The sequence below is a fragment of the Cupressus sempervirens genome, chromosome 10, assembly GCF_028749045.1.
Source record: "Cupressus sempervirens isolate cs-2001-9-10 chromosome 10, ASM2874904v1, whole genome shotgun sequence".
Taxonomy (NCBI): Eukaryota; Viridiplantae; Streptophyta; class Pinopsida; order Cupressales; family Cupressaceae; genus Cupressus; species Cupressus sempervirens.
Genome location: NC_143127.1, coordinates 395,677,962 through 395,822,140, shown reverse-complemented (window position 1 = coordinate 395,822,140; position 144,179 = coordinate 395,677,962). Strand labels below are relative to the sequence as shown.

General features: G+C 34.4%; 1 protein-coding gene across 1 annotated transcript; it reads left to right on the top strand.

Moving 5' to 3' along the window:
- Positions 1–47,955: 47,955 nt before the first annotated feature.
- LOC149534341 (uncharacterized) lies at positions 47,956–106,313 on the top strand. Its single transcript, XM_089803236.1, has 5 exons — positions 47,956–48,497; positions 68,015–68,065; positions 104,608–104,741; positions 105,468–105,568; positions 105,657–106,313. Exons 1-5 carry the CDS (start codon positions 48,147–48,149, stop codon positions 105,821–105,823), a joined length of 804 nt encoding a protein of 267 aa, XP_089659362.1. The 5' UTR covers positions 47,956–48,146; the 3' UTR covers positions 105,824–106,313.
- The last annotated feature ends 37,866 nt before the right edge of the window (positions 106,314–144,179 follow it).

The window sequence follows — 144,179 nt, the reverse complement described above, 5'->3', positions numbered from 1 at the left end:
TATATATATATATATATATATATATATATATATATATATATATATATATATATATATATATATATATATATATATATATATACATATATATTTATCATATATATATGTATACATATATATATGTATACATATATATATGTATATCTATACATATATAAATATATATGCGCACACACACACACACACACACACACACACACACACACATATATATATATATGTATGTACATACATATATATATATATATATATATATATATATGTACATACATATATATATGTGTGTGCGTGTGTGTGTGTGTGTGTGTGTGTGTGTGTGTGTTTTCTTTCTTTTTTTAATATTTTAAATATTAATGATATATCTCTAATAAACACTAATATATGCATATAAAATATGAAACTAAGGATTTTAAATATTAATGATATATCTCTAATAAACAATAATAGATGAATATAAAATATGAAACTATATATTTTAATAATGTTTAAAATTCATTATATTATTACAATTATTTCTATCATTTAATTCTAATTAACTATTTATTCTATTGATATTAAATATAATATAAATTATATTATCTCTATCATAATTATAGATGATAAAAAATAAATAAATATTTTAATTAATGTAAAATATTATTTCAATATATAATTCTTTAACAATACATTAGTAAAATTACATTTTCTTCTATTTATTTAAATGTCAAATTAAAAATAGTAATCTAATATTTTGATATCTAACATAAATATTTTTTTCCCTAAATCTATGTAGAATTTTTTAAATTATTTTATAGAATGTATAAAAATATTATTAAAAAATCATAGTTAACAAAAATGTCCATATCATTGTTAACATTTACATGTTACTATATATTATTTTTTAAATTTAAAAAAAAAATCTAAATCTAACATCATTTAGAATATCAAATATATATTTAAATGTAAATTAATCTAAATTTTTAATAAAAAATTTATCTTATAAATTTAAAATTAAAATAATAATTTTAAAATAGAATGAATTCTTTTATTATTATAGGTAATTGGTCAAAGCCTAGATTATTTATTATTCATTTTATTTTTATTTTTATTGTTAGATTAATTATTATTATGTGTTAATTTTGAGTAGATTTGAACCCAAGACCTCTCCGATGAGAGGCTCGCAATTTACCAATGTGTTGCAAGCTCTTGCCTAAAATAGAATGAACTTTTACTCCTCATTAAAGAATAAATATTTTCCAAAAAAATTGAAGAGAAATAATATTTGACACACCTAGAGGTGCAAAGCTGACATAATATCTTTACAAATAAATCAAATCATTATTGAGGTTAGCAAAAATACATACTAAAATAATGAAACCAACATGGTAATGGAAGGTGCCTAAGGTGGGGTGGGAAGAAAGAATATGTACCTTCTGCGGCAAGGGAGTGGTGGAAACAAAATGACACTTTATAATGGAGTGTAAATCTTACGAAGATATTTTCTATAAGTACAAGGATAACTTAAAGGTGAACAACATCAAGGAACTTTTCGAGGAGGAAAGGTTACACAAGATGGGTAATCTACTAATACTACTCCACAACAAAAGGAACAAATTGGAGAAAATTTGGCAGAATCTTAGTTTTTCGTTTGGTCCCTTAGACTAGTGGTCTCATGGACGTCATTAAAATCATTTCATTCATTCATTCAAACAAAGAACAATGACCAATATGCATTCATTAACGAGCCTTAAAGAAGCACAATGAATGATTTAAAACTATTAATGAGTGGAATTCAAGAAGAGCATTGAAATCAGCGTAAAGCATTGTCCAAAATAATCGTAAGAATTAATTTAAAGAGTCAAAGTATTCAACAACAAAAAATTATAATAATTGTACGCTCTTACACGGTGTGAACTATTCAAAAATATTGACAATTAATATTTACCTTGTTTGAAACAAATGCAATTAAATAAGTGTACCTTTTGTTGAAGAGTGGAGAAGATCAACAATGTAGCATGAAGTATGATTTATTTACACAGACATAAAATTCCACTAAAATTTCACACCTCATTATTATTGTTGAAGGAAAAAAGATTAGAAATTCCATTATAGTAAACGTTACTAACCAAATAGAATTGGAGAACAAATATCTTTATTTGAAAAAAAGAAAAAAGAAAAATAGAACATCAAAAAAGTAAAGATTTCCCAACGATAATTTTTTTTTTGTTGATGGAGGTTCTCCATGAAATATTTGTAGCTACCCGACACTGGAGCACAGGCCTTACGGCCAAACCTCTTTAGCTAAGAGCCAAGGACTAAGGGGTATCTGCTCCACAAATTTGCTCAAGGCACGATCCTGGCCTCATCTCTTTTCAACGTCGGAGCCACACACTCAACGAGACTTGATCCCTAGTGGGTTCTTCAAGAACCTTTCAACTTGACCATTAGACCAAGGGCCCATTGACTTCTTAGTGAAAATTAATAGGGACATAAAATAAAAAATGGATGCTATAGTTTCCTGCCATTTTGGAGGAAGTAATAATTACACTGAAGGTGTTTCCCTATATGAGAAGGAGAAGCTCAAATGAAAGATCAATGATTGGAACTTGTCCATCGACATGGATGACCATGTGATTCATCCAAGTTGTACAAGTATTTTTAGTTGTATTTCCTTTTCTCTTCCTAACCAATAGTTCATTTTTTTATGACACTATTGACACAGCATGTCCTTACTCATTGGTAGAAACCAACTAGCAGTTGCTAAATAAAGTGTCCTCTTGCCATCAATGATAAATTAGATGGACATGAGTGCACCATGTCAGTGTCTATTTTGAACCCTTTGGATGCCAAAAGACCAACCTTGACAATTGAGGCAAATAACTAACTCAGCAACATGTCTTACAGCAAGATCTACTTCACTAGTCTAAATGGAGTAATGCTCCCAAGGGATTGTAAAAGAAAGCCATCAAGCTATTACAAAGTACCATAATATTCCACCCATGCATCACATTTTTTTCATTGTTGAGAACGTCATCGAAAAGATCACTTTTGAATGTTGTTGATATCAATTCCCACATGGTTATCTTTTCGATCGAAGTCATCCTCATTTGTGTTGAACTACACAACGTGAATCCGATTCATTGAGTTCTTATCTATTTCAAATTGGAAAATCCAAGCCACTCATCTTGATCAACATCATACAATTGAAAATTAGAGAAAGAGAAGCCCTCTCCACTTCCATTGACTGGTGCCATGCTGATTTGAAAATTTCTAGAACTTGCAATTTTTTTTTTGATGGAATGAAGTTGAACATGGAGGCTTGATTGGGTAAGGGTAAGTTGCATTTCTTTGTTATAAATGAGGGCTCAGGACGATGATTGTAGTCAAATTTAGGGTTTTAATTTTCCCTTCTTTGAATGTAGGATTTCTCCTTATAGTATCCTATGCACTCGTCTCTATTTCCTTGGCATTGATCTTGGTTACCTTGGCATGTAATATGAACAACTTTAAACAAGACACATGGAAATATGTCACTTACAAATCATTTGGCTAAGTTCGTCTAAATTTGAATAAATGGATTTTAATAAATTAGCATCATTTAATTGACAATGAGCTCTAAATTGGTCATTGTGAAAGTCATGCCTAAGATGACATGGTATATAAGGAGAGACATGGATCAATGGGGAGGAGGGATAGCATATTATGGGAAGCTATTAAGACAAATTTCATCTTAGCTATCACTCTTGTATTTTGAACTTTAAAAAAATATCATGGAGCTCTAACGCCTAAGAAAACAAAAAGTGCATATGCTAATGCAAGAGATGATTAAATGTTTTTGAGTCCCTGCCTTATATATAAGGCACATAACTAATGTTTTTGTTTGACCCCCCTCTATTTATTGATTTTGAGTAAAAAGTATCATATTTCTAAAGTTTAAAACTTTTTTTTTTTTTAATTCATTTATCAGGATGGAAATTTAAAAAAATTATTGGTCAAAGACCATTTTCTAGGTATAAAGTCTATTTTTTAGAATTGAAAATTATCAAAAAAAATTAAAAGATAACAATGTAACTAATGCTCCTAATTGATGTTCCTATCAAAAAAAGTGTGATAGATACAAACAAATTGATGTGGCATATATCTCATCACCACCTAAAATGAACAACAATGAATAAATTGGTGGAATGAACAGCCATTTAATTAGTTGAATGATATCTACTATTGGCATTAAGTTATGTTTGTCATTACTGACAACACTTATTCATAATTATATATGGTTACCGAGATCATCATTCAGTCTCCAATATTTTTTGAGAAATTTAGTGGTTACCAAGTTTGATAGTTCATACCAAGCATTCTAATGGTTACCAAGTGAGTTCAGCAGTGCAACAGTTCAGACCGAGCAGATAGTGGTTATCGAGCTTCACAATATTTACCGATTCATCTGTTGTTGTGATGTGAAGCTAGTATCAACCGAGTGATGGGATGAGTAGTGTTTACTGAGTGAAAGCAAGGTAAACATAGTGTTCAGTTCTTACCGAGTTACACTATATCTACCGAGTCTCCAATGTTCACCGAATTTGAAGCTACATTGAGTGATTAGTATGGACCGAGCCTCTACTTCTACCAAATACATGATGATGCCGAGTAATGCAGTGGATGCCGAGTATTAGAAGGTTACCAAGTCAACTATTCAGAACCTGAGTTTGTACATTTGGGCTAACTCAGTAATATTTGTGTTAACTTGTGTTTTGGTTGACCTTGTAAATATGAGAATTGGGATGGTATATATGTAATGTATTGTATCATTCTTTGAAATGAAATAAGTAATGTTTTGAGAAGAGTGAATGTGAATCAGCAGTAGAGTAGAGTATTTAGCAAGGTCTATAAGGAGCAATCAAGTTACATCTATCACGAGAGGTGATCAACATTTCAAGGATCTAATCAGTAATCAAGTTGTAAGTCAGATCTATTGTTTCATCCTACCAGGTGAATCAAATTCAAATCCTTTAACAAGGTAGACTTAATAGTCTTTTCTTTAAATCTCCTAATAGAGTGCATACTTCATTGTATGTTTGTAAAACCTCTAACAAGGTGGACCTAGCAGTCCTAATTGCTCCTAACAGGGTAGATCATCTGAAGTGATCATTGTAAGCCTTAACAGGCCAACTTTATATTGCAATATTGAAGTTTTGTGGGTATCATCCCCACCCCAATTTTACTTTCTGTTTGGAAGGTTTCTGGGTCACCAAATATTGTGTTCATGTGTTATGAATGTTTATCTTTCAATTTCTCATGCATGCAGTAGATTAGATCAATTAATGGTGAATGTTGAAATTGATAAAAGTTTTGAGGTTACTAATTCACCCCTCCCCTCTCAGTAACCTAGCTAGTCTTGATTATTTCCAACAATTGGTATCAAAGCTTTGTAGTTCTTGGGATAAAGCTTGACAACTTGAGCAAAGATCAAGGACAATGGAGATATTCAGAGTTGACAAAGCTATTGACAATGAGAAGCTAGATCTAGAGATGGCCATAGCTCAACTCAAGGAAGCAAAAGAGCATCTTTCCCAATCCCTAAAAAGAAGGAAGGAACTTGCAAAACAGATGAATGACTACTAGTATGTTGAAGAAAATATTGAAGTTTTTTTTCCCTTCAAGCAATTCAAATGAAGTAAATGAGGCAATCAAAGAACTCCTAGAAAAGAATGGCTCTCTACAAGAAGAGGTAAGAAAATTGAAAAGAGAACAAGAAATTCAGTCAATAAGGTTGTGTGAAATCGTGGAACAAAGGAATAAGGCAAGTGAAGACTTGGAGGCAAGGAACAATAAAACTCAAAAAAAATCCTTTCGGCAAGAAAATCTTATCAATCAGCTCTCCAGTGCAAATGAGGAAATCATGAGTCTAAGATCTGAAAATGAAAGGTTAAGAAATGACTTAAGCACTAAAGGACAAATCAATGAAAGATTGAAAGTTGACCTAAATTTTGAGAAGCAACTCAATGAGAGAATAATGAAATCCCAAGTAGACATGGATCAACTGAATTAGCAAAGTGAGTAGAATCTTTATAGGCAAAAGGGTAAAGCAAGACTTGGATACAAAGAAGAAGATGAATCCTCCAAACAAGGTGCTCAAAGAAATCAAAGACCTACTTGCAATCACAATGGTAACATAGGTCATACATCAAACAAATGTTGGAGCAATGGAAAGGCAAAATTCAATGGAAAATGCTACAATTGTAGTCAGCATGGTCATAAAGCTAATGAATGCAAGGAGAAACCAAAGTTTGAAGGTAAATGTCACAAATGCAAGAAACAAGGTCACAAGGAATCTGAATGTAGATCTAAACCATTCAATCCAACAAAACAATTTATAAAGGCAATATTTGGTTGGGACTACAATACTTGATGTAGATGTCATTACTGTGGAGAATATGGACACATTGGCATAAACTGTGCAAGGCATCACTTGAGAAAGAAGGGTACAACAATAAGATGTTATACATGCACTAAACTTGGTCATATAGCTAAAAATTGCATGACTATAGGTAGATTTGAACATGAAAAGAAAGCTAAAGCTGATAACATTAGGAAGCAAATGAGACAGCAGTGGATTCCCGAATCTACCAAGCAAGCCAGTTCAAATGATGGTCATGTCACTCAAGAAGTGGGTGACTCCACTATTTCCAATTAAGTTCTCAACGAAGAACTAGAACTGTGTTCTCAGGGTCATATCTCAAGCAGTTTCAATGAATGAAAGCAAAATATCCAAATCAGTATTGTAGATACATAGGGATCACGGAAATTTTAGAATCAATATTCACCAAGCGAGGCTAGATCATACTGAGCAAGGTCGGGAGTAACAAGATTTTGTTTGGTCACTGAGTTACAAGGTTCTACCAAGTTATCTGGATGGATAGTGGATGACAACCTATCAAGCACAATGTCATTATGGCTCTCATTGTATTGAGCATTAATGGGAAATTTTCCATCAAAAGGGAAAAATTTTGACTTCATTTTCACTACAAATTCAGTATATCCAAAGCAAAGCAATTTACAGAGCATCCAGGTGATCTTGAGCGTAGTTTGTAGCAGAATTTTTGAATTTTTTCTCAGTCTATTGAGTGATCATGGCATCCACCAGCAATAGCAACAAGGCAAAGAAAGGTTTTGAGATGTTGGTGTGTGGTGTCGAATGGAAGGCTCCAAACTTCAAGCTAGTGCTAGCAATTGCGGAATCACTCGACCTTAATGGAGCTCAGTCTCAAATTCCACCAAAGGTACTTCTTATAAAATATTTATACTCATTTCAAATGTGTTGTGCAAGAAATTGGAACCCTAGAAATGGACTATGCCCTAGGAGAATTATGTGTGGATGGAACCCTCAAACCTAAGCATAAATACTTAGAGGAGAAAGGCTTGACCCATATTCTGCACCTGTCAAGGAACTTCCAAATCAAATGGATTAGGTATATTTTGAGTCATGTGCACAATGGTTAGTTGTGGTTAGAGAAACTCATCTTGATAACGAATAAGATGATTCACAGAATCACAGGCCTCCCTATGCTCAACAAGTTTAAGGTTACCAAAACCCTAGGTCGGGATGAGCTACAAAAGAAAACCCTAGCCAAGTGGGATGATAGAGGACTAAAAATAAGCAATGTATTTGACGTGGAACTTAGGTTTGGTATTCATATCATTGCGCACAAGATATATAGCTCCAACAGATTGAATAGTGTGTCGTGTGAGGCTGTGGACTTAGCCTACAAAGTTGTAAAGAAGAGTTTGGAATATGATTTGGCAGATTTGATGTTGAAACAACTTAACAAGAATGTGGAAAGTATAAGTACATCAAAGAATAATCTATGTATTTGTTAACCTGTTTGTTCTTTTATGTACAAAAGTTTTTCTCATCCAGAGAATCAGTGGTATGGAGAAAGGATACTCCAGTTTTGTACCAAATTAATGAGTTTATTGTAGAAATGGGTGAGAATTTTGATAGTATAATGGATAACTATTTTGAAGCCTTTAAGGAAAAGATGAATAACAAGTTTTGGGTTCCACCAAAACTAGTTGAAGACTACAAGGATGATGTTTGTTTCATGGTTGACTATGACAAAGTATACATTTAGGTGGTAAGGCCTAGAATAGTATGGGTGAAACCTCTTCGCTATGAGGTTAATATTGATGAAACAAAAGAAATGATTGAAGCCCTAGTGAATGAGCCTGTAGATCCAAAGTTACCCATCTTTGGAACCTATGAAGAAGCAAAAGCTAGAATAGAGCTTGAGATCAAGCTACCTTAGGTAGTGAGCAAAGGTAAGAGGAAGATAGCAAAGCTAAAAACTGAAAATGCCCCTCTTATGCTTACCAAGGGAAAAGGAGAAGATAATGAAGAAGAAGAATTAGAAAAAGAAGAAGAACCTGTGAAAAAGAAAGCTAGGGTGATTATCACCAAGCCACCCAAGGCCTCCACAGCTATGTTCACAAGGAGATTCAAGAAGAAAGGAGAGAGTGAAATTGTGATTAATAAGCCTCCTCCCACTTTTCAAGAAAGACTCAACCAACTAAGAGTAGGTGTTGGAATCAATAACTTCAAAGCACTCAAATATGAAACCAAGACTCCAATAGAACATAAAGAGGTTGAAGATTTGATCATGGAAAAGTTAGGAAGATGAAAATTCTCTCCTGATTAGTTTGCTTCACAAATCCATGCAGTTTTGTTAGAAAAGGTCAAGGTTAGATGGGAATCAACTATGCAAACTACAAAGGATATATTTGGGCAATCTCTGAGACAATTGCTACTGAGTCTTACTAATGCAAAAGTTAAGAAAGCAATGAAGAAAAATGAAGAAAAGATGATGATGAGATTTCATACTTGTTTGATTTTGGTCAAAGATATTGAGCATGTAGTTAAAGATGCTACAAATATGTGGAAAAATGTTTATCATTTTCACAAACCAAGTGAGGATCTAGTGGAAATAAATGATGATGATAGTGACAATCATGAAGAAGATAATACACCTTGTGTCACTATTGATGCTGAGGATTATCAAGCAGTGATGAAGGATTGTGAAGAAGAGAAAGAGGAAGAAGTTGAAGAGGAAGATAAGGGAGGAGAAGAAGAAGAGAATGATCCAATAAGGATAGTTGCACAAGTTATAGCCTCCCTTCCTCACTCTCCACCAAAGATTGCTACATCATCTGGCATGGAGACAGCTTCAGCAAGTGTGATTGCAACCACAATAGATACATCATCTGCTCAATCACTCTTTGCTCCCTCTTAGCTCCAGGTATCTCTAATGGAAGTGTCTACCACTTCATCCACCAATCTACATCCCTCCTCTTCATCAGCTCCTAAATCAAGAACATCAACAGTGTGTTCAGCATCAAGTTCTACAATTTTGTCCACTTCAATTTTGCATGCTCCTATAAGTACTTCATTTGTAAATAATTATATCAGTGCTCTTATTGTATGCACTTCAGTCAATGTTCTACCTATTATTACTTTAATTTTGGGTGGCACTTCAGTTTTGGATTTTGTTAGCACTCTAGTCAGTATTTCATCAGTAGGCTCTATTCAAGTTTTCACAGCAAGCCCTACTATCTCTACCATTGTTTCTATTTCTAAGTCCAAAGCAATAATATCAAAAGTAGAACCAAGGACACCCCTTAAACTTCTAATTACTAGAAAAGAAATTGATGAAGATACAGACTTGGATAAAGAGATGTAAATTCCTAAGTGGGATTTTAATAATGCTATTGTGGAAAAAATGAGATTGGTTAGCCAACTTTTGGAATAGAAGGCTAGACAGAAACAACTCAAAGAGGAAAGGGATAGAGAGTTTAGAATCATTGAAAGTGCAAAGAACATTTTGACATAGGCTATAGGCATAAATGTTGATTCATCTCAACACATTTTGTTACAGTTAGAGGAAGAAGTGAATAAATTCAATGAGGACTCTACTAGTCAAGAAAAGTTGATTGAAAAAGCTATGAAAAAGTTTGACAATAAGGTGTTTGAGCACATTGCTATTAATTAGGTAGAGCTTTCCTCAATTTTTGACTAATTTTGAAAATTCTTTTACAAATGTAACATCTCTTTTTGCCAAACTTTGTGATGTTACTGAGTACACTAAGAAAATAAAAGAAAAATTGAATAAGATAGATGAGGATATGAAGGCCAATGCCCAAAAGTTGCAGCTTGACCCCAGCTCAAGCTCAGCACATCACATAAAGGTCAAATTTTTATCAGACATGCAGGCTGAATTGTTGAGAGAGGAAGCAAGGATCGGGTCTACATTAATAGACATCCAAAACATGATCCTTCCAATCATGGATTCAATGCAAAACATATTGCCTATTCAAAAACATTGATCCGTGATAACAATTTTTCTATTGCAGACCATATGATTGAACTTTCAGTAGAAATTCAAGTAGCACTTCACACCTGCAAAATTTTGCAAGATAATTGGGATAAGACATTAGCTCTTTTTTTTTTTTTTTTTTTAGACTGCAGGAATCGGTGCAACACGGCCCCCCTATAAACTGCAGTGCGCCTGGTAAACTTTTTAACATGACCGGTAGCACTAGCGCGACACACCCATCGGTACCACGAGGATGGGGGAGACTAGAACCCGTGACCAACCCCCTACAACAGGGAAGATTTAGCCAACCAAGCTAGGGCCCCCGCCCTTAAGACATTAGCTCTTATTCTTAAGGTACATTCCAAGTTTCTCTCACATTTTAGTGCCTCTGTATAAAGTATGTTGTGCATAATTGTTTGGCATTACTATCAAAAAGTGGGAGAAAGAGATATTTATGGAGAAACATATGTACAATACAAAATTAAGAGGAAGAAATACTTGTATATACAGTATGGTACTATGCCTTATATAATATGTACACTATATGGGGGAGATATGTGCAAATGTATATACAACAAAATTACAAAGAAATTTTTTGAAAAAAATAAAAAAATAGCATGACATTGTACATAAGTTTTGACCAATAAGTGTTTTTGTCACTAATGCCAAAGGGGGAGATTGTTGGCATTAAGTTATGTTTGTCATTAGTGACAACACTTATTCATAATTCTGTATGGTTACCGAGTTCATCACTCAGTCTCCAGTATTTTTTGAGCAATTCAGTGGTTACCGGGTTTCATTGTTCATACCGAGCATTCCAATGGTTACCAAGTGAGTTCAACAGTACAATAGTTTAGACTGAGCAGATAGTGGTTACCAAGCTTCGTAGTATTTACCAAGTCATCAATTGTTGTGATGTGAAGCCAGTATCAACCACATGATGGGATGAGCAGTGTTTACTGAGTGAAATCAAGGTAAACATAGTGTTCAATTCTTATCGAGTTACACTATATCTATCGAGTCTCCAATGTTCATTGAGTTTGAAGCTACATTGAGTGATTAGTATGGACTGAGCCTCTACTTCTACTGAATGCATGATGATGCTAAGTAATGTAGTGGACACTGAGTATCAGAAGGTCTCCAAGTTAGCTATTCTGAGTTTGTATATTTGGGCTAACTCAGTAATATTTGTGTTAACTTGTGTTTTGGCCAACCTTGTAAATATGAGAATTGGGATGGTATATATGTAATGTATTGTATCATTCTTTGAAATGAAATAAGTAATGTTTTGAGAAGACTGAATGTGAATTAGTAGCAGAGAAGAGTATTCAGCAAGGTCTATAAGGAGCAGTCAAGTTACATCTATCTCAATAGGTGATCAACATTTCAAGGATCTAATCAACAATCAAGTTGTAAGTCAGATCTATTGTTTCATCCTAATAGGTGAATCAGATTCAAATCCTTTAACAGGGTAGACTTAACAGTATTTTCTTTAAATCTCCTAACAAAGTGCATACTTCATTGTATATTTGTAAAACCTCTAACAAGGTGGATCTAGTAGTCCTAATTGCTCCTAATAGGGAAGATCATCTGAAGTGATCATTGTAAGCCTTAACAGGCCAACTTTATACTACAGTGTTGAAGTTTTGTGGGTTTCATCCCAACCCCAATTTTACTTTCTATTTGGAAGGTTTCTGGGTCACCAAATATTGTGTTCATGTGTTATGAATGTTTATCTTTCAGTTTCTCATGCATGCAGTAGATTAGATCAATTAATGGTGAATGGATTATGTTGATTAAGTGTTGAAATTGATAAAAATTTTGAGGTTACTAATTCACCCCTCCCCTCTCAGTAACCTAGCTAGTCTTGATTATTTCCAACAATCTACCATTGGGCTTGCTTTTCGGTGCATAATTGTTTGAATCAATAATTTTATTTTATCTTTATTTATTGTTAACAATTAGTCTTCAATTCAGTCTAATTCAATTGTGGCTTCAAATTCGTTGTCATGGGCAATACTGAGGAAGAAGAATGCGAACTGTTACAGTGACAAGAATTCTTGGAAGTTTAAAGATGTTAATTAGCCCTTCAATTTTGCTAATAAATAAATAAATAAAAGACTATTTGATATCCTATATTCTATAAAACATGAATCATAAGTTAACAATGGGGAGGTAGATATTATAGATATATACTTGTTTAAAATTATTACCACCTTCCATCCATATAATAAAAAAAAAAATTAAAAATTTTGAATTTATGTATAAAAGTTGGTTTCTTAATGGAGATCTTTTTATTTTTTAATGTTGAAATTTGTAAACATGTGTATAATATAATTAATATATTGAAGATTTATAGGTCACATATTCAACACTATTATAACTTAAATGTATCTAATTTTTTTACAATTAGATATAAATTAGAAATACAAATAGTTTTAGATGTTTTTCTAAAACTCCTTTTTTTAATTAAAACATAATGTATATCATGTGAGAGTTAATAGACCTTTCAAGAATATAAGAAACTAGAATATAGACACAAGATCGACATAAATGATTTTTAAAATATATTTAGCTTAATCATATAGAATAATTAAATTATTTTATTTTAAGAGTAAAAATTTGAATTAAAAAACTTTCCAAGTTTTTATAAGTCCTTTAATTCTAAAGTAAAATCTAAGAGTTTCAAAAAGCTAATAGTTCTCATAATTTGTTAGATTATTTATAAATATTAAAATTACATATTTAGTTCACATAGCTATATTTAATAGTATATTTTATTATTTTTTTTTTTATACTTACAAATTATTCAATATAAATATTATATATTATTATTTAAACTAGTGTAAGATAAATGAACTCTTTTATTTGAAAAAATATAATATAAAGTTATTTTTAATAGAATAATCATCATTCATTTGGCACAATTCATGTTGATAGGATCATAATAAACCTGTTCTCTGCCTCAAAATAGAAAACACTACATACGTGTATCCAAAACTAGTCCATTCACAGTTTTATCTCACACATAGACATTGTAAGATGATTTCCTTTCTAAACACATAGCAATAACTATAAGCCCCACTATGATCCAAAAATGCAGGGACTCCAACTCCTAAAGAGCTCTTGTTTTAATATATTATATGAACTCTTTTTATTGTAAAAAACAATCGCAAAATTTCAACGCAGTATTGGAAGAAATGTCTACCACTTTCTATTGTTGCTATTGTTGAGACTTCATCTACATATTTGCCATGATATTGATCTTAATCCACTACTAATGATTGTGGAATCAAACTGCTAGGTGTGCTACTTTTGTTTATGTAGGCTTAGATGCTTGTTCGTAGCTCAAGTTCTCATATGGATTGCTTACTATCAATTTTGATCATAGCCAAGTTGTGAATTCAATTAAAATAGAATGCTAGATTTTAAGAGATGAATCATAACACATTTGATAACACAACTCCAATTTTGAAAGAATCTCCTCTATTTTTAGTCTTCCCCCTCCATCAATTTCATATGTTCTCTAAGAAAAGTGGTCGACAATGAATAGTGCGTTGTTAAAAATCAATGAAAACTACTGGGGACTAGGGCATATAAGTCATAATAGAAAGTAGAAAAGGTGATAAATGAAAAAAAAAAAAAAAATGGACATCATCTTAGCCATTGGGATCTGTCTAAAGAATGGTTGTATAAATTAGTACTTTTAGCAAATGATAGAGCTATAGGGTAACATAATAAATTAAGCTTCATAATAAAAGTCAACTTTGACAATTCAGTACTTTTAGCCTAGGAATCAAGCCTTAGTCTATGATGTTTAAGCCATCTCATATGAATGAGTACTTTGGCAAACAATAAGACTATTAAATGGGTAAAAGTTATTGCTATTATTTTTTCATGTAAATGTGCTTAATATTTTCATTCATTAATTAAAATTACATCCAAGAAAAATGTTAAACTATGCTTCCCACTATAATTATAACTATTATAAAAAAATTCATCTCATCCATAAAAAAATATACTTATAGAGCATTTCAGTGAACAATACTTGAACAAAGACAAATGGGTAGTTGAGATTAAGAAGACTATCATTCAAAATTTCTGGAATAGCTAGCTTCCTCATCCATTTTAGTTGTAGAGAGAAAAATAGAAATCAAATTATGATTAGTGTAAATAAAAAATATTAGTTTATACATTATAATAGTAATTTAAATCAATATATCTTTTTGCACATATTAAATTGTACTTTCTAATATATTAAATTATAATTTTTTCTATATTTATAATCCATAACTAACTAACCTAACTCAATAATTTTGGGTATTTCAAAAAGTCACTCTAATTTGAGAATAATATTTCTCTAACAAATTTGTACTAATTTTTGTGCAATAGAAAAGCATTTTGCATCATAGATATTTAAATTTTGTGTTGTTTTAGAGGTGGAAAAATGGTCAACATTTCAAATCATTCTCTACAAGTTGATAGTTTATTTAAAAAGAGTTATTTCCCTAATTGAAAATGAGATGTAATGCTTGATTCATAGTCTTACTAATATAATCTAAATTCATAGTTTGAACAAAAATGTTACATATGAAGAATTTTACAAAATTGGTGATAATATATGTTATAATGCCTTAGTTAACAAGTAAGTATCAACTAAATTATAGGTTAGATATCAATTGCTAAATTTCTTCAGTGAGATTTCCTTCTTTTCTAGCAAATTTAATTCTAGGTGTGAGAGAAAGTTTGCAGTATTTCTCCCTTTCCTTGATAACTACACATGGATAGTTCTGAAACCCCTTTTGTGCCTCTGCTACATTGTATTCATTATTGTGAAGTTGCATTCTAGAATATTGATCGTATAAAGTGAGTAACATTTATTGTTAGGAGATTGAAACTTTGCAATGAAAATTTTATTACATAAATAATAACATCTGCTAAATGTTTACTATTTCATCATACTACAAACATGAAATGGAAAAAAAAAAATACCCTCTTACTCCTATTGCACACCAAGGTGCAATTGCTAGTTAGCTGATATGCTTTCCTTTTGGAGATGTCTCCAATCAGAAATTGACTCACATTGGAAAACCCCTACCCTTAAATGGTTTCAGACTATTTTAGATGCACTAGGAAATTGAGAAGAATGTGCCAATAAAGTGACAAAGACCAATGGATCCAAAGAACTACAGAAGAGATATTTTGTGTGTTGTGGAGCCTGACACTGGTCATAGTCAATTTATTGAGGCCACCTTTTGCATTTAGATGGGAATTAATGGCAACGTGTTGATTATTGGGCATGGATCACTCTATTTGTAATTTGGGGAAATTTATTAATTAAGAGAAGCCATGTTTTTAAGCAAATGTAATCGTAGCAGGTTTGTTGAATGCTTCCATGGTCATGCCAGAATAGTGCTTATGGAGCACACCACCGCTAATGGACATAGCTCACACTAAATATTTATCCTCTTGTACCATAAGTCTATACCATAGGCATTTCTATTGCTACGTTGATGGATTCCAAATCATCCAAAAAAATTCATTTCCTATTTGCAGAGGAGATTAATTGGTAGGGAATTCATCTCTCTTGTAGAAATTTTCTCTCAAAATAGAAACTACAGGTTTGCAGGTATACTATGGATTCTCCTTTCAAAGTTTATTTTTATTTTTCCGTACAATACCAAATCCACATTCAAGTAAACTTTGAAGCATCGGTGAAGTTTTCTCAATTAGTGGGAATTCCTTGGTATGTTGGATCTGTGCCCACCATGAAGATTACACATTTCGAAAGATTTTGAATTTAACTTTCTAAACTTATTTATCATAGTGGGCGATTTGTGTCATGTGTGTGCACAAAATCATTGACAAACTAGTTCATCTGTGAAGGTTTTTTGTGTGCTTATTTTATTTCTTGAAATATTTCTTCAGTGTTGGAAATTTAGTCACCCTATGCATGGGTAAGTTAATGGTAATTCTATTTATCTTTGTACATTTCTGAAAATTCTTCAATACTTCCTAAACTCTTCACAAGTCCTCAATTATATTGATTTGATCTATCAAGAAAAGAAAATTCCCTATTTTGTGAATGGACTTTGGTTTCTGGAAGAACGTTGCAACTTTCATGCTTTGGTATTGGTAAGCATATTTGGATCTTTGAAAATCATGGTTCTATGTGCATAAATAGAGGATATATGATGTTAAATCAATTGCATTTAAATGTCATGTATGTGCCTTGGGGACTTGGAGGTGAGTCATGTTGGAAATAACAATGGGAAAGTAAGTTCTTAGAGGGAGGGTGAATCAACACTTAAAACTTTTACCTCTAAAACTTTTCACCATTTATTCATCTCATAACTTAACATGTAAACTGAAATAAGCAACCATGCATCACATCCAAAGCATATAATAAATCAACACATAACATATAAGATTTTGGTTACCCAGAAACCCTCCAATGAGAAGGTAAAACTGGGGTGGGATGACACCCACAAATCTTCACTATGACAATTGTAAAGTGTGGCCTATTATGGCTACAAAGTTTTGATCATAATTTATGATCTACCCTGTGAAAGGTATGCCCCGTTAAAGGCTTACAAGACTATTAGGTCTCACCTTGATTAAAGGATTCAAACTCATAACTAAGTAAGCACTCTATTAGGAGACTTACAAAAGTCTAATAGGACTACTTTGTTAAGATATTTACTCTGTATCACCTGTTAAAATGATTCAACGCCTGATTCTTCAGTTAGCACCTTGTTGCTTGATGTTAGATCTCCTCTTTACTAGTTATCTCTTGATCCTCCTAATTAGATTTATCATCTCTATCCTTTTACTATTTATCTTTACTCTTCTTAAACTAATTCTACATTGTAGTTATATAACTTAGCCATCATTTCCACCATGAAATGCTCTCTGTGCTCTTAACATTCCTCTCCTTGCGCATGTAATGATTATCTTTTCATCCTCATTTGCATGCATTCTCTCTTAGGGTTTACCTCTTTAAGTAGGCATTATGGAGATGGGTTAGGTCATAATCAACGGTTGTGGTTGAGCCTTAGTACCACCTAATTCTTCCCTTAATCTGATTGGTTATATGTATTGCATAGAGATTCATAATATGATTGGATCCTAATTTCTTAATATCAAAAATTCATGTTCATGTCAACCAAAAATAATTTACATAGAAGTTTGTACCATAACAAACATCTATTTCAAAGATTGGTAACTCAACATCAATAGATTTTGATGCTCGACCTTCACTGCACTCTTTATACTAATACTCAACTTCTGAATGGCTCAACACTTACTCTTGCTTGGCACCTAAATCACTCGACACACACTATTTACTTAGCTCCTTTTGTTTACTGGACACTTGAGTTACTCGGCACACACTAACTACTCAACATATGCTAGTGCTCAGCTCTGTCATATTACTTGACATGTATTGTTTGCAAGCTTATGCTCGACATAAACTATGCACTCAGCTTGCATTGTTCATTGCTAGATAATGACTAAGTGTTTTGTCACTACTTTGTCAAGCCCACAATGAGATTAACAAGTTGTGTATAATTTTGCACCTAGACATTAAGGCCAAGATTTACAATCATGGAGGTGACCACAAAGTGAGCATCTCCCTTACCCAAATGTGATCATGAAAGAGACTCTATGATGCCACCCACCAGGTCACTTTGTCTTGTCTCACACCGCCACTCATGACTATCAGCTCCGTGATTATGACATGCCTACTAAGGCCAATGTAGAGTTCTACATTGATTTTGTTTCATGTTACATGCATATCTGATGCAATCCTATGGAGTTCATGCAGGGATCACTGAAAATAATTTGGATGATTTATTATTATTTTTGTTATGTTCTTTAGGAGGGACATATGTGCTAAGGCCCCGTTTGGTTGGGGAAGATGAATTTGGCTCAAAACCTTATTATCCCATAATAAGGGTTTCAAAAACCTAGTTTTGCATTTTGGGAAGATAGTTGGACCATTTGGTTGACACGGAAGATGAATATACAAATTTGTATTTTGCATTTGGTTACCAATTTAGAAATTGGAATTGGAACAAATATGACTAGGAATCTCGATTTCTTACGTTTGGTTGTTCATTTTCGAATTGGAATTGGAATTTGATGTAGGTTTTTCTTTAATCTTATTTTATTATGAAACACAACTATCATAAATAGATACCAACATTCAAATAACAACATGACTTATTTCTAGCAAAGTACAAAAAACAAGTGTTCCAAATATATTCAAATTATGAATGTAATCAACAATTCAACATAACATATGTAACATGAGATAGAAGATGGAAAAATAATATCCATGAACTGATGGGGAAGACCAATATCCATGATCTAAATGGTGGTGTGAAAATACACCGTTATATATGAAAATGTAGGGAAATCCATGTTGTATGCCCTTATGCCCCACATTTAATGAGTAATTCTCTCATATGCTACTCAATCTTCCCATTACTATCTATATTGTTAGATGGTCAATCCTGCATATAGAAACTAAACATGCTTGAAAAAGTAAAACTTGCTTATTTTTTAATGGAATACACCAAGGAGTAGCATCAGAAATATTGACCATTTACAAACATTAATAGTAAACAATCACCAGATTGTTCTTTTTTTTATCAACATGTGTAGTCTCACAATATCAACCAATTAGGATCAATCAGAAAAAACATAAAAGAAATACACTTTGTCAATATTGTTGATAATCTTGTCGGGAAGCACATACATAGGAAATAAAATAGCGACAAAAAGACAAGAAATAAATTTAAAAAAATCCAAGCTAATTATAAATATGCATATAACATGGGACATAATTATGAACTATACAATCATCTACCAGGCAAAAATACTTTCTTGATACTTTTGATAATCCTGTCATCAAGAACATACATAGGAGATGAAATAGGGACAAAAAGACAAGAAATAAAAATATTTCCAAGCATATTAGGACTATAGATATAAAATGGGACAAAATCATTAACCATACAATCATCTACCAAAATACATTTATATTAGCATATGTTCTCAAGTTGTACAATTGAGCATTCATCATTTGCTACTCTTTGGTGTATCCCACGTAAGTTTAGTTCAACTATAGCTCTAATTAACAATGAAATGAACAACTATACCAAACATTTATGAGGTCATAAATTATGTTTAGATCAAGTATGTATAGATCCATGCCAATCTTGGCTCTGATCTATACATAGTTCATCTACACATAATAGTTTCTGATGTCATAAACTATGTATAGATCAATGCTTTCATGTCATTATATATCATAATTAAAGCTTTGATTATTTGTGCCAATAGCAATGAAATGTACAACTATATCAATAGTTTACAAGGTCATAAATTATGTATAGATCCATGCAATACCATTAAACAGAGGCAACTCATAAACTTCAATTACTTTAGATGTCAATCATGCCAATGCCAATGAAATGAACAACTAAACTATGTAACATTTGTTGCCAGCCTGCTTAGTAAAAAAATCAATATGTGCTCAGTAATGAGTTTTTGTTTAGTACTATAAAAGATCAATGCAATACCATTAAACAAAGCCAACTCATAAACTCTAATTACTTCAAATGCCAATGCTAATGAAATGAGCAACTAAACTATGTAACAATTTGTTGCCATGTTGCTTAGCAAAATAGTCAATATGTGCTTAGTAATGAGTTCCAATTTAGTGTTGTGAAAGATCAATGCAATGCCATTAAACATAGCCAACTCATAAACTAGAATTACTTCATATGCCAATCATGCCAATGCCAAAGAAATGAACAACTAAACTATGTATTGATCAATGCTAATCATGCTAATGAAATGAACAACTAAATAGATCAAGTATGTATAGATCCATGTCAATCTTGGCTCTAATCTATACATAGTTCATCTACACATTATAGTTTATGATGTCATAAACCATGTATAGATCAATGCTTTCATGTCATTACCTGTGATTACCTGTATTTATCATAGTTAAAGCTTTGATTATTTGTACCAATAGCAATGAAATGCACAACTATATCAATATTTTATGAGGTCATAAACTATTGATAGATCAAGTATGTATAGATCCATGCAATACCATTAAATAGAGGCAACTCATAAACTGGAATTACTTCAAATGCCAATCATGCCAATGCCAATGAAATGAACAGCTAAACTATGTAATAGTTTGCTACTAGTCTGCTTAGCAAAATAGTCAATATGTGCTCAGAAATGAGTTTCAATTTAGTGTTGCGAGAGATCAATGCAATACCATTAAACAAAGCCAACTCATAAACTAGAATTACTTCAGATGCCAATCATGCCAATGCCAATGAAATGAAAAACTAAACTATGGAACAATTTATTGCTATGCTGCTTAGCAAAATAGTCAATATGTGCTTAGTAATGAGTTCAAGTTTAGTGCTATGAGAGATCAATGCAATAGCATTAAATAGAGCCAACTCATAAACTAGAATCACTTCAAATGTGAATCATGCCAATGCCAATAAAATGAACAGCTAAACTATGTATTGATCAATGCCAATCATGTCAATGAAATGAACAACTAAAGTATGGATAGATCAAGTATGTATAGATCCTTGCAATACCATTAAATAGAGCCAAATCGTAAACTAGAATTTCTTTAGATTCTAATCATGCCAATGTCAATGAAATGAAAAACTAAACGATGTATTGAATAATGCCAATCATGCCAATCAAATGAACAACTAAACTATGGGTAGATCAAGTATGTATAGATCCATACAATACCATTAAACAAAGGAAACTCATAAACTGGAATTACTTCATATGCCAATCATGCCAATGCCAACGAATATGTATTGATCAATGCCAATCATGCCAATGAAATGAACAAATAAACTATGGATAGATCAAGTATGTATAGACCCAAGCAATACCATTAAATAGATCCAACTCATAAATTGGAATTACTCCAAATGCCAATCATACTAATGCCAGTGAAATGGACAACTAAACTATGTAACAATTTGTTGCCAATGTGTTTAGCAAAATAGTTAATATGTGCTCAATAATGAGTTCTATTTTAGTCTTGTGAGAGATCAATGCAATACCATTAAATAGAGCCAACTCATAAACTAGAATTACTTCAAATTCCAATCATGCCAATGTCAATGAAATGAACAACTAAACTATGTATTAATCAATGCCAATCATGCCAATGAAATTAACAACTAAACTATGTCACTAACTGAAAGTAGCAGTTACTAGTTGAAATAGCTAAATTACACCAAATGTCATTGCAATCTAGTCCACTCTCTCTTAGCCTCATCCATCATCAAGAACCCTTTGGCTCTTTCATATTGAAGCATGAAGGGGGATGTGCATTCAAGATAACACCTTGACTCAGTTCAAGGATGGCTTTGAGAGCGGTATAAGTGGCACTCAAAACATTATCCCCTTTAGATTTATCCAATTTTACAATTTGAGGCTTACCAAGGCCATCTTTGAGTTCCTACATAGTTTCACATATCACATCCAATGATGCAACCAGAGTTGTCTTCTTCCTCTTTCCCATCCTTGATGATGATGGTGGAGGAATCCATCTACCACTTGCACTCAACTTATTGGAATGATATAACTCTTCGTCCAAATCTAGTTGGTTGTCAAGAGGTGTACTGCAACTAGTATCATCTTCATCAAGTGGGTGGAATGCATCATTCATAGGGTGCCCTTCTTCAACATCAAGGGGTGTTGTAGTTGTGTACCCTTCATCAATGTCATTGCCAACAATTATAGCCAACTCATTGAAATATTGGAAGGGTGACCTCTTATACATTTTTTGCATTTTTGAATTCTCTCCTCTACATGTAAGCATAAATAAATGGATTAGGTTGTTAGTATTTCATTATTAAATAAGAAAGCAATATTTCTTTAATCAAAAGAGTACAAAGATCATCCTACCTTCAAAAGATCATCCCACATAGAATCCTCAGCATCCACAATTTGAGTTGCTTCATTCCAAGCAAACCCACTTGTATTTCTCAAGTCCTTCATTACTCTATATCCTAATTTTCATGTTTTCAGATTATTCTTAAAATTATCTCGTGATAGATTCAAGTTCATCTCTTCATTGAATGTTCTTTTGATGGTGGTCCATGCTTCTTTTTTAAAACCACCCTCACCTTTTCGTCTGAGATGAACTTGTTCGAGGAGCAAGTCTATAAACTTGTGTTCCATATGTTTTGTCCAATTATCTTCTTCCAAGAAGAACAAGATATGTGGCTCGCACTAAGAGGTCCATCCATCTTGCTCAAACTAATGGGAGAATCCATCTAGCTCACACTAATAGGCCTGTCCATGCTCATCATGAGCTCAGTATATGCCATACTCTACAATTTTTGTTCACAAAGTATTTATTATTGTCATTTCTTTAAACATATTACAATTTAAAATAATCATATGATTGAAATGGAAATTTAATGCTCTTTAAATTTAAATGGAATGCAACAAGGACTAACATTAAAAAAATCATTGAATTCGTTGTTCTCTTGTTAATAGTGGGCTTATAATCTTCATCATTTGGTACTCCTTGCTGTATTTCATTTAAAATTGAAGATTATAAACTTTAAATTTCAAATTTTAATAAGTCCTAATGGTATGAGGCTAACATATGCAATAGGTATAAACATATTACAATTTAAAGTAATCATATTATTGAAATTGAAAGTTAATGCTCTTTAAATTTAAATGGAATGTAGCAAGGACTAACATCAAAAAAATAGGATTTTTAGTGAATCTGTTGTTCTCTTGTTAATAGTGGGCTTATAATCTTCATCATTTGGTACTCCATGGTATGAGGCTAACATATTCAATAGGTATAAACATATTACAATATAAACTAATCATATTATTGAAATTGAAAGTTAATGCTCTTTAAAATTAAATGGAATGTAGCAAGGACTAACATCAAAAAAATAGGATTTTTAGTGAATTCAATGTTCTCTTGTTGATAATGGACTTATAATCTTCGTCATTTGGTACGCCTTGTTGTATTTCATTTAAAATTGAAGATGATAAACTTTAAATTTCAATTTTTAATACATCCTAATGGTACAAGGATAACATATTCAATAGGTATAAACGTGTTACAATTTATACTAATCATATTACTAAAATTGAAAGTTAATGTTCTTTAAATTTAAATGGAATGTAGCAAGGACTAACATCAGAAAATTAGGATTTTCAATGAATTCATTGTTCTCTTGTTGATAATGGGCTTATAATCTTCATCATTTCGTACTCCTTATTGTATTCATTTAAAATTGAAGATGATAAACTTTAAATTTCAATTTTTAATACATCTTAATGCAACAAGGCTACCATATTCCATAGGTATAAACGTATTAGAATTTAAACTATTAATATTATTGAAATTGAAAGTTAATGCTCTTTAAATTTAATTGGGATGCAACAAGGACTAACATTAGAAAAAGGGAATTATCCATCACTATATATGCATACATCACTTTAATCAAATAAAATACATTGTCCCATAAAAGTTCAATTATTCTCGAGATCTGTAATCTTCCCACATCCTACTTGCTATATCTTCTCAAAATTGTGCCTGCTCATTTCTATCCTCTTGAGACAACCCATTTGTCTCAAGCATTGGTACCTCTATCCCATCACGATCATCTTCCTCTTCAATAACTACTTTTGATGGAAGGTCATATTATATCATAATGAAATTGGGAAGTATGCAACATGCTAAAACAATATAGGATTGTGTCATGATACCATAAGACATTGCATGTCTTAGGATTGGAAAACGTTGCTTCAAAACACCAAACGTATGTTCTACTATATTTCTAAGAGAAGAGTGTCAGTATTTGAACAACTCATGTGCAAATTTTATGGGGTTTTCTTTTGACCACTATTTCAAATGGTAGTGTGTAAACTGATAAGGAGCAAGAAATCCATGTGCATTTAGATACCCAACATCCACTAGAAAATGTTTTCCTACATAAAGAAAGTATATTGTCAATATTTGAAACATTTAGCATACCCTTGGGTATATTAAAATGTGATTTGGCTTACTAGGGGGAACTACAAGTGGATCTACTCTAGATAGAGCTAAGGATAGAACACAACTATCTGCAATAGAGCCTTCCCAATTGGTAAGGTAGTATTGAAACTTACAATCAAAGGAACAGACACCCATAACATTTTACGACAAGTTCCCTTTTCTATCATGATATTTACCTTGTATGTCAACATTGACTCACACTGGAATATGAGTTCCATCAATAGTTCCAATGTAATCATATAGGATATTATACAGTGATCATATGTATGCTTAAGAAATAATAAGATAAGGATAATAAACTTGTAATAATGCACAATTTACCTTGAAGAATGATTCAAAATGGTCATTCCCACTAATTTTGGGAGGAGTGTCTGGACTAGGTGGTATGAAATAATCCATGTAAAGGGCTAAGATAGTTGTCAACACCTTGTGGAAGTATCAACTGATTGTCTCTCTTGAGTGCCCAAAGTTATGGGCAATCTTGCAGTTCCTCAGATTGTACCCAAGGGTGTGGAGGAACATCACTAGTTGTTCCTCTAATTTCAAGTGGATTGTATCTCTCAAGCTTCCTTTTAGCCTGAGAATATGAGCTAGACAAAAGAAAGTTGCCCTACTTATCCAAATATGATCATGAAAATCCACCTCATTGGAATGAATAATGTCTCTACAATAAAAAATAAAAAATCTTTTTCTTATTTATTTACCAATTTGACTGCCTTCTCGGGCTACCAATACTTTGGCTAAGACAATGAAAGCAAAAACAATTGTAAGAATACAGGTGTATGTGGTCTTCCTAACTATGCATCCTTGAACCTCTATAATGTCCATACGGTCCATCAGTGGCTTGAAACATGGACAAATTATACACTATCAATTATGAGATATCAACTATCACCTATTGAGATACAACATGATTATTTGCTAGCCTCATTGCATTAAGAAGTCAATTATTTATTCAAATGCAGCAAGGAGTACCAATTGGTGATGATCATAAGCCCATAATGAACAATGCAACAATAGCATGTCATTCTACTCCATGTAATCTATCTGTAGCAATGAATGCATAATACTGATTCCATTTATCTATATGTACACACATATATGTATATATAAACATAAACACACATGTATATGCATACAAAGACACATGTATATATGTATATACACACATGTATAAATGTACACACACACATGTACAAATTATAAGGTAAATTTGGGGTTTTATGAATGTGTTTTAATAAACCATCGGGTCCCTCAAAATTGAGGTTCATCTTTTAGAAGATGAAAAGGAGCATTGTTGGCATTTGGGAATAGGGTTTCTCTCTACATTGATCTATACATAGTTTATGACCTCATAAATTATGTATAGATGAACTATGCATAGATTAGAGCCAAGATTGGCATTTATATATACATACTTGATCTATACATAGTTTATGACCTCATAAACTATGTATAGTTGATGTATACCTAGTTTAGTTGCTCATTTCATTGGCATGATTGGCATTGATCTCATTACTAAGTACATATTGATTATTTTGCTAAGAAGATTAGCAACAAATTATTACAACACATATTAATTTTTTTTCTAAGTAGATAGAAATAAAGCCATGATAAACCATGTATGGGTCAACTATGTATAGATAAAAGCTATGATTGTCAATAGTTGATCCATACATAGTTTATGAGTTTGCTATATTTGATGGAATTGCAGTGATCTATACATAGTTTATGACCTCATAAACTATTTGTAGATGAACTATGTATAGATTAGAGCTAAGATTAGCATTGATCTATACATAGTTTACGACCTCATAAACTATGTAAAGATAAAAGCCATGATTTTCGTTGATCTATACATAGTTTATGAGTTGGATCTGTTTAATGGTATTGCATTTATCTCTCACAACACTAAACTAGAACTAATTACTGGCAACAAATTGTTACATACTTTAGTTGTTTATTTCATTGGCATTGGCATGATTGGCATCTGAAGTAAGTCTAGTTTATGAGTTGCCTCTATTTAATGGTATTGCATGGATCTATACATAGTATATGACCTTGTAAACTATTGATATAGTTGTACATTTCATTGGTACTGGTACAGATAATCAAAGCTTTAACTATGATATATGCAGGTAATGATATGTAATGACATGAACACATACTAGAACTAATTACTAAGCACATATTGACTATTTTGCTAAGTAGACTGGAAACAAACTATTACAAACTGTTATCATTTGGAACTGATCTATGTCTTAAATGTAAAGAAAATTTTAGTTGAACCTATGTTTATGTGGAATTAGATGCATTGTTAGCCATAGATTGAATAAAAGAGGCTTTTGAACAAAAAGCCCAAAATGCAAAGATTGGTGGGAGAAGAGAAGCCTATGCGCAGAGATGAGTCCAAAGTTGTCATTGTCATCCAAAGTCATCGTCAGCCAAAGTAGAGAAACCCCACAACCATCGTCAGAGAAACCCTACAGTTGTCACCAGAGAACAATGCAGAGAAACCTCATAGTCGTTGCCCAAGAACAACAATGTCACTTGAGAAACCCTATTCCCAAATGCCTTTTTCATCTTCTAAAGCCCTAACCATGGTTTTGAAGAATCCAAAGATTTTATTAAAATGCATTCATAAAAACCCAAATTCAAGTTATAATTTCAAATTTCAACTATTTTTTTCGGAAGATGCATCTTCCAATTTTGGTCAAAAATGGAAGATGAAAGTGAAAATTGGGTTATTATTTTAATGAACCAAACACCTGTTTTTAGCTCCAAAACCTAATGTTGACCCTCGTCTCCTTATTCCAGCCCTCATCTTCCAACAACCAAATGGGGCATAATAGTTTATCATTGTTTAGTTTTCTTGGTTGTTGATTGGTCCATTTGTGCAAAAAGTACTTCTTTTTTCGGTGAATGGCTATTGGGAGGTCTTAGAGGCAAGTTTTAGGCAAACATTTTAAAATGACACTTTTAGACCAACTATGAGTTCTATAGAGAGCTTTGTAAATGCACAAAAGATGAAGGATTATCATTAAGCTCTTCATTCACCTAGGAAGGTTCATTGGAAAAAATAGAAAATTTTGACATACGGATTAGCCTGAGCAGCTAATGGGTTGTTTCACCTATCTATTTTTGTTTAGTTTGTAGGATGTAGCTCAATTATCACATTATACATGTGGATAAGATTTGTAAATTTATAAATTATTCATGTCTCTTTTAGAACTCATATTTTTCACTTCTTTTAACAATGTTTCTTAATTATTTTCTCTTATAGCTCGATATTTTAACCGAAAATCTTCTCTTTTTAGTATCACATTTTTTGTGTGGCACCATACTCCACTTTCAAAGTTTTTGTTTACCTTTAGTCTTCCACTCTAATTGTAAACATACATGCATGGAGGCTGAAAATTTCATGAAGTCTGTGTGATCTTGTAATATAATGTAGCATTATTTTAGTAATTTCTTATCTTAGCAATTGAACTAGAACTTGCATTCATTTTTTAATTTCTTATCTTAACAACTGAACTAGAAAATAAATTTCTAGACTTCATGGGATATGTAGTGTCATATCGTGGATGAGAGGGATTTTCTCCTGTCGGGATTTTGCATAGTATTCCAATGAATTTTGATTATATAAAATTTGAGTACTTTATTTTTTTAAATATGAAAAATTAGACTTTTGTGATTAAATTATAGATATATTATTTTATATAGTTATCTATTAAAAGGTCCCAATTATGCTTAGCTAAGCATATGAAGAACTTGATGAAAACTATTTCTACTTTCAAACATTTCATGGGTACATCATTTGTCATGGAGTGGGCATATGGGTTTAATGTGCACCATGGTTTTGTCATGCCCTTTTTTACAATTGGTTGTAGGATGTGATTTAGTTCTCTACACTATTTATTAGGTTGAGAATCAACTTTTCTTGGTTATCCTTTTCTGAATATTTACTAGTATTAAAATTTTCTTAGGTGTTTCTTGGAAGCTTGGAATTTTTTACATCATAAGTTTAAAAATTATTTTTTAGCTTTGTATTTTTTGGGGTGCACCTATTTTCAATTAGAGAATTTAAGGTTGTTTTCTACTCGAAACAAAAATTCATCTCTTTTTTAAAGGGAAAATGTTGAGTAGAGCTTAGAGTAGAATAAGTGTACTAACTATATAGATATTTATGCTTTCTTAAAACTTGTTAAATACCTTTGAATTGATTATCATGCAAGATTCATTCTTTTAATACTTCTTGCTACTATTACAAATATGTAACAATGTTAGTTTGCTTTTATGGACTGAGTAATAAGTTATTTTAAAGATTTTGGTTTTTATTGGGTTAGCCAATAGTCATATTTAAATTGAAAGATTATTCAACATCCCATGGTATCAATGAATTATCAAAATTAAACATTGGAGCTATGAGTATATTTTGTTAGTTAATTATCTTGATATCATCATTTATATAAAAAAAAGAGTCATTGTGTTGTATCTTTAGTCTGGGTTTGACCTATGAAACTCAAATCTTAAACATTATATTTACATGTGCAACATTTTTTTAAATCTTTCTTATATTTCAAACCAACAATTCACATAATATGTCATACATTTAACATACATTTAAATACAATATTTCAGTAATAGATTTCTAGTTCTTTCAATATTACTATTGTGTACATGATTCACTTCTATAATTCAACTTATTCATGTAACATGTATTTAATTAGCCGATAGACTTTCCTTTTAGAATTGCCTCCAACCAACAATTGTCTCACACCAATAAACTATATTGTTTTCCAATCAACTAGCTTGTTTTCTAATCATTTATGAAAAGACATACGAGACGATTGCAAACCATTGATCATCTTCTTTTTTCTAATGGCTTTTACTTCGATAGAAATCTAAAACTTTGTGATGAATGATGCTTTACTAAAATTTCATAGGGGAGAGGACCCAATATTTGAGCACTGTTATCATTTTTTACGCCCCGCCAAGATTCAAATTTCAAGTGTTTTACCCGCCAACGGCTAGTGTGCAGAGTTATTATTATTTTAAATACCTGATCAAACCTTATAATATGTTTTGTAGCCCGCAAGTCTTCCATCGTCAGATCTAAAGAATATCTACGGTTGGCGCTATCTCGCCGTGGGAAGTTGCACAGTGGATACGTTAGCGACATAGCGCCCTTCTGCCGTGTGTCTGGTGGGTCCCAAGCGTGCCCTGTCAGATATCGGCAAGGATTCATCAAACAGTTGGCACGTGGCCAGTTCCTTTTGGCTATGCACTGAGAAGTTAGATCTATCTTGCTCGCCATTAGATCAGTTCAAATCAACGATGGGCGCTATCTCACTATGGAGAACTGCGAGAATTTTAACCATAGCGACATAGCGCCTTGGTGACGCGTGGCATGTGGGTCTGTTTTCGTCTTGTGGGCTGCAGGATGAACAGGTGTCTTGTCTTCCGTGGCAGCTGTCAGACAGGTCAGAGTACGTAGGCAGATCTTATTGGCCCATCCAATTAACTAGGTATGCAGTCCTGCAGAGAGTTTGAGCGCCGTATATATGAATTTGATCCATAGTTGGTGTCATGTCGCTATTGAGAGTTGCAGAATAGATACCCATAGTGACATAACGCCTCAACAATGCGTGGCATAGATGACGTAATGGGCCCACCCTTCTTCAAAGTGATAATACATCTCATCCTTAGTGGCAGTTGTCAGACGGGTTAGAATACGGTGGCATTTTTTCATTGGTCCATTCAGCCAGCTCGAGATGCAGTTGTACAATTTTGTGGAACACCGGAGATCTAAGGCAAATCTACGGTAGGTGCTATCTCACTATGGAGAACTGTGAGAATTTTAACCATAGCGACATAGCACCCTTTCGCCACGTGGACCAAGGGGCCAGGTCTCGCCAAGGTATGTGTGCCAAGGATTGCTAGGTGTCATTCAAGTGTGGTGCAGTTGCCGAGATGACACCAGGTATGATGGGCTCGGGTAAGAACAAGCATAGTATTACGACAAGTCTTCACGATCGTCAGATTTTAGGAAGATTGATGGATGGCGTTATCAAGCTATTGAAAGTTGCACACTATATACCATAGCAACATAGTGCCTCAATGACACATGTCAGATGGGCCTGTGTTATCTCGCGAACCTCAAGGATGATGCCAGGTTATGCCAGGTAGATACCAGGTGTGCTGACAACATTTCGCGGGCCCAAAAGTTGAAAAGAAAAGTGCAGAACACGACGAGTCTCCACGATCGTCAGATTAAGAAAGATCAACGATGGGCACTATCTCGCTATGGAGAACTGTGAAAATTTTAACCATAGCGACATAGCGTCTTGGTGACACGTGTCTCGTGGGCTTGGCCAAGGTTGACAGTCAACGGCTGGCAGTTAGTGTAACTGTCGCAGCTGGAGTTGAGGAGTTGGTGCGGTTAGTGATGAAGAAATGGTCAACTATGTAGAACTTTCGCGAGGTGGCAAAATAAAAAGAGGCTGTTGGTCCACGTGGTCCATCCTACTTACAGAAATAGGTTGACTCACTAACTCTGCTGATTCACAACCCAAAAAATGAAGGTAATTGGTTTTGTTGCGTGATATGATCTTCATGATCGATTCCAACTACCATGAAATGAATGCAAAATGAGAAGAACACTCCACCACCCATCTTTTGATCCATCTACCAGGTCAGAGCATAATTATGGCATCGTTTCTATCTTCTCAGGGCCCTGTTCTAAATCATTGTGTATGGATCCACATCTAGATCAAATTTCCCCTTGATTGTCCTCTACAAGACTTAATGGCAGGTAGCTGAAAGTCACTTCAGCTAGAAGAGATCTAAGTTATGCTTGAACTATAAAGGCAACTTTTGTAGATTTTGTTAAGGTCGGACCTTTCTCTGGCTTTTCTCTACTATTGCTCTACAGTTCTAGTGTAAATTCCCTTGTGCCTCTGAACTGTATGATTCTCTATTTTATCTCCTTCAGCCATTGGTATGAAAGTGGGAGAACTCCTTGCCTTTGCCATTGTTTTGTGAAAGTTTGTAATTTGCATGACTGTATCTCTGTTGGCTTGTGAATGGTATATAAGTGAATCTCTCTTTCTTTGTGACATTCATCTTGATCATCTTGATCTACATGTGGTTATTTTATTAAAGCAAGTCTGAATGTGTATATCCTTAGTTTCATTTTGGTTCAATAGTGCATATATGGGTAGAGATTGGTCTGAACACTCTATTTTGGTGCATCGCCTCTTTAGATTAGGCTAGGTAGATTTGTTTCATGCTTTCCTTCTCCCTTTTCCCCTCCAAGAGTAGTTAGGTGCACCTTGATAGTAAGAGGAAGCCGGCCTTCTTCAGAGACTCAACCTCATAGCTTAAGTCCCACAACTTGGAGGTTGTTTCCATGTTTCACTAGGTTGTCCTCATGCATAGGCTCTGGACAAGGGTGCAAACCTAAGTGACAACAAGCACCCTAAATTCACGCTTATCAAAATCTTATGTAGAAATTTCAAATCTCTCTCATTTTTTGATAGTAGCTTACTTGGCAAGTCTCCTGCTTATAACTAAGGTTTCAAAGCCACATCATCGAAAATGGTGCCACATCAACATGTTTTTTTTCCAAGGTGTCCAAACCAACCCAAAAAAAAAAGTGAGACCAATCATAGTGCATTAGAGACCCCCATACTTGTGTAGCCGATGTGGCATCACACTATTGGTTGTTTTTTGAAAAAAGCAGACACATTTCATTCAATTATGGGTAGTCATCATTGGCAAGAAAAACTTTAAAGTTGCAATTATTGGTACAATCTTGTAAAAAATGTTAGATATTAAATAAGCGTGTGTGTTAAATTAACAACTCCTATCAGAACCATTGGAACACGCTCAGGTACTGGGTCCTCTCACCTACATCTGAGATTTTATTTCACGTCAGTTGCACACTCTAATATTTTATTTAGAAAATATCTTGACAACAGGTTTTCAAAAAAATGTTAAATGAATAACGACAATATGTTTTCATTATTTTAAATTGTTCACCATATTTTACACAATGTAAATAATGGTTATATTTGTTAATGGATGCATTCTCACACTCTAAATAATGATCATTTGTGATTATTTGGATTGATTTTATAAAAAATTCTTTCATAATATTTAATAGAATAAAATTTGGATAAGCTAATGCTATATTTTAACTTAAAATGTTTATTATTATTAAATCATTATAATTGGTTGATTTGCCAATGAATTTATAAATTAATATTAGAATTGATGATGAAGATTTTTTTATTGATTTTAATGAATTAGTATTACTTTAGGTTATATTTAGATTGATGTTAACTTTTTTTTAGCTTATTCAATATTAATATAATGTGAAATTACAATTATTAAAATTGTAAAATTTTGAATAAAATAATTTAACATAACATTTGTAGAATATGAATTTTACAAATATAAAAAAATAATAATTTATTAATTTAAATTTTAACTTTGTTTTAGGTAATTGAATACAAAATGTGAGTCTATTGATTTGAAAAATTAATTAAACATACTTAGTTTATTTTACATTTACTTAGTTCAAAAATAAATAAAATCAATATGACTAAACTAATAACAATAGCACCTAAAAATCTCATGGTAATAACATAGGTTTTATAGTAACTTAAATAATATTAAGTATATCCATTACCCTTATAATACTTTTACAATTTATTAATTATTTTTATAATTTTCCTTGAATATGGACTGATATTATTAATTCCACTTTCTATGATATAAAAAGGTCATAAAAAAATTACATAATCAAAATTAGAATAATTATTTTAAATGTTTCATTTCATTTTTAAACTTTATAAGTTCACCTCTAAATTTTTGTATAAAAATATAAAAATTAGTTTTAAGAAAATTAAATTATTTTATACATTTTAAAATAACATTTTAATTTTTAAAATTTAATTTATTAATGTAACTCTTCATTATCATTATTATTTTTTCATCTATATTGACTTTGAAGCTACAAATTTCTTTAAAAAGATATAGTCTAGATAATAGTTCAACTAGATTCAATCTAATATTTGCACTGGTTATAAATGACTTCAATTTATAGCCTAATTTTTCAATGTCAAATCTCGAAGAGTAAAATAGAATTCATAGTTGGTCTTCTATTGCTCTATATCTTTCATTTATAACCTTCTCTAGACTTGCAAGAGTTCACTCAAAAGGTGCCAAACAAAGACATTACTCATCAAAATGATGATATAGTTGAAATCAAAGGTTGGTATGATGACATTTTCTTGTCTTCAAGACCAAGTTGATTCCATCAAGATATGAGAGAACCACAATACTCATCTATGAATCCCTTGTCTCTTTAATTCTTTTGCATGAGTTGGTTCCTCTCAACTTCATTATTCATATCCAACAATTTGTAATCTAACCATAATAATAAAAAGCTAAATGCAAGAGTTTAATTTGGGTCTACATACCCATTTCAAATAAGATTGTTATGATTTCAATGTGTTCACTTTTGGGCCATAAGTATATTTTTCAAGATTGTTTCATTCTTTACTAAATTTGATAATAACCTAACCCAAAAGTAAAAACTATAAATGTGATAATGAAAAAAATAACATAGTTAGTTATCACAAATCATTGTTATCTCTAGTGTTTAGCTTCAGACTAAGATCAAGGGATTTTGTTTGAAGTTGATTTGGTTCTAGATGTTGTTGACTTAACTTTTCTTGACTATTATATAGTTGAGATTTATGAGAATGTTTGGGGTTATTAAAAGGCCATGAAACTTATGAGTCTGGTCATCCTTAGAACCTTGTTTCATTTTTTCTTTCCTTGGTATAATTAATTATTTCTTTTATAAATTCTTCAATTTTATTTGAATCATATGAATCACAACTTCTTAATGATTGCATTAGATATTTTAAAATATTACAATAATTTCAAACTAGTTATATATATATATATATATATATATATATATATATATATATGAATAGTCACTTTTTTATTAATTAAAATATGACTTAGTTGAATTTGATAATAATTATACAACAATTGTATCTTTCTTTACAAGTCCTATAATCGACTTTTAATTTAAAATTTGAATAAATATAGTTTTGTAACTCATTCTATTTTCTCTCTCATTTCACTTAAGTTGCATGTTTCTTAGTTATGCATTTGGAGATAAAATTATCTTATTTTCTTCACCTAAGTTTTGAAGATGACAATAAACTTATGTGACTATTTTTAGTACTACATTATTAGACAACTTTTTGGTCACTTTGTAAGCTATGATGTTTTCAGATCTAATAACTTGTTGATGTAATTTGCAAATTATTCTCTTCATTATCAATTTCAAAATTCTCATTTATATAGAGTTGAATTCTTCCTTGGAGATTTTTTCATGAACCTAAATTATTTGAACTTTTGGTTGGTCTTCTTAATCTAGTAAAAAGAAACATTTCAGAGCACTAGTGAATCATTCCATTAAATGACCATGGAGATCAGGTAGCCCACTAATTACATTTCATTGAAAGACAATAACAACTATAACCACACAATTAGTTGTGACTTGTTTTGTTGGGATTGGAAGTTTGATTCAACCCCTTCAATTTGCACTAGGTTTTGTTACGGAGAAAGGACAAGATCAAGAAAGATGCCCATTTTTACAAGATTTTAATTCATTTTCAGAATATCATCCTCTTCATTAATTGGAACATACCCACTTGATCTCAACTATAATTCATGATTTTTTTGTTGTTCATTGATTATATTGTTTTATCCTTTATAGGCACTTGTTGAATAAGATATATAGTTAAAACATTTTTTGAATGTTTCCATGCATTTAAATGATATCTTTTTTTAGTGGACCTATGAAATTCATGACAAGATCTACAAAACTCATCCTAAGTAGATGCTACTATGCACAAGACTTCTTTCTAGAATGACACATATTTATATTATGACACAATTAAATACTTTCTTTTATTAGTCCCTACCTTATCTATAAGGCAAGGAACTATTGTTCCTAGTTGTGGTCCACCTATTAATTTTTATATCTAAAATCATCTTATCTTTTAAGTTTAAAACTAATTTATTTTTAAATTAATTTGTATTTATTAATTTCTTAATTTTGATTGGCTGACCCCTATTTTCCCAGGGGTAGAATTGATTTCTTGATACCAAATTTCCAAAAATTAAATTCTAGAACTTTCTTCAAAATCTCTGGAATATTAGTTGTGCAAAAAAGCTAAGTTCTTGTACACATTCTTAATCTTTGCCTTGTTCAAAAGCTTCATGTCTGGTATTACAAGTGTGTTTTTTGTCTATTGCCTCAAGTCTCAAACAACCTTCCACAAAAAAAATAGACCGGTAATTGTTGACCTATAAGGATTTAGTTTTGGCTTTCTACACAAATGATGGATTGATTAATTATCCTTGGTCTCATGATTTTTTTTTCTTTGGGGACTAAATAAATGTTACCGTGAGTTCCAACTATACTAAGTCATACTATAAATCGAGTGATTAGCTTTTCTGATAGCTACAACTGCATCATGTTATTCCTGTGATCTTTTTGAGCTTGTCAAGACTAAATGCTCATGTTGAACTTGGTTCAGATTAATTATCCTTTGAATCACAACTTGTTAAAGGGATTATGCATTAAACAATCTATGCATGTAAGTACTTGACTAATCCTTACCGGTTCACTAATTTTTCATTAATTTTTTTTACTTACACAAATTCACTTTCAAAACAATCACGTATAAAAGTAAAATAAAATTTTAAAAAAAATTAATTTCCAAAAATATACTTCCATGGTGTGCACTATTGAAAACATTAACTTTCTTAAACCATAAATGTAGGGTACGAATGCAATTAGATGGACACCGTACATAACAATGGCCATGAGTATGTATATGCGGGCAATGACATCCCATCTGACTAGTGCAAATATGTTGCACCATAGTTGGTGCCTCGAAAAGGCATAAGCCCTTCCTTGTAAGTGGTCAACTCAACCATGTTAAAGTCCCATAAAAAACCCAGGTTGCAGGTGGCAAATGATCCGTCGATATCTTCTTTTGGAAATCTAGGACTGTGTAGTAATTATTGGGGATTGAAGGTCTATTCATTCATCAAAGAAAATTAGAAATAAAATACTAATCGATGTATTAGTAACCATAGCTCAAGAAAGCTTGTGATCTAGAATTGCATTATGAAAATAAAGCTTTTGCCCCTCATCTCAATGTACTATTCCAAAAACAGCATGAAATTTGAGATCTCCACGGAAGAACTACAGAGAGTAACCAAGAACTACAACCAAATAATTTAATTGGCGCTGATAGCTGAAAATCTATGTAAAGAAGCATTCTGTCAAGTAGCAAGAGCGTCACTGCAAAGATTTTCAGCCCTCCATATTCAAAAGTTTCGAGAGAAAGCTTCATGGAAGAACGCAAAATCTTTGGGAATTTGAGCTCTTGGTTGGGTAAACCATTATGACTACCAAAAGCCACCAACACTTGACTGAACTAGACAATTACCTAATTATTATTTTTTAACTCAAAAATCTTAAAAGCAAAAGTCATACTAATTCTAGAAACCTCCCGCAAATTCAAGCTTGGTGCTCTAAAAGTACTAAATAATAAATTATATAATGTTTCTAGAAAGGAGTATCTGGATATATTTTTTTGTTCAAAATTTATTATTATACTATTTACTATTTTGGATAATTCTCTTTTGATGTATTTTTAAATATTCACATATGTCAAAAAATCAAATTTCAATGTTTTATTATTATGGTGTGAATAATTAAATTTTGTGAAGATTTTGGAATGTCAATTATAATAGAATTTCCAATATTATTATATTCTATTCATTTAATAATTACTTGAACTTCTATTTTTTTTCAGGTTAACTAAATCAATTTGAAATTATTTTTTCCTAAAAAATTAATTTTGTTTCATGAATAAAGATTAATGATCTTCTAAATGAAATAATTTATATTGAATTTCACATTTTTAAGACAAATAAATCATTTTTATAACTTCCTCAAAATTATATATACACATTTTTTTAACTATGTACTCTTTGAGTTCTCCATCTATTCATTATCCTTATAAGTATTTTTTGTTATATTCTAATTTTGATTACTTTTAACAAATTTTCAATAGAAAATAATAAACCAAACATGTCCTAAATAAGCATTCCAAAACTCTTTTATAATATTTATTGTAGTACTCTTGCATTCACTTGCACAAATGTAGAATTAATTTGCACCAGCTATAACTATTTTTTCACAATATAAATATTTCTACAACTTAGCTAGTTACTTATTAATTTTTCATATTATAGTAATTATTTTTCTCCACTCCAATTGGTTGGTTTGATTTGGTTAGGACGTCTCGCCCCCCCCCCCCCCCCCCCCACTTTTTTGATGAATAATCTTTTTCTTTTAATAAATACTAGCAATTGCACCTTTGGGTGTAATGGGTGTGCCGAATTGTACCAGTGTTTTGGAGAGTAAAAATGGTAAACTTGTGAAAATTAAAATATACAAACTTGAATTTCGTTAAGCTCTAATAATAGATACATGAATAGCCCTATAAGAGACCAAAACAATACATGGCACATGACCAAAACATACCTATATAATTCCATGAACTCAAACTGATCAAGGTTATGAGTTTATAAGTTGTGAGATTTCAAGAAGTAGAGGGTCAAAAAGGGAAAGTGATCCTAAAATTATAAACCTTCAGGATTTCCCAATGAAATTTTTTGAAAAAAATAAATATGGAGTTCGAGAATACAAGTACTAAACAAACGAAATACATCTAAAGAGCCAAACACCTACGAAAGAGTTTCAAAGCTACAAGAAGCACAATACTACAAGTTTCTCTGCCAAACCCAAACAACGTTCCCATATAGGTTTTTAAGTGCTCAATATGCCACAAAATGCCTGACAAACAAATAGAAATCTAAAAGTTGAAAGTGCAGAAATTTGTGACCTAATCTATAGTCAATATTACGGGTAAATTAGAAAATTTTCCCCTAGTGACAATGCATGATGACAATGGAGAGCCACAAAAGGTTGGTGGTGAGCATTCCACAGGGAGCACACTAGCCACTACTATTTAGTATGTTACTTGTTGATTAATCATATCACAAGCTTTTCATTTGTATGAGTTGAAGGCATTAGTTTTTTTTGGGTGTGGTGCACATTCAAGACAACATTTATTCCAAGGTCCGTGAAGATTGGAAGAAGACTTTGAGAACCCAATTTCTAGGTCCATACATTGATAAGACACTGTGTTTTAATGTATCTAGCCCAACCAACCTTGTTTGCCGAATTTTTTTTCACGTGATAACTCACCAAGCAAAAAAAAATAGTGTATTTCTAACTAAAATGAGTCATGAGTAGCCTCTTGTGAAGCCTAGACAAGGAGCTTAAGTGGCTTGGAGATCATCGACATTGGTAGAATAATCTACACAAGATCACAAAATATTAAATTATGGCTATCTCAATTCTTTCATATCCATGAGTATCCTACTATAAGGGAATGCATATTCATGAGTATCCTACAGTAAGGGAATCTTCTAGGAAGTAGATAAATTGTTCATAGATCTATTTAAAATTTTCAATATCACTCTCATCAATGAGATAAACTACAACAGGCATAATCGAGGAAAGGATGCAATTTAAGTGTTCTACAAATTCAACACAAACAACACATGATGGACTACAACATTTATTCAGAATATACAATAGGAAATGCTCGACCATCAGGAAAAATCCAATGAAAGAGATGAGTGGACTAAAGCATGACATGACATTTGATGTAAGGGGAGGTGCCATAGTGAAAAGGAATATGGTCACCCCTCATTTCAACCAGAACCAATCTGGAAGAGAGATCTCTTCGAATCAAGTGAACATAACCCAAGTTAGGTCTTTTGTAAATTCCAAAGAGGTTGCTCGTCTAAACACAAACCAAAACCATATCTTTCCTACGGACCGACAGATCTTTCTATGATTTGTGGCTTACCATAAATGTCTAAGCACAAACAAACTGAAGGGGTCTATAGCATATAACTCGAAAATCTTTTAGCAAAAAATTCAACTCATAACAATATTACATTAGAAATGGAAAAATGTTCATTTAAATCACTAAATGATGTTTCGTTTGAATTTCTCTCAATGATACCTAAAAAAGAGATGAACCACCCATACCTATGTCCACATTTCCCCTAAATAATATTTAAGCATAGTATAATAATAGCTAGCCATTTACTTATATAATTAACCTATGCTTCAAAACCAACATCACCCTATGCCTTGTCTAATAGAGATTGATTGAAATAGAAACAAAATACTTAAACCTTAACTTTCAAAGAGAGGCTAAGACTAAATAGCCATTGCCTCGATTTATGGTTTATGGTATTGCTCGAGAGGATGAAAAAGAAGGAACAACTAAACTATAAACCATTAATACAAGATGACTAAAAATAATTGGTTGCAAGTTATTTCCATAATAACACAACACAACTAGGATAGTTTCTTTTATTGTTCAAGTAACAAGCACTGAATCATGTTATGCATTGTATAATCAAATAATAAATACAATAATGGTACCAAGACTAATTGGCCAAACAATTAAATGCCGCTAGGAATGACCAAGACCTTAAATTTTAGTCTTCAATAATCGATGCCAACCATAATGCTTTGTATTTTGCAACTGCATATCATACCAACAAATAATAGATGTTAAATCTTTCTAGGCATTGAGAAAGAGTCAAGTAACCAAGAGATATTTTCTATAAAATCAAGCATCCATCATTCATACCATGCATTGAGTAAAAAAGGAAAGATAATAAAAAGATAATATGATCCAAAATTAGAGGCCCACATATATGCATCCACACCTTTAAGTTTAAAACTGACCCGCCTAAACAGTGGAGCATTGTTTAATCAAAGCTAACAAATTCTTGCTTCATTGCACGTTGTTTGTTTCATTGTTGAGTTCTTGTTTTGCTAGCAACAGAATTTGGTGACATATATAGCCTTTGTAGTCACCAATAGCAAATCAATTTGTGACCAAACATTTATTAAAAATGAGAAGTCAAAACTAAGTAAAGATAAGTTCAAATTTTTTTGCAAAATATAAATCAAGATAAGTAAAGAGGGTTACCACCTCCTTAGAGAAGTAAGAATTGGCATTCTCAAAACTAATAAAACTAACTCGATTAATTTTCTTACAGAAATAAAAAAGTTATATTAAAAAAATTTAGTTGAAAATTATCTTAAATCTAAAAGGAGTTGATTAAAAACAATCCCAATAGGTCACAATTTTCCCACTATCAATGGACAATATTTGGTATTACAACAAATATGTAGAATAAAGAATAGGTCTTTAGAGATTTACAAACTCGTTCATTACAAAAATACACACTACATCATTTTCTTGTGCTTTTCATCCATGTTCATTTGCTTTTGCATCTCAAGTTGAACCAAACATTTATAGATTCTATTACATTGAAGAAAATAACTCTGCTAGAACAATAATAAATCTCCATGCAATAAAATACTACTAAAAGTAAAGAAAACATGTTATCCCTACCAATCTCCTTAATTATCCAATCCAAGTGACTAACCTATACACCAACATAAACTATGGTTTCCCTAACCTCTTACATCAACATAATAACATCCTACATCATTCTTGTGACTCAGGGCAGTGGCCTGGAGCTACAATGAAAAATATCAATGTATAGTGTGAGAGGATAGAAATCTAACACCATCCACCTCTCTTTGTATGCAACAAAGATAAAACCTATTCCTATTGTCCATTTCACTAAAGCCTCTACATTTGCTTATTTATAGCCTAATACAAAATTGCTAAATCCGATAAAAAAAAAAATATCTAGCACTCACATTTTCCCAAATAACTATTCTCTTGTAATATTGTTTGTCTATGTTTTGCCATAATAACAAAGTCATATGCCATTTTATTTCAAATCATTTTTGTAATTTATATTTCAACTAGGGTGAATATTCAAATTTCAAACATTTGGATGTAGATACGACTCCATGATTGATTGAAAATAGAAAATATATTGTATTATCATTTTTTAAATTAGTACTATCAGAAGTACATTCTGATGTTTGAATGATTGACACTCGTGCTTTATGAGATATGAGTACTAAATATGAAAATCAAATGGTACTATGAACAATCTTTTAATGAGCCAATAGTGGTTAGTGGTAAACACTTAAAATCTTAATATATTAACGAACTATGATAATAATAATGATTGATATAAGAAGTATGTTGCAAAAGAGTCCATTAATTTGCAACCTTGAAAGAAGTACAAGAGATCAAAAATAGTACAGGGGGGGTCCTCCAAAAATAGAGAAATATGTTGGCAACTAAAATAAAAAGACTCATTCAATTTTGACAATGTTAGAAAAAAGAAGAAATTACCTTGCCATCGTTTAAGATGAGTGTAATCAAATGCTAAAAGACTCACACAAATACTGATAATTGTAAATGGGTACATCTAAGCATATTTTGTGTTTGATTATAGTGTTATTGTAGAAAAGATAGAGAACCCAACAACAAGAACAACTAACCTAATAAATTCAACAATTACATAGACTGGTTACCCATGGAATGGCTACAATAGGAAGATGCATGCAATATCTTGAGTGAATTATCATAAGACCTAAAGGGGCAGACATATATGATTGCGAGATCACAACTAAAAGGATTTAGTAAAATAAATTAATTTATGAAGAGATGTTAGAATATATCAATTTTGGCTCACTATCAACATTCATAATTACTCTTAACTGACATGAATAATCTGCAATGTGAGAATTGTGAAGTGTAAAATATTTTTGGTGTATTTCATTTATAATAGTAATAAAATTAGCTCAACAAACATATTGTCTCTCCTTATTTCTTGTCTTCATTCTTCATGAGTATTCCCTTTGAGTTATAGAGTGCCATGTGTATATCACATAGATCTATTGTACATGACAATTAAATTACTAACATCATACATAAATGGAATATGATCCCAAGATTTTATTACCAATTCTTGAATTAAAAATGTTTAGATACCTGAAATCTGTTGGCTTTGTTGGCCATAAATTTATTTTTCTATTATGAAGAGGTCGAGTTGTCAAGAACAAGGTATTTGTCCAATCCCGTACTTGACCATTTGAGTTAATTGTCTAGCCATAGCCTTCAAGTTCATTCTCTTTTCTATCATACTTGATCTTTTCTTCTAATGGTAGTTGAATAATTTCCTTCCGATTCCTTCCATTCTTTGCATCAAATACACATGAATTTGATGATTAACAACCCGCCATAATGATACACACACGTTCTTAGCAAGGAGAGCAATTAAGAGTTTAAAAAAGTTGGAATATAATAGCTTTTAAACTACTAGTGTGGTATGCCACATAAAAAACAACTATATCCTATGAAGGGTCGTCAAGTGACTCCCATAATCTAAGAAAGTAGACATTTTCTTTGATCCTTCTATAATAATTTAAAATGATGAAGCCCTCAGTTGGTCTCTCTAATTAGAAAAAGGGGGCTCTTGAAATGATAAATGATGGATCATTTATAAGAAACACATACAAAATTTGACTTTGAAACTACCTCTTATGTTATTACAAAACATGAGTAGGGTTCTAAAACATTCACCCCAAAAATCACTTTATAGAAAGGACATAGAAAATAGGGCACTTTCAATAATCATAATGTTAGTGCATACAACATAATCCCCATTGGGGGCCTGCAATATCAAGCTTTTCTATTTCCTTTTTCCTACAGGACTATGAATCACTTGAAAACATGCCCATATCAATTATGGGGAAGCCCATTTGATGAATAGAAGTCATTTGGGTGCTCCTCTTCTGATCTGATATACTTTTTAGGAAGACTATAAAAGTTTTGAGATCTTGATTCTTGAACAAATGTAATTGGAAACCCTTTAGAAGAACCCTCAAAAGGATCAAATATAGCGGTTGAATTAAACATATAAGCTATGTGTCCTATAAATTCTATATTTTTTTCCTATCATATTATTACTTCAATGAGTACCCACAATTTGTAACTATGCAAACATTTTCCATATAGAAAACCAATTTTATGATAAGGATGTTTGACATATAAGCTGCAAACATGTTGTCTATGTTGTAATTTGTCTATTGGACATCATATTAATGCAGCCTATAAAGAATCTAATCATATTTACTATGATGTACATGGTGTACTTTCTACTCTAAGGACATCTTTATATAGAAAATGATTTTTTGTTTAACTTTTTTTTTTTTTTTTTTTGTGTAACCTAGATATATTTGAAAATATCCAAGAAGTTATGTTTGTGCACTTCAAAATTTCTCTATAGTCTAATATTTCTCTTGCAAACTTTTGACTATCAATTGGTAATTACTTATTGTCATGACGCTACCGACTACTCCATTGTATGCTTGATGATTTTGACAATTGAAATGACAAATACTATCAAATATAACTAAATTCATATTTAGTTTTTCTGAGCTTAGTTTAGTATTATAATCTGAACCAAACTCTAGCACACAACTCAACACTAAATTCTAGTGAGCTTTAGATACCATATGTGTCAAAAACATTGTTTATGATTTTAAAATGATAACTAAATAGTGGAGTGGATGAATTAAACCTTAGCTTTTAAGTTCTACAACAAGTATATCATCCATCAATTATGATTGGATAGATTATTTGTCAAAATGGAGAGCACTCAAAACCTGCAACAAATTGAGGATTAAATCATTTGTCCTAGGACATTATTCATTTCAACCATGTTAGCTAGCCATAACTTTTCTCTTATTTTATATGTTGTTGGTTCCTTGCAAACTTGTTGCAAAATTTTTTGAACCACACATTTTAGATTCAATTTCTAATCTTATATCCGCACAAGCAAATCTAGTAGCATTTGGACATTAATATTGTTTAATGTGATATCTATCAAAAAAAATTTAAAAAGATTGTTTAATGTGACAATAATTTTTGCCTAAATTATCTTTATTTCATTTTATTCTCTAGATTGTATTATTATGAAGAGAGTGCAATACAATTTGTAATGAATGCCAAAAATAAAATTACAAAATTATGAGCTAGATGCCATTACTTGCTGAAGAATATTTCTAAAGGCTTTCTTTATATTTTCATGCCAATTATTCTTGCAAAGTAGTGCTTTAAAAGAATTTGTATTGTGAAGTGGATTGTATCTAGAATTGGACAATATGTTATGACATGCCATGATATAGTATATTCCAAGCAAGACCTTTTTCAGTGCCTTTTCTTTGCCATGATTTGGTAAAATAGCCCTAATGAACAAGTTGTGGGTGCACAGTTTTTGGACTAATTACCCCCAAAATTGTCCATCCACTAGCTTGTTGCTCTAATATAGTGGACATTGTCCAAGAATAGTGAGTGCTGTCTATTGACTAAGGTGTTGATTCTAGAATGGTATTAAAGTCATTTGAATTTTGATTCAATCACAGAAGCACATGCATCTGAGGCTATGAAAAATAAACTATATATTGGAGACAAACACTATCTTTTGAAAGATGAATGTAAATCTTCAACATTTTTTCATGACAGTTGAAGTATTTTTGTCACACATTGGTTTGAGACCCAATGATTTTAATCAAAATTGGGTGGAAGACATAACTCACTGTGAAACTGCACCTAATGATCATAATGGAGAGAATTATTTTATTTGCAGTGGAAATAATATGAACTATCTTAGTTTGGTCTTTGATTGGAATAGTTTAACTCACTCATAACACAAAAAATTCTGTCATTTGCATAAGTAATTGAGACCTTTTATTCAAAGTTTAGTAGTTTGTCTTAGTTGAAAAAAGATAAAGATGAATGTGAATTAGAAATAAAAAACACAAGAATCCCAAATTCATAGAGGAAGCAGATGCTAATATGGAGCAAACAAAGCATTCTGTGGAATTTTAGAATGATTGTACCAAATTAAATTATGCATGGTGCCATACTTGATGGATGTGTACAAATATGCCCTGTACTTTTTAATTTGTGATATTTGTAGTCTCTTGAACTTTGGCATAGAAGACTCTACAGATATAAGTTTTATTTTGATTAACACATCTAGCCTATGAATTCCATAACATTCCCAATAGTTGCCAAAGGAAAACCAGTTGTAGATTAAAGAGTTTCAAAGTACTCTTTTATTATGTGTGAATGCCATGTGCCTAAATCAATGAGTGAAGCTTAAGAACTCAACACTTGGCTCGCACTTGGCTCATCTGCATGGAGGAAAAATATGCAAATAGCCAAATGTTAACCTTATATACATTAAGGATAACCTAAACAAACCTAAATGACTTTTGCAAAACTGACAAAACCAATGCTTCTATATGCATTCGTTTGCCTATTACCATCACACTAGCTATTGTGGTCATTTGCGAAAATGCTACCCCCAATGTCGTTAGCTTGATATGCATGCCTTCTTGTGCATGGGAACATGCACAATAGTCCAAGATAGCCAAAATTAATTTGACATGATTTATATTATACAAAGAACTGGTAAAGATCGAGCATCTCTTCCTAAGATAAATTGAATATAAACATAACATAAAGAAAATGAAAAACTATTATTAGCAGTACATTGTTCTACATAAATAAAGGCACAATTCTGACAAAAAACCAAAGATCAAACCAATTCTTTGAAACCAATCATAGATATGTTGTTGAATTCAAATCAGAGTCACATAATTTCTTATCCTCCTTCCAAAATTCCAAATCCATGTCCACTATAGAGTGCTCTCTCAATATGAATACACACAAACAACATATAAATGGAAGTGTGAACATAAAATTTACGGTGAGAGTGCTTTTGCAGTTCACATTTTCATAGCTAAAAGAAAAACAAAACTCGCAACTTTCTTATAAGCATAGACAAATAAATTTTCGATAAGGGAAAAATAGTTGTTTTGATGGGGCTTGAAAGGGATTTCTATTACCTATCAGATTATAGCCACTGCATCATTAAGACACTTGGAGGAGAGCCAGGTTTAGCGGCAATTTTCCACGACAACATATGTCCACCAAATCTCACCCTAAATCTCCCACGTCTTTCTGCAATGAGTTGCTCGTGCAAGCTAAATCCTTGCAAGAACATAGAACAATACATGGAGGGCAAAGAAAGAGTATGGAGCAGAGAAGAGTAAGAAGCATGATATTTTGTAGGGGATTGAGGAGAATGTCTTTTTGAACTGTTGTGGCAACCACAAGGCCCATCCTTTAACTAGGGCATTGAGGGAGGCTAAACCTCTCATACAAATAGCTCCGTGCCCTGCAAGCGGTTAGATAAGAAGCAGCTCCGTGTCGTGGTCTGAGAAACAAATTTTTGTCAAGTAGCTGGGTGGTGATGGCAAAGCAACATTGTGGTAGAGCTTGTGGTAGTGACCTTGGAAGCAAGGCAGTGGTGAAGGAGGAGCCAATTCTGAAAGCTGCTAGAAAAACAAATTGAATGCCATGAATGCTCCTATCATCTTGCAAGCTCAATCTCGATTTACAACTGTCAAGCAACCTAGGAGGTGGGAAGGAACAAACAAACACGATTGACCCCATCATCTTGCACCCCTAAGACGCACCTGCAACTGTAGATGGAAAAACCAAGCGGAGATAGTTGAGAAAAGATACACCTTTAACATAAATATACTAGTTACAATTCACAAAAAAGGGCCAAAAGATACAAGATCACCCTAAACTCACTCCATAATCTTCTTCAAGATTTTCCTAAATGTAAAATAAATAATTTTATTTTACTAATTTTAACATATTCTTTAATATTGAAAAAATCTTTATAACTATTAATATTTATTTTTAGTTAATTATTTTTTCTAAGGATAGCTTTTAACTAATCAACTAACTAATCAATTATTGTTACCACAAGTACTAGCCACTAGGTACTAGGTGACACTAGTTTTACAATGAAAACATATAATTTACATATATGTTTTATATTTAAAACTAATTTTATTTTTTATTTTTAAAATTAATTTAATATTTTAATAATAATAAAAAAAAATCCTTTGATTTTCTAGCAATATCAAAGCTATTCTAATTAATTTTTTAATACTTCCAATATATACACCAAATTAAAACTACCACCTATTTCATTTACTTCCTAATACTTCCCCGCTTAGAGCTCCTCTTATATAACCACCTATTTCATTTACTTCCCCTCTTAGAGCTCCTCTTATATAAAATTTAATTTAATCTTTATCCTTGCACCTCCTTTGGGTGCAAGTGCTAGTAATAGAAAAATATAATGGGGAGTGATGTTTATTTTTGAGCTTTCCACATCAGTCGTTATGATAAGCGGCAACAGCGTGGTCAACCCAGCCCGACAAATTTCTTGCGGGGGATGGGAGATATAGTTTTATCTTTTTAACTGGTTCAAAGTATTATGCGAAAACGAGAATACTTCTACAGAAGCCTACAAAACTTTGCCGTGTCGAATTTTACATTAGGCTGGGCAAATTCCATAGTTAAGGCCAAACATGGCATAATTTGTTCAGGAAAACCCTTGTCAGGTTTCACACAAATTCAATCTGGCATTCCTTAACAACACACGTTTGTTATTGAAAAACAAGGACAATGTTGTACCTTACTGCACTTTCGTGCCCTGTTCTCGCAGACAATTCTCCAGCATTTTCTTCAGAATGGACACTCCCAATTAGAACAATAAAAAGATTCGGCGCAGGTTCCTGTTCCAAAGTCCAGAAAAAGCGAGGAGGTATATGTTGTCTTCGGAAGCCATTGCCCAAGGAAGAAACTTTGGTCGGTCTGACCCAGAATGCTGCTACGGTACAAGTGCCTTTTAGTTCTAAAGGCAGTGGCGAGAGCTATAGTGTTGTTGGGCAGACAATTATCCCATCATTCCTTCGCTTCCCAAGTTTGGGTGCTGCAGACCAAGCCTTTATTGTCCTCAGTTTCATCGCCTGCACGGTGCACACCATTCCTTCTCATGGTTATTTTTAATTTACCTATTACATGGCATTATCGCTTAGCATTTTTAGGTGTTTAGTGTTTATTTTTCTTAGATCCCGCCCCTGTTATTAGATGGTTTGTTTTGCTTCTGGCACTTGCGACAGCAGTAACATCAGTTTTTCCTATAAAATGTTGGATTTTGTTGACTTTAATTTTTGTGTTTGACATTTGAGAATTCTATAAGCATTATTATATAATATCAATTTTGGTAGTCAATGTCCTTTATCTCACCGGACATCAATTGCTTCTAGGCTGTGGTCATAGGAATGAAGTTATCGGACTTCCTGGGTGATGTCCTTCAGGTACTAGTCTGGTTTAAGTGCAGTTAGCTATGGAGTTTTCCCCACATTTGCCCGTTGGTTACACTAGCCTTGTAGCCACAGGTCGAGCGAGTTGAGGAAAAGGAATATGGCGATAGGAGCAATTAAATAGTGTGTCTTATGAACCATGTACAGAGGAGCTCCTTAGCTTAATAAGCCATTCATCCCTCATTTTTGTGAACCTTTTTAGCATATTTTTACTTTGTAATATCTTCTTAGAGCTTCTTCCTCTGCTTCTCTGAGTGATTGCTACAATTTGTAGCTTTGGTCTTCATTTACATTAACATGATCATTATCTTTCTTGTTCTTTTTATTTTATTTGCCTCCCTTGACCTTGTACGTGGGAACAGGTATATTATTCACCCGTGAAAGATACATGAATCAAATTGACAAACATTATCACCAACTCCATTTCTCTCTTCAGTGTCTGCAATATGGAACATTACCATACTTCTAGCTTTGTCTTTTTTCTAACCTCTTCTTGGAACTTGTCTTTGCTCCATATTATTTTTATTATCTGTACATTTGATTTCCATTGACTTTTTTTGTTTGTGTGAACATTGCATAACTAATATCTTTTTCATCTGTCTGTTTTACCCCTCCCGCAACCCATTTTGGTATAGAAATTTCTTGATTCATCTGGAAAACTACATGCATCAATCATCAACTTCCTTCTTTCTTGGATATCAGCCATATACTCTGAGCATTCCATCTCCATCTGTGATGTCTTGGATAGTTTTCCAGTTTCTCCGTCAATTCAAGGTTTTGATTGTCTCATTGCATGGCTTCTTTGTGTTTTGGCGGCATTATTATTATTTTACTTTGGAGGAGGTGAACGTTGCACTCCAATTGCATACTTTCAGCAATTTGGGTTTGAATTTTGGATTTTGAGCATAGTTACCGGATTCACAAATCAGACCCTGGATCCAGATTCAGGTCCGATCCGGAGCCAGATTCGCACGTGGATCTGTGAGGATCCAGGCAGGGTCCGTGATCCTGCCTGTGGATCCGTGGGCAAGGATCCTGATGGATCCACAGGCAGAATCAAAGATCCTACCCGGATCCTCAAGGATCCAAGCATGAATCCTGCGGATCCAGCACGAATCCATGGCAATACAAGGCACAAAAACCGAAAATCATGAATGTGAATGTTCTGATTTTCTTTATAATCATGAAAATAGATCAATTATTAAGTATACTAGATTCATAGATGCATACTAGAATCATAGATTCATACTATGAAATAATTTCTCTTAGTTTTTAGTATATATACACACACACACATGAATCCTCTACGAATCATTATTGGAAAAAAAAAATCCTCAATCCATGGATCTGATTCGCGTGCCCGAATTGGACTCGTTTCACGAATCAGCAACTAAGATTTTGAGATATCAAGCTCAGGGCTTAATTTATAAATTATGCTTATGAGAACATCCAAGATCAAAACTTGGCTATGGAATGTGAATTTTATGATGTCAAAAATAAAATCCAAGACCCACAATCAAAACTAGAGATGTTCTCCAGCTTGAAGTCTCTCCCTTTAGGTGATGGGCTTGGTTGCCTTTGACATATATAAGGTTTACCAGGCCTGTGTTCAGTGGCCCATTTTTAGGTTAGAGTTTAGACCTTTTTACCATTGTGTTTTTAACTAGTATGGCGTGAACCTTTGTAATATAATGTTAGCAGGCTCTTAAAATGTTTTCATGTAACCGAGCTCTTTATACTACATTGTCCACTAGAAAATGTTTTTTTAATTATATATTTTGTCAGTCAGTGGGTCCTAGTCTTGTGGTGCCATTTGATTTTTAGTCTGAAATTTATGTTATGTAAAATGTTTGTTATATTTCATGTATAAGAGAAAAAAACTGAGTAGGGGTAAATTAGGAAGAGGTCTCCTTTTCATGGATAGGGCTTCAGGATATTTTTATGGAGCAAGAGGTCTTATGAGACAAGAGAAAAACACTGCTAAATATATTAGAAATTTATCTTTGAAAATAGGAGCCCCTACCTTTTAGATATTTAGTGGATTCCTGCGGGGCAGGGTGGGACATTCCACAGAACACCATAGTCTGTCAATATCTGAGCTGCTTTTTGTTTTGCATTTTTTTAAAGGAGAGGCATTTCTAACTCCAATTCTCATGGAAGGTATCCTTTGATTGACCTACACAAGATTTGGTGCCTAATTGTTGCTCATAGAGCCACCAGTCCATACGTAGTATTTACAAGGTCAATCATCATACACCTCAAATGTCTCCACGAGTTTTCAACTTGTGACTAGCCCCAACAAGTCTCTGAAGCTTATTGTTCATTATTTAATATTATATGAGCAATAGTTTGAAAGCAAAAACTGTAACTTTTGTGACCCACACGAAGTAGAATTTGGCAAAATCTTGTTCTGTTAAGCAATTAACAATGTTGAATGCCTCTTGATTTTGGAGTGAGAAACTTAAGGGACAAGTGTCCCAGAGATCTATCTCATTATGACATTATGCATAATATGGGTGTGCTTAGTAAAATTTTGGTGCATCTTTACTAGTGCCACAGCACATTTATGGCAATATGACATCTTCTATCATCACTTACCATAGTGACAATATTGTTCCGGAGCATTGTGGTATCTAACTGAGGTAAATGAACTGCCTGGCGCAGATTGACATGCACTAAACACATTTGGCTAATCAAACAATGATAAAAATGGATATTGGCGTGTCTTCAATATTCCTCGACAATGGTGACAACAGTGTCTTCTAACAATTGGTTCCCAAAAGATAGAGAAGTGATAGATGTCCAGCATTTGAGATTCTGCTGGCCGGCATTTGAGAGTCTACCATAGGTGGTTTGATCCAAAGTAGCAAAAAGTCTTTCTCAGGAATAGCTAGGCAAACCAAAAGATAGACATGCATACATACATACGTACACACACACACACATATATATCAAAAAGTTGGGATTTAATTGGGAAACAAAAAAACATGAAAGAATAGGAAAAAGAAAATGTTTTTCTATTGATAGGCAAATTAATTGCATAGAGATACAAAGAGTGAATGGAAATGAGAGTTTACACCATGAATATTTGAATGTGTTTTTTTTCATTAATTTTCAAATCATTGATTACATTTGCACAATGCATAGTATGCTACAATATAGTAACATAGTTTGACTTTGAAGTTTGAACCTAAAAATGTTTTGCAATCTAACCTACTAAGTACAAAGCATTCAGTAACAAAAAAAAATGGAGTGAGTCAATGATACTTATGGCTGTAAAGTATGCTACACTATAGTGCTGCATATCTTGATGAAGCTCTTGTGGCAGACCTATCCTAATTTGATCAATAGCCATAAAATCAAAAGGGGTTTCTCCCCATATATTAAGATCTTCCTCATCAGGAAATGGATCATCATCATCATCATTTGTGACCCATTCAGAATTTGGATTAGTAGAAACATTTGGTTTTTAGTTTGGAGTTCAGGTGATGATTTCAGGAATAAAATGGAATATTCAAGTAATGATTTTAATATTCTAAATAAATTAATAAAATAATTAATTTAATAAAGTTGCTTTATATTATTTTAATAAAGTAACCATTAAGTGGACCACCATGGGTCATGATGCCTAGGAAGGTTTAAGGTTTTAAAAAACAACCTATAATTAATAAAGGGAGTCATAAGGGGTTCAAACTAACGAGGAGAATTAAGTTTTTCAAAACATTAAAATTAGGAGAGAAACCCTAGAAAGGGATTGACCCATCTTCTAGGAAAATGAAAAGATTGCTGTGATTTCATTTGTCATTCTATGCATTAAGAAATTTGGAGTTTTAGCTTCTTGAAAGACGGGTTTCAGCAGCAACAGATCAGTCTTTTGGGAATGACAATTCTCAAGAGATCAGGTACCTACAGGTGTGAAACTATCACCAAAGGTTGTCCTCATAGGCTTTCATCAACGAGGGCTACAGAAATGATCTATTTTTAGTCATTGGTGAAGAGAAATCAGGGAGAAATCAGACAATATTAGAGTTAAATTGCAGATCCAGTCTATTTGGGCATCATTATCAGCTTGGGAAATCCATTTGCAGCCAGCCATATCATCCAGGAAGAATTTGCAGAAAACCTTAACTTGGATGTAGTGTTTAAACTCTAGAGTCATTACCATGCAGAAATCTGGAGTTATTTCATGACTGTTGTTGCAGATCAGATTGGAGCAGCTTCTCTGTGCAAATATCGGGCTATTTTATCCTCTTTAGATTATCTGAGAAAATCTCAGACCTGAACCAGACTTGTTTGGGTATGTTCTTCAAATTTTGAAGCCAATAAAATCAGTAAATTGTTGCTCTAGCTGTATCTTTTCAATCTGTAGTTTCATTTCCAGTTTGTACTTTGTCCGTACTTCATTTCATATTGCAAATATCAACAAAAACCCCCAAAAATACAAAAACCACAAACATAAAAAAAGTCATAAAATTACCATGAAATCCCTAAAAATCAGAAAACACAAAAATACCAAAAACCAAAAAATCAGACTTTGACAATCTGGATCAGGGTTGGTTATTACAGTGGTATTAGAGCTCATAACTTCCTGCCATCCTCTGAACAAATTAAAAACCTTTGGTGAGTGAACAAAAATACCTACACCAGGAAAGGGCATCATGCACAGTGGCAGCCATCATCAATTCCTAAGGTTGAGATAGTTTCTGGTATTCTCGATTGTCGTAGGTCAGATTCTAGTGACAGGGAAAGGAGTACAGTTGCCATGGCTGAGAATGAAAAAGAGAGAACCAGGTCAATTAGTCCTAGCACTAGGATTGAGAGGAAATTTGACACTATGATGGATATGATGTCTCAGTTGTTGGGACAAATGGTTAAGCAAAATCAGTCACAGGAGGAACAACCTCAATGCACTGCATGTGCAGGCGAGACTAGCCAACCACAGGGTGAGTGAACTACAACATCCAGTTCAATTCCAAGGCCCTTACAACCTGTCTTCAGCCAGTGTGAGGAGTCACCTACACAATAGGGCAGGGGCCTGAACAACAGATCTCAACAACAGAGGAGGTCAAACATCGTTATACTAAATATATGACCTTACCACCAGAGGTGAGGGAGTTGTTGACTCTTGATTAATTTACTGGACAAAAGATACTCAGTATATGCTCAGTGGGAAGAGCACATCATACGGCTTCACCTGGTAATAGAGATTTCCAATAGGTTGTGCACAAATTGACCTTCCACATTTTGATGGAGGAGATGGTGTATAGATTGTGCATGGGTGCGGAAGCTTGACAATTACCTTTCTTTGAGATCCATGGATTAAGTTTGCTACTGTACATTTGGATGGTGGAGCATGGGTGGCATTACCACAGTTTGATTACTTTGGGACGCCAGTATATTACTTTCTGTGATGAGCCCACTAACAAACTCATCATGTGCTTTGATTAAAACGGTCTGCAGATGTATCAGGGAGCTTGCCCAACTCAAGCAGTATGGATCTATAGAGGCTTACATTTCTGAGTTTCAGTGGTTGTCAGTGACGGTGACAAATATTTCAGAGAGGAGATTGTCAGTTCTATTTGTTGAGGGGGTCACAGATCCTTTATGCAGCTTGGTTAGGATGTTTGACTCATTGACATTACAGTATGCCCTGAAGAAAGCCAAAGATATGGAGCATGCTGATTCAAAAGGCATCTCTTCTTCCAAGCCTTTCCCTAGCAATAAGGACAAGAAACCTTTTCATAGAGGTTCGGACCACCAAAGGAAGCTCTTCCGTAACCTAATGATGCAACTCTAAATTACTTGAGATGCAAGCATTTATGTATCAAATGCAAGGAACCATGGGATCCTAAATATAAGTGTTCTTTAAAAGGGAAAGCAAATGAAATGGAGAACTTTTCAGTGGATGACACTATTTTTGAAAATTCAGATCAGTGTATTGAGACTTGCGACGACAAGTTTTTGGAAAGTGTGCCCAAGGGGTCAGTAAAAGAGTAGGAAGGATGAGAAGCCTATGCACACCTCCCTAGCATTCAGAAAGAGGGTCATTAGGATGAGAGGAGTCTTAGCAGGGTAGTGAGTTATCACTTTGCTTGATATGGGTGTGATGCATAAATTCATTGATGAGGGGCTCTTAATTAGACCTGGGGTCTAGGTAGAGGAATTTTGAGGGATTCAGGGTGAGAGTTGTAGATGGACATATTCTCGCATGTACTAGGAGGATTCCCAAGCTCTCTACGAGGTTGAGCAATTATGATTTTCAGGATGACTACTAAATTTTTGGTTTGGGCAAGATGGGATGCCATCCTAGGGATGAAGTGGCATCATGCGACTGAGGAGTTCTATTTCAATGTGTGGACAGTGGAAATGAGGTACACAAGGTGAATAACATGAAACATGTGTTAAGAGGAATGACAGATGGGGGCCTTTATACAATTTCATTGAGGATGGAGAGATTGATCAGACATGAGTAGGTAGAGTGGGTTGCCGAGTGTGTTTTGATGCCTAAAGAAGAGGAATAGGGGACCCTAACTAAACACAATAAGGTGTTTAGTGACACACCACTTCACATACCTCCATATAAGGGAATTGAGCACATCATCAAGTTAGAGGAGGGCTAAACCTGTCATCATCACTCCATACAGATATCCCAAGCGGCTTAGAGATAGAGAAGAGATTTAAGAAGTTGCTTGATATGGAAACATGGCTTGAGAGGGATGATGAATGAGAGCCTTCAGATAGTTTCCTTGAAGAGGATGGTGATATTGAGCAGACATGAGTAGGTAGAGTGGGTTGCACAATGTATTTTGATGCCTATAGAAGGGGAGCAGCTAAAGTGTGACTCTTATCAGCAAGGTCAGGAGATCCTAACTAAACGTAGTAAGGTTTTAGTGACATTCCACCAAGTAGATCTCGAGTCAAGGCAATTGAGCATGTCATCAAGTTAGAGGAGGGCGCTAAACCTGTCATCATGACTTCGTACATGCATCCCAAGAGGCTCAAAGACGAGATAGAGAAGGCAATTAAGGAGTTGCTTGATATGGGACATATTCAGCCTAGTAAGAGCCTATTTGCATCTATAGTTGTGATTAAGGATGAGACTATTTGCATGTGCATTGACTACCGTGCTCTGAATAAGACAATAAAAATTGGTATCCCATCCCAAGTATTAATAAGTTACTCAAGGTTTGTTACTTCTCTAAGATTGATTTGCGATCTGGTTATCATCAAATACAAATAAGAGGAGGATGTTGAGAAGACAAAAATCAGATGTCATTTTAGACACTTTGAGTTCCATACTATATTTTGGTCTTGTATGAATAAGGTGTTTCAACATTATAAGAAAAGGTTTGTTTTGATCTTTTTCAATGACATTTTGGTGTTCAATTAGTCTTGAGATGAGCATTTGTGGCACTCGAGGAGGTGCTAAACATTTTGGTGTGGCAGTCCTTGTATGTCAAGGAGTTCAAGTTTGAGATTGGGATGAAAAAGTTGTTCTACCTAGGGCATATTATTAGTTCAAAGGAAGTTAGTGTTAATCCGGAGAAAATTTAGGCTATTGGTGATTGGTTTCCACCCAAGAATCTCACCTAACTTAAGGAATTCTTTGCATTGTAAAGTTTCTACAAATGCTTTTTAAAGGCCTTCTCATAGAATGCAATACCTCCCATAAACTTGATGAAGAAAGGGGCTTTCATTTGTACCAAGTAGTCATAACAATGTTTTGAGTGATTTAAGCAGTTGGTGAGCTTGTGCCCTCTTGCATTATTTGATTTCACTTGACCATTTGAGTTATGATGAATGCCTTAGGAGAGGGATTTGGTGCAATGTTGATGCATGACAATCAAGAGTCAAAATTGAGGGGGCTCGAGCAAAGTTATAGCATTTATGGTAGAGAGATGTTAGCCATCATGCATGTGTTGGCTAAGTTTAGTTAGTATCTTGTGGGCAACAAGTTTGTAGTAAAGACATATCACAATACTTTTTGATGTGTGTTTTATGACCCACCAAGTAGTAGAACAAAATACTGCAAATATCTTATGCTCTCTTGAACAAAGTCTCATGTATGTAAGATTGCAAGAAGATCATGTGACAACTTCAAGGTTCCTTCAATGTCAGGTCTGGATTGTGGATAAACTCAGTGGTTGATGTGATTTGTTGATGATCACAAGGGGCCTTACATATGGTTACTCAGATTTGTTTCAAGCCATACCGGATGTGGGAGCTATCTAAAGGTTTTGCAATGGAGTACTTTTTTGGGTTTTCAAAGAATATGCAGAAATGAAATGGGATACGGTTTAGGAATTCTATTCTAACCCTTAAGGAAGTGATGACAAAAAATGGTACTTCAGTGGACAAATTCCTTAATTTACAGAGCTTCTCTTCGCCAAGTTACACAACAACTACACGTGAACTGGTGCAATCTTCAAGGGTTATGTGAAAGACTTTCATACCACTACATACATCATCATAAAGATCAATGTCTACGAATGGTAGATGTTAAACATATACATGAAAGGGGTTCTGGCTAACTTTGCACAATGATTTAGAATCACTAAAACGTCAAAAGTATGAACCAAAGGAATTCATCAATACACCATCATTTTCTCCATTGCAATCACAACACTTTAACTAAACTAGTCTTAATCTAAATGAGGGAATTTAAGAGAACAAGCAAGCACCAAGACACATCAAGTATACACCAAACTTCAATGAAAACTCTATTATCATAGTAGCTCATAGCAACAATCTCAGCAAATCCTCCTCAAACAAATGAGAAGTGAGGCCTTTATAGGCCCTTGATTATAATGGATGGCTCAAATGACCACAATAACCGATGACCCAGAACGTGCCACATAAACCCTAATTAGGGTTAGGGCACATAAAAGAAATTACATTAATGCAATAAGGAATCCATTACTATAGTGGGTAATAAATGCCCACCATGCATGCTCGTTTGGGAAGGGAGTGGAGTGCAATAAATGATCACTAAGACCACCCACTATGCATTAAATGTGTCTATCCTTGATTCCCCCGCTTGAAGGCATGGAATCAAGCCAACACCATCTCCAATTCTTCTGTGTTGATGCTCGGTGCAGATTCTTGCTTGAATTCCAATCTTGCTACTGCTTTTTCCACATTTTCTAAACTCTCCTCCCAATCTGGTAGCAAATCCTGAGCGGTGTGCATGGTATTCGAGAAGATGGAGAAGTTCTCAAAATCATCTCTTTGAAAACATTTAGCTGAAATAACTCCTCCAACTTGACTTTCAAATTGTCCGTTGTCATTTCATCCTCTACCAATCTCTGTGACAACAAGGATGCAACTGTATTGGACACCCCCTGCTTGACGTTGTCAACCAACTTTTTACATCGAGCAGATTCCTTGGTGAAGCTCTCAAACATTTCCTTAGCTGTGATCACTATATCATTTCATCTTTTCTTTTCTCTTTATCTTCCTTTTCAATTGATATTGCATTTTTTCTTTTCTCTCGGCTCGTGAGCAATGAAGCTCACTATGGGTTTAGGAGTTACAGTGGTGCTGAAGCAAGATTTTAAAATTTTTACAAGCCATGACCTTTCTCAAAAAGACTGAAATGAACTTGGAGCAATAGATTGGTGTACAAAATATGTGGGAGTCCCATAAATTGGGTGTCAAGATACAATGTATGATTAACCTTCTGAGTCAAGTTTGCACTCCATCCTAATGAAAACATAAGAAGGACAACCAATATTTCAATGCTTTTCATAACAATTATCCAGGAAATGAGATAAACAAAACTTAATGAAATCTTCAGATGAGGTAACCAAATCACACAACGCCTTTTGCAAATAGATATCCTCACAACTACAAGCTACCAAGAGAAAGCCAAAACCAAACCAAAAGAAAAAGAAACGACAAAGAAAAGAAAACCACTTGAGAAAACCAATTGAGGAAAAACCAAAACCCAAACCAACAACGCAAAACAACCTAAACTATGGAAAGCCAAAACTTCCATAAGGGAAAGGGAAGCGACATAAGAACAAAACGAACGAGACCAAAAGGCAAGGAAAACACACCAAAAAAGAAAAACCAAAACAAGGGTAAAAGGGAAACCTAGACTAATTATGTACAAGATAGGCTTCTGAAAGGAAACTCGAGGGAAGAAATGATGCTTGAGGAATTGCCTTGACAGGCAATGGGACTTCCTTCCTTGTCAGAGTCTTCAACTTGAATGTATTATCTCCTAGTATTTCAAAAATCCGATAAGGACCCTTCCACAGATTGTCGAACTTGTCATGTCAACCTTTCTTTTCATGTGCCTTATCCTTGTGAAATACCAAATCTGAGATTTTTAAAATTCTTTAACCTTTGCCATTTTGTCATACCATCTCTTGACCAATCCTTGATGTTCAACAAACTTTTCCAATGCTTCATCCCTCTTTTCTTCCAAGTGCAATAACTAAGCCAGAACATGTCTGCACTTTGTCTTCTTCTGTATATTCTTGCATGAAGCACAATGTGGGAATCCTCAATTGGATATGAAGAATTGGATCTTGTCCATAGACCAAATGATAAGGAGATGTCCTGAAAGAACTCTTTATTCTAATTTTGTCTGCCCAAAGTGCAAATCTCAACTGTGTATATGCCAATCCTTAGGATTATTGTCTAGTAACTTCTCTATTGCACTCAATAGAATCTTGTTTGTTGATTCTGCCAGTCCATTCCCTCGTGGATAGCAGTTTGATGAAACTTTAGTATTATCCCATAGTCAAATACCCAGTTTGAAAACTTCAAGGATCTATATGTGGGTCCATTATCACATACTAAGGCATGGGAACATCCAAACCTACTAAATGATATTTTCTTCAAGGAATTTGATGACAACTTTTGTTGTGCTATTTTTCAGTGATTGAGCCTCGATCCATCTAGTGCAATAATCTCTAGCGATTAGGATGTATTGGTGATGTTTTGAAGATGAGGGATTTGTGGGACCAATGAAATCCAATCCCCATTTTGCAAATGATTTTACTTCAATAACAGGTCGTAGTGGCATGGTAGGATTTCTTTTAGAGTTGCAACTATCTGGTAGGTGTGACAAGTTTTCACATGCTCAAAGTATCCCTAAATAATGTTGGAAAGAATTAACCCGCCCTTGAGATTTGATGAGCCATAGCCAAACCACTTCCATGATTGGTTCCATATTTACTATGAAAATGTTCAATGATGCGTCCAGCCTCTTCCTTTTCAACACATCTTAGATAAACCCTATCATGGTTCTTCCTATATAGCACATATCCTTGAAGCATAAATTGTTGACTCTTCATTATCAATGAATGCTTTGCACATAAATCAAGTGTGATGGAGACTTCCAATTTAGCAAGTAGTAAACAGTGTCATCTTACCATTCATCTGGGGATACCTCTTCTAACACATACACTTGTTGTACTAACCCAAGATCGGTTCTAGATAGGGTTTGCACAAGAGTTTGTCCTAGTTTGAGCTTCATAGGTTGTATCTCCATGTCATATTCGTGAATCATTGCTATCCACATTCTTCTTCCTTCTCCCAACTCATTTTGCATTAGCAATGTCTTCATTGTTGCATCAGGAACTATCGCGTACATGTTGCTTCTTAGAATTTAATGTCTAAATTTCTTTATCGCCTTTACCAAAGCATAAGCCTATTTATCAACATTTGGTTATCTCAATTTTGCATCCTTTAATGGTGAATTCATGAATGCGATAGGATATTCATCTTGATCATCTACCTTCTGGGTGAGGATAGCTGCACAAGTGTGCTCTAAAGCAAAGGAATATGTATAAAAGGCTTGGTGTAATCCGGGCTCAGCAAAACAGTAGCATCCACAATTGCTTACTTGATTTCTTCGAATGCCTTTTTATCTGCAGGTTTCCAATCTATCTTTTCTCCTTTCTTTAACATGTCATTCAATGGCCTTACTATCTTTGCAAATTCAATTATAAACTTCCTTACGAAGTTGATTTTTCCAAAGAATGACTTCAATTCTTTCTGACTAGCTGGCAATCCTATCTTTGATATTGCTTCAATGCGCTCAGGATCAATTGAGATTCCTTGTTCTACGATTACATGTCCTAACAATTCTCCTTCAGTGACAACAAACATGCATTTCTTTGGATTCAAGGAAATTCCATATCTTCTACATCTTTGGAAGATTTTCTTCAAATCATTGATGTGATCTTCTATGTGCTGAGAAAATACCTTGAGATCATCCATGTATATGATGATGCATTTCCTCACCAAGTATCTAAAAGGATAATCCATGGCCCTTTGAAAAGCGTCTCCTGTGTTGATCAAACCAAAAGACATTCTTTTGTAAGCAAATGTGCCCCATCTAGTTGTAAATGCAGTTTTCAGTCTATCTTCTTCTTCTCCTATCACTTGATTATAGCTAGAATATCCATCTAAAAATGACATCATTTGAGAACTGTTAACAACTTGTATTACTTCATTTAGTGATGGTATTGGGTAATTGTCCTTCTCTCAAGCTGTATTCAGATTTTTGAAATCCATACACAACCTTATCTCTCCATTCTTCTTTCTAATAGGAACTAGGTTGGCGACCCACATTGAGTGTCAAACAAGAAATATGATTCTGGCCAATAACAACTTCTTCACTTCTTGGTGTACTAGTGGTTCTAACAGTGGATTTATCGGTCTCTACCTTTGTCTGAATGGCTTACTATTTGGCTTCAGTGGAGTAGTATGTGTGATGAGGGAAGTATCATATATCTTCAAATCTTCATATCCCCAAGCAATCACATCAAAAAATATCTTTATAAGTGTCAAGATTTCTTCCTAATCTGTAGGAGTACAAACCTTCCCAATAAAGGCATTGTTGACATTTTCTTTTGTTCCCAAGAGTACCTTCTCACATTCCCCTCCTTCAGTAGTTTGGTACTCGAGGGCACTTAATTTGTCTGCATCAAAAATTCTTTCCAGTTCAATCATTTCCTTGTGAATGGTATTCGTCCTCAAATTCATTATTTCATCAGTCTCAAACTGAGCTGCTTGTTGTTCTCCTTCGTCAATCACTTTTGCTTCAAAGACCCCCAAGCTTGTCAGAAAATTGAGGATATGCTTATCTTCAAACACTTGGAAATTTGTGATGTTTTCAGGAAATGATGGCATCGAAATTAGTTCAACTGTGAATTTCTTTACATAATCCATGGCCAATGGTTCTATTGAACTTGTAGATTAAGCCAAAGAGTTTGCTATAGGATTGCTTGTTCAACTTATCCTATCAATGTTGAGAGCGTCAAAGCTTTTAATTAGGTCCCAAACTCTATTGGATAATGACCTAATCTTTTATCATGACATGTATATTTCTTACGAACTTGTCCAACTACTATGTCTAAATCTCCACATACATGTAGGATTTTCACACCTCTTTGGATAGCAAGGAGCAATCCAATGGCTAATGATTCATATGTAGCCACATTTTTTGTACATGGAAATTGTAATCTATGTGCCACCAAATAAGTTTCTTCGGTTGTGTTGATGAGTTCAACACTGACTCCACTTCTTTTCTTTGACTTGGATCCATCAAAAGATAGGGTCCAAACTTGATCCTTTCTGTACTCTTTGGATGGTTTTAACCTTTGACTCCTTTATTCCGGTGTCATATTCGTCTTGTCTTATTTCACCTTCTTGAATTCTTTCATGTTCTTCTTGTCTTATTTCACCTTCTCGAATTTGTTCATGTTGTGGCTCTAGAATTTCCAAATGGGATGAGTTCACTTTTGCCACATTTTTTGCTACCCATGCTTGTAGGACCATTTTGATAGTTGTGCAATTGCATCTTTGCACATGGTGTATGACATCTCAAAATGAAAAGCATTATGTATTCTGCACCAATTGGGTAACAACAAATTATGAATGGAGGCATCTTTTCCCAATTCAATTTCTTGCTTAACGCTTTTCAGGACAAAGTTCCTAAAATTCTCAAACATTCCCTCATTCAACGATGGTTCTGGATTATCCCCAACATGTACCTTAGTGAAATTCGGAATCATGTAGGGACATCCCCCTTGATTATAACCTTGCAACATTAGAATTTCTCCTGTTTTGGGAGCATACAATCCTAAACTTGTTTCCATGAATAAGATCTCATTATCTTTGCCATACTCAGTAATCAATAATTATAGCCTCAGAGTGCTCTCTATCCTTATCTGATTTGGGATTCCCTTCCATGGAAGCTACATGTGTGAAAAGTCAATTGCAATGTATCCGTTCAATTTCCTTGATCAATCTCTACTCATAAGCATGCCATATCCCTTAGAAATATCCACAATGAATATGTCAATACAACCTTGAAAATGTGGGTCACATGCTAATTTCATGTGAATATTGTTCAATTCTCCCACGATTGGGATCCATTTTTTCTTTAACTGCGTAACTTTCTTATCAGTCTGAAGTGGAGCCAATCTCAACATTCTACATATGTCCAAAGGCATTACATTACTTGATTCACTAGAGTCAATCGAGCATTTAATGTAACATTTAAAAAAAATAATTCTAGTTGATACTAGGAAAGGTGCAAGCTTCTCCTTCCCTTGATAGAAAATGACTGGCTTCTGCGCTTTCAGATTGAATTCCTCATTGTTTTGTAAAGTAGTTCTCCCATTTTGTGTTGTCATGACTTTTCCACTAGAGAAGCATTATCTTTAATTATTTCTTGTGGTGGATCATTTTGGGAGATTCCTCCATTGGATGCAACTTCCTAATCATCTAGAGAGTTTTGTACCATTCCCACAAAACTTGAAGGATTTTGAGTAATCCCATATGCATACGACAATACATCCTCCTCTACATTGGTGTTTTGTGCGAAACTTGATTGTTGGACATTGGATCCCTCTCTTGGTGAATGTGATACATTTTGAGAAACAATCTTTGTAGAGGCATCATTTAAACTTCCCAACTATGCATCTCTAATTTCTAGAATTTTCATCAATTTGTTTAATGGAAGACTCACTTTGATTTTCTTGAATTCCTCTAGTACTTAAGAACTCAACCTCTTAAATTCCTCTCCAGAGGACTTACTTCCTGTTTTTGTCTTGGATTCTCGTTTTGCCTTTGTTCTCCTTGTGTGGAAGATTGAACATTATTTCGCCCCTTCTCACTTTGTGAAGAATTCATTATGGAAGACTGACCTTTTGTCTCCTTTAGAGTTAGTGGATTGTCGATACTCAGGTAAGTCTTTGAGGGGACTAGGACTATTGCTTGCACTGGGATGTAAAGGAGTTGTAAAGTTTTTTGGATGGATTGATGATGTCAATGGCTAATTATTCCTATAATTCATTTGATATGTCTTTATCAGAGCATTGCCAGATGTTTGTTGAAAAGCTTGTACTTAACTAGTTCCTTCCACCAAGACACTGTTGTACAGAGGAGGGAAGAAAAACCCATCTTTATGCAGTGATTCATTCGGGATACTGGTGGAGGTTGATTTTCTGGTGGAACTTGATATTGTGCTGTCTCTATGAGACCATTTGCTGAAGAAGGTGAAAACTTTTGATTAGCTTGCATTGGCATGTAATCTTGAGAATCAGGGGAGGAAACTTAAAATCATCAAAAATCAATGCTTGATCATATCTAGGTGCTGCGACTATCTCATATCCTGTAGGAGGAGGATTCTCAGATGCGGCAGTGTTCCTCGCTTCTCTCTTGAAAATATCAGTCGCTCTTTGAAATTCTTGATACTAAAACTCAAAATGTTGATTTCTCTCATGCAATCTACACCATCCAGATAGTGTTGCTTTTGTTAAGAAAACTTTATCATCTGGTTGATTCTCAGAAGATGGAGGATTGTCCAATGGTGAAGGTATGCCTCCATTATTTGGATTTGTGTTCCACAATCTCCTTTGATGCTTTCGGTTGTGATATCCAGAATTATTGTCCTGATGACCTTGATTGTTGCTTCAATATCCTTGATTAATTTCATGAAATCCTCAATTGTTTCCTTGATTACTATCGTGATGTGGAGGGGGATTCCCTTGATTATCTCGGTTGTTACCTTTATTTGACTGATAATTCCTTTGTGCATTTTGTAACTGATTTTTCTGATTTATGAGGTAAGTAACCTTAATGGATAAATTTTGCACTTGTTCAATCAAATCTTTCATCTCATCCTTTTCTTCTTGAGTCCTTGTAGAAGTTGTGTTCTGAAGATAAACTGGTTGTGCAGGCATTGCCTGTGACATAGGAACTCTAGGATGCAGTACCGATTGGTTAGGAGGGGTGGGAACTGGATTGATCAAACTTTATCAATCTAGGTTAGGCAGTGGTTATTGCAATAATTTAGATAAATTTTTTTTTCGAGAAAATAAGGAATTAATGTTGGAAAATGAATCAAAACAACAATTAGAATTGAAAATAATTATCAATTGCAACTTATCAAGATTAGAGCTTTATTCAGCTTAAGATAAAGAGTTTGGTGAACAAACACCAAATCATTAATTCAAAGTTTCATCAAATATCTGCGTTTCTTCAATTGAATATGATCAAATGCACTCCAAATACATTGACAAGGAGATGAATGACATGGTTAGCTCAAAAGGCACATTGCCACCCATTTAAGATTTTTTGTTTTCTTGCCTGAAATTCCCACGTTTGTGTTGAAAAAATATAAATTCTGCCAAGATTTAATTATAAATGATATATGCAAAATTCAAGATCGTAATGTATGCATCAGACTATCTGGCTTAGCACAAAGTTAACGTGTATTCAATACATATTGATATTTTACTTAACACACTGTGCATTCAAGGGCAATCATTATAATTGAGGCGGAGTACAGTTACATGTCCATAAATTTGTTGTGGTTGTTTCAAACTTGCTGCGACTTGAAGAAATCAAGAGTGAGAATAGATCGAAAGATAGTGGGCAAGGGGGCAAGAATAGGAAATGGGATAAATAGTGGGGACATGTGATGTCTCCATTTTGAGATCAGACTCAATAATAAATATTAAATAATAAATTAAATAATTAAATTTTATTAAGTAGAATAATAATAAAAGAGAATTTAATAAATAAAAGATAATATAAAATATTCTATTCTTTTTTTTGATCGGTAATCGCTTTTGATTGGAGCTTTGAACCAGTGGGGTCACATTTGGGGGACCTCATCCCTGTGGAAATTTCGAGGCATTAACACCTCTAACATTTGACTCTAGTAGACACCACATTACATTCGACCTTGAGAGCATATTGCGTGAGATTCACGCCAAGCCAAAAGCAACACCATCACCTTATCACTCCAATTCACATCTCCTTATACATCCCAAACTCCTTATCACTCCAATTTACATCTCCTTATAACTCCCTATCACCTTATCACTCTAGTTCAACACACCTTATAAGTTCCAAGTAATGACATGTGTTACTGAAACGGTGTGTGGGTTTTGCAGATCTGAATCACCAAGGTGGACAACAATCACCAGCTCAACGGCCACATTGGACAGGGCTGGCAGGGAACCAGCGACCAATGGAAGCGCTCGGAATCTGCAATCTTGGGTGGGCAGCAGAACATACACCTCATGTACACGGCAGGGGTGGCAGCATCGGGAATCAACAACTCCAGGCTCCACGCGGGCAGTGATACCCGGCAAGACAGCGACAAACCAGATCATACAATTCAGTGTGCAGGCAGTGGCTCAAACAACAGACCCCACTCTTGTGAGGTTCGTGGCATTGCCGTCACGCTGTGGGGTCATCCCCATAATATATTCTATTCTTAATGTAATAGTTTATTATTAAAATAACAATATGATATATAAAAAATTAGTAATATATTATTAAACTCCAAAATCAATAATAATTATAATATAAATAAATAATTACTAAATGAATTCTTATATAACTACACATACTTTTATATACAATTAAAGAAAAGATATGGAATAGCCCATTTACGGGCAATGCAAATGGTCAAAACACTTTTCTTGATTAGATGATTCAATGACATAACAAATGATATAATTGATAATAAGTCATGTATAAAAAGACACAACCTTCGACCATGAAGAAATAAAAATCAAAGCAACAAGGACAAGAAGGGGGTTATATGCTTAAAGGCAGTCAATACATGGAATCAGAAATGGAATCCAATCAAAATCTATCACCGAACATGGAAGAGGGAGTTTACAGCTAAAGATTTTCAGCAAATGGGACTAAAAAATTGGTCAGCATCCAAATCAGCAAAGGAAATCATCAGATAGAATAATGAGGAAAATACATCCAGCAAACATTAAGAACTAGAATAATGAGGAAAATACATCCAGCAAACATTAAGAACTAGTTGAACAGGCACAGTCAGCAAATAGAGGAACGATCAGAGTACAGTCATCCAATAAATTCCATTGAAATGTCGAACCCATTAACTGTCGCAGACAAGATATGGGAAGTGTAGAGGATAGAGTACATATTGTCTAGTCTCACTGCTGACAGAGACAGTGATAAGATGTAACATCGAATGAGTATATTTAGCATGGAGTCAGCAGTCAGTTCACAAGGCTTAACATCCAAACAAGAAGTCCCAAACATCCAATCACCGCTCTCCAATAGTCCAGCCAACAGTACTAGACTCATGCCAACTTCCATTTCATAGTTTTCAGCATTGAATTTTGGACAATCAGACAATTCTCAGAATCTGAACAAGAAGTGTCAATTACCTGAATCAAATCAACACTGCACGAATTTATTTAAGTACTACATTGCACGTTAGAATATAGTGTCTATAGCTGGATTGACCATTACTCTATTTGAGACAGCAAGATATACTCAGTCTTATCAAATTGAATAGAATCACATTTTTCAGTATTAATTTTCATAGTTATTCATTGCATCAATGTCATTCATGAACATTGTTATATTTTAAGAACAATTAAGCGGAGGAGATGGTTTTCTTGCTAAGATACAAAGTTTGAGGATAGCATAGCATGTAGTTTCATTTTACAGCAAGCTTATAATGACAGCAAAATATAGTTCTCAAATTTGAATTGAAACAGTGAATAATATTGAGTAGAGGGTGCATGATATTGAATGTCTGCTAAATTTCTATTTTTTAATCCTTTCCAACTGTTTATTGCAAGTTGATAGGTGTTATTTTCTAACTATGAATTTTCTTTGATGTTTTAATTCTTCTTTCAGACAACAGTTGCGTTTGTAAGCTTGATTGTTACAACCATCCCATTATTGAATGTAAGTATACTTGATTTGCTATTGGTTAGTGCTATTCATAATTAGATTACCAAAAGCATTCACATTCGTAATCCACATTATTCTTTGACTAACTTAAAAAAAGCACAAGACTTTCTAGAACAAAACATCTATATTTATTGTTGCAATCTGTGAAACCTATTTGATTTTTATTGTAATGTATCTCTTCTTTCTATGAGATATTTTCTTGGTTTGGTTAATGTGGCTCTTGCAATAACAGCATTTGGCTTTAAGTACTAATATCATGTCCGAGGATTAATGGGAGCCTCTTTAGTTCTTGTGTCATGCATTATTGTGCGGTGATAAATGGGAATGAGAAATAACAGATAAATGAAAAATGAAGGTAACTGGTTTTCAGATGCATGGCATGATGCATTATTCAATGGACAATTATAGAAATTTTGATATTGAATGTGAATTAACACAAATTGAGCAAAATCAATGTTTTAGACTTTAAAGCAATATTATTCCTATCCTACTGATTGCATTGCAAACCATAAATTAATAGTATAAATTTACAAAATCCAAATGTGCTAGAGTAGATTGGTAATCCTAATCATGATCATCTTTTATGTTGCTGTTTTGCTTTATTTGCTTCTATAGTAAGAGTGCTATTAATTTGACAGTAGCCAGTAAGGTCTTCCAGCATACCTTCAACATTAATATGGAAAACCTTCAAGGTAGGTTATTCTTGCTATCATTTTGTGAATTGTTAAGAAACAAATATCAATTGAGGAAATGATGCCAAAATATCAGTATGCTTAACACAAGATGTACGATGGCTTAATGCAACCTAATCTTCAATATACTAAGAAATCGAAATATGCTTGAGGCAGGGTTATACCACACAGTATTCTCCAATCTTAGATATCTCCTGCCACTAGAATCAAACCTACTAAATCACTCATTGTTACACTGCTGAATATAGCTAATCCATAGTCCACAATCATTTGTAACAATATGAATGCCTTATACAAAAGCCACTTATCTGATAGTAGTTGGGTATGATCTCTTCATTTGGTTTGTTCTGGTTTCAGTTTGACTTGAGTAGATTTGTCATGGAATAAATTGGGGCATAAATCATCTTTGACCCCTATGGGCTAATGTATGGCACGACATTATCATGTTGCTTGGTTTATCCCTGAATGTCCATCAAGCAGTGATTCCTACATTTCAAGGGTTGGTGGAAATGGAAATTGAAACAGATCATTTTATATTCCACGATGTTGAGGCAATCTGTTTTTTGGTCTATAGACAGCTTACAATATATGGACTGATCCATATTCCATGTAGGAGGCACCTAACTAAGTTACAAATGAGGTGTACATATCTTTACCCTGCAGGAATTGGACTTGTTACTTCTTTCAAGAGTACAAGTTTGTCACCATTAGGCCAACTCAGGTGGATTGGCAAATTTTTAGTTATCTACTAAGCTTGTTCACAAGGTCAAAGGTCAAAGACCAGTACGACAAAATTTGAGCAACATATAGGGTGAATGGAAAACAATCCTCTTTGACTAAAAACACTAACTTCACTTGTATAGCATTAAACCCCATATATTGCTAAAACAATATTAACTATTATGTTATTATCCATTATGTCTTCCTTCCACCTGCAAAATCCATTAGGTGAGGGCCCGTTGACAAGCTCCGGATGTGCAATATTACTTAGCCAACTTGGAAGCTATTATTTGCCCAAATATTTTCTACAGCCTTTGGAGCCCTTATGACAAAACAAAGCTGAATGCAAATCTAGTCTTTTGCATCTGAAGGTGTAACATATATTCTATGCATTCCGATAGATGTTATGTGTTTTCCAATCAAAATGTGCATCATCTTTCCTTCGTCTGAAGTATTTCAAACACATTGAAATTTCATTAGCGTCTTTGAGAGAGGTTTGATGAAGTAAACAGAACAAGTTAAAATATATGCATGCATCTTTATTGTCCAACTGTTTCTACATGATCATTGATATTACCTTCGAAAACTTGGACTGTATTGTCAACATGCCTTGTAAATGGAGTCAGTCAAAGGTGCATGATAAGAATGAAAGTAGTCACTTTTCAACATTTTAATTATAAAAATTCCTATTAACATAACAAAGCTACAAAGCATAACAAGACAAGAGCGATCATTTTACCTTTGGGTCTAACAAGAAAAAAGATGAAAGCTCTAAAGGGCTCTGATAGGGATAAATGAAGAAGATGCCTCATGTAACTACCTAGTGGCTAGAGAACATACACACTCTAGGTTTATTGTCGCACTCACAAAAGCTCAGATTCGTGGAATGGTATGTATTCACATGGAGGGCCACACAAAGCTGCTCCAAACTTCTTGTGTTTCTTTTTACCATAAAATGGTATAGTATATGTGTAGCACTCAAATATGAATCTCGCTGAGTTAAGCCTGCTAATCCAAGAGTGAGTCGAGCCATCTATGACTGACTATAAGAATGAATTTGGATAAAGTTTTAATCCAAGATATTATAGCATCCATTCATGATTAGCAATATTATTATTCAGTAAATAATGTCTAATTTAGAAAAATAGAAGAGAAACCTAAGCAGTAGAAACCAAAACTGTCTAGTAGTAAGGGTATGAGGAAAAGAGTTTGGAATGCAGTAACAACCCGTCTAAAGAGTATCTCCTTGAGCTCGTGAAATGTTTCATAGCTAAAGGAACTTGGCTTGTCTAAGTTTAGTGGAGATGCTCAGCAAATACTTAGTCAATGATTTCATCAGAGATCAATTGCTGATATATTTGATTTCTATGAGTTTATTACAATGATGTTTGACTTGATTATTTGTGACATGGACTGCACTCCCTATCATCACACCACATAGCTGTGAACTGCTTCAACTGATTTTCAATCTCTAACCAGATTTGATGAATTCAGATGAACTCAGGAGAAGCTGTCAAGTTTTAATCAGATTTAGATTGTAAGAAATTTTAACAATTTATTTCAATTTATATTGATATCAATACAATAATAGGTATCTAGAATAAGAGCTCAATAAGTTTTATTCTTGATTTACAATGACTCTAATAGTGCCATCAATATAATGTTGCAGAACTATGATAAAAGATCAAACTGATCTGAGCAAGTATGATAACATTTCTGTCGCTTGAGTAGGTAAATAAAACTGCTTCTGTATCTTGTAATTGCACTTATATGTTTTCTGTACTTTCCAAGATTCATGTTTGTTCAATCTTAATACAATAGAGAAGGGACATGTCTCATGTAGAGACATGTCTTACATTGGGACATGCCTCTACGTGAGGCATTTCTTATCCAAAATATGGGTGCCATTTCAAAACATATGCCCGCTGTTTGATTATCACAGTTAATGCGATGTGTAATAAGAAGGATATGCATCAACTAATATACAGTCGATATTCTATATCGATGGCAATGTGACTTAATATGAATGTGCAGATTTTGGAATCTTTATCGGTTACACTTAATCAATGTACAATGATGATCTTACTCAATAAAGATAAGTCAATACTTAATATCGACACAAGTAGTGATATCTATCTTTATATATTTATGTGTATGTATGTATGTATGTATGTATATTTGTGCTATTTAAATAATTATTAATCATGTACTATATTAACAACACTTGCAACAAATTTTGAGTAGAATAAAGATGGAGGATGGATAGTGAATGCTCAAGGCTGATTTCATCGATTTGACTAATCCAACTGAAGCTACAAATCATCAACTCTCCCTCTTAGCTAGGGAGGATAATTGCTATCTAGATGTGTTGATGTGAGTTTTGTTCCACTACAACATGCATAATCGAATACTTAATGTTTCAAGGAGAAACAGCAAACACTCAATCCTCTCTTGATATAAGGTCATCTTTCATGCTAAGCTTGCAAAGTAAGATCATGAAATGACTTCAAGGCTCCTTAATTGTGGACTTCACTCAGTTTTATGATGTGATTGGCTGGTTATCACAAAGGGACTTATGCTATTCATTCAATGGATATCAACTCTTTCACTTATAGATTTGGCTTTACAATGTGTAATGTAAGTTTGATCTTCAAACCTTTCCACTTCAACCCAAACCTAAGTTGGCTAATTTCTACTCCTAATTGTGAATGGAAGGAATCATGGATGACTTGGACTCTAGTAGATGTAATCTCACCAGCGGCTCCATCCACCTAGTGCAAGCTTCTAAGGAATGCTCGAATAGTTTTCAAATCAATATTTCCTCTCCAATCTGATCAAATGGATGCAATCTAAAGATTCAACATCAATTGAAGTCAAGTGCATTCAATCGTCGACTTACCACACAAGGCACTCCTACCATTAATAAGAGGCTTGAGGCCCCAATTTGTTTGAGTCAAGCAAGTAAACATCCACAACATCTTCCATTTAACTAAACTGCTTCAAAATGAAAATAAATCTACTTTGAGTAAAAGATTGAGGAAACCGTGCAATTCTACAAATAAATATTAAGTAATCCACCATGAAGAACCAACAATGAATTATCAATTACTTTGACAAGCATTTAGCATCAACTGCATCAACTCTCTCCCTTAGCTGGTTCTACTCTAATCTCCTAGTTCTCTACTACCTCCAGTCTCTAAGCTAATGAATATCAAATGTGAAGGCCTTGGCCTTTTATAGTAGTTCCATTACAATGAAGGGCGAAGATTGATTCAAGATCAAGGGCATAGATTTCTTTCCACAAACCTTGATTAGGGTTGCCAAATTTACAACCAATTACATGAAGGCATCAATTCATGAGCCAATAAGAAAATTACAATGATTTTTATAGCCAATGAGAAAAATAGGGCACTTAGCATGTTGTGATTGAGTGTACTTGAAATTTAAATTTTCTGATTGACAACCAATTGCCACCTCATCATCATTATCCCATGTTTGGAGTCTTGGCTTGTAGTAGGTGATTGATAGAAGTACAAATATTTCTTGTTCGATTGTTAGAAAGTAACTTTTGATTAACTTTTCAAATCTTTGAGGATGACGATGATGGCATATGTGTTGAGAGCGCTTCCTTCGAATCTCCTTGATCCCTTTGAAATTTTCTCACGGAATTGAGTTGAATCACTTGCATCTCCGTGAACTTGTGAACTTGATCTTTCTTGATTCTCCTTGAATATGTCCTCGTGTAGCTGGATCTTTTGTGCTTTCAGTAATTTCCTCTTGATTTCAATCTGAATTCACAAGTTGATAGCTTAACATGAATCTTTCCTACTCACTTGAGTTCTCTGGCTTGAGCCATTTTCTTGTAGCATCTACTTCATTCTCCTCTTGAAGTCTCAAGCTCAACCTTGACATCATCTTCATCTTTCACCTTGCAAAACAAAAAAGAAAGCTTCATTAAGTTTGCAAAACAAATTTGGAAATAAATTCACATTAATAATTAATAAAATGGATTTCACTTATTCATATTAAACCTTTCTATCTTCTTGCAATAATCAATGTCTTGGGTATCTCTAGAGGCTTGGAAGATAAATTTCTTGGATGGAAATCCTAATGCAAAAGGATTTCCATGGTGTGAGTCCTCTAAAGAGAGGATTTCCACCAAATATGATTTAAAAATCATCCCACTTTCTGTCATTTAGCATTAAAATTCCTCTCTCACAACTCTCCAATCTACCAATTTGATTTGTGTTTCATTTTACATGAGGAAAATAAGGCCTAAGGGAAAGGGGGAAATTCCAAGTCAATGGGATTGTTTTGGTGGGAATCCTCTGGAGAGAGGATTTCCCCAGTGGAAGTCCTCTGGTCATAGGATTTCCACACATGGTTTTTCCTTTTTCCATAATTATTTCAAACTTTTCTCTCATTATCATTAAATCTCTCCCTAAGCGGCATCCCTCATCTTCAACTCTCGTTTAGAATTAAAAAATGGAGTGGTGGAATTCTTGACGTAGGAGGATTTCATTGGTGGAAATCCTAAGCTCAAAGGATTTCCATGGCGGGAATTCTCTTGTTAGAGGATTTCCACCAAATTTACTTGATGCTTAATTTCCTTCCATCCTTCCAGAACTTCATCATTTCTCATCAATTCCACTTCAACACAATATCCTTTACCTCTAACACTTGCCTTGAGTCAGTTTTAGCACAAAGTAAAAGAGGGGAAATTTTGGTTTGAGAGGATTAATGTGGCTGGAATCCTCTGGTCAGAGGATTTCCACCAGCCATGATATTGTACCTCTCTACCTTAAAACTCATCCCATTTCAACCTTGACAATTTTTTGCTCTCTTTTTACTCATGATGTTGAGTTCATGCCTTCAACCGAATTTCGAATGCCTTAGAAGGTGGAGTTTTAGGCTTGGGAGGATTAATGTGGCGGGAATCCTCTGGAGAGAGGATTTCCATAGTGGGAATCCTCTGATCAGAAAATTTCCACCAAATATATTTTTGCCACTTAGATCTCAAAACTTGCCATATCACACCCTTATGCTAATTCTCACTCATTCTCAAGTTGCTATGTCTTAGCATGATTTTGCATCAATTTTGAGTTGATGAGAATAAGGGTGGAAATCCTCTGGTCAAAGGATTTCCACCAAACATGACTGCAACAATTATCCGTAGGGTGGAAATCTTGAGGAGAGAGGATTTCCATGGTGGGAATCCTGTGGTCAAAGGATTTCCACCAAACATGACTGCAACAATTATGCTTAGGGAAATAACCATTCATCCTTCTCTTCATTGCTTTAACATTACATCAATCATTTCGTTGCCTTAGTAAGGATCCCTTTGTCCTAAGGCGAAATCTTGAGGTTTTGGAGAGAAATTATAGCTGGTGGAAATCCTAGAGTCAGAGGTCCAGGATTCCCACCACTTTCGAAACTTTCTCACAGTCCTTCAATCTCCCAAGCATGTAAACCTTTTTTAGTTAGACTAAAACTCTACCCTTCCACTAGGACTTAGGCTATGAAAATACATCAGAAGGACATCAAAAACCTCACACAAACCCCAAACAAATATTTTTTTCAGCAAGACAAAATCCCTCAAACTCGCCCTTGGATTTGGAGAATTTTAAATGTTGCCAACTAAAACCACCTAAGACAATGACTCCTACTTGCTATAGAAAAAAGAGGGGATCCCCATTTGCAATGGGGCAATGGTGTGAAAACCCCACAACAAGATGAAAACATAATAAGTCAATAGAAGAGTTGTAAAGATATCAACTCAATATGATATCAAGACTTATGACATGTCCACAAATATTGGGTCTCATGATATCCACCATAAATGATATTACCTTATGATAATAGCGGGAGTAATGGCATGTCCACGAATATCATGTCTCATGATATTCACCATACAATATACATTATGGTATGTGCACAGGCACCATTATGCCTACCATAAAGATATCTTCTCATGGTATATCCACGTGTACATAATATTGACCATGAAATATCTTAGTAAAATAACTTTTAATCATCCACAAATATCAAATTTTTAGGATATCCTCCACTTAGTATTACTTACGAAAATCATTTATCATGACATATCCACAGATATCACGTTACGCGATATCCATCATGATAGTAAGATTTGATTATTGTTAAGTTGTCACCTCACAATAACAACTAGAAGTACAAGTGTTCATCATTGGAAAATTGTCACCTTTCAATGATGTTCACAGGGGCCCATTAAGTCACAAATCACACACATGAGAATAACAAAGTTTACTCATAAAACATCTTTAGAATATGTTAGTACAGTATTTTTGAGGCTCAATCTCAAATAAAAATACATTTCTATCATACCAAGTTTACCTCTCAAGTATTCTACCTTTGTTTTGGAGAGAGGCTTGGTGAGAATGTCTGTTGTTTGTTCTTCTAGGCTAATATATCTCAACTGAATGGCATTTCTCTCCACCATGTCTCCAACATAATGGTAGGGTATTTCAATATGCTTGATCTTGTTAGAAAGTAAAGTCCACTAATATAACTAGGGGGGGAGGGGGTGAATCAATTATGTACTTTGAACAACTTAAATAAACTTTACCAAATCTAAAACAAGTAACCAATAGATGCAACAAGCACAAGATAATAACCATGCACAATGACATAAGATATGTTAACTAGAGAAACCCTTGATTAGAGGGAAAACCTTGGTGGGAATAATGCCCATAAGAAGATGTACTAATAAACAAGTTCCTTGCAAAAGGATGTGACCTTTTTAGTAGTCAATTCAATACAATCAATACATATCAGTCCCTGCTAGGAGACTTTGAATCCCTGCCGGAAGACTCCAATCCTATTAGGAGTTACTTCAACCCTGTTAAGAGTTGATAGGAAGTCAACTAAACCCACTGTCCAAATTGCCTCTGAACTGTCTTTACTAAACAATTCTCAGGATAACATATCCAAGGGTGAATTGACTAATATAACAACTTATCTTGCCAGTATAGTTCTTTTGAAGTTCTGAACACATCATCAACATCATCCTCTTCTCTAATATCGTCAACTTTGCATCCAAAGCTCGCATAATACAAATGATCGCACACATGATACTACGATCACACTTACAACCAAGGAAAATGTGTTTCCTTTATACCAAGTCTTAAAACAACTAATTGAGTCGGCCTTGAGGCTTCCCCAATGTACAATGAAAATATAGGACCATCATAAGGTATTACAATTAAGTTTCACACACTACAATGCATAATACATCAATTACATAACAACAATCAAGCATATGACATGTTACACTTCAGCGACCTTCATTGAATAATCTTCTGATTCTACTACCTCGAACATATCATCGTCAACATGTCTCCAACTAAAATACAAGCCTGCTGAACAAGCTTTAACCTCGTTCAATAGATACAACTCAAATATCAATTCTCTGTTTCCTGCATATTGGCCTGCAACCTGTCTTCCGTAAAATTGCTGTAACAAACTCAATTCTTCATAACTCTTTCCGTGCATTTAGATACATCATAAAGATATATCTAAAAATACTCTACTAACCCCACGAAATACAACGCTGCAATTCTCACTGTTTAATCCAGAAAGCCAATATGTTGACATCAATGACAAACCGAGTCATGAATGCAACATATAAGCACTCAATCATCTCTCCAAACATACCAACAGACCCCCCCAAAGGAATAGTCTCAAGATTCATGCTAACAATCTCCCCCTTTGGCATTGATGGCAACATATGATGAAAACCATCAATAAGTGTCAAAAATACCAAATTGAAATGGCAACTGTTCCCCCATTGATATCAATAAGTTTTGATTGATAACAACAAAAACTTAATACTTATCAACTTCAAATAATCTCCCCCATACATTACTCTCCTCTATAGCTGCTTAAGGTTCTTCATGTATTATTCTCCCCCATTCATGTATAAGGTTTTTTTGTGATTCCCTCCCCCATTGACATCAATGACAAAGATGCCATTATGCCAATTCTCGATATTCAATCTTCTCTAAAACAATTTGAAAAAGCTCGCCAAGTGTCAAAAGACATTGTTAAACAATACTCGAGAGTTCTCAATAACTCTGCCCAAAAAGTGACTACTCCCCCAAAGGAAACATCACCAAACATATAGTCCAAATGTAAAAGTAAGCTCTGAATGTACTCGACTAATGCAATCCTGCATTGACTTCTTTGAAGAAGGTTGGGGCATAACCCCAAGCATGCCTTCCAAATATTTAAATGTATCCTTAGCCAAAGGTTTAGTAAATATGTTTGCTATCTGTTCCTTTGTGCTACCATACTCCAATCTGATTGCCATCTTTGCTACTTTCTCTCTCAAGCAATGACACTTTATTGCAATGTGTTTAGTCTTTGAATGTAATAATGGATTCTTTGACATACTGACTGTACTTGTGTTATCGCAATGAATGATAATAGGTTTTGACAATTCAATACCAATGTCTTGTAACATCTGCTTCATCCAAATAATTTGATTACGGTTGGATGCAACATACTCTATTTTTGCTATAGATTGTGATATGCAATTTTGTTTCTTACTTAGCCATGAAACCAATCTTCCTCCCAAAAAGAATTCTTCACCACTTGTGCTCTCTCTCTCATCTACATTTCCTGCCCAATCTGCATCAATGGATGTACATAAGGTAAAGTCATGTGCTATGTCATACCATAATCGATAATATGATGTTCCTTTCAAGTATCTAAACATCCTCTTTATTGTTGCTAAGTGGGTTACTTCAAGATCTACTTGGAATCTTGCCACAATTTCAACTGCATTAGCTATTTCTATTCTTGTATGAGTCAAATATTACAATCCTCTTATCATTGATTTGTATCTTGTTTGTATGCACCGGGAGACTCATCTTTACTTGATAATTTGCATCCTGTAAACATAGGTGTTCCAATTGGTTTACAATTCTCCAATCCAAACCTTGTGAACAAATCTTTAAGATATTTAGTTTGTGATATGAAAATGCCATCTTTATTCTGAGTTATTTGCAATCCCAATAAATATCTCATTTCACCAATCATACTCATCTCAATTTCATTTCTTTTGAAACTTTCTCACTAGCTTCATGATTTCCTCCAAAAATAATGTTATCAACAAATACTACAATAATCAACAATACTTTTGCATTTGTTTTGAAGTACATGTTACTTTCGGCATTACCTTTCTTAAATCTCAAGTTCTGCAAATGCTTATCTAGTCTTGCATACCAAGCTCTATACAATGCTTTCCTCAGTCTACAAACCATGTTTTTGTCTATTGTTAGTGGAAAACTATTTGGTTGCTCAATGTAAGCTTCATCCTCAAGTTCTCCATTAAGAAAAGCCGACTTAGCATCCATCTGATATACCTTGAAATTCTTGTTAGATGCATAAGCCAAAAACATTCTTACTGCTTCATGTCTAGCAACAGGCACAAAAGTTTCCTCAAAATGAATTCCTTTTTGTTGTGAATAACCTTTGCATACTAACCTTGCTTTGTTTCCTACCACTTCTAATTGTTCATTCATCTTATCTCTAAATACCCATTTTGTGCCAAAAATCTTCTTGTCTTTAGGTCTAGGGACTAGTTCCCATGTCTTGTTCTTTTCAATCTACTCAAGTTCCTCTTTCATAGCATTTATCCAAAATTCATCCTTACAAGCTTCACTTGCAGTCTTAGGTTCAACTTATTATATCAAACATAACTCTTCACTTACCTTGTTCCTTGTTCCTTGTTGCACTTCCAATGATTTGATTCATAGGGTGATTCCTTGCAACATATTTAGGCATTCTTTGTTTTGTTCCGACTTCTGCTCTAGGTTCAGTTCTTGGTTCGTCTCTTGGTTTTTCTGCATGCAAATCATTGTCAGTTTCATAAGGTAGTTCCTGAACATTCTAATTGTTAGGCCTCTGATTAGTATCCTCATTTGAATCATAATCAAGTATGCTTTCCTGAATTATGAACTTCTCATCAACTTTCACATTAGTACTTTTAACAATAGATCTCAATCCTTGATTTAAACATCTATATGCTTTTCTTTTTAAAGAATATTCAAGAAACATGCCTTCATCGCTTCTAGGATCAAACTTGCCAATATCATCTTCTCTTTTGATATAACATCTACTTCCAAAGATTCTAAAGTATTCCACGGTAGGTGTATGTCCAAACCAAAGTTCCTAGGGTGTCTTACTAATACCTTGCCTGATCTAAACTGTTTTCATTGTATATACTGCAGCGTTCATTGCTTCTCTCCAAAAAGTATGTGATACATTATTCTCAAACATCATAGTTCTAGCTACCTCACTGACTGATGTATTTCTATTTTCTGATATCCCATTCTGCTGTAGTGTTTTAGGGGCTGAAAGCTCCCTCTTAATTCCATTATCTTCACAAAAGATGTTAAACTCAATTGAAATGAATTCCCCCCCTTTATCTGATCTTAAACACTTTATCCTCAATCCTGATTCATTCTCTACTCTACTTTTGAATAACTTGAACTTCTCAAATGCTTTAGATTTCTCTCTAAGAAATGCTACCCACATCATTCTTGTAAAATCATCAATGAAAAACATAAAGTACCTTTCACCATAGAGTGCTCTGGTTTTTGTAGGACCACTCAAATTTGTGTGCACAATCTCCAACTTGACTAATCTAGTAATATCTTGCTTGAAAATGAACTATTCAAGTCTGTTTTGCCATCACAAATACCTTGCAAACCATGTTAGAAGGTATCGCAATCTTAGGCAAATCTCTTACTGCATGTAGTACCGATCTTCACAATGTTATCAAAGTTATTGTGACAAAATCTTATGCCATAACCAACTGTCATTAACTTTTGTAACCAAACTTGTCATCTCAATAGGTTTTAATTGAAAAACATTACCTGTAGTCCTTGTAGCTGTTCCAATCAACTTACCATCTTTGTCTTTGATCGCACAATTCTTCTCTGTGAATTGCAACTGATATCTCTTATCAACAAGTTGTCCAACACTCAAAAGATTATGTCTCAATCCATCAACATAAGAAACATCCTCAGTGTTAGTTTTTTCATCAAGAGCAATAGATCATTTTCCCTATCCTCAGTGTTAGTTTTTCCATCAAGAGCAATAGATCATTTTCCCTTAATAGGATAAAGTGCATTGTTTCCAACTCTAACTACTCCATCATAACTGTTAAACTCAACAAATTTGTTCATATCTCCTGTTATATGATGAGAGCATCCACTATCTATAATCCAATCAGACTTTTTCTTCTCTACATGTGATACTAAAGCTTTTTCTTCTTTTACTTCTTGTTCAGGACTTTCTTCTCTAATAGCTACCACATTGTCAAATAGCTCAGGTGCTTGAATAACACATGCTAGTTATGTTTGTTCATTCAAAGGTCAAGACAGATCTTTCTCAAAATATCTTCCTACATTTCTTGAAGTTGAAAGCCCTACAATTTGGACATGACAATAGGTATTGTGGGTCTAGTACTCTTAAATCATTATTGCTTTAAGGTACATTGAATATTAAATGATAGTCAGTGTTAGTTATCTCACAGAGAGCATTAGAACTCCCTTTGAATTTGCTTGGATGTGCATCCAAGCACATCCATAGGGAGCTGTAACACACCCTATGAGCTTCCCCACAAATCTGTAATGTCCCCTTTACTAGGCCTTTATTCTTTGATGCATTGTTGGCCCTTTCCCCCATGGTTTTGTGGGCTAAATTAATCTTTACAGATGATTTGTGTGAGTTTTGGCATAGGCAATTTCAGTTTCAGGCCAATCAGAGTAGTTTTGACAGGCATTCTTGATAGTTACTATTTATAGTAAGTCAACAGGATTCAGTCTTTTGGCTATTTTCAGTGTTGGACTTCGAGCATGTTATTGAGAGCTTTTGGGCAAGCTATTACACATGGTCTTCTGAGTTAGTTTGATCATTTATTTTAATGCCAGGAGGTTTAATAATTTCTTATTATGCCACATAATTATCAAATTGGATATATTAATTTAAAGTGGATTAGTTAAAGACACAGAGAGGAATATGAAGAGTCAAGCAGAGGAAAAAATGAGGAGACACAGAGATGGCTGCAAAAGGACCTTTAGAGGTTGATTCTTTTTATGCTTGGTTTATTATTTTAGTTTTGGCTTTTGAGTTTATCTTGGAGAAACATTGGGAGAGCCCACAACTTTCTATTCAGACCTGAGCACGGAAACCTTTAGGCCATTTCTGGTGGATTGGACATAGACCCAATCCATCATTGCAGTGGTTTTGAGATGGAGTTCACACAAAGCTTACAAGTTCTTTCTTAGTGTTTCCAATCTGACTGTAATACTGTATTAAAGATTGGTTTTGGTTTTAGAAGGTTATTATATTGCTGTTTTATAATGCAATAACATTTTCAGAGGATCTTTATATGAACACATTGCAGGTTTATATTGCTGGATTTGTTTGCAAAAAGATATATGTTGTCTGAAATTTGTTCATGAAAAAGTTGGAAAAAATATCTAGTAGGATATTACTGTGGTATTAGAGCTGGTTTTCCTGCCAGCTTGTGAGGATTATAATTAACAAAAGTGCAGCTTGACTATGTTTGGAGAATTTTCATAAACAATTTGTGAATTTATACCATATTTGCATTCAAAGGTATTTTGTTATCAGTTTGAAGAATATTAGTTATTCAGTTCTAAAGCTCCAAATTAGACACTGTCGTTTGGAGGACTACAAATTTGGAAGAGTTAATTTTAATATAAAATTGAATCCAACATTGGTAGGAGTACTAATATTTTCTTTGACGACAAATCATATCATTTCATTTAATTGTGAAAAACTAAAAAATTGGGTCCCAATTTATAAGTCAAGAGGGAAAAATTGTAGGGAAACTCAGGTGCGGAAACAACTTCCTACACTAATCCCTTAAGGAAAGTATTGTGCAAATTCCTATTAAATTTTTATAATTTAAGGTTCGATATTATGTAAACAATAATATTGCAGTCAACCATGGATACAGAAAACAGATAGAGAAAGAAAACACATAAACACAAAGATATGCCAGTGGGGAAAAACCTTTCGGTAAAACAACCCCACCCCTCCAAAACCTACACAATGTATTATCTTCAACATAGAAGGTTACAACACACTTGCAATGCAAGTACTTTCAGGAGAACAATGACACAGAAGGCCAATCCAGTAGCAACATACCATACCAACAATACACTTTCTCACTCTCCAATCTGCAACCCTAAAAACGCTTATATCATATGCTTTCCCTTTTAGGGCAACTTCCAAAGAACAACCTTATTAGGGTTTTACCATTCTCTAGAAAAATAGAAACCCAAAGGGTTTAATAATCTCCGAATGAGTTGGAGACTCAAGTGTATAGTACTCAATGATCAATTGCCACATGTCTTCACTTGTTATCGAATCTTCTAGAGATACCTCTTACGCGTCATAGGAATCCATCATAACCATTTCAGCCATGATCTCCTTACACACAATTCAAGATGCCGACATATACAAGTGGAGTGACACATCAACATGCTAACTAGACATGTACACTCACACTTAATTACATTATTTGCAAAAAATACATTTACAAAACAAATAATAAGAATAGGAATTATCCAAGGTTGAGACACCTTATTCCTAACAAAAATGATATTTTTGCTGTCCGTCGTGGTATGTATGTGATTATAAGAGCCAAATTAATTCAAGGAGCTTTGTATTAATATTGTGGCTTATTTTATTTAACCCAAGGTATTATGGGAACATTAGTAAAGCATCTCTGAAGTTGATATTGCCGCAAGCATATGTAAAATTGTGGGTAGAATTGGTGAATCTTGATTCAACGGGTATAAGGCAGCTGCCTGGAGAAGATCTCGCGTGTCTGCTGCTGTGAGGAAAAATATGCTCTTCCATACATCATAATCTGGAAATAAGTAATCAGGTCCTATAAAGATTGCAGGTTATTATATGAGGTGAATTGACTTTTTTTTTTTGGCATTTGGTAAGCTTAAATTGACTATTCAGAAAGAATACAGAGCTTTGAACAAGTCAAGCATGGATACAATTAAGAGTTAGAAAAGGAGATGTTCATTTCACATGTTATTATCGAGCACAAAATATAAAAAGTGTCTTGGCATATTTGTTTAGAGCAGTAGCTATTACCGTTACACTCTCTCATGTGGTGACTTCTGAAGAATGAAATTGACAATGGCAAGTGGTATTTGGACTTCCAAACAATAGGGATGCACAATATTGAGTTTTACAGCAAGTGCGGGAATGTTATTACAGCCGTCCATTATCTCTGGTGGAGAATTCACAGTTCAAGCATCAATTGGCGTGTTTTCCTTGTCAAGTCCGTTGCTGGCCACTAAAATACGAAGTTAAGAACCAGAGAGCTAGCATTACATTGAGCCATTGAGGGAGGTATTGTTTTTGCCATGCATATCTTCAGCATTCACAATAAAAGTATTAGAGTTCTACTGAGAGCTTATTGCATGTTGGGAAGTCATGTTTAAGATTACTAAAAATCAAGAAAACAGAAGTATTTCCCTTCATCGTGTTAAGGAATGATAGATCAGTGGTAGAGCTTTATCTTTAAATCAGTCTCCAGATAATGATAGACCTGAATGTATCTGAATGCTTCAATTCTATTAGTAATTAACTGCAGAGATATAGATGTAAATTCTGATATCTTTTTTGTGCTTGAATCTTCCAATGAACAATACTAATCCTTTTTATTGATGGCAGGTGAATATATTATATGCAGATCGCTGGTAATAACATGAGATGTTTGATGTGTTTCCAAGCGATCATAGTATTTAACATATATGCGAAGTGGAATGGTCATGTCTCATGTAGAGACATGACTCTATGTGCCCTTTGGGCCCGTAGGGTCATGTCTCTATACGAGATGACTCTTAATAACATTAGTTACCATCTACTAACTCAAACTACACTTGGTGATGACATGCTTTGATGGCTCAATCATAATCAGTGTCTAATATTTCATGAATATCCGATCTCAGTTGGTGGATGGAATAAGAGCAATATAAGTCACGATAGTGAGGAGTAGTGAGTGACAGGATCAGTCACATTCATAATTCACACAATCTGTTATCACAGTATGATCGCTGCATCATAACAAGGATTTAGTCAGATCGAATCATCTTGAATAGTCAAGTATAACACTCTCACTATAAATAAGTTGTTTCCTCTGATCAATAATCAGATATTAGATATCCAACAGATGCTACAAGTTCAACACATTGGGTCTGTGATATCCTTACCACAGTTGAATTGTTCATTCTTGGAACAATGTTAATCCAACAAAAACACCAATCCCCATGAATAGACCAGATGACGCCTGTGCTGGTTCACTATGTGAAAGCATGAACTTCCTGAATAGGCAATTTCGGAGATTTAAGATTTGATTGGGAAGCCTAATATTGAGTGGGAGTTTTCCAGAAAACTACAACTAGGGAAGAATTTTCAGCAGCTCCTGCAGCTGTTGAGCACCTTAAAGATATAGACAGTCTTCATCGCACCAAACATATTGTCGCCAATGGTCTTAATGTAGCGGTGGAGTCCTTGAAGTAATATATTGGGAATAAGCTTAGAGGTTGATAAAGAACATTTAGAGTTTGGTTGCCATGCAGATTTAATTCAGAGTTAAATTAAGTTCTGTGCATGGATTTTGAATTGTAACAGCTGCATTCAGCAACTCCCATGCAGTTCAATTGGGAACTGAGATTAATGTCCTGCTATCATTCAGTGCCTTTCTATGCAGTTCAATTGGGAACTGAGATTAATGTCCTGCTATCATTCAGTGCCTTTCTATGCAGTTCAATTGGGAACTGACATTAATGTCCTGCTATCATTCAGTGCCAGCATGTAAAAAAGAATCCCATCGTCTGTGCTGTTGTCATTTTTTAAAGAACAATGGCTGGATTGTTACTGTTATATCTGTGCTATTAGATACTTATTCTGATGCAAAGGAAGAAATTAAAGAAGTCATTAATTTCAGCAGGAATAGAAACAGAATGAGAGTAACGATTAATAATGTGATTCATGTATTCCAAAGCAAGCATTAGACTTTTCGTAGCTTTTTTCATTCAGTTTGAAAACTTTCATAATTGAAGAAGGTCAAATCACTCCCTAATTTCCATGTGTGGTGATATTACTGATACCTGAACCTGAATATATACAGGTCAGCTCATCAGTGTCTCTTTACATTTCCAATTCAGAATTGGGGAAGACTTGGGCTAGAAATCACTGATTGCTTTGTGGCTTGCTGCTGCTTCAGTTAAGTAAATCTAATATTGATGTAGTGCATTCTGCAGTTCTAATGTGGTATCTTTTCAATGGGCTCAAGGTTAACCGAGCCTTTAATCTATTCTGAGGTTGCCTCTATATTTGAAGGTCAGATTTTTTCTAATAAAATCTGCTGTGAGAAGTTGGATTATATTAAGGTAGGCCCAAAACAACAAAATAAACTTTAAGACAATGGAAAATATGAAAAGTAGACTCTTCTCACAAGAATTTAATGATACATTCAACAGTAATCAGCTGCGGGACTTGTGGAAAGAAATAGATATTGGGAATGGGTTCTATATAAGTGGTCTACATTTGAAATCTTTGAAGTCTCTATATGCTCCTCTTCCTATTTTTGGAAGAATTGGAAACATATGTATTTAAAGTAGACCAGACAGATTGGAGGCTTCTTAATTGGACTTTCCCTCAATGGTTGCTTTAGTCCAGCGCTGGTTCATGGAACATCCACATCAGGATGTTAGACTTGCAGTTGCTACATATCTCAGTGAGTTTACATTGATAACATCTTCTGTAGCAGCGTATAATGATGAAGCACTGAGGATTCCAAAATTGATTGTAAAGAGCTTTCAGGGGTTACATGATGACAAAGGCCCTACTTTTGTAAGAAAGTTAAAATCTTACAAACTATGGCAAATGTTAGGACATTCTCCGTCATGGTTGTTGACCTTGGATGTAATTATTTGATTCTTCACATGTTTCAATGTTTCTTGGCTGAAGTCAGGGAGTGTCATCCTGACAATGTGAAGGCTTGTGTGCACACTATTATGTCCTTAATCCTTGAAGAAGATAATGACATAGCAAACAATTACAATCAAATGTGTTGGCCGTCTGGAGGAAGGAGAATATGGTATCACCTATTGCTTATGAGTTCTCAAAAAGATTGATTGAGCACAAATTTGAAAAGTTCAAGGAGTACATGTCTGAAAATATATTAACGACAATGGGTTTACAGGTTGTAGAAACACCAAAGAAAAGTAAGAACCAAATGAGAAGAGAGCAGATTTGTTTTATATGCAAGCAAATGTGGACACCAAATCACATTTGCGATGATGACGATGAAGACAAGGCATAAAAAAGTATCCAAACCAACACTGGAGATGATAAGAATTTCACCTTTTTGTCCCCACAAAGTAACACAATTAGTGGCGATGACATAAATTCAACTATTGTCAAAGGTATGGGATATTCAAAACTCTAGAGTCTACATTGGTGATTTAGAGATTGAAATTGACAAACGCTCTATTAAGGATAGTCATACTTAATGTGAGAGCATGCTGGATGTTTCTAAAGAAGTTTACAAAACTTCATGTCATGAGGAATTGTTTAAAAATTTAATGACATAACAACACCCTTGCCTTTGTACACAAATCAATCAAGCAAAGAGTTTGAGACATGATGAATCATGTGTTTCTGTATCAACAATTTACTTGTACATGGTAGCGATTTAGAGGACCAAACAAAGATAGCATTCAAGGATGATGGTGTTTTGGATGACCAATCAACAAATGCCCTTCACAATGACAATAATGAGAAGCATGCCTTGAAAAGGCAGCTGAAAGTTATTGAAGATATGATTGTTGCAGTCTTAGTATGCAATGACGAAACTCACAGTACCATTGAGGTTCTTTACATGAAGGCACAAAGAGAAAATAGACGAATGGGAATGGGAAGTGATTCTTATGTTGCTAATTTACAAAAGGTTAAAGTAGCCTTTGAGTCTTTGAAATCAGATTATTTGTCTACTTTCAGTCAGGGATTACATCTTAAAGGTTGCTGAAAAATATGCTAAACAATCGAGGGGAAAAGAGGATGAGATTAATAAGCTCAATTGACAGCTTAATGTTGCTCAGAAGGAATTGGATAATACATGGGTTGCTCTTCATGAAGCAGAAAATTAGATTATTGCAACTAATCAATCAAGAGAACAAAAGATTAAAGGAAGGCATGAGTTTTTCTAGGAAGTGATTGACGAACTTGATAGCATTCAACAGACTTATGACTTGGATAGCTGCCTCAAGAAATTGTTGGAACCATTACAATGTCAAGATGAGATGGAAAACATTCAGTTGGTTGACAATTGTTTATTTGAGATGGATGCTGTTTTGACTTTTCATAATCCATTTTTTGAAGTGGATGAGGAAGATTCTACCATTTCACATGTCGAGGATGAGATTGATTGCAAGATTTGTGACCGTGGTGCATGTGCTAGTGATGGGACTTGGGCACAAGACTACAATGGTGGGGTGATTTGTAGAGTTAATACCACTGCCCCCATCTCATAGACTATTTTAGATTCTAGTTCATACATGAATTGGATGGATTTTATGCTTCAACAGCTAGGTAGACCCTGGTTGGGAGTTGATGAGAGTTATATCTTTATCATAAGGAGTGGGTTCTCAATCCTTTCCTTACTTATTACGTCTATATACTTAGGGGCATTTTAAAGTGATAATGATAATATTAGCCTTCTTGCACCTTTGTTATTGATTCCAGTTATTGAGCAGTTTGGTTCTTTCATCAGCAGTTCAGGATGGACATTCATGATAGATGGCATGCAACTCCACAGGAGATTATTCAGAGATGGGGAGTTGTCCAATACTAATAGCTCCTTTAGAAATTTATATCTTCTCATAGCTGACAATCATGATAGTATAATAGTGTGGGATCCTGTTATTGGCATGATTGATATTTTACTTTGGCAGTGTATTGATGATTGGCTTTACGATTATGCATACATTGCTTATATCAGAGTAGCACAACAGATTGATGGAGTGGTTTTCCTGAGGTTGATATGGGATCCAGGTATTTTGGTCATAGCATGCAAATGCTGATTGATTCAGGGCAAGCGACCTTTAGGAAGGGAGGATTGTAATGTCCCCGTTTCTAGGCCTTTATTCTTTGATGCATCGTTAGCCCTTTTTGCCTTGGTTTCGTGGGCTAACTTGGTCTTTACAAATGACTTGTGCAAGTTTTGGCTTAGGCACTTTCAGTTGCAAGCTAATCTGAGTAGTTTTGACATGGTTTTTGATACTTACTATTTATAGTAAGTTAGCAGGGTTCAATCTTTTGACCGTTTTCAGTATTGGACTTGGAGTGTGTTGCCGAGAGTTTTCCGACAAGCTATTACACATGGTCTCCCGAGTTCGTTTGATCATTTATTTTAATGTCACAAAATCTATTTATCTATTATAATGCCACTTTGTTATCAAATTGGATACATTAATTTGAAATGGATTAGTAAAAGATACAAAGAAATATGAAGAGTCAAGCAGAGGAAAAATGAGGAGACACATGGATGGCTACAAAAGGACCTTTAGAGGTTCATTCTCTTTATGCATGGTTTCTTAGTTTAGTTTTGGTTTTGAGTTTCTTTTGGAGAAACATTGGGAGAGCTTACAACTTTCTATTTAAATCTAAGGATGGAAACCTTCAGACCGTTTCTACTGGATTAGATGCAGACCCAATTGAGATGAAGTTCACGTTGAGCTTATAGTTTCTTTATTAGTGTTTCCAGTCTGACTATAGTATTGTATTTAGGATTGGTTTTGGTGTTAAAAGGTTATTGTATTGTTGTTTTATAATGCAATAACATTTTCTGAGGATCTTCATATGAAAAACTCTTTGGTTTATATCGCTTGATTTATTTGCAAATAGATATATATATTGTTGTTGGAAATTTGTTGGTAAAATGTTGGGCAAAATATCCAGTAGGATACTACAACATCAGACTTTGCATCCGCATCGGCAACCAGGCAATTGGCAAGAGCATCTAGTAACTAAGTTTTCAACCAATGCCTTAAACTCCTTATACTTGGTGAAAACTAAACATTTTGAGTGCATAATATGAATCTATCTTGAATCATAATCAATGAAGGAAACATAATACCAAGATCTATTCAAGGAGTCAACATCCATTGGACCGCTTACATCTGAACGAATAATCTCTAGAAGTTTAGCTTTATTTTCTCCTTTAGGAAAGGAATATCAGTCTTGTTTACCAAAAACAATATGTTCACAGAATCACTCGTACTAATAGAATAATTAGAATCCCCTGAACTAGTTTCTTATCTAGAATAATCTCTAGAAGTTTAGCTTTATTTACTCCTTTAGGAAAGGAATATCAGTCTTGTTTACCAAAAACAATATCTTTTCAGAATCACTCGTACTAATGGAATAATTAGAATCCCCTGAACTAGTTTCTTATCTAGAATGGTCTAAAGACCGTTTTACCAATGTAGCCCAATTGATAGTGCCACAGTGTACAAGCATTTTCAGTCCTAGTTACAAAGCCGAATTACAAAGAGTAGAAGCATGCAGCTTAACAAAAGTCCCTGTCCGAGATCCTTTAGCAACTACCAAACATCCCCATGCCTACCTATAATTAAGCTTATCAAATGTCACGTATTCCAGAATCATTTAATTTGGAAACTAAAAGTAAACTTCTTGTAAGATCTAGATCATGTAAAAAATTATCAATAGAAATAATCCTAACATCACTAAACCACAGCTTCACCTTTCCATTGTCAATTATCTTCACCAAGGTGCTTATATCCAGAAAACCATTCCTTGTGAGGAGTCATATGGTAGGAAGCACCAAAATCAACAAGCCAAGCATCATTGCTAACAAACTTAGTTGAAATAAATAAAGCATCAAACTCACCATAATCTAAGGATTTATCTGTGGAAGCATCAATGCTCTCTCTTATTTTTGCACTCCTTCACATGCCCTCTTTTACCACAATTCCAACAGTTTACTCTTTCCAGGGGTCTTGGAACGTCCTTTTGACTTATCCCTCTTTTAATCCTTGTTAAGCCCTTTCTCCTTCGGATTTCCTTGTATATGCAAGGCATTTTGGGAGCCAAAATTCATGGTCTTTCTCCTCATCTCTTCTGAAAGAAGTATAGAAGTGATGCTGCCCATCTTTGGTTCTTTACCACCTCTACTTATGGAAACTATTAGTATTTCCGGAGAATCAGGCAAGGAGCAATGCAATAAAACTTATGTTCCATGGAATTTTGGAGATGAGGATGGTTTTGGGGATGGGGACATGTTTTTGGTATGGGCACGGTTTAGGGCCAAGTTTTAGGGGATGGAAGGGGACAACTATTAAACACATTTGTAATTGATGTCAAAACAAGATAAGAATTTAATGTTTTAAACCACGTGTTTTAGTACACCAGTCTGCAGGTTAGACAAATTTGTGAAATGGCAGTGACGAGTCTCGAATACAGAATGCAGTTTATGTTAAAAAAAATGACTTTAATAATCACATGAATGTCTCAGAGTACTCCACACAGCATAGAATACTTGTCACAGTAACATTTATATGGAAAAGTTTAACCTTCAGTGGCTATACTCTTCAAAATGTACAAGAATGTGTCAAATCCTTTAACAGAGACACAAACACACAATGTCTTCCACATTTTTAATAACCACAGTACCACAGAATTGAAGTTTGATATTTTATTTCTCAGAATCTCAATGCACAACAAATTGTCGGGTCTGTGGGTAACCGAAGTTTTATGAAGATAATTAATGATGGAGCAATTCTGACAGATAAAACAACAGTAGTCATTTGGTTCAAGACCTTTCTGGAAATGACACTGGAAGGTGTTGGCTAAGATTCACATGTATTCTTCTTGTCAGCCAGCCTGATTTCAGTTCGTCACATGTAAAAGGATCCAAGTAAATTTGAATCAATAGTTTGCCGTCTGTTGGTTGCAGATTAATACGAAAAAGACAAATTACTGAAGGGAATATTCTATATATGCCAGCCCGATAAAAAATAAGACACAATGCAGCATTACCAGGATGGACTTATAAAACAGTGACATTTTTTATGTATCAACACAATAACATTCAATGGTGTCGTGTGGAACAAAGAAGCCAAATATGAAATGTTGGCAAAAGTGATATGTCAGAAGATTGATATTGTAAGTCACTGATTATAACTCTCTTGTCAAAGCACAAAATAGATTATGTCGAAGGGAGGTTGCCCTGACAAACTAATATAAAGATTGAGAGATCATTTTAATATATGTTAAGGGACAGTTCTATCGGACACACACATAACAGTTTGGAATAAGTGTGATATCAGTTTTTGCAAACTAACTTCCTACAAGCCATCATTGACATGAGTTATAAATATAACATCGTGTTTCATTCGGAAGATGTGATTGAACATTGGAAATTGTTGAAGGAGATTTTAGTGAAGGATTTTGAAAGAGAACTGTAGATGAACATTTGAAGTGACTGGAGATCTTTGGATGGAATATCTTGATTTGCAAAGAGCAATAAAGACTCTTATGACTGGTAATGAACTTCTGATCTCTTAAATTCAGGAATTACAATATCAGAACAGTTAATTTTACATCTTAAGTCTTATACAGATTCAACAGATTATATTCTGATTGGTGATATCAGTTTACAGAATCTAAAGGATATCTGATTCTGCACCATTACACATCTTTGCAGTATATTCTTTTACAGTTCCTCAATTCCATTTGTATTGTAATCTGATTTACAAAATATTTGATTGTCAGTGCTGATGGTTTCAAATTTTGAAGTTATTTACTGGAATCTGATAAGGTTGAAATCTGACTGAAGGTATGCTATAACTTGGGTTGAAATTGGTAGTTCATTCATAATATCTTGTTATGGTAATATGATTTAACTGCGGAGAATTTCCTTGTAGGGAGCATGTCAAATGGGTGGAAGCATTGTGAGAAAAGAATTGGGTACAGGAGCATCACCATTATTGGGCAAATGGGTATGAATCTTGAATCGCCATGGTTGAGGACCTAGCGATTGCATAATAGGATACACACATTAGACACACATGAACTATTGGACAATCTTTAAAACATTAAACATTTTATCTTAATCAAAGTACATACCTTAATGGTTTATGATTGACATTCTCATCACTTCAATATAATACATATTATGTACATGCGCATAGATATAAAAATAAGGTGACATCATAGTATTATTTTATACAAGATTATATCTATAAAAATACATGCACACATTTGAGTGGATAAGAAGATAAAATAATCTTCCAGGTGAAACATGTATACAGATATACATACTTAATAGGTACAACCTTGGATAAACATTAAATATGATGCCATCTTAATAAATTATATATGTGAATGTAAATATATATGTTTATAAATTATCCTTTTGATTAGTAACCTTCGAGTTCTCTTCCATATTTATTTATTCCCTTATAAGAGGAAGGAAATATACACTTGGCATATGTTATTGGTGATTCAAGAAGACAATCCTTTTTTAAAAAATTGCTCAAGAGTTACGGCTTCTTGAAAGCCTTTGATATTTTTGAATGCCTCCTTATTTATGGAAGTTGGGGAAAGGCCAAAGAGATATTCATTTTTTCCACAATTTTACTTCTTTTCTATGTTATTTCCTTATTTTACCCTTTTGCTGCAAATGGTTCAGACAAGTCGTAATTCATATCTACTCCGAGTTTTGCATTCAAATTGCTCATGTCAAAGGAACCGACTACATAGCGTCAAGCCAAGGATCATGTTTTTAATTCCAGACTAGGTTATGTGGTCAGCCTTTCAATTTTAGATTGCTACATGTTTTTATATTGCTTTCGAATTTACAGCAGAAAGGAATGTGTCCATGAAATTCCATACTTTACCTTTGTATTACAGTATCGAATATATATTCAATGAGTCTAATCTTTCCATGTTGAGTCAAGACCAAATGTACATGATAAGTTCATACATCATTGTTTTAGTGAAGAATTTTCATAATCAAATTATATTTCCTTGCGAGCCCATTAAGATCATTTCTCAAGTCATAAGACTGTGATATGACATACTGAAATTTGTAATATTCTTACACCAGTTGAGGCTCAGCAAATTGAGTTGGATTACTTTAAGATTTAAACACTTGGGACTCATTTAGCTGTATGGCCAAGGAAAAGGGTGAAGAGGTGAGAGAGAAATCTACAATAACATAAAACAGAATCAGATGTGATAGAAGAAATATATAATTTTAATAAGGAGTCATATAATAGCTCATGCATGTCCAATTCATTCTCTGTTGTCAAGTCGAGTGGTGTGATTAAGTACTAGAATGCTCAATGGCTAACAAGGTGTTCCATGTCCATTCCGAGTAGGGAGGGCGTTTCTAGTTAGAGAAAGTGTGGGGATAGGTCTAAGGTCCGTGGTTGGAAGGTTAAGCCCCTAATAGTGTTTCCCCTCTCCACAAGATGTCAGGACATGCATCAGACAAAGACAAGTTAAGCATTCAAGTATTTATTGGTAATAGGTAATTTACTTTTATGATGTTTATTCAAGTAAGAAGATAAGATGAATTGATTTATATCATATTTTCAATTATTTTCCTTTATTGAAAACAACTTTCGTCAATATAATTGGTAACCAATTAGATCGGTTGATCTTCCAACTGAACATGAAATATAACTATATGCAAGAGATAGGTTTCTCTGATGGATTGTTATTTCTTTCTTCATTTATCTGAATAATGAAAATGAGCGCACCTTCTAACTGAATGTTATTGCCATAGTTAGAAAGGAAAAGAATGATACAACTATATTGATGCCTAAATGATACAATAGTATTTGATGCCCTAAATGATACAGTGGCATTGATGCTGTAAAAGATACAGTAGTATTTGATGCCCTAAATGATACATTGGTATTGATGCTCTAAAAGATACAGTGGTATTTGATGCCCTACATGATATATTGGTATTTGTCATTACGACAAAGTAGTATACCTGTTTGTTCCTTAAGTGGTATTTTATGGACTAACTTGGGTTATGCAGAAGCATCCCTAGACGGTTTTTCGATTTGGAATTCTATGGTATGTAGATTTTTAACTCTTTGGTAAATTCATTGATGGTATCTTCAATTGTTAGTTATGAGATTTTCGTTTAATTGATTGTAACCGTAAATCTCATTCACATGAACATAACTGATATAATTGTCTTCCTATGAATATGAAGTAATAACTGTATTTCTTTGATATGTTAGTTGTTAGTTAAGACCTGGAAAATGCAGATGTTACATTATGTCTTAAAAGTTGTAATTGGATTGAAGAATCATGAGGCTGGATTAGGACAGTAGATCCTAGGAGCTATTATCAATGTGGTTTTTTCTTGCATTGGGTTTCCACATCACATTCTTTGTGCATCGTTCCCTGTGTTTCATTGCTTGATATTTTGGAGTTTTCATTATTCTCTGTTTTGATTGATTAAATTTGAAGTAAAGTTATAAAGATTGACTTAGTGTTAAAAATTGAATATCGAGAATTATTCACTACTAATTCACACCCCCCGTTCTCTCTTAGTAGTGAACTTGTATTCTACAATCATAAAATTGATAAAGCATTCATCATAGACATTTTAGAAGCTCAATACATAGCATTAGACTTGAATTGAGATTTCATATGTAAATCGATAAGCAAAATAACAAAATTCAAATGCTTTCATTTTCAATATATGGCATACATATAGCAAAAATGTCCGAAGGCTCCAAATTTCAACTATGAAATGACATAAAAGATTAAAATGCAAATACTATAGCTAAATTACTAAACAAAAGACATAGAAGTCCACAATAATATAACTATCTATAATTAGTAGATGGTAGGTCTAAGAGTCTAGATCAAGTAGATTTGATGCCCAAATCTCCTCTTTCAACTATTGTTCACTCCTTGACCAATTGCTCCTCTTGCTGCTCTTGTCCTTTGCTAATGTGAAAATGAAATCTTTTTGTTCGTTTTGGTTATTTTATGCTTAGATTAGGTTTTGGTATTGTTAAATGTGGTTTGGTTGTCCTTGTGGGCCAGCCAACCTTTTTTTCAAATTCAAAATGCCTTATTTTCTTACATTGGCAGCCCAAAAATAGCTTGAGCCATAGGGGATGGTTAGAAGTACCCAGGGCAGGTAGGGGACCTTCTATCTATACTCTGATACCTTGCTTCTCTCGAAGTTTCGACGATGACATCCAATTTGCCCATTTTGACATACCATTTGGAATTGGAAAAGTACACCTCCACGTCCCCATACCCTATAGAGGTTGGGAATGGATCTAAAATTCTAGGGGATGTGCCCTTGCGAAGCACAAAATAAATTGTGAATTAGTATTGATGCAAGCTAACTTAAAATCAAATTAAAAGCATTCACATATTCAGCGATAGAATCACCATTCCTCATTTTCAAAGAATACAAATGCCTTTTTTCTGATATAGCTTGTTAGACAAACTCTTAGTTTGATAGGTATCACCTATTTTCCTCCACAAGTTATATTCAATGTCTTTTGTAGAGACATTCTGGAGGGAAAAATTTGTGAGACAACCATATGGAGACACAACCGAATGGTTCTTTGTGATTTCTTGTCTAACTTTTTCCACTAATAATCCATCAGGACAAAATCCTCCAGTTTCTTTTCTTTCAAAATCAACAACTTTTGATCTCTCGCATCAAGGAGATCTTTACCTTCAACGTCCACATCTTGTAATTTGTTCCATTGAACTTCTTGGTATCTTGGCTAGAGGTGGAGGCCATGGCATAAAATCTGCAAAAAATTCACAAAACAAAAGCTCCCACGTAGTAAAAATCCTTAAACACTTGAAGAGAAAGGCAATCTTAAACTAAAGATTAACCCTCTTATAATGTGATTGTAGAATTAAAACAAGAACATGAAAACAATTGCACACAAAACACTATATTTACTTGGAACTCCATCATAGAAAGAGAGGCAAGTATGTCACTAATCCAATGAAGAAAACAACGAAAAATCACTTTTTTGTAGACCTCTATAGAATTTGGCAGCACTCTGTTACCTTGAAAATTGAACAAGATTGAGTGAAAATCTCTAGCACAAGGTCAATTTATAGGAGTTTGTGAGGATGAATACTTCTATGGTATCACCACAAAACATTTGGCGATCAAACCACTTGGAGAGACCTTGCACCCACCCCAAGAATAGCTTCTTTTAAAGTTACAATTGTTGTAAGGCATATCTCATGCATGTATATGTATGGAAGGATTCTGTCCTAAACCATCAAAGGTGTTATAGAATCTTATGACATAACTGTCATAGATAATCTTACAATCCCTAAGTTCCGAGAATCATAGTGATTCATGCAATTCGATTCAAGCCAAACGATTTTTTGTGAATCGATGAATTGAATCAGGGATAAAATGTTTATGAAATAAGTTACTAAATTTGAAGGGTTCTTTTAATTTACCGATTTGTGGTCGATTTTGATTCATGGCCGATTCATGATTCGATTCGGCCTTGCCAATTCCGATTCTTGTTACTTTGGTCCAAACACCTCAAACTAGAGGATTCCAAGAGGGAGTGTCTAGCTATTTTGTCCTTTTCCTAAGGGACAAATGTTAAATTACAAAAGATATTAGGAAAATAATAGATAAATAATTATTTTCCTTTAAGAAAAACATAAAACCCTAGAACTAAGTTTGACTCATGGTCTACATGGTTATATCTCTTTTTGGGATTTGTTTTTGCAAGAACCCACATATTGCTTTAGATACAATTTATTATCCAATTCATTGGTGTTTAGTTGCTACATGTGAATGTTAGCATATTACTACTCTGCATTATTATTTGTGTGTATAGGTAAATAATATGTGGAGAGTATAATGTAAGTGATCAATAATCACATTAAGATTATTATGTTGTTAGTTGTTAGTAAAGTAAAAAATTCTGAGTTTCTACATATGTTCGAGTTACAGAATAAATTCTAAATTCTATTATATGGCGAGAATGATTGATTGGTTCATGCGTTGGAATTTTGTCCTCTTGGCATGGAATATGGTACTAGAGCAGATTTCTTGTGAGTTTGCCTTGTTTTAAAGTAGTTCACAAAGTTTGGGTCACTCGTAGGTTTCAATCACCATTTTTTTGTTTTTTTGGGGCTGTAGCTTTTCCCATATTCCAGCTTGTTTCAAGAAGTTTCAGTTTTGAACTTTTGAGTTATTTTGGTTAGGCAACTATTGAATACCAAGAAAGTAGTTCACATAGTGGCTGTCCTAATAGGCATTTCTATCTATAGTTAACAGGAAACAGATTTGGGTGCTTACTTTTGGTTAGGTTTAATGGGTTTTATATGTTTTCTAACACTGTAAGTATAGGTTTTCGTCTCTAGAAAGAGCTTGTACTGAAATAGTCCATCTGGAATTGACTATTACTGTTTTCATTGGCTGTAAGTAGCCTTTGAAAACAGAAAGCATTTTAGTCTATTCCAATCATTGTAATAAGATTGATTATTTCACTTGATTCAAATGACATCATTTTCATCCCTTTTTATGTGATATGTGCATACGTCTGTAGCATCTCAATTTTTTTAATCCTTCTGTACAACACAGACAATAAGTCATAGAGCTGACTTAAAGCTAAGCTTGTCAAACCTATTTACTAGCAATTAGAAATTTATATGTCAAATAGAAAATCCCAAGGAAACACCAACGTGAGGGGACTTTGGGACAAGTTTCAGGTGCAGGAAAAAAAGGCCTCAATTTCGGGATGGCAGCAGGCAAAAGGAACAAGAACCATTCAACATAATAACATAGTGATCAAATATGCAGTAAATATTATGTATCATAAAGTCTTAAGATGATCATGATAACAATAACTGAATAACGAGAGTACCATGGCATGATATAATGAACCATGATCAATATCAAACTCAAAATGAGTACAAACTACAAAGGTCTACAAATGCCAAGAGTCAAGATTCAAAATCTAAAATCAGTATCATGTCAAAATGACAAAATGTATCAACGGGAGGCCTCTAATGACTAATCATCCCCAATGCCAAAGTCCTCATCACTACTGGACTCAATTACCTTGTCATCCAGAGTTGTCAACGGAATGCCAACTAGCCCTGCATCGGCTCCTGCTACAGCCTCGTCCTCATCAAGCTGAGCTAGATCCTCTGGGTCTACATCCCATCATGCTGTTGGGCTCTCTTTGTACCCGCGTGTCTTGCAACCTACGATACACAAGACACTATGTATAACAACTAGCTTCTCTGCTCTCTTAGAGGTAAGTTTGTTCCTCTTAAGAGTGGATGAAGCTATATGTAGATCAGTTCCTCTTTGCAGCCGAGGAACTAGAAACCTGAAATAGCAAACGAGTGGTCATTGTGAGAATCAAGAAATTAGAAAACTAAAACTCTAAAATTTAGAAATTAAAAACTTGAATAGGTTATTAAAGATGAGGAACTACAAACTTGAGAAAGGAATCAAGTGGGTAGTGTGGTAATCTTTGCCCTCTGTGATCCATGGCATGTCCACAATATGAGATGCTTTTGTGCTATAGTTTTAAGATCCATTTTTGCCAAATCTGACTATCCTGGAACATAATAAATTGTAACATATTGTCCTGTCTCATAAACATACCCAATAGTAAAATTAATTAAAATTTCTTAATGTTACTAATCTCTAGATACTAGTGAGCTTTTAATAATGAATTAACAATTTGAATTACATGTAAGAGTGGCGAATTTTGTCCACCCTGAGCGAATTTGGGTAGCAGTCTCATCATCAAACATCTTCCCGATGCATCGTAAGATCCCAACCTTCACCTCATCATCTTCAAGTGGTGTAACTCTACCAGGCCTAGGAATGTACCACTTAGGATTCAATGCATAGGCAGCTATATGCAAAGGAGTGTTCAGTTTCTCGCACCTATGGTGAATGATAGGCTGGATGTGCTCAGCATAGAATGTTAGAGTGGGGTCCCTCTCACATACAACAACCATAGCCTGGCCAAGCATGGAATCGACGCACTCGTAAACCTCTCCAAGAGTAGGTGAATCCCCATCACCATATCTGATGACCTAAAAAATTGGAGAAATGATGGAGACTGTGTATTTAACATCAGCCCAAAATTGATCACTCTTCATTATTTCCTTCACCCTTATTCCCTGCTCTGTTTTGGACTCGGCCCACTAATTCCATTCATGTGTCATAACCATGAGTTGGAGCGGCTCTTGCAACCTAAGCATTCTCTCCAAGAGAATGTAATATGAGGCATATCTAGTCTCAACTAGTTTCAAGAACTCCTTCGTAAAGCCCCTAAAGTGTGCATGTGAAGTATGGTGATTGCAGATAAACATTTGTACCTCTCCACCATCATTAACCACTAGTCTAATCTAGTCAATTTTCTCTATGTCTTTGAGTGCATTATTCATAGCATGCACACGACATAGCATGCACACGACATAGAGTCACCACTTGGACAAGGCTCCCTGCAGCTTTGCATACGTTTGCAACATTTGTCACTACTTGGACCATTTTTTGTGGTCCAACCTCCTCAATGGCCTCCCTAAGGATGTAAAACTGAAAACCAACATCTTTACAATGCCTTGAACAATCAACTGCCTTCAGAAAGTGTGGGCCCTCAACGCATGTGACCATGATGTTGATGAGTGTATGATGTCTAATGTTTGTCCACCCCTCCATAATAATGTTGCAACCTGACTACATCCAACATGCCTTCGTCGTCTCCATCAAAACTCCAACCTTCTTATATTGCCTATTCAAGACTGTGGCATTCACACAACCTCTTTTGGACTGGATATGGTGCAAGTCATTGCAAGATCCCTGCAAATGCTGAAAATGTTAAGTGTATAATTGAAATAAATAAACTATGGGGCATTTTTGATGATAGTACAGTTCCAATGCCTAAATCTTTGGCTGGTAGGCAACACGTTCAAGCTATTCAGCAGTTACATGAGCAGCAAGATACTTCCACATGTATCTTGCATTAGAGAGCATGGACATATTCAGAATTAGCTTCCATTCCTTCATCCATTCATAGTTTAGGAGGGGGCAACAAGGGGAAAGGGAAGGCAGGAAGTTCTATCTCAAATAACCCCATTTCTGATTTGTTTAATGCGCACATAAAGGAGAGCTAAAAGATGCCATTGGCGAATTCTTATTTGCCAATGGCATCCCATTACATGTTACTCGATCCCAAGAAGATGATGTCCATGGTGGCAAAGTATAGAGGGCCATCATTTGTGCCACCTTGTGAGCACAAGTTGAGAACCACAGTCTTGAATAGGCAGTATAAGAAGGTTGTGGTTTTGATGGAGACGATGAAGGCATGTTGGTTGGAGTTGGGTTGCAACATTATTATGGGTGGGTGGATAGACATTAGACATCATCCACTCATCAACATCATGGTCACATGTGTTGAGGGCCCATACTTTGAAGGCAGTTGATTGTTCAAGCTGTCCTAAAGACGTTGATTTTTAGTTTACGTCCCTAGGGAGGCCATTGAGGAGGTTGGACCACAAAAAGTGGTCCAAGTGGTGATAGATGTTGCACATGTGTGCAAAGCTGCAAGGAGCCTTGTTGAGGCAGCCCATAGACATATTTGGTGGACTTTGTGTTGTGTGCATAACATGAATAATGCACTCAAATACATGGGGAAAATCAACTAAATTAGACGAGTGGTTAATGATGGTAGAGAGGTGTAGATGTTTATCTGCAATCACCATATTTCACATGCATTCTTTAGGGGCTTTAAGGAGTTCCTAAAACCAGTTGAGACTAGATATGCCCTATATTACATTCTCTTGGAGAGAATGCTTGAGTTGCAAGAGTCACTACAACTCATGGTTATGACACAAGAATGGAATTGGTGAGATGAGTTCAAAATAGAGCAAGTAAAGAGGGTGAAGGAGACAATGAAGAGTGATTAGTTTTGGGCTGAAGTTAAATATACAATCTCCAATTTTTTAGGTCATCAGATATGGTGATGGGGATTCACCTACTCTTGGAGAGGTTTACGAGTGCATTGATTCCATGCTTGGCCAGACGAGGGGGGTTGTGCGTGAGAGGGACCCCACTGTAGCATTCTTCACTGAACACATTCAACATATCATTCACCACAGGTGAGAGAATGTGAACATTCCTTTGCACATGGCTGCTTATGCATTGAATCCTAAGTGTAGAGTTACACCACTTCAAGATGATGCGGTGAAGGTCAGGTTATTCCAATGCATTGGGAAGATGTTTGATGATGAGACCGTTGCCCAGATTCGCTCAGAGTGGATGGAAATTGCCTCTCTTACATGCAATTGTTAATTCAATATTAAAAGTTCATTAGTATCTAGAGCCTTCCTTTTCCCCTTGCTGCTGTCCCCTCCCGAACTATGAATGGATGAAGGAATGGAAGCTGATTCGGAATATGTCCCCGCTTTCTAATGCAAGATATGTGTAGAAGTATTTTGCTGCTCCTGTAAGTACTAAATAGCTTGAACGTGTTGCCTACCAGCCAAAGATTTAGGCACTGGAACTGCACTATCATCAAGAATGCCCCACAATTTGTTTATTTCAATTCTATACTTAACATTTTCAGCATTTGCAGGGAACTTGCAATGACTCTCACGATATCCAGTCAAAAAAAGGTAGTGTGAATTAAATATAGTAATGGTGCCATACCATTCTACACCACAAAAATTGCGTTTCTATTTCTGTGTACTGCCACTTGTAGCTGTAGCATGTGACACTCTGATAGCAAATTGTTTTAGAGGAAATTTAGGATCAAAAGGACCCCTAGATAAATGGAGCCAAAGTATAGTAGAAGGTGCTCCTGCTGCAATAAAGAAGGTTCAGATTGTGCCTCAGGATCGGCCTCATGCTCAGGATAATACCTGGATAATCTGTCACTTTCACTTTCCTCATGCACATCCATGTCTTCTGCACTTTGACTAGAGGCCATTTATACACTGCATTTACCAAAATCATAGATTTCAGCCTAATTAGTAAATTAAAAAAAAACTAACTACTTTCAGCTTAGTTTAGAAATTGAAACAAGTTTCAACATACATTAAAACTTAAAACTTAATAACCCAAAACTATTTTCAGCATAATCATAATGATCATAATCTTGATAATCATAATGCATTCAAAATTGAAATTACAACAACATAAAAGAAATGCATTCTAATGACAAATTTGCACATGTAGTTTTTGTTAAAAACTGCAACAACTAGAATGGAAATCTGAAAATAAGTCAAAATGCAAAACCAAGAAATACTAAAAGAATAATTAAAGACCTCCCTTGTGCTTGCTGAAATCATTTGCAAGATTGAATCTTCTTACCTCTCTTCCTCCAAGAGATCTTGCAATCACTTGCAAAATCACTCCCCAAACTCTTTCAAACAATTCTTCTCACTCTTCCAAACTCTTCTTTTCACTTTGCTCTCAGCTTTTGCAAAAACAGAAATGTCAAATGTGAATACCAAATGAAGTATGCATGCCTTTTGAAGACTTAGAGGGCCCTATATGGGACCCACAAAGTGTAGGGTTCAATTAGAAATAAATTTTTTTTAAAAGATCGTATTTTATTTTGCTTTTTCAACCCCCACTGCCAGTTGCACCCCATCATGTCCTGGGTGTGGTCAAGGGACACCTGGGTAGTCCCTAGGTACTGTCCCCCCGCATCCAAGTGTCGAAGTACTGGATAGGGACGGGGATGGCTGCAGTGCAGCGGTGGCGGTGGGAGTGCTTGAGTGCACCGCATACCCATTCCGGGGACATCCCAACACCTGGTTTGTGAAAGTCTGGGGCTGGGTGCGCATCCTCGTGTTACACTAGAAAATTCAAGTCTCAATACTACTTACTGACCTCTTTGGCAAATATTTTTAGACCATCTCAAAATGATGTGGGCTAACACCTGGTACAAATAGAAAACTCTCTACAACAAGCTTTTTCTGTTTGAAATTCTCATCGTTTTCTTGGAGCTATAAAATTGGTTTGCAATCTAACAAAAAATTTCTAGCCAAAAGTGATATGTCTCATCCTCAGAGGCCCTGAATATCTTGTTTTGGTACCATTTTTAAAAATTAATGGGGCACAGCTGCACAAGTGAACTAAATATAATAATGAGCGAGACAGAGTATGAAACAAAACATTCATTTCTTAGAAACTCTCTTAATTTACCATGCACTGTTTAAAAATCCTCACAATGCAGAATGACTTCAAATGCAAACACTTCATATATTTCATGTAACTATCCGTCTTCCTATCTCATTCTGCTAAATAATTACCTCAATTTTAAATTCTCATTATCTAAAGTCAAACAATGAGTGTTGATCTTATTGACTATCTAATCACAATAGAAATAAAGACAACTGATAGACTCGTATTCAATGCATTCATTAGATGATTTGATATGTTAAGCTATATCGTAAAGAAAGGTTATATATACTTTGGATAATAGCATATTGTTAGGTTTTTACCACTTTTTGCCACTTAGCTACCTTGATGCCGCCTTCTTTAATCTGATTACTAACTTCTCACCCACTTATGAGATATCGACAACGAGTTGACTTATTTCATGATTGGCATGCAAAGTCCTGGATACAGTTCCATGGCGCAGTTGCTAGAAATTAGTTTACAAATATGGATATTAAAACCATCTTCTGTTATGTAATCTACCATAATTTTCAATCCTAACTGATTCGTTTGTTGAATTTCATGATGCACTATAATACATTGATGATTAAATATTTTGACAGTATGTGGAATGGTATAAATGTGGTCTATGATTGCATTTGTTTTCTTCAAACTAACATGTATTTTTATGTATTTATTTTCTATAAGCCTAATGTCAGGTCAAAGTAAACTTATTCTAGTAAAATATAACAATTGGATGATGGGACATGTCTGAGGTGATCATCGGAAGTCAAAATAATAATGTGCTTCTGTGTGCTTGATAGGCAATGAGGAGGGCTGCACTATCTCTGGAAAAGTTGGCAGATACAGCTCGTGAAGAGCTTCCTGGCACAATGGCAGCCGTCAGACTTTCAGGGATGGAAATTAGTGATCTTACTGTTGAAATGAGTGATCTAAGGTATCAAAGAAATTAAAATGGTCCTTCTACTAACTTGTTCGACTTCAAGTAAGAAAATACACTCTTTCCCTTTGAACAGAGAAGGCGGCACAGATTCTTGTTTTTTTGTTGGATTTTCAAGAACAATCTTATATTTTCATTAGATGGTGGGTTATATTTGAAGCCTTTTTTTGTGGCTCTAGCATTAATTGTGTGATTCAACATAGAGATATTCAGAGACTTGTATCTGGAAAAGTCATCAAGCCACTGTTTATATCATGCTTGTGGTCAAAGTTTAAACTAGCCTTCTTTAAAATTGAATTGTTAGATTGAGTATAGCTAGAAATATGACAGGCTCGTGTCACGGTCTAGCACTGACACATCATTCGTAAAAACTGCATGGGCCTGTAAGCAGGGGAGATCTTCAAATTTGTAATATTATTCTTGCATCACACTTGCAGTCATTGTGCAAAATGAGATTTACACTTTCTAGCTGCCCAATGGGATAATATTTTTGAACTATCTATGTATTCATGTGTACAATGAAGTATATTTTTAATGCATTATCTAGCAGCAAGAATAATTCCTTGCTAGAGTTTCACTAAAAATAACTAACATTGTATCTGGTGAGCAAGAAAAAACGACAAGAAAATCCCCATAAAGGTCCTTGTCCACCTGTAAGTGGTTTTCTCATCTTGGTCACAATGGATTAGAATGCTAACCTTTGTGCATTGTTATGGCTATCAGCCAGGAAATTTCTGATGGAGTAAGGAAGTCAGCCCAAGCTGTACAAGCAGCAGAAGTAGGTATCCGTCGCATGGGCGCTTTAGCATCTTCCAAGGCAATTTGTATGTTTGAAAACTTTGTAAACTTTGATGTTGCCTGTTGACTTTTGGTTGGTATGTCATGGAGCTCTGATTTATTTTCTGGTGGCAGCAATGATTGAAGAGCGTGCAAACCTCCCTATCGTCACCATAAAACCGGTTGTAGCAAGTGCTGCAGAAACAACTTCAGATGTAGTTCAACGTGCACGAAGGGCATTGATGCGCATTATTAAGTCTCGCTCATCTTCAATGCCTGATGCGGACAGATCAGAAATATAATAAATGTTGCAATAAATGCTATTGTTAGAGCACAGTTACCTCTGTACTAATTTTTACCAAGGGCAGTAGCATTGGCTGCTATGAAGAAAATTGCATAAATATTTGATACATCCTTTTGTGCTTGACCCTCTTCTAACTGAGCAGAAGATTCACCATTAAACAATTTCAGTGTACAAAATCTCTTCTAGGAAAATGTATAAGCCAGTATACAAAATACATTTGAATACAGCTTTAGAGTAAAGTTTGTACCCGTAGTAATAGACATGAAAAATGCCATATATTAGAGCTATTTCCAAATAGGAAAGGGACTGGAAATAAACCTGACGGGCATTTGTAGAGAGGACAAAATAATAGCCTTGTGATTATTGAACTTGTTCGAGACATGAATACTTCTTAACTGATAAATTTGCAGCTAAGAAAATATGGCAGCTAGTTGTAATGGCCGATTGATTTCATCTGCATAATTAGGAAATATTTCTTTTGAACCTCATTGGATGAATATTCCTAAATAATGAAGAGATCCCCAAAAGTAACAGTCTCACTATATGAATTAGACACGCAAAACATGAATATCCATTTAAATGCATATTAAATAAAAATTAAGAAAAAGCAGGTGTAAATAGATATCCAAGACAGTAATCACATGCTTATGGCCCTTGATTCATCTTTCAGTTGTTTATGTTCAGTGGTCTTATTTATATGCCATACAACTTTTAGTTAGTTGTTATCAAAGTTTTAGGGTATTAAGGGTAAATAGTTACTAATATTTGATGGCAAGCATTGATTTCGTACATCATTATCTCCAAGACAGCAAAGTTTAAAAAGCACAAGCTACATCAATATCTGATATTGAAAAAGATGACTACTTTTCCCAACTATGTATGTATATCAAATGCCTACTGTGTAAAGAATTTTACCATTGTAATTAAATATCGCAATCAATCAAATTTTCCTTACATAAGAATTTGATTCAACTACTCTAGAATACATATCATTTCCACAAGGTATACGACAATCAATTCATATTAAGAAAGGGAAAAAAAAACAATATTTGGACATAATTGATGTGTCCCAATGAAATGTACATATCACAATATTGCACTACAAAATGACAGTCCACTCCATGCTTTATTGTTACAATTGTGCAATAGTCTAATGACACTCTACACACACGCCTGTACGAAAAGACACAACACTCGACCTTCTGGCACTCAACTTTCAGGATTCAGCCTTTGGTGACATTGACACTCGACACCCTTGGTACCCTTTGACACCCTTCAACAATGTTGTTGTAGCCCTCCAATTTGATATGTGATATTATTAGATGGCTTTACAACTGATAATAGTGAAATGTGCACACTAATATGACAAACAATAAATTTTTAAAGATTATTGATAGATCTTTAAAGTAGATATCTTTATTTTTTAGACGATCTCTGAATTTGTCTCTGAAGTAGACTTCACAAATATGTGCACATAGTCAAACTAGGGTGACTTGGTGAGGAGTCACTCTCATCGAGACTGCAAATGCCAAGCTTGGGAGGGTCTTTCATCTCCAAAACAACACAGAGAAGCTCAATTCCAAGTGGAGTCACAAATACACAAGAAAATATGACTTCATGATGATTTTCTATGATGCCAACCATCTCCTTATAAAGGGCGAAAATAAGTATCTTGATGGCTACAATGGATCAACAAAATTTATTTTTTATTATTTTATTATTTTTTATGATTAAATAAATTAATTAGTCTTTATGATATTATTTTAATGTGGTATTGCTTGATCAATTAATCTAATTACTTCACTTCCAATTTATTAGGGACATTACAATCGTCCTTGCCCAAAGATTGTTTGCATTAAAGAAATCACAAACTTGATACTAGGAATCCTATTAGGGGAGGATTATGAATCTCCCCTATGATCATCTTCATCTTTAGTTTTGGTACCAAAAAGATCTCGTCCTTGTAGTAAATGACATCCTTGACCACCTTGTAGCTATCATCTTGAAATTGTTTGTCCATCAATTGACAAGCAAATGTGTTCTTGGAGTACTCTAGTAGGAAGTGAGCCCTCCAATTCTTTGAAACTTGAGATAAGGTGCTTATGGCGAGCATCTCAAGTAATGCATTTGTCGCCATATAATTCTTCCCTATTACACACTCAATGTTATGAGTCATATGCATGAATCTCAACATTTTGAAAATTGTCTCCATCCTGTTCATTAAAATCTTAGTTGGATCTCTATTGGATAACCCTTTTAACACCACCTTCATGTCATCCACCTTGAATCAGAATTCCATGTCCTTGAAACTTTGGGTATACTTTTAAGGGTCTCCATCCATTAGATACCCTAAATCACATCCATGTCATCATAAAACACAACAAAAAGTCATTCATCACCATGTAGTTTCCCACGGTGGTGCTAAGGTGCGAAATCACAAGTGTATGGTATAAAAAAATTTCTTGGCATGTTGAACTTGATTGCATTATGCTTAACTACGTGCACTCTCTTGGTAACAAGTGACAAATTTGTGAAATTGAGTGTGATCTCATTATTAAGCATGATTGTGACTATCTCCCCTTAAGTGTGCCATGAACTTGAAGTGCATTACATTCTTGAGTCCTAGAAAGTGTAGCTATGGCAATCCTTTCCATATGATGTCTCTTCCTCTTGCACCTTGGGTTCTTTGCTTTCTCTCTTGCCATCAAGTGCTATCTTAATGTAATGGATCTTCCCCTTGCCAAGACAATGGTGACCCAATTTCCAAGGCTCCTTGTAAGGGTAACCAAGCTTCTTCCTCCTAAGCTCTTGACGAGTGGCACGATCCATTAGAGGCTTCTTCTAAATTGGCTCCATCTCCTTGTCCTCTTGTGGGAAAGGTGTTTTGCAATGCATATGACTCTTGGAAGATGATGATGAGGTAATCATGTTGCATTCTTTCTTGATTGCTTTGGTGAGTGTATTGGGGTTGACACCCTTGACTAACCCTTTAGGGGTTCCATCAATCCATCCATCAATAGCACCAACATTTGCTCAAAAATATCATTTATTGAAATTGAAAGCCTCTAAAATTTCGTAATATTGTTGTCCACCATTTCAACTTGCCTCAATTGCACCAACTTTTAGAGTTGAGCTCTAGATACTTTCCATCAAAGCAATTAACAATTCTCTATGTGAACTCAACATAAGAAGTGACTCAGACATGATCAAGTGTGATCGTACTATGCTGCCACCATTCATGAGTGCTAAATGTTGTTATTACACAAGGCAACAACATGAATTTGAGATACAAATTCCTCTTGAAAGAAAAATATAATTGCTCCCAAGGTTCCTTTAAGTTATTTGTCAATTGCCTGCATAACTCAATTGAAGACTTACATGAATTGTTCACAAGGAGGCCTTTTGTTGGTTCAAAGAAAATTGTAGGTTTCAAGCAATGTTAATGATTCCATTTTGTTATATACATTATCTTTTATGATGAAGTGCAATTTAATCTATCTCTAGTATGAATTCCTATTTTAGACCAAAATTTCAAAGATGTCACAAAAAGTTAGGGTAACAAGACTGTAAGCAAATTGTTGAAATTGAAAACCTAAAGAACATAATTATCATTGAATCATCCATAAAACATGAAATAGAAGAACTCATAGTCCAAGCTTTGTATATGCAATCGCCAAGGAAAAAAGTATTCTCAAATGTAATATATATTTTAACTCATCAAATTGTGAAGATATTGCAAATGTATGCACACAGGAGACAAATTTATCTTAAATGACCAATAAAATATCTTCCCAATGGTTATTCACAACAATAATAAACTTCAAACTAATTATCACATACATAAATCACAACAAATACAATTGACTCTTTGAAATTCACAAATTAAGATCACCAAATCATAATCCTCACATAGATAAGAATTCTCACACCATAAATGAAACACCAATTACATATTACTTTCTTAGAACAATTGTCGACCTTAATTACATTATTTAATGTGTTTATATAGTCCACCAACTCTAAACTAAGAAAACCTATAGCTAGGGTGTCAACTATGCATGAAATTGAAATTCTTGATTTTCTATTCAAAACTACTTCTAAACTAGCCGCTAGCTACTATGCGTGGATTATTATCAATTTGCATCCTGTATTTATGTTCTATAACTCCAAAAATAAGTCAAAATGGAGGAATATGGACAACAACAATACTTGTGTTCATCTTCAATTGAACTTGTGTCTCCTAAAAATATCTCCATAAATCTTGCACATGGAAGCCCTTGCGTGTATGTGATTAATAGATGACCTCAAGACATGCAAAGATGTCCCCAAAGCCGCATGCAAAGTGCCCCAAAACAGATATGTTCAAGAATTGCGAAAGCACGTGTCTCGCCATAATATCTGGACCACGACTCCAACTTCGAAAAATTGAAGTGCAAAATTGTCCGAGTGCTGAGCTGATTTCAGATTTGATGGTGATGGAGTGGTCAAATATTCAAAACTCCAAAGTTCAAGGCTACAAAAAATTCGAAGGGTGAAAAAAACCCAATTCTAAATTTTGGCTCCTTTCAAACATGATCTTCCGACAAGAGTCCAAGATGCTTGGCACATAGTCTTTCTATGATTTCTTTCACTTCTTCATAATTTGGCAAAAGTTTTAACTTCAAATTTCTTTTGTTGTGCTTTCATGAGCTTTCTGATTCTAATGGAAAACTATTCTAAATCTGTAACCCTTGACATTGTGTACTAGATATCTTCCTTATGTTTGAACAATCTTTGAAGATCATCCTCAATATTCAATGCCTCCAATGCGCCTTTAAATTGTTGAAGTATTATTTTCACTGAATAAATCCGAGTTTTATCTTCATCCTCGTATATCTCAAGATCATGTCAAAGAATCTGTCTCCTGCGATCTACAATTTGAATAACACTTGGAAGCCTTGCTTCCTTATTTTATTTAGTTGCACCCTTGTCATTTCCTATGCATCAGTCATATCTACAATATTATCTTCTCCTTTGACCAGCCCTTTGAGATATGCTTTATTATGTATAATGGTCTGAAAGTGTCGCAAATGATGCTTATGCTCTCTTCGCCACAGGATTCAGAATCGGTCTTCCACTGTACACGTGCCTTTATAAAAGAATCAGAAGAACGTGCTTCCGGAGAAACTCACTTTTCAAGTGCAACTTGTAATGTGGCTTTTGAATTATTAGGGTCAATGGGACTCACCATCTTGGAAATGAATTCCTTCAAAACTTTAGTTTTCTTTCTCAACTCCTGAATTTGAGTCTCATCTTGGTCCATGTATTTGAAAAAATGCCTCAGAACAAGTGCCACCATTGCCTTGCCACCCTCTCTGGCTAGGGTTCACCTAAGTCAACTTTCTTCATTTGATAGTCTTTTGGCATAATATCTTCAATTTTATCCATTAGAGGTGGTACAACAACATTTTCTTTCCATCAGCTTACAATGTCGCGTGTGACCAATGACATCATTTATGCGGCCTAGTTAGACTCATCTAGGTGGAAAGATTTCCCTTATACGAGAATATGCACATTCTCATATGTTGTACATGTCATCTTCTTTGGTTGTATTGCTTTGGACAACCAAATGGGCTTTGTGGACGCAATTAGAGGAAGGAGCCTCTATTACGGCAACGTCTATACAGTCACGAAAATGCACTTCCTTACGAAGCAGAGGACTAAGAATTTTTTTTGAAAAGTTAGAAAAAACAATGTAAAAGGAGTGCATTTTCGTGGATGTATAGCCACGGGCCTATTTGCTCCCATTCTTCATTTTGTACCATCTCCTCTACCTCAACACATGTTTTTTATTTGATGGCAATGGTGGTACATCTATTATTGACAACTCCATGGAAACTTGGCCTCCTTTCCATTCAACGATCTAACAAACCTCTATTTCCTTTTCTTACTCATCTTCATGAGACAGAGAGTCGACCATTGCTTTTGCAAACAAGTTAACTGTAGTCTTAGCCTTCTTCTTCTTTGGCTTCTTAGTTTTCTATGAGGGTGGTCACAAGTATTCTTTCTTTGTGACTATAGGTTGTTATTTTGGTTGTGATACCACCAGAGGTGAAGTGATAACCACTTGACGTTAATCAACACTTGGTGGTTGTGTCTCATCGCACTTAGGCTCCTTTGCAACTATTTATTTTTCTGTCACACCCTCCTCCAAAGATTCATTTGATGTTGTATCATATCCTCAGTCACATCCTTAACAAGCTTTTGTTGTGTCTCAATAGACCTATCCTGTGAATAACCATCTAGTATTCCCACTTCATTTGTTTGCTTCAATGCTTTTGTTACACTTTATCCATCCTTTGAGTTTTCTTGTGTTGGGACATGGAACGAAGGAAATTTAGCCTATACCTATTGCAAAATTATCTCCTAATAATCATGTATTTGTGAGGTAGGGGAAGGAATATAATTGGGGTTGACAAATTGGCTTAGAGGATTAGGAAGATTGAATTTCAAGACAATGAATTCATTAGAGCCTAGCTTTGCACCAACCTCCTCTCCTTTTGTAGACTCATCCAAATGGATGGCTTCTCCTGCTTGTTGGGAAGGCATGGCATTGACCTTCTTATCCCTCTTGGAAACCTCTATAGCAATGGTCTACCTAGTCGTCCTCACCAATGACACTTGCTCATCTTCCAATTCAACATCCTCCATAAGTTGACCCAAATGAGGTGATGCCATAATAGATCTCTTTCTCTTATACACTTTTCCTTTCACCATAGGCTTAGGATCCCTCTTTTTCTCTTTAGATGTTGAAGTTTAAGCACACAAAGAAGTATAAGTCTCTTTGAATTTGAAAGTTTCTAATTTCTCTGTGGTAGTACAAGCTTCCTCTTGCACTCTATCCAAAATGAATGTCTTCTTTTCTCTTACCCCCTTTTCTCTAGACCTCTGTTCATATGCAACTGACCTAGTGTTTTGTATATTATTTTTGGTGTTAGGGGTGTAGTGGGCTTAAATGTAGGAATATTTATCTTTATTCCTTTTCCTTTCTCTAGCTTTGAAGGTGGGCCTAATTGCAATTCATTTGGTATTGAATCAAGATAGAATGACTTGAATATCCTCTCGAGTATCAAATCTACTATGTGTTGTGCTCGGTGCTTAACGCCATCATTCTCAAGATGAGCTATATTAGCATTCAACACAACCTATAAGAAAACCTTATCTTTTATCTACAATGGATCCAAGATATTCTTGGATTTTGACCTTGTGGTCATCAACATAATTTATCCAATAGTCCTCTAGATGAGGCTCATGAATAAACCCTCTTCCAGAAACTTTGTTGAACAAATAAACGGGATAAAAAACCAGTCTGGCCACCTTGAACTAATCTAATGGGAATTCATCTCGCCTGAAAATGGTGTATTTGCAAACTTTCATGTTTTTAAATAATAGGGAACTCCCAACAATGTTTCTTCTTTTCCTTGATGCTTTCATAGGTGTTCACCAATTTTTTGCCCAACGAAAAATTTACTTACCTACCATAATGATAGCAAGGGAGCTTTTGGGGTATATGGTACATTCAGATACCCAATTGTACATAAATTTTCTAAATTGAATATAATAAACTCCAATGGAGAAAACCCTGGCAACAACTTTATCTTTAAAATGACATTCTCTTCACATAATCACCCTTGTATGATAGGTAAGATGAAGGAATCCTTAACCATTATGAATTTAGGGCTCCCTTGTTTCAAATTTTCCTTACTCACTAGTTGAGGATACACTATGTGTAGCCAAGCATGAGGATCTTGAATCCATCATCTCTTTTTTAACCCTGGATAATCTTCCCTAGTAGTACAAAGTCATGTATATCTGAGGGTCATCTTTCACTCCTCTTTGTTAATCATGCAAGTTGTTGCTAATTATCGTTGTCCAATCAATTATATATTTCTTGTGTCTCCAAGATTTATGAAAAATGCAAACCAAAGACCCTGCTCAATAGAACCACTACATATCCAATGGCATCCATCATGTATCCCCTGTGCAATTTGATCTTATCTAGTCTAGACCTCTTCATAGGAGAAATGAGGTACTTTTCATTGACCATCTTATAGGCATTATCTACGTTCTATTGGAACCACCGTTTACTACTCTCAATTGAGAGAGGGTAGAATGTATCTACCTTGGAAATATGGAATACATCTTTGATTATATCTGACCAAAAGTCTAGGACATCTCCACTGAATTCTTGACAAATTTCTCATCCTCAATGTAATTTTTGACCAAAGCCATGAACAAGTTCGATGGCTAAACATACATAGGGTTGATTGCTGCATTTACTAAACCCACCAAGACCTTAGCTATACATATATTTGAACGAGTTCTAGGTTGAGCACATTGATGCAAGAACACATCCTAGTCTGTGATTCCCAACTTGATGTCTCTAATCTCCAAATGACAATTTCCCATTCTTGAAGTAGGTTTGTTTCTTATGAACTTGTACTTCACTAGTTGTAGAGATGATATCCTTGCAATCCAACATGAAAATGCATTGATTGGAAACCTTTTTCGATATAAATAAACTAACCTATTTAGCGATGAAAAAAGTGATTTAGACTTTCTCAATAACTCTAAAACACTAAGATGCAATTGAAAAAATTGATAGGAAAGACTCAACAAGATTAATTGAGCGGGTTTCACAAATGTCGTAGTGTGAGAGTGTGAAGGACTCATCAGAGTTCGTAAGGACAAAAAGAAAAATGATCAAGAATTGTGCAAAAAGGCCAAAAATAGAGCTCAAACATTGCCTAGGTATCAAAAATAGAGGGGGCACGAAAGGTGCGACAAGTCTGAAACATGCATGTACTTTGAACTTACTTGGATGTAGATGAGTCGACATTGGCTGAAGCATCAAAGATGTCAAGGTTTGGAAGGTGTGATAAGTCCAACATGGAGTGGACTTAGCCTTGTAGAATTCATCCTTGATTAAAGTTTGCATGGTTAAAAGCTACGAAGGTTATCGATGTCGCAAAGTCCAACAAGCCCAAATGGACCAAAAGGTCCAAGATAATGTCGACTGAAGAAATTAGCATGGGGCCTCAATGATGAAAAGCTCATCAAATTTTTAAAGATTCAAAATGCCAACAAGTTAGGACCCTCTTATGATAATAAATACTTTAGAAACCTTATCCTACAACCCTAGACTTATGACTCTAAACTATGTCAATGACGACAAGTAGAAGAAAGAAACAAAAAAAAAAAGATAGGAAAGGAAAGAAAAAGAAAAAGCAAAAAAAAAGAAACCCTACCTCTTCAAAGATGAAAAGAAGAGCGAGAACCACTCTACTAGATCCCTCATAAACTCAAATGACAAGTCAAAGATGAAAGACATAGGGAGAGTACACAAAGAAGGAGACTGAAATCATAGAGAAAGAAAAATAGAAAAATAAAAATAATAAGAAAAATCCCTCGACTCAATTTAAATTCCCCAAAACTGATGATATCAATAGCACGATATTGCCCTAGTTTCATACTTTTGGAGTCCAACTAGTCTGACAAATAAATAACGGAGAAAAGTGGATGAGGTGGATTATTGAAGGTTCAAGGTCATAGGATATTCAAGTCTCTAACAATGCCAAAAATTAGAAGGGTTAAAAACTTGAGGATAAAGGACTCAAAACGTTAGAGATTTTGGCATTACGAAAGTCCACAACTCTGATACTCCAAAATATAACCAAGAATCAAGAAAAGAAACTTAGGGATAACTACAAAGTCATACATTTAGGGTTTTCGACGTCAAACCATCTCTAAAACTCTGTCAATTTGAAAAATACAAGGACTTAGAAAATATATTAGAAAAGCTAAAAATTGAAAAAACTCAAACTTTAATGGCTAAAGAGATTCAAAAGGATTATCTAGAACCACCTTGGACCAAGTTCAACTATCAAAAATGCTTAAGAAGTAGGAATCCATGTAAAACCTCACAAGCCTAAACTAAGATTAAAGTCCAAGACACAAAAGCAAAAGGGTGGTCTCTATTTTGAGCAAGTGCTTGAAATAGAGCATTTGTTGTGAAACAATAACAAATAGCCCTGACAAAAGGAAGAAATGACAAAGGCATTTCTTTATCAACAAATAACCTCCTGACTTTGTCTTACAATAAACCAAATAAAAGTACCAATTGTGGAAAAATTATATCATCAATTTTGTGACTTGAAACAATAGATGTCACGTCCAGTGTGTATTCATGTATTCATTCCTTCAAAAGTTAGACAAAGGTTACTTGGATGAGTAGCAACTATAACCAATCTTTACTTGTTGACATAAACTTTTGTAGTTTCATTCCAACCTTTTTGTACTTCCAACCAAGCCTTTCAACTCTGTCAGAGATTGCTAGTCTTCTCTATCATCTAACAAGATGTGAGATTCCATTTGGAGGACTCTTTATAGTCAACATCATTCTTTCTTTTCTTTTATGTAGAAAGTGACTTGTATGAACCATTACGCTATGATTTTATCGCGTATTCATTTTTCAATTTTACAACTTTGATAGGCTAAGACAATTATTGGACTATGCTACCAAGGTGTTTAAGCTTTAATATTTTTGGTTGACTTTATGATTTTTCATTCCTCCCTTTGAATTTTTAACTGTCTCCAACTTTAGATATAGACGGAGAAGGCTTATGAGAATTTAAGTCACTTATTGCATTACATTCCAACCAATTCCAGTCAATACCCATCCAAGCAACTAACAATCCTTGCATCATATTTATGCGTGTAATATGATGAGAATGATAAACTTTGAATTCCAACCTAATAGTCAATGACCAATAAGAGGCAACTTTGAATAAGAAATACCTTTACCTTCTATTAAAGACTAGTTAGGATTGATCACTTATTGAGAACAATCCCAACAAAGTAGGTAGACTCCTTGACTCCAAAAAAAACCAAAAAATACAAAATTTAAAACCAAAAAAAAAAAACAAAAAAAAAAAAAACCTAAACTACTATAATACAAAGTTACGACTTTCAACACCTCAAGATCTAAAGTAATTCTTAAGGAACTTCCCATTGATAAACAACAAAACCAACTCCTCATCTAAGATACTGATCCTAAAAGTTATTTCTTGCATGATTTCAACATTTTGATACGAGCTAATCCACAACCATTGGAACTTAGTATGGTTACCTGACTTTTCTTTTTCCTTATCCCACAAAAGTGCTGGTCAAATGTCTTAAAAGATTTCACAATGGCTCTTTTGTCAAACCAACACTTAAAAATACCCTAATGCTTCAAAACGTGTTCCAGGGCCATAGTTATTTTCTTTCTTTCTAGATTTTATAGAGTCATCGATCTAACCTAAACCACATTCTAATCCTTGACATAACCTTTTCTAAATTTTAGTACATGGATTTTCAGAACTCATGAGAAAGATAGACTCTTGACTGTAAACCAACAAGTAAGGAGAGGTTCCTAAGGCATTCTTGACCCTCACTCAATTAGTCCACAATGTATATTTTAGATGGGAGTGTTTAGGATTCTGGTAAACTAGAAGATGCTTAATGATAGTGATAAAAAATTTATTAGTGGACTTAGCTATATAATTTTTTTTATGGGTAAGAATTATATGAATTTCATTATTACCCAATTTCAAATGCCCATTTTGTATGAACTACTAAAGAAAAAGAGGTTTCATCATCACATATCATAAAAAAGGGCATTCCAAACTTCATGATAATTTGTTCCTCTAGGAAACTAGTGATAATTTTTGTAGTGCAATTGCAAAATGATTCCATCTCAATCCATCCCATACAAGAATCAACGATTGTGAGAATGCTCTTGTATCATGTTGATTATGCTAGATTAATGGGCTCAATAAAGTCCAATCCCCACTTGGCAAAGGGAAACACCTCATATATTGGCTGCTATGAAATTGGTAGATTCTCTTCTCTAGAAGACCTTTTTTGGAACATATGGCAAGAACAAACATGCTCCTTCATACCCTTGAACAAAGTAGGCCAGTAGTATCCCGAGCTCATAATTGTATATCTTGTTGCTTCATTGAGCATTTGTCTGGTTCCATATCTATCATGAAATTATTGTAGCACATACTTTTCTTCATCACAACTCAAGCACTCCAAGTACAAAAACTCATAGTTTTTTTTTGTATAACAATCCATTTTTCAACATATAAGAACTACACTCCATCTCCAAAGTACATTGCTATGAGCTATTTGTTGGTAAATAGATTTTTTCTTTCTAGTTCTGACTCACAAATGCCCTAATCTATGAACAAATTCTATTTACAACTGTTTGGAAAGTAACCTCTTGAAAATTTACTTTCCTTTTGAATTGTTAAGTACAACTCCCTAGTATGAATTTGCAATGAATTTTGTTTGTTTCTAAACTTAAACAAGGTATGTTCTTAACCAGAGAATAGGAGAGGAAAAACTAAGTCAAACCTATACAAAATTCAACTTAGGCGAGAAGTAACGCTTTGCGGGTTATTCAAATCTAGTGAACTCACACATCTTATGAATTCACTATCATGCACTGAGATCAATCGACCTATCTAGGAACTAATTAGCAGAGAAAACTATATTGAATGAAAAATCTAATGAATCTCTTTGAATTTTAAGTGGCAATTCCTACCACATTCAACTCACTGTATCAAAATAGGGGAAGTAAAACTCTATTTATTCCTCACTTCAATTCCAGTTAAAAAGAAACAACAAACTAATAACAACTATTTCCAATGGAACAGAAAATGATTGGTACAAAAATACCATTCAATTGACTCTGCAACTTCAAGTCTTTCATACCAAAAATTTTCCGACCTTTTATTTATCTTTCATTATCATACATATAGGATTCTGAGATGACCATTACAAAGGAAGTTTAACCTGTCCATCTTCTCAAAACTGACAAATGACAAAGAGCTAGGTTGTCTATTACAAAGATTACAAAATGAAAATGGAAAGGGTGGAATATGAATCACTTCTCCTTCTTTCCTTTCTCTGCTTTTTCCCTATAGGCCTTAGTCGCAACAATAATCGAAATCAGCTCTTCATGTCTTTGTATATGCACATTAGTATATCTCAAGAGCCATCTGGAGTGTTCCCTAGCCAAGTCTTTGACGACATTTAGCCTATCTTGCAATTCTTCCATGGTTATATGTATGCATCTGCCAAGTTTTTGAAGCTTAAACACTTTGCTCTAGTGCCCTAAAGATATGCTTGTCAGGCTATCTATAAAATTGGAGAAATTATTTTGGATGATAGTGACTCCAATTACTCTTTTTCCTTGCCCACTAGTTTGTGAATCTATGTGTAGTCCTTTTAGAAGTTCATAATCTCTGTCTTGATCTTTCTTTACCTTCTCTTTAGTATCCTTTAGACCTTTATCTGCCTCCAAGATCATTTCTGACTTAAGCTGCATGCTTTGTAACCATTCGAACAAAGGCTCATCTCCTTTGGGCAAGATTTTAGCTTTGACAACTTCCTTTGATTTCATATGAATAATCATCCTCAACAAGGACACACAAGCATCACTTTTAGTCCCCTTTGCGGCCAGGGTATTTCTATTAGATGAAATGTTATCTTTCTCTATTTCTAGTCTTAAGATAACATTTCTGATTTGTTCTATAATGGAGAGCCCTTCTAATTTGGGCTTGTCACTCCATTCTTTACCAATATGGCCAAAATGCATATCTTCTTGAAGTTGAGAGATAAGTGCTTGAACCTCAGCAGCTGTAGGATTACTCGTCATAGGCATTCTAGAGATACTTGCTAACAAAGTGACCAATTGTCTGATAAATCTATTTAACTCTTCTATCTCTGCCTTCATCCTAACCTTTGACAATTTGAGGCTCTCCAACTATACTTCAATCACATCATTTGTCAACTTCCACAAGCCAACCTTGGTGTCATATCTGGCTTCCCCAAGATCTATTGAATGAAGAGTAAAATCATTGGCAGACATATCTTCAATCCTCCTATCTTTGGTGGGTTTTTCAATCTCCATTGTTAGGTGCCCTATTTTTGGATCTTGTCCTAGAATAGACAAGGTCTTTTTCTTTTTGACCTTACTCAATGCAGATCTAGAACAAACTACAAAAGATAAGGTGTCCTTACTAGGAGAACCTTCATCCTTCCTCTTTCTCTTTCTCTCTAGAGTGTCCTCCAACTAGGAATCAGTGCCTATCACCTTAGAAGCTATCCCGAGTGAATTTATACTGAATATTTTCCTCTTAACCAAAGTAATTGTTTTTGCAGTCGAGGAGAATGGATTCTTTTGAGCTTGAGAGACAAGCTTTGAAGACTTTTGGCCTTTCTCCATTACTATAGCCTTCTTGGCCACTTCCTCTGACTCTGTGGACTCACTATTACTACTATCTCCATCTCCCAAATCTACTACTTGCACTTGAGGGCTACTCAATTAGAGAAGTGTGGTGCTTGTGGTTGGAATGGGACTACAATGAGGTGAAGGAACTAGAGTAACAGTGTTGTGTTTGGGCTCCTCTACTTTTCTCTTAGCTTCTGATTAAGTACCAATCACTGGAGAAGAGCCATCTTGACAATTTTTTGTCAAAGGAATGTTCTTGTTTGGAGATTGATCACCTCCACTCGCCGGTTGAGTTGGTCCTTGAGTGATGGCAAGGGTCACACCTGATGTGTCAGATTGTGAGGAGGTAGGAGTAGATGTTGAAGGAGCTTGAGTGGGGGTGCTCTTACTTCGGCTTCTCGCTGTAGTCCACTCTACCCACTTCCCAGTCCTTTTAATAATTTGGGCCATCATAATATCTAAATCATCCCCAGTATCTTAATAGGGCTCTGAACTAATAGGGGTATATCTTATCTTTGTCAAATATGTATTACTATACATATTCTACCCATCATCTTCAATTCCTTTTACGTTAAGATTGACTTGATACATTTAAACTTGATCCATTGTCAATCTAGTAGAAGCATGGTTCCGACTTTCAAATTCATCTTTACAATCCACCCAGTAGTCTTCAATCCTGGTAATGTGCTTGATCACACTCCGATTTTGCAACACTTTCCATGCATACCCATTTGGGTCAAACATGGGCATTAAGACCTCATACATTTCTAATCTGTATTTCATCTTGAAAGCCTTCAACATGTTCTTTACGTTAGAATGAGACTCACAGCTAAAAGCTCCCACCTTCATAGGGAACTCATATCCCTTCTTCAAACTCCCGGTCAACACATTCACTTGAATAACTTGCCTCACTATCTCGATCAACATGATCATGTCATCTGGGTACCTTGGCAGCTTCAAGGGAATCCATCGAAAGCTGCAAGATGTCAATAAGAGAAAGATGAGAATTGGATAAAATAGCTTCCAAACTGACTAATGGCCACCATTGCTTCTGGACTGAATCTCCTCTCTAGGCATCCTTGAAGCTCCCTACAAATTCTCATTGGAAGCACATCATTAATCCTTATATATTTAGCATAATTGTTTTCCAACTACAAATATGGATAGAACTCATAAGACTTCACATCATCAGGAAAATTTTCTACCCTTGGGAGGCCCGACCATAACTCTAGAGAAGCTAGCATGTAAATAAGAAAATAAGACATATAGAAGGTGTTGTAGAACTTCACGGCATTGAGAGCATTGGAATTATTCTCACTTACCTCATGAGCCCAATCAGTATATTGAGTATCTGAACAGACAACTTGTACAAAAAGAAATATTGTTCAATGAAATTTAGAGCTTCTACCTCACCTTTCAGTTTGTGCAAGAGAACCAGAATGTCTACAATATTGGGTTTGAGATTAGTACCAAAAAGGGTCTTAGGGACCTTACTCTTGGCACTCGAAATTTTTTGAAACCATGTCTGCATAATCTCCTTTCTCCAGACCATTTTATTTGGAGAAAACTCAAAGATGGCTCCACCAATTGTTAAGTCTAAAAATTCTTCTTGCTCTAAGATTCCTAGATAATTCACCACTATTTGTCTATCAATGGAGATCAACACTGTATCATTAGGTAATGCAATTTTCCTGGTATCCATATTATAGTGATTTATGCATTCATAAGTCAATTTCAAAGCTTGGACCACCACCGAGAAACCAATTGCTTCCACTAGCCCACATCCTCGAAGCTTCTCAATTATGGGACGAATTGGCTCCAATTTCACCCTCTTTTGAAAATCTTGCATATCATATAAACATAGTGAAGTATTCATGAAATTCTGCACTATGGACTTGATTCCATTCAACCCATCAAAACTTGCAAAACTGGTTGCAATTTTGTCCAAGAATAAAATGAATTGAATTTTGAATCTAGAAGAAGAACATGATAGCGAACTCACAAACACAGGTTATTTGAAAAAGTTATGCAAATTAACAGAATAATAGTTCAAGAAAGAGTGGTAGTTTGAATAACTATTTATGTTTCCATCTATATAGGAGTCTCAATTCACCCATTGATCTTCAGGATTCTCACCACATGAATGAATTAAAGGATAAATCCATTGAAATAGTAAATGTGGGGGTCTTAATAGATAACTCGGTGTCTTTTCACTGTTTTGTTGGCCCAATGGTAACTTTCCATCCTTTCACACTTACTTTCCTATTTCCCTTTAAGTTTCGGGAAGTTATGAACAGAGTACTCTGTAAGAAAATATCTGCTAGATCAAATCTTGCCTAATAGATCTTTCTCGTGATGATTAGATTGTTTTCATTTTCCTCTTGAAATATTTGGCATGCAAAATGTGGGTCTAGTTCACTTATAAAATTGGTTTTCTTTTATATGCGAAAAATCATCCTCATGGGTTGAAAACTCGCCGAGGAGAAGACAATATTCATTTCTCCACCTAGGCCTTTTTTTCACCTTTACCTTTTAACTTATTTCTTTCTTTGAGTTCGAAGATGTCCATAAGGAGTGCGAAACTTCATTAGGGGCCCACCTTTTTTTTATTTCCTTTAAAATTGCCTTTTGTAGAAAACAAACTTCATGGCTTGAAAATCTACCGAGGAGAAGTCAATTTTCATTTTTTTACCAAAGAGGATTTTGAGAGCTGTGATGAATCTTTAATACTTCTTAAGGAAGATAATGATAACAGAAATAGGAATTCCTTATAAGGCACTTTATCTTCCTCTTATTGTAGCTCATATGCATCATTTTGTGCTCTTCACAATAAATTACCTATGTGGGTTTAAAACTTGCTAAGGAGAAGGAAAATTCCAATTCTCTGCAAGCTTCTTCTTTTAATGAAGAGTATGATAAGCCACAAGAAAACTCAACTTTGTGAATAATCTTTGCATGTTGCAGGAATCTCCATCAGATTAGGTACTAAGCTACCTGTAAGACTCATGACATAAAGAAACACTAGCCGATTATGAAATGTGGGGGAAGGGAAGGATGAAAAATATGATGAAGACTCTTTCCACCTAAAGGAACTTAAAACTAGACTTGGACATACCTAGGCTTTACTAAGACACTAAATCCTCCACTTTTGCAAAATGGTTACAAGGTGAAAAGTGGGCCAACACTATTCATACCTTTGGGACATCTATTCCACACCAAATAATATACTATATCTTGATACCAAATATTTGAAATGACTTCTTCATTCAGTACACATAAGTGATCAAACCCTCCTCAGTATCCACAATTAACTTTATCAAGTTTTATCCTTAAATAAGCTTCATGGGCTGAATTTCCAAATCAAACTTCTTGAGGGTAGCCATCTTTTTCCCTCTTCTTTCACCTAATTCATTTGCATCAATAGAGACTTCAAATTAGGATGAGGGACAATAGCATAAACCTTACTCCTTAGAATATAATGTCTAAAATTCTTAACGACCTCAACCAAACAACAAATTGCTTATCCAAATTTAGATAGTTCAATTTAGCATTTTTCAAAGGACAAATCTATTGGAAATTTGGCTAATTTATAGTGTTAGGGATTTCATATATGAAAAAATATAGCTTACTTTGAGATGACAAAAGATAATATGAAAGCTAAAGTATAAAATTGTCTAAGTATGATGAAGGTAAACAATGAAAAGATGGACAATTTGGTTCGACATGCTTCATTGGAAGAACTTGAAGACTTGTTCACTTGAAGGAAGGTAGTATGGATAGGGCACAACACATGTGTAAGAGAACTAAGAGTGATGGTATGGTTTGCATGATTTATGGAAGATTTACCAGTTATAGGTTGTGATGACAAAACATAACAAATAGAAGTACAATGAGTTTTTGGTTAAGGATTATTTTGGTTTACCAAAATAATTGCTTAACAAGGTTGTGACAATATCCTATATGTTAACCCACACATGACAAAATATAACTTCAAGTTTTGAAAAGTATCAAGTAGCACAAGGCCAAATTATGAAATGTTTTGGTATAAAGGGAAAGGAATTTCATTAAGATAACTAATGATATAATGTTTATTTTGGAACTATGTATGTTTGATAAATATGTGAATTTGATGATAGAAGAGAGTGGAGAAGTTGTATGTATAGTTTTAAAAAGGAACTACATAGACTGATCATATATGGAAGATATTAGCATGAATCTATCTCTATTTGATAGCATTGTATAATTTTATATACATGTTTGGATAGTGGGCTTACATTGCACTCTTTGGTATTGTAACAAAAAATCATAGCAAGGTTGAGGTTTCTAATGAGGCCTAGTCCTCTAACAAGGACATATACACTATACAGATGTAATAGACTCCTAACAAGGTCAATATCTTTCACACGAAACTTTTTATTAGTGGATCATTTTGTGGGTATCATTCCCACTAGGGTTTTCCATTGGAAAATTTTTCCCTAATTAGAAATAATGGTGTTATGAGTTGTATTGTGCTATGGTTATGTTTACTTTTTATTTTGATTATTCATGCAAGTTTAAAGATTGTTAATAATATCAATAGTTGGGAAAATATTTTCAATATACTGATTCACTCCCCCGTATTCCCTATTTATAACAATTGGTATTAGAGAACAATTACTCGAGGAAGGCCTAACATCTTGAGTAAGATCACTATAGCTTTGGAACAATTGTAGAAGAATCTTGAAGATCTCTTGAGGAACTTGATACAATTACAAAAGAAATAAATAAACTAAAGATAAAACTTAAAGACATACAAGATTTCATATTAAAATTGAAAGAGAAAATTGAAAGCACTAGAATGAAAAAGAGTCACTTAATCATATCAAGCATTGTAAAGTAGTTTCAAGGCTTAAGAAGGAGAAAGAGATTCTAAAACATGAGCTTGTAATTACAAACTTGAAAATGAGTATGATGGAAGGTGAGGAGAAAAGTCAATCAGATTTGAGATGTAAGAATGTAGATCTCAAATTCAAACTTACTAAGGTGATAACTAAGCTTGAGACTACAAAGTTACAATATACATAGCTTGAGAAGCATAAAATAATTGTTAAAGATGAACTTATAAAATTTAAGCAACATCTTGACAAGTTATATTCAAGCACTAAAAATCTTGATGAATAGATTATGGCACAAAGATTTGTTGGAAACAAAACATGGATTGGATATGTTGAAAGAGAATTGTCTAAAGTATCTGAAGTTACTGAGGAACAAGATCCTGTGAACCAACAACCTAATCATCAATAAGGTATGAGGAAAGGAGTACCTAATCATCCTGAACAGCCTAAAGATGTAAAGAGACAATTCAATGGAAGATGCTTTGCATGTAATCAACTTGGACATATGAAGAAGGATTGCACATGTAATCATACTAAATCATTTTATGTTTGTTTGTTATAATTGCCTTATTTATCGTCATAAATCTAATGAATGTAAGAAACCTAGATTTGATAATGGTATGCATGAAAGGACTAACCTTGCAACTAGTAAACCACAAATATTATAAAAGATAGAGTTATGTATTATACGTGCAACAAATTTGGACATATTTCTAGAAATTTTATATTATAAAATAATCAATTTGAACTTAGATATGGAAATATTTTTATATCATGTCATATTTGTAACAATTTGGGACATGCATCAATATTTTGTATTATGTGATGTCATAGATGAATTGAATCTCTATTGGATTTGATTTCATCTTTTCAATTGTGCATACTTTCACAGTTAATGAAGATGCAAGTTTGTAAGGATTTAAGGGTTGAATTTGAGATATTTGGTCACCATTTGAATGATTAGAGATTGCATAATCTTAGCAGAGTGAAACTGAAGGAGATCTAAGGTGATTTGGAAGTGTTCAAAAGTAATTGAAGCGATTTTTCATCAAGCCCTAAATTTGTGATGTAAAGGTATTAATCTTGTCTTTGAGGTTATCCTTTGAAGTGAATTTGAAATTAATTTGAGGAAATGGACACTCTATTTTTATGACATAATTGAGAATATTAGATAACTTTAAGAGAAACCCAATTTTATCCTTGGAAGATGATCCTATTGGGACATTTTCGCAAGTGCCTAAAGGAGTTTTTTTGTATGGAAGATGTAAGGGCATATATTCACTGTAAATTTGAGACCATATGAGACATGGATATACTAAGAGAATTTGACAATATTTATAATACTAACAAGACTTTAAGGAAGGTTATTACAACCTAGGGCATTAAAACATTTTGTAGTTAATCTTTTATGAGGAATTTGAAAATGAAGAATGGTCTAGAATACTTTTGAGAAGAATTCATGACAATATGGTCTATGTAGGAAATATACCAGTAAAAATCACAAGTGACTTAATTCATGAAGTAACTAGACTATGTAAAGAAGGGATAATTCCTATCAATGAGAAAAATGTGAAGAAGATACTTCAATAGAACACTAAGACTAGTTGGAAGGGAAGAGGTATGATGTTGAGAAAGATAAAAAAAAACTAATGTTAGATTCATAAGCAAGATTATGGTTTATAAGATGAATTATAATTCAAGGGAAGATGAGTTATCAATTGGATTCATCCATGTTCCATACAAAATATGTATTAACAGAGTAAAAGTTAACCTATGTGAGATTCTATAGGAAAAACTACTTGATAACATTGGAAGAATTAAGAGGGAAAAATATTCAACATTTATATTTGAGTCTTTGATTACATATCTTTTCTTTCATTTAATTAAGATATTTCCAGCTATGCCTACTTTAGATTGGAATTACAGAAAATGCACTATGGAGTTGATAACACATTGGTTTAGAAAAGTTCCTAGAGAGAAGATGAATGACATAATTACTTTTATAACTAAATTATTTCAGACAGAGATGAAGAGAAGAATGAGAATTTCCTAAATCTATGGTAGAAAAATTTAGAGATAACATACACTTTATGGTTGAAACTAACATATCATTTATTGAGGTTGTAGAACTTAGAGTGATATATGTTGATCCACTTGGTTATGAGGCTACTAAAGAAATGATTGATGAATGTGTTAAAAAAATTATTGAACTTGATTTGGATGAGAAAAGTGATAGATGGGGAACTTATGAGGATAAAATGAATGATGTTCATTAGCAATTAACATGTAGATTTGCAAAGAAAAAAGTGGATAGTGCAATGAGCAATATCTTGAAGGGTTCCAAGATGAGTAAACGAGAATGAGAAGATGTAAAGCATAAAGTGAAGGCTAGTGGATAGGAAAATATCATGATGGTCAAACCATTGGCTATTGATGTTTCACCTAGCACCCCAGTTGCACCTAAACATTCTATATCATTGATAGCAAAAGTTTAGCCACCATCAAAGGATGGTTCAAAGAGTACACATGTCCAATATTCACTTGCAGAGCCTACAAGTATATTCACAAGGACTACACCACCAATTGTTTAGAAAATCATTTTGCAAATAGAGATCAAGCAAGAGAAAGAGGAAGAAACACCTGAGAGATCAAAGATAGTCAAAGAAATGGCAACATAACCTAGACCCAAGAAGAAATCTAAGATATTGGTTGCCTACCAAGGAAACAAAAAGGATCAAGAAGTTGAGAGGGAAAATTTCATTTCCTCAATACAAACCAAAGGAAGATCAGTCAAAACAAAGCAATGAAAACAAGAGGAAGAAATGGAAGCCATAAATTGGTAAAATGAATGAAAAAATTATGAATAATGACAACTTGGAGAAATTGAAGAAATTTTATGATAATTATGATGCTAAGAAAAAGAGAAATTTGGATATACCTTTCATTAAATATATGATCAAATTTAGAACACCTCTTATTAGTCTACATGGAGCTTTTCATGATGAGATATATGAAAGTTTAGACAAGTCGAGACTAGGGGTAGTAGAGGAAGAGAAGAAATCAAGAGAAATTTCTATTCATAAATGTTGTGTTATAGATAATGATGAGAAGTTAGAAAGAATTAAGCTAAAGTTGAACCTACTTTTGAGAGACAAAATAGAGAAAGCAGTTTACCGAGTACTAAGTGAGCTTGGTGCTTTGAAACCAACAACAACAACAACAAAAGAACCATCACAACAAGATACTTTAGTAATGGATAGAGAGGATAATACAATTTATATATTCCAAATAGACAACACAAAAATGTATATAGATGTAGTACAAATTACTATTGACACAATAGTGGACCCCTTCAAAGTTTATTCTGAGTTTTTAGTTGGCAATTTGATCAGTGATAATGTTGAGGATTACTCTAATGATGAAGAATGAGAAGATGTTAGGAAGGAGCACCTTGAAGAAAGGGAAGGTCATCAGGACCCAAGTGTTTAGTGTAGTGAGGAATCTTCAAGAGGGTGATTTATGACTTAGCCCTATCCAAGTTTGACATCATCAACACAGAGTAAAAAAAGTGCAAACATCGGTGTAAGAAAAGAAAATGATGCCATATACCAAGAGTCAAAGGTATATAGAAAAAGCCAAAGGTATATTGGTATCTAAAATATTTGTTGATGATATCATATTTGGAGGACAAGATGCTTTCTGTAAGGACTTTGTAAATCAGATGAAGCAAGAATTTGAAATGTCTATGTTTGGAGAAATCAAAATTTTTATGGGATTGCAAGTATATCAGATGAAGTATGGCATATACATCACTCAGTCAAAATATGTCAAATAGATATTGAAGACATTTGAACTAGAGGATTCCAAACTAGTAAGTACACCCACAGTGACATGACATAAGCTATCAAAGAATGATGATTCAACCAAGGTGAATCAAACATTATATAGATCCATGATTGGAAAATTGCAATATGTGGTACATAGTAGACTTGATATTGAATTAGCTATAGGGATAGTTGCAAGATTTTTTGCTAATCCTAGGGAGAATCACTTAATGGTTGTGAAGAGAATAATGAGATATCTGAAAGGAACATAATAGTTTGGTTTATACTACAAGAAGAATGAAAAGTTTGAACTAAGAGCCTACACTGATGCTAATTGGGCTAAAAAAATTGATGACAGAAAGAGTACTAGTGGAAGAGCACTCTTCTTAGGCAAAAGACTAGTTACATGGACTAGCAAGAAACAAAGTTGTACTTCTCAATCTACTCCTGAAGCAAAATATGTTGTTGTTTCTATAAATTGCACAAACAGTGTATGGATCAAACAACTAATCAAAGGAATGAAGGAAGAAATCATAGAACCAATGATACTTTATTGTGATAATACAAGTGCTATCAATATATCAAAGAATCTAGTGATGCACACAAAGACAAAGCACATTGCAATAAAATATCATAATGTAAGAGAATTGGTTCAAGGTAAAGAAGTGAAGATGGAATATGTTAACACAAAGGAGCAAATTGCTGATATCTTCACAAAAACATTACCTAAGGATGCTTACGAGTATCTAAGAGGTAAACTAGGGGTGATACCCCTATCAAAGGCTATGTAAGGAACAGAGGGAGTGCCCTGCATCAAACAAGATGATGTTCATTGATCCAGTGGATCTTACTTTAGGAACTGCCTAAAGTAATCATAGAACCAAAACTACAAATTAGTCACAAGCAAGGTGATAGAGGGAGAAATTGAAGAACTTTCAAAAGCTTATATCTACATTTATTAAAGATGCCAAGTGTTTGGTATATGTCTTTGTCATTGTTGTCAAAGAGGGATAAAGTATATTAAACTAATCATCATTAGTAGAAGAGTTTTACTAATCAAGTACAAGAGATAAGAGGGAGAAAGTCCTAAACTAATCTGTTGATCAGATTGGGAGAAAGTGATCAGAGAAGGAGAAAGCATGTCAAAGAAAGGATGAAAACAAAGAGGGAGAATTGATCATCATCAGAGGGAGTTATAAGAAAGAGTTTTTGTAACCTAATCAGAAGATGGAAGTTGCTGATAGAGGGAATACAAGTTTTGTTTTTGGTATTGTCTTATTGTTTTAACCTAGTTAGTTTGGTTGAACAAGATGTTCATCATTTGATTGACTTTGTTGATCAGTTTGGTTTTCCATCAATGCCAAAGAGGGAGATTGTTGAAATCTAATTGAAAAGATCATTAACTAGAAAGATTATTACGAAGGAGATTATTGAAGAAGATTATGTGTTTCAATCATCATTTTTTCACTGATGTCAAACTTGCTATTTGTTGGTAAGACAATTTCTTACAAGATTCAAGTACCATCACTTAGTTGATTGATGAGGAGGATTTGATCAAGAAGATGTAACAAAAGCACCTAGAGGAAAGGTTGAGTTATGATTATGTAATGAAGTACAAGGATCAGTGAAGACAATGATGATATGATGTATTGATGATCTACTTAAGGTTACAAAATGGCTAGCTACACTTAGAAAGTTTAGAAGAATAAGTTAAATAAAGTTTGTCTACCAAGCTTGAGTGAGTGGATAGTAGGTGCCGAGAAAAGTTAGTGCAAGCTTAGCACAAAGTCAGTTGGAGTTGAGTGAAAGAAAATTCTAGTAGATGCCAAGTAAGACAATTGATGCCAAGTAAATTTCAATTGATACCGAGCACCAGTAAAATCTAGTTGATGTTGAGTGATTTTATAGTTGATGCCGAGTAACACAGTATGTGTTGAGCATCAAAAGATTGATAATGCTAAGCTGCTGCATTATGAAAAAGATCAAAGATTCACCAAATATAAGCCGACAAGTTTGTTTTCTTGGAACTTGTGAACTAGGAGGAAGATAAGATTGATGAGCTGGTGGCACAAAAATTTGATGTAAACCATTTTTAGGTGAATTCAAATGGATTCTAAGAGAAGTTTCTAGAAAAGACAAGATATGGGGTAGATACATTGTATCCTACCTAATCCATCCAAAACCCTAATTTAGATGATGGATAATGAGTGGGAAAATATTCTAATCTCCTTTATATAGGAATGTCTAGTCATGAAGCAAAAAAAAGTTAGAAAGGTTGGTGTAATGTGCAAGAACCTAAGAAGGAGAAGAAATTAAGGGTTTTGCTTCATCAAGTGACCCAAGAGAAGTGTCTGCAATGGTATACCAAGAAAAAAGGCTTAAGGAGATGAATTATTGAAGGGTGAACAAGTTGTCAAAGCTGCAAAGTATGAAAGCAAACAAAATTGGGGACTAAATAGAGATATGTAATCTGTAAGTGAAGTTGTAGGTTGTATCAGATCAAAGCTCTACTATTACTCTCTAACAATTGTATCAATCTAAGGTAAATCCTTTGGATTAAGGTTGACCTAACGGTTATTGGAAAATCCTTTAACAAGGTGGTATTCCAAGTGAATGGCCTAAAGTCCTCTAACAAGGCTCACTTTTAATGGAGTGATTGAAATCCATTAAACGGGTCACATTTAATAGTGTGTATTGTAACCTTTAACAAGGTTGGTCTTTCATAGGGTATCACTTCAGAAGAGTGAAAAGGAGTAGCATGTTACTGGTGGTTTTTCCTAAATTGGGTTTCCACATTACATCATTCTATCAAGTGTGCTAATGAATGTGTTGTGTTTCATGCTTTACATTTTTGCAATTTGATTAGACAATAACCTGCAAGTTTAAGTATTCACATCTTTATTTGGATGCATGCATGGATATGAATGTTTTATGGGTTCACTAAGATAAGAAAAGTTTTATTTGTACATCTAGACCTTGAATAATTGATTCACCCCCCTCTCAGTTATTCTAAAAGAATTCCAACATATACTTTACTAAATCTTTAAGTTATATTCTGCCTTATGTGGGTTAACATATAGGATGTCCTCCCAACCTTGTTAATCAATTATTTTGGTAAACCAAAATAATCCCTTAACCAAAAACTCATTAAACTAGTGTTTGCTTAATTATGTTCTAGAAACTGTTGTGATGTGGAGCTTAATCAGTCTTGGAGGTTTAATACTCAGCATGAGTGTCTCCCCATATTATTTCTACGGGGGTTTGGGGGCAATGCCCCCAAATAGGGTCAAGGGGAAGTGCCCCTGTGGAGTCCTATTGAACAACTTATTCCAGCCCTAATTCTATAAGTGACAAAAGCTTTTGTATAAAAAGGCTTAGGGTTAGGGATTTCATAATGTAATGGTCATATCATAGCTTCTTGCAATAGTATTGAGCTATAAGGGATTGTAGATTGTAATCACTAGATAATAATAATAGTGGACTTTTTGTTGGTGGACATAGCTTAGGGATTGGGTGAACCATGTTAAATCTTGGTGTCTTGTGTTCTCTTCTGTGCAATGTTTTATTTTATGATATTGTTTATTTTTGCATGTAATTATTGGTTATATTTGAGGTTAATCCTAATAGGTGGTATTAGAGACAGATGCTCATCTTTTTTTTTTTTTTGGTGATCCTCTGTAGGAAGGTCTCACGATTGAGTGGGAGGAATGGTAGATGAGGGTAAGCTAAAGGAGGAGAAGTTTAATGGGAAAAACTTTTAGTTATGAAAGATGTAAATGGAGGAATATCTTTATCAGAAGGATTTATGGAAGTTGTTGGAAGGAAAATCCAAGAAACAAAGAACTATGTCAGATGAGGACTAGGAGATTTTAGATAGGAAGGCACTTGGAAGCATTTGACTATGCTTGACACCATCGGTGCCATTTAACATTAAAAAAGAAAAGATGATAGGTGAGTTGATGCAAACCCTAGAAAAACTCTATGAAAAGTTGGCCTCCACTTCAAACAAGGTATTTCTCATGAAGTGTTTATTGAATATGAAAATGACAAAAGGTGGATCTATTGTAGATCATTTAAATGAGTTTAATTGTGTTACTAGTCAGTTATCTTTTGTGGGTATTAATTTTGATGAAGAAATTAGGGCTCGCTTTATTTTGTGTTGTTTTCTTGAAAGCCAGAATGGCTTGGTAATGTTTGTCAATAATTTTATTTCTAGATCTAATACCCTAAAATTTGATGATGTGATTGGTGTTATTTTGAGTGATGAAATTCGTAGGAAAAGCTCAGGTGGATCTACATCAGAAAGTTCTTTGAATGCACAAAGCAAAGGCATAATGACTAAAAGGGGAAATAATTCTAGAAATCATGGGAAATAAAGAGGAAACTCAAAGGGAAAGAGGTCTCAATCGAGAAGATCAAATGACTGCTAGTACTATGGGAAACTAGGACATAAGAAGAAAGATTGTTGGACTCAAAATAAAATTGAAGGAGATAAACTAGAAGGGAACAAAGAGACAAATGTGGTAAGTAACAAATCTGAAGAGGATGCTTTGCTTCTATTTTTAGCAAGCGTTGATGATTCATGAGTTTTAGATTCTAGTGCTTCATTTCATGCTACAACTTATAAAGGTTATTTTATTAATAATGTCCAAGGGGATTTTGGGCTTGTTTATTTGGGGGATAATGAACCATGTTCGATTGTCAGAAAGGAAAAAGTTAAGATTAAGCTACAAAATGAGAATCATTGGCTACTACATGAGGTAAGACATGTTCCAAGGTTGAGTAGGAATTTAATTTCAGCAGGGCAACTCGGTGATGAGGGTTATGTAGTTACTATTAATGATAAAAATTGGAAGGTTTCAAAAGGTTCCCTTTTAGTAAAAAAAGTTGTGAAAGTAGACACCTTATATCTTTGTATAGGTCATACTGTTCCTTCTACTTTGATTGTTTTAGAGAAAAATGAATGTTCAGGAACATTTTCTATAGTTGAGAAAGGAGAACAAATAGTTGTTGTAGATTCTAATACAACACTATGGCACAACAGACTTGGGCAAATAAGTGAGAAAGGTATAAAGTACTTCATTCAAAGAAAGTTTTACCAGGTCTAAAATGTGTTAATATGGATTTCTATGAAAGTTGTGTGTATGGAAAATAAAAGAGAGCGAGTTTTGTAAAGAGTGGGAAGGAAAAGAAAAGTGAGAGATTAGACCTTGTGCATACAGATTTATGGGGACTAGCTCAGGTATCTTCCCTTGGTGGCTCTCATTATTATGTTACGTTTATTGATGATGCAACTAGAAAAGTATGGATTTATTTTCTTAGACAGAAATGTGATGTATTTCAAAATTTTAAGAAATGGAAATGCTTGGTTCAAAATGAGACTGGTAAGAAATTAAAATGTCTCAAATCTTATAATGGTGGTGAGTATTGCAGTCATGAATTTTAAGATTATTGCTCCACTAATGGTATTCGTAGACATAAAATTGTTCCAAGGACTCCACAGGAAAATGGAGTGGTTGAATGCATGAACAAGACTATAATGAAGCATGTAAGAAGCATAAGGTTGCATGCAGGGTTTCCCTTAAACATGTGAGCATAGGTTGTTAATACTATTGTATATTTGATTAATAGAGGTCCCTCTACTCATTTTTGTTGTGGTATTCTAGAGGAAGCATGGAATGGTAAGAAGGTAATTTATTCTTTTCTCAAACCCTTCAGTTGTGAAGCATTTGCTCATATGGATTCTGAAAATAAAACTAAGCTAGAAGCTAAGTCAAAGAAATGTCTATTTATTGGATATGGAATTGATGAATTTGGTTATAGGTTTTTGGATTTTGAATATTGTAAAATTGTAAGAAGCAGGGATGTCATATTTAATGAGAAAGTGTTGTACAAAGATCTATTGCAAGAACATGAGAAGAAAGAAGATGATTATGTAGTATTTGATGATACTCCAAATGATGATGTTCTAGCAATTCTTCATGATGTGCAATAATCGCAACAACAAATACCACACACACCAGTGACTATTAGACAATCAATAAGGCTTAGTAGACCTCCAAAAAGATATTTTCCTTCCTTGTATTCCATTTTACTTATTGATGCTGGTGAACCTAAATGTTATGATGAAGTTGTGTAGGTGGATACAAAGATTCAGTGGGAGTCTACACTGAAAGAAGAAATGGACTCTTTGCTAAAAAATAAGACGTGGGATTTATGCAAGTTACTTGCAGGTAAATGAGCTCTACAAAATAAATGGGTTTACAAGTTGAAAGAAGAGGATAGAGGTAAGAAAACATTTAAAGCCAAGTTAGTTGTAAAAGGATTTGCACGGAAAAAGGGCATTGATTTTGATGAGATATTCTCTCCTATTGTAAAAATGACTTCTATTCGTACTATTTTAAGTATTGTGGCTACTAAAGATTTGCATTTGGAGAAACTTTATGTTTGAACAACCTTCCTTCATGGTGATTTGGATGAAGAGATATATATGACACAACCACAGGGATTTGAGGTCAAAGGTAAGGAGAGCTTAGTGTGCAGATTGAAGAAAAGTTTATATGGCTTGAAGTAAGCACCTCAACAATGGTATCTAAAATTTGATAGTTTTATGAATGAGTATGGATATAATAAGCATCATTCAAATAATTTTATTTATTTTAAGAGGTTGGATGATGACAACTACATTATTTTATGTTTATATGTTGATGATGTGCTTGTAGTTGGGTCTAACATGGATCACATTAAGGGGCTAATATGCTAGTTATCACACACATTTTCTATGAAGGATTTGTGGGTAGCAAAAAAAATCCTTGGTATTAACATTTGTAGAGATAGAAAGAACATGAAATAGACATTATCTCAGATTGATTATATTGCCAAGGTGTTGCGATGTTTGGAGAATGCTAAAGCTGTTAGCACAGCTTTACCTGATCATTTGAAGTTGACTAAGGAGATGTGTCTAAAGACACAAGAAGAGGAGGCTAAGATGTCCAAGGTACCTTATGCTTTAGATCTAGGAAGCTTGATGTATGCTATGGTATGTATTAGGCCAGATATTGCACATGTAGTGGGAGTCGTTAGCAAGTATATGAGTCATCCAAGAATTAAGAATTGGAATGCAGTTAAATGGATTCTTAGATATTTGAGAGGAACATCTAGTAAGTGTTTAAATTTTGGGGGATCTAATACTAATTTACAAGGCTATGTTGACTTATATTTGGCAAGGGATATTGATACCAGGCAGAGTACTACAGGTTATGTATTTACTATTGGTGGGGCAACAATGAGTTGGGTTTCTCAATTACAACAAGCTAATTCTTTATCCAATATAGAGGCAGAGTATGTTGCTACTATAGAGATAGCCAAGGAGATGATATGGCTTCAGTTCTTCATGGAAGAGTTGGGACATCCATAGAGGGATAATTATTTGTTTATAGATAGTCAGAGTGTCATTCGTCTTGCAAAGAATTTTTATCTGCATTCAAAAAAAAAAAATATTCAGTTGTGGTACCATTTCATTCAATCAGTTTTGGATGATGGGCAATTAAAGCTAGATAAGATACTTACAAATTACAATCAACTAGATATGTTTACAAAGGTAGTGAGAAGGGAGAAATTAAACTTCTCTTCAGCTTTGGTTGGTCTTCTAGACTGAATAGAATAAAATGACAATAGAGTCCAAGTTGGTTTGATATTCCAATGGGAGCTATAGGTTTAACAATGCTATGACAAGTCTCCAAGTGGGAGATTATTGTTGTGGAGTCTGCTTAGTCTCCAAGTGGGAGATTGTTGTGATGTGGAGACTAATTAAACTCGAAGGTTTAATATTCGACATGGATTTCTTCCCATATTATTTTTATAGGGGTTTGGGGGCAACATCTCCAAGATGAGGTCAAGGGACAGTGCCCCTGTGGGGTCCTAGTGCAGCACCCTAAGTGTGCTCCTAATCACAGTACAAGGTGGGGTCGAGGGACAACACCCTGTGGAGGTTTTTAGGGGTAGCACCCTTGAAGCCAAAAATACCCTTATATTATAAAAGGTTTCGGTTGCTATTTTTCCTATTGGACAACTTATTCTAGCCCTAATTTTGTAAGTGAAAAAATCTTGTATAAAAGGACTTATGGAGAGGGATTTCATAATGTAATTGTGATATTGTAGCTTCTTGCGGTGGTATTGAGCTATAAGGGATTGTGGATTGTAATCACTGGATAATAATAATATTGGACTTGTTGTTGGTGGACATAGCCTAGGGATTGGGTGAACCACATTAAATCTTGCTGTCTTGCGTTCTCTTTTGTGCAATCTATTATTTTCTAATATTGGTTATATTTGCATGTAATTGTTATTTCTATTTGAGGTTAATCCTAACAGAAACCTATAACTAGTAAATCTATCATAACTCATGAAAAATTTATCATTACTCTTAGCATTCTTACACGTGTTGTACCTTGTTTGTACTACCTTCCTTCAAGTGTACAAGTATTTAGGTGCTTCCGGTGAAGCATGCCAAACCAAACTATTTTTCTATTCATTATTTACCTTCATCATACTTATACAATTTTATATGTTATTTTTCATATTATCTTCTACCATCTCAAAGTAAGCTATATATTTCCATAAATGATAACCCTAACACTTTACATTATACATATTTTAAACAATCTTTCCCTTTGGCATTGATGGCAACATATGGAAAAATTTGACTAACAAAATTTGCAAAATGTCTAAATTTGTGGCCTTGTGAAAATTTAAAAATGTGGACCATCTATATTAGCAATATTTTATCTTCTTCATACTATACTCCCCCTTAGATTATACTCTTAACTTATGTTCCCTCATATAATCTATAATATGCATAATACTTACAATTTTTCTTACCATTATTCTCCCCCTTTGACATCAATGACAAAGGCGATTCAAAATCTATATACAAGTCAAAAAATTGATTCCTTGTACTTATTCTCTTTAAGATGAATGATTCTCCAATAATCTCAAATAATCTGAGAAGTTCCTCTTGATATTTATAAAGTCAAATTCCAAGAACTTTGTACCACATCTTCTATGATAGTGACTTCACATAAAGCATAAGTTGTTACCTTTGTTGCATTTAAATTTGAATAGGAAAATTTATCATAAGAATCCTTTGTTTCGAATAAAGTGTCCAATTTTTTTTGCACTACATCAATTTTCACTATCAGGTACTCTCTCAATAGGGTGATTCTTTTTAAAATGATTGCCTTGTCATCCTCAAGTAGTCTCAACTCATCAAGAGTTTTTCTTATCCTATGCTCAAATGACATGATCTTCTCATCTAGTTTCTTGAGTTCCTTACCCATCTTCGCTAATTCATTTTATTTTTCTTTGATGACATTTGAAATATTCTGAGTAAATTTATGTGGTAAGGAACATTTTGCATATAATTCCTTGTCCTCGAAGGTACATCTTAACTCTTTTATACAAACATCTATAATTGTTTTATCATTCCTTATGTTCTCACAAACTATGCTAAATAATTGTGCTAAGTAATTTAACATCATGCTCTATTTTCACTTTAGTATAGGTTGCTTCTTCAAGAGTAGAAAAATGGTTATCAAATTCCTTTATTATCTTCTTGGATTTCTTCTCATTATTTTTCTTAGTTATCTGTACAATAAAAGATAATGAACTTTGCAGTCTTTCAATGGTTGGCTCAAGAAACCTCTGTGCAATCTTATTCGTCTTTCTTGATTCTTCTACAATCTTCCCAATACAAAATGTTGATATTTGAATTTATTTTTGAATATCCACGTTCCCAACACACATATTTGTACCATATTCTAAAAAAATTGAAATTAATGCTTCAAAGGGTGACTTTGAAGTACTAGTTGAAGTTGTATTAGTTTCCTTAGGAGGTGTCTGCAACATTGTAATATGCCTTTCCTTGCTGATATCATTTGGTCTATGTGTTGTATCCTCAGTTGTGATCTTTGAACACTTATAATCTCTTTCCTTTCTTGCACTTTTTGGTATAACTCTAATACCATGTAAGAATTTTTCTTAGGTCAAAATGATGCCAAGATCAAGAAGCTCAAGAACAAAGCACAATATGGACCAAATAATGTATGATCATAATAACAATATGAAAATGAATAATGTCTAAATCTTTGGATATCAAATCATTCAATGATTAATGTTGTACATGTACACTAAAAGTGCTTGTATATAAAGGCCTCTAGAATAACTAGGAGTTAGCAAAATGATAAGCCTCACAACTAAGCACATTCCCCCCCAAGAGTGGATTATCCTCCATTGAGCACAAAAGTTAGTGCGATGATGAGAGGATAATCTTACATAGGTGTGTCACATAAAAAGATGTTGTAGACACCATGTGCTTAATTAGAGTGCAAATAACTGTGTTGTCTACATGACAACTCAATTGATTATGCAAACTCCAATGTTGTAGACACCATGTGCTAAAATAGAGTTGCTAACTCTTGTATTTTCGATAAGACAACTCATATGAGTATGCATACTCCTAGGTGTCTAACTAATAAATTATAAAATAATGCATTTATCCTTAGTAAAATTAAGTAAAGTGTAAATAATAATTATTTACACTAACACCCCCCCTTAAGTGCAACTTAGGGGAATGTACTTAAGCTCACAAAAGCTATAATAAAATGCATAATGGGTCCTAGCTACTAGGCCATGTTAGGTACCCAAATGAAAATGCAATGTTGTATAGACAATTCAATGCAATGAAATCTCTTTGAAAATAGAGAAAGAGGGAAAACCTCATGAGAAAAACCCTCCCCCAAAAAGAGAGATAAGTGCAATTAAGAAAGATGCATGTATGGATGGAGTAATCAAGACCCCCCCTTATGACATACATCATGCATATACAATAGAGAATCCCTCTATGAAATCCCCCCCTTAGTGAAGGATCTCATAATGATAAGTGCTTGAAGACAAAAGAATATCCAATGCTGAAAAATAATATTTCTCCCTTTAGGAAGAAGATACACCAAGTATAGGTGCAAATATGCTTCCCACTATGGATTGGAAGATGGAATAGGGATCCATATGTAGTATGCTATGATGTTTCCTCTGAAGTCTACTCACATGTCGACAAGTCCTTGATAAGTGTAGATGCCATGAACCACTATGGTGGATGCCCAAAAGAAGGTGGCAAACAAGGTAACATGTCCATGTATGAAACTGAATCAAACTCCAAAGATAATGAATCATCTTGATAGGAAGATATGAGAAGAGAAGCAATGTCATCTCCCCTCAATAATGAATGCACACCCATGAAAGAAGCTCCTTGATGACTAAAGAAGTGGCACCATGAAAGCTGAATAAGTTCCTCCTTGTATGAAGAAATGGTGCCATAGGTGTTGTAGAGAATGCTCCCCAACTACTATAAATGCATTATTTTATTATTTATTAGTTAGACACCTAGGAGTATGCGTACTCATATGAGTTGTCATGTTGACAACACAAGAGTTATCAGCTCTAATTTAGCACATGGTGTCTACAACACTGGAGTTTGCATAATCAAGTGAGTTTTCATGTAGACAACATAGTTGTTTGCACTCTAATTAAGCACATGGGTACCTAGCATGACCTAGTAACTGGGACCCATCATGCATTTTCAAAGCAAATTATTACATTGTATTAGAGCTAAGGGAGCTTCTCTTCACATAGCCATTGGACACCATTTTTGCTTCACCTCTTAAAGGACCACAATTCAGATCCAGAGTATCTACAGTTATTGGGAGCATCTAGAGCCAAAGCAGACCTCACCATTGCATCTGGAGGATCAATTTAGTGAATTTTGACTACAAATTTACCTACCTTAGGCTATAGTCAAATCTGAGACAATTTTTTTGCATACCAGAACCCAAAGGCCCGATTTGCGAAATTGATATGATCTCTTTAAATCTGTGCAATTAATTCTTTAGATCTGAATTTTTTTTTATCTATACATTTTTTCTTTTTATATTTGCATTTTATTTCCAAAATTCAGTGAAAAAATTGGTCTTTTAGGCCAATAGGAGAGTTTGTTTTGTAGGACAAGATTGAAGCCTGCTAGTGCAAAGAAAATATTGGCATCATATTTAGAAGGTCAAAAAACCCCCAAATCAACTTTTGTTTCATCAAAATTGGACATCTGAGGTGAAATCTTGAGTCAATTGATTTTTGGAGGTGCGACAATGGCAATTCAGGAAAAATAATTGTAGAGGTGATTTTCAAACAACAATATCTCCCTCATAACGAACTCCTTTTTTCGAGCAATATTTTTTGTTTTGTGGTAGAATTTTGTGACCTACAAATTGATGCAGGATGTTTGAGATCTCTATTCCTAAATTTTTCTACAAATCACAAAGCCCAATTTTTGCAACTTCAAAGGCTTAGTTTGAGCTGATTTGGACACATATTCAAGTTTTTTTTTTTTGAAAGTGCATAATTTTTTGTCTACTTTCTAGATCTACAATCATATTATAATCTTGTGTGGACATAAATAACACTTCCAAAAATAGGTCCCTTTTTGCATTATATTGCTTTGATCAAACATCAAAATTATTGTACATCTGAGCTACATTGCTAAGTACCATATTTGAACTCCAAGAGGAAGTTGTAAACAAAAAAAAGGGGGTTTCTTTGATTGAGTGAAAGGGGGGGGGGGGGTGTCTTGTGTTCTTGTGTCTCCTTGATATTGTGCTCTTTCTTTTGCATTATGTGTTCTTTCTCTAAGTTAACACCACATAATTATGCCATTTGGAAAGAAAAGATAAAGGGACCATTGGTTGATAAAGGTTTACTACATTATGTAACTGGTGTAGTAAAGAAACCTGATGATGATGTTGATGAGTCTCATAAAGAAGACTGGGCATCAAAACAAGAAATGGCCCTAGCAAGCTTGTTAAAGAATATCTCAGATCCTATCAAATATCACATCAGGAACCTTAGCAATCCAATAGAAGTTTGGGATAAACTTGAAGCATTGTATGGGATAGTACATGAAGATATGGGCTACACCATTGAGGACAATCTTCTCAAATTGGATCCTAGGAATTTTGACACCATCAAATATTATCTTACCCAAGTAGACATGTATAGGGAAAAACTTAAGGATTTTGGTGAATCCATCAAGGATGGAAAGTCAATCAAACATGTAATGACTCATCTTCCTCCTGAATATATAGCTTTTGGTTCCAATTATAATGCTCACAATTTAACAATGGGTAGTGCCTTTACTAAGCCCTCATTCAAGTCATCTTCAAGAATTTTGGTCTTAGAACATGAAAATTTAGTGAGTATGGGAACTCTCTAGTCTTCCAAGACCAAAGCCTTGGTAGCTAATCAAGGGAATCAAGGTGGTAAAAATTCCAACAAGAAGTAAAAGCAGTGGAAGGCTAAGCCACAAGATGACATACAATAATCTTCCTCTATGCATCAATCTTCCTCTACACAAAAATCTTATTCACAACGAGGAAATTATTTTTCCAAAAATAATAAGAAGGGGAACAACTTCAACAAAAGGCAGAAGAAAAGTTGTGCCTGTTTTAAGAAGAATGGTCATGATGAACACGAGTGTAAGGATAAGCAAATTAATGAGTTGCTAAACATAATGAGGAAACATAAAATTGATGTACCAAATTCCTATAAGGATAAGGGATCTTCAACCACTTCAAAAGGTAAGGGACAAGGTTTGGTAGCAAGTACAAACAATTTTGAGGAGTGGGTTCTTGATTTAGGAGCTACACATCATATGGGTGCTTCAAGGGAGCATTTTTCCTCTTTGAAACCATCACATGTACCTTACATCTATTTGGGAAATGAAACTCAAGTGGAAGTTGAAGGAAAAGGGAATGTTGAGTTGGACAATTGAGTCTTCAAGGATGTTCTTCATGTTCCCAACCTTAGCACCAACCTTCTTTCAATCTACCAAATAACTCACTATGGATGTGGCAAAAAAGTCAAATTCCTTCCTAATTTGGTTCTGGTGAAAAATATAAAGGATGATTCTATGGTGGCAATTGGAAAGGCTAATCATGAGACAAGACTTTATTCTTTTTCTCATTTTGTGCCTAAGTCCACTTCCCTTGCCTTGTTGACCCACTCAAATTCACAAAGTAAACTATGGCATGAGAGATTTGGACATCTAAATTAATGCTACCTTCAACAACTTAGCAACAAGGATATGGTCATAGGACTACCTCAAGTCAAGTATTCAGAGGGTGTAAGTACAGGTTATGATGTAGGCAAGCGTCCCAAAGAGAAGTTTGACAAGGGGAGGTCTTGGAGAGATACTATTGTTCTTGAATTGGTTCATAGTGATGTAGTTGGCCCATTTCTAGTACCATCATATGGAAAGGCTCGCTATGTTTTTACCTTCATTGATGACTTTTCACACTACACTTGGGTCTTCTTTCTTGCTCATAAGGGTGAAGTGTTTGATAAGTTTATCACCTTCAAAGCTCAAGTTGAGAAGTAATCAGGGGAAGCCATCAAGATTCTATGAATAGATAATGGAAGGGAATATGTGAACTCAAGGCTTATAGAATTTTGTACTCATGAGGGTATTGATCTTCAACATTCAGTTGCATACACTCCACAACAAAATGGTGTTGCTAAATGGAAGACTCAAATCCTTAATAAGATGACCAATTGTATGCTTCAACATAAGTCTCTAGATCAAGTTTTTTGGGTAGAAACCATGTGTTGTGCCAATTACATCCAAAATAGAAGTCCCCATAAGGCCTTATATGGAATTACATCTTTTGAGGTTTGGTGTGGCAGAAAACCAAGTGTAAAATGCTTTAAAGTTTTTGGTTTTCAAACATGGGCAAGGATACCTCAACAAAGATGAAAGGCATTGGAACCTCAAAGAGAACCTTGCATATTTGTTGGATATCTTGACCACATTAAGGCATGCAAACTCATAGATCCAGAGACACATGAAATCTTCTTTGAGAGGAGTGTTCACTTTGAAGAAACTTGTCCAAGTTTGGCTTCTTCAACTCCTCCTTCTTCCTCCATCATGGAAAGTGATGATAGTGATGATAGTGACTTAGAAGATGACATTCCTTCAACTTTGACTCGCAGGACACCGCCTTTGCAGGGTCCACAAACAGTTGAGGATATTCCTTCTTCTTCTTCCACTAGACCTCGTTGGGCACAACAAACACTTGATTTAACAAGTTCATTGGTGGGGAATCCTTTAGATACTAGGAGGACAAGGTCACAACATCAAAAAATTCCACATGCATACATTGCTATAGTGATAGATCAATTTAATTTAGTACAATTGGGTACACCTTGTCTTCCAGTTGCAACATCAGGAGA

Bases quoted from the DNA above. Each gene is read 5' to 3' on its own strand.
- LOC149534341 (XM_089803236.1), top strand. From the start codon at position 48,147: ATGTTGTACCTTACTGCACTTTCGTGCCCTGTTCTCGCAGACAATTCT. The intron at 48,498-68,014 runs GTGCACACCATT...TTCTTCTTTCAG, and splicing joins TCAGTTTCATCGCCTGCACG to ACAACAGTTGCGTTTGTAAG. The intron at 104,742-105,467 runs GTATCAAAGAAA...TATGGCTATCAG, and splicing joins GTTGAAATGAGTGATCTAAG to CCAGGAAATTTCTGATGGAG.